Consider the following 144,179-nt stretch of genomic DNA (forward strand, 5'->3'; position numbering starts at 1 on the left):
GTTAATAGATTGTATTACTAGTTTGTACTGATTGTTCTTGAACTTAGATGATTTTTATTTCAACGTCTCTCAAACATTATCTAATTATGGACCCATTCTAGCAGTAATCAAGGTTTAAAGAACGTTCGTCAAGCCAGTTTCGAGAAACTAGTGGCTAGATAAAGGAAGTCGAACAGAACACATTCTCTAAGCTTATATCTTACGTTTACATTTGGGCCATATCGCAACCTTTTCACTGAGTCTTGATATTGAACCTTCTTTGATATTTTATTTCCAGGGGATGGCGACCCCAAACGACGGAAGTCCTTATGTATTTCGTTGTGAGGAAACAGCGCAATAAGGGGCACCCTATATGTCCCGTGTATAAAATACACGTAAATGTTATTAGATTGTATCACTAGCTTGTACTAAGAGTACTCCAACTTAGATGATTTTGATTTCAACGTCTCTTGGTATTTAAACGGGGACCCGTTCCAACGGTAGGAAAAGGTTGAAAAACATTCGTCGAGCCGATTTTGAGAAATGTTCTGCTAGATAGGGGAATTCGAGTACAACGCTTGCCGTCAGAAGCAGAGATCATACATATATTGTTGGGTCATTACGTCCCCTCTTAAGAGTTTTGACATATACCTTTCTTTGATATTTGATATCTAGAGGATCGAGTCCATCCACGAAGGGAGTCCTGACAAATTCGTGAAGAGATAGGAACGAAATAAGGGGCGAAAGGGAAGTGCCGGGTATGAAACGCACGTAAATATTAAAACATGGTATCTATAGTTTTTACTAATTGAACTTAGAGGGTTTTGATTTCAGCTGCTCCTGAACAGCGTCTAATTGATGATCCGTTTTAAAAGTAGTAAAAATTGGAAGAAATTTCGTCGAGCCAGTTTCGAGAAATTCGCAACTAGATGAAGGAGGTCGAGTACAATACATACCGTAAGAAAATTATATCTGACGTATCAGTTGGACTATTGCTTCCCTCATAAGAGCTTTGATATGTTATCTCTAAGTGATACAGTCCATTCACGAAGGACGTCTTGACAAAGTTCGTCGAGAAGAAACATGGAAATAAGGGCGTCATATGGGTACTGGGTATGAAAAAAACCTAAAATCTTAATATATTGTATCAATAATTTGTATTAATTGAGATTCTACTTAAAGGATTTTAATTTCAACGCCTCTTTGACGTTATCTAGTTAGAGACCTGTTCTTACAGTACGAAAAATTCGAAGAAAATTCGTCGAGCTCATTTGGAGAAGTTTGCTAGATAAAAGAAGTCAAGAAGAATACATGCCTTAAGATTATATCTTACGTTTACTATTGGGCCATTACGTCACCTCTTTGTACTGTTTTGACATGGACCCTTCTTTGATATTCTATCTGTAGGGGATAGAGCCCACCTACGAAAGATATCTTGACGAATTTCGTCGAGAGGAAACAGCGAAAGAAATGGCACTTTATTGTCCGGGTTATGAAAAACGCGCAAATATTAATATATGGAACCTATAGTCTTAATTAATTGTACTCCAGCTTAGAATATTTTGATTTCACCTGCTCCTGGACAGCGACTAATTAGTGATCCGTTCTAAAAGTAGTAAAAATTAGAAGAAATTTCGTGGAGCAAAGTTCGAGAAATTCGCTACTAGATTAAAAAAGGTCCAATAAATTATATGCCGTAAGAAGATGATATCTGACGTATTCAGTTTGGCTATTGCTTCATCTCATAAGAGCTTTGACACGGACCCTTTCTTCGATATGTTATATCTAAAGGATATAGTCCATCCACGATGGAAGTCCTGACAAATTTCGTCAAGATGAAACATGGAAATACGGGGCGTCCTATGGGTACTGGGTATGAAAAAAAAACTCAGCTCAATGTATTTGTATCAATAGTTTGTACTAAATGAATTTCTACTTTGAGGATTTTGACATTATTTAGTTAGGGACCTATTCTTACAGTACGAAAATTTTGAAGAAAATTCGTCAAGCCAACTTTTTTTTGAGAAATTCGCGGCTAGATGAAGGAAGTTGGAAACAACACATACCATAAGAAGATTATACTTTATGAATACAGTTCGGCCATTACGTCCCCCTTTAGAGTTTTGACATGGACTCTTCTATAATATCCTATCTCTAGCGGATATCGTAAATCTACGAAGGAAGTCCTGACGAATTTCGTTGAGAGGTGTCAGCGATATAAGGGGGAGTAGGCTATACGAATCGGGTATGAGAAAACGCAAAGGTTAATTGATTGTATCAATAGTCTAATAATTGTACTCCAATTTAGAAGATTTTGATTTCAACGTCTCTTGTACAGTATCTAAATCGGGACCCGGTCTAACAGTATGAAATGTTTGAAGAAAAGTCTTCGATCCGATTTCGAGATTTCGTGGCTAGACACAGGAATTCGAGTGATATGTTGTCTCTCGAGGATAAGGTCCACCAATGAAGGCAGTCGTGACGAATTTCGTCGACAAGAAGCAGCGATATAAAGGGCGCCCAGTGAGTGTCGAGTATGAACAACAGGAACATGTTGATATATCGTTTCAATAAATTGTACCAATTTGTACTCCTACTTAGAGACTTTTAATTTCAGCATCTCTTCGACAGTATCTAAATAGGTAGCCGTCCTAGCAATGTGAAAACTTTCATAAAGATTCCTAGAGCCGATTTTGAGATAACAGCGGCTAGGTGAAGGAGGTCCGGTTTCATACATGCCGTAAGTAACTTATACCTTATGTTTTTACATTTTGGCCAATGCGTCCATCCATTCTAGAGTTTTGACATAGAACGTTCTTTGATATTGTTTCTCCAGAGTATAGATTCCACACACGAAAGAAGACCAGTTGAACTTTGTCGACAGTAATCAGCCAAATAAGGGGCGCGCTATGGGTACAGGGTATGAAAAACAAGCAAATGTTAATAGATTGTATCAATAGGTTGTACTAATTGTACTCCTACTTAGCGGATTTTGATTTCAACCTCTCTTGGACATTACAAAAGTAGAGATCCGTTCTAACAGTAGGAAACATTGGAAGAAACGTTTTCAGCCTGTTTCTAGAAAATCGCGGCTAGATAAAGCAATTAGAGCTCTACACATACTGTAAGATTATATCTTACGTTTCCATTTGAGCCATTATGTCCCTCTTTATTCGGTTTTTACATGGATCCTTCTTTGAAATTTTAACTTTAGGGTAAAGTCCACTAACCAAGGACGTTCTGACATTTCGTCGAGAGAAAACAGCGAAATAAGGGCGCATGAGTGTCGGGTAAAACAAATACGAACATGTTAATAGATCAATCATTTGTACTAATTGTACTCCTGATCAAAAGACTGATTTCGACGAATCAAATGACAATATCAAATGAGTGATCCGTCCTAGCAATAGGAAAATTTTCAAAACATATTCGTCTAGCCGATTTCGAGAAATTCTCGGCTGGAAAAAGGGGTTCGGGCCGAACACATACCGTAAGATAATTAAATCTTACGTATCATGTGGGACATTACCTGCCTTACTTAAAGAGTTTCGACATGGACCCTTCAATGACATTTCATCTCTGTTGGATGTAGGAATGTCCTGACGAATGTCAAGGATATGAATCATCCAAATAAAGGGCATCCTTAGGGTAGCGGGTATGAAATACACGCATAATAGAGATCGATTTGAGCAATAATAAATTATAATATGTACTAATTCAACACAGACTCAGTTTGAAGAAAATTCGTCGAGTCGATTTGGAGAAACTCGTGGCTATATAGATTGGTTTGAGTACAACACAGGTTGTACGGAGATTACATCTTGCACACACCCATGGCTATTACGTCCCGTCTTGAAAGAGTTTTGACATGTAGCTTTCTTTGAGATTAATGTCAGGAGATAGAATCGACCCGCGAAGAGACACCCTATGGGTTCCGGGTATAAAAAACACGCACAATTAGGATCGATTTGATCAATATTTGTACTAATGTGACACATATTTAGAACATTTTGATTCCAGCGCCTTTTCCGTGGTATCTAGATTTGTATATGTTCCAACATTATGAAAAAATTGTAAAGAAATTTAGTCGAGCCGATTTCGAGAAATTTTTGGCTAGATCGGGGGGTTTGCGTACATTGCATGCCGTAAAGAATATTTTACCTATATAGTTGAGACATTACGCACCCTCTTGAAAGAACTTACAAGTGGAGCCTTCTTTGACATTTTATCTCTAGAATATAGTATCGCCCCACGAAGGCTGTTGTGACGAAATTCGTCTGAAAACCAAAATTGGAGAAATAAGGGATACCCTATGGGTACTGGATATGAAAAACACGCACAATGTGGATCGATTGGATCAATCATTTTTAATTTGAAAAACTACGTAGATGATTTTGTTTTCAATGCTTCATCAGCGGTATCTAGATTTGTGTGTTCAAACAGTAGGGAAATGTTAAAGAAAACAAGCCGAGCTGATTCCGAGAAACATTTGGCTGCATAACCGGTTTGGGTACACTGCGTGCCGTAAGAAGATTATATCTTACGTATACCGTACGGACATTACGTTGCTCTTTGACGAATCTTGAAATTGATTCTTCCTTAAGATTTTATACCTGTTGGATAGAGGCGCCCACGAAGAAAGTCTTGACGAATTTAGTCGACAAGAACCAGCGAAATTAGGTGGTTCTTATGGTTTCTGGGCATGAAAACACATGCACAATGTGGACCGACTGGTTCAATATTTTTACTATTTGAACCCCATCTAAAAGGATCTTGATTTCAACGCTTCTTCGGCGATATCTAACCCGGTATCGTTTCCACCATGCCGAAAGGATATTATACCTTACTTTTAAAAAATGGGATATTAGTACCCTCCTAAAGAGTTTTGACATTTACTCTTCTTTGACATTTTATATCGAGGTGATAGAGGCGATCCACGAAGTAATTTTCGTTCATATAAGCAAATTTCAGTTCCGTTAACGTGTATGTTTAATTTTAAATGATATCGGGCTTTGTAGTGCCGTTTAACGTCGAAGTTTGGGTCACGTGATTCAGCCTGGATATATATATATATATATATATATATATATATATATATATATATATATATATATATATATATACGTGCCAACTGTGGTGGTGTGTCATGAAAAGGTATTGTGTAAAGTGAAGCAGTATAACCACCCACAGGAGCAAGCACATTTGGTTGTAGTTCTCTAAACAGGAAAAGGTGAGGCTAGTGAATTTAAAAAATGTAGGGACAAAGACTTTCTTCCACCAGGATACAGGCGCTACAAGGTTCGTCCAAGAAACACGGAAACCTTGCGACAATACACATTTTAATTGATGATATCTCTTGTCTTATCATTTCGCACTCCTCTCTCTGTGTGTCGATCTTGATCGAGTAACGACGCTCGACTACGGCCTTGCCGGCGACACAGATACACAGTCTGAGACTGCGACCAAGTCAGAGACACAGCCGACAACTCTGCGACTCACTCGGGGACCCAGTCGGCGACTCTGTGACCACGTCAGTGACACAATCGTTGACTATAACCCCAGACGGCGACTCTGCAACCAAGTCTTTAGACCCAGTCGGCGACTCTGCGACCAAGCTGGCGAACTTGTCGGTGACTATGCGACATCGTCATCGATCCAGTCGGCGACTCTGCAACACAGTCAGCTACACAGTCGACGATTCTGCGACTCTCTCGGAGACCCAATCGGCGACTCGATGACCACAGGACACACAGTCGACGACTATGCGACACACAGAAGACCCAGTCGGAGGCTCTGCGACTCACTCAGCGACCCAGTCGGCGACTCTACGACACAGTTGACGAATCTGCAACCCAGTTGGTGGCCCTGCGACAACGTCAGCAACACAGTCGACGATTCAGCGACTCACTCGGAGACACAATCGGCGACCAAGTCGGCGACTCAGCGACCTTGTCATCCACCCAGCCAGTGACTCAGCAACCCAGTCGACGACTCCACAACCCAGTCATAGACCCAGTCGATGCTCTGCAGCCAATGCAGCGATCCAGTCGGCGACCTGGCGATCCACGCGACGATCCAGTCGACGATTCAGCGAATCCGTTGACAACGCAGCCGCCGACCAAAGGACACCTAGACTGGCAACTCAGCGACGTAGCGACTCAGTCGGCGACATGAAGAAAGAAATAACACGGTAGAAATCTGTCTCACTCTGGAGCACCAGTTCTCCGAAAGATTCAAGGGGGTATCACCCCAAATACAAAGACCAGTCCTAAAGAACCCGAGATAGCTAGATTAGACGTGGTGTAGCCTACACACTTTCCACTACAATAATTTGACCCAATTAAAAACCTCCTTAGAGGATTTTAATTTCAACGCCTCCTCGACGGTTTTTCGGTAGGTATGTGTTCCAACAGTAAGCAAGGTTTGGAGAAAATTTGATGAGCTGATTTTGAGACATTTGCGGCTATATAAAGGGGGTCGGGTCAAACACATGCCGTAAGAAGATTTTACATTACGCATAGAGTTGGGAATTTGCTTACCGCCCCTAAAGAGTTTTGAAATTAACCCTTCATTGATATTTTATCATTAGGAGAGTCCATCTACAAAGGAAGTCCTTACGAATTTGGTGGAGGTGGAGACGAAGCAGCAAAATAAGGGGCGCCTTAGGGGTACCGGGTATGAGAAACACGCAAATGTTAATCAACTGTATCAATAGTTTGTACGCATGGGATCCTTACTTACAGGATTTTGATTTCAACGCCTCTTATACTGTTTCGAAATAAGGCCCCTTTATAGCAGCAGAAACGTTTTTAAGAAAAATCGTCGAGCTGATTTCGAGAAACTCGCGACTAAATAAAGAAAGTCGAGCAGAACACAGGAGTTAGATAATATACACGTGGGCCATTGGAAGATTGTATCTGATGTATCAAGTTGGTTACTTATTCCATATTCCCGATTGAATAAGAAATAAGTAACCAGTTACTGATTGAATAAGAAATAAGTAACCAGTTACTGATTGAATAAGGAATAAGTAACCAGTCACTGATTGAATAAGGAATAAGTAACCAGTTACTGATTGAATAAGGAATAAGTAACCAGTTACCTATTCCCGATTCAACTATTTATACATACATTTGGTTATTGATTCCTTATTCACATCCAGTTGGGTATTCATTCTTTATTTACAGTTACATAAGTAATTCGTTATTACTTACTTGTTGAAGATTAAAAGCCCTTCAGGGCATGCATTGGTGTTATTCTAACCCAGTTAGAGAAATAAGAGTGTTCTTTGGTGCCAGCTATATAGAGCTGATTAGAGACAAATCACGGACTATGTGGAGGAAGGGGTTAGGATATTGGTGGGTATACATAATTAGTAATTTGAAATAGGATTAATTAGTTGTGTTAGATGTTGGGGTCGCGTACTGTTGTGCATGGCGCGAAATATTAGTATTTGCTTTCGAAAAGCTTACTAATGGCTCAAGTAAACGTGAAAACACAATAAAACCATACAAGTGTGAAACTGGAGATTTCTCTTATGTGGTCATAATGTGCTTAGAGAAGAATTATTTCAAGTATCTACGGGTTTAGGAAGCCCTCAGCTGACATCGAATGTTTTCTTGAAGTCCTTGGAACTGGGTAAACAAGCATACGGGTATGAAACACGCTCAGTGTGAATCAAGTCTAATAATACTTAGTGCGAATTAAACCCGTACCTAAACAATTTCGATTGCAACTTCTGATGGACAGTTTCTATTCAGGAATCTGTTCCAACATAAGCCAAAGTCATTGAAAGAATTTGTTTAACCGATTTCCAGAAATTGGAGCTACATGGGGGGGGGGGGGGTACAGCATATGCGGCAACAAGATAATATCTTACTTATACAGGTGGGACAATACGTCACCTCTTTAAAGAGTTTTGACATGGTCTTTCCACTGACATTTTATCTCTGGGTGGTAGTGTCGAGCTACGAAAGAAGTCCTGATGAATCTCATCGAGAGGAACCAGCGAAGAAAGGGGCAACCAGGTATGAAAAAGACGCACAAGTTGATTCATTGAACAGCGTGTATTTATTGACCCCCTAACTAGAATATAACGATTTAAACGCCTCTCGGAGAATACCTAGTTAGGGATCTCTTCCAACTGTATGAAAAGCTTAAAGAAAATTCGTCGACCCGATATCTTGGAATCCGGAGATTAATATATGATAGTTGTAACAAACTCCAGTAGCAAATTACCTCTTAAGTCCATATCTGGTTCCTACAGTTCACCACTAAAACGATCTTGGCATTTTTTAAATTTGTACGATATCTTCTAAACAAATATATATTTGACTCCGAAAAGCAATTTTGTCTAATGCAAGCGGAAAACGTAAGAGGGTCTTTACGGATATCAGCAGTATTTATAACCGTTATAATCTATGAACAGATTGCAGCCAAACTTTGCGATGCTTGAACCCTTACACGGAAAATTTTGATTTCAACCCCTGTTTGACAGTCGGTAAAGAGTAACCGACCCTAACAGTAGGAAACCTTAGAAGAAAATTAGTCGAGACGATTTCAACGAATTCGCGGTTAAATAAAAGAGGTTGAACACAACACATGCGATCAGAATATTATACCTTACGTATATAGTTGGACCTCCACGTCTCCTCTTTAGAGAGATCTGGCAATGGACCTTGATTGATATTTTATCTCTGTGCGACAGAGTCCACCCACGAAGGAAGTCCTGACGAATATCGTCGATAGGAAACAACGATGGGTACCGGGTATGAAAAACACTAAAATGTTCATAGATTGTATCAAACTTTTGCGCTAATTGAACCTCTACTAATATGATTTTGATTACAACGCCTCTTGAATATTATGTAAACAACAGAAAAAGTGGAAGAAAGCACGTCGAGCCAATTTCGAGAAATTCTCGGCTAGATAAAGTTAGGTGAGCACAACTCATAACTTAGGACTTTATATTACGTTTACATTTGAGCTAATACGTCCCTTCTTTATACATTTTTTTACATAGATCCATCTTTGATATTGTAACATATTTGGAGTAAGAACCATTTACAAATAGCTCTCCATTTTAAGGAATTCATAGATTTAAGTGATCACTTGGTTGATTTTGGGAAGTCGGTGTCCTCAGCCCGACTAATTAGCCAGTTGCTAGGGCAAAACATCACAGACTGCAGTGCTGATGAGATGCCAGGATGGATGGTTTAATTTTATAGTGAGTTCAGGTCAGAGTCCCATAAGTGTCCCTGGTAGATAAGTAGTCCCTATTAAAACCTAACTATATGTAACGATTATGTGAGTGTATGTACAGTATTCGTGATGGATGACTGGTAAATTGTGCAACAGAGTAATTCAGAAGGGACGGTTCCGTTGTCTGGTCACGTCTCGTGTTGTTGTTATAATGGTAGATATGGTGCAAGGTTATAAGTGAAAAGAGGCTTAAAATCATAATTTGACTGGCCTCAGGTAGCGCAGGTAAAATAGTTCCCTGTATAGGGTGATTGAGTTGTATATTTTCAAGGCGTGAAATATTACCGATACTTTGCGGAAATGGAATAAGGAGAAACAGAGCAGTTGTGAAGTTGTCGCGAAAACAGCAAAATAAGGGGCGCCTTAGGGGGTACTATCTGTGAAAAACACGCAAATGTTTATAAACTGTATAAATAGTTTGTACTCATGGAAACGTTACTTAGATGATTTTGATTTCCACGCCTCTTATACTGTTTCGAAATAAGGCCCCTTTCTAACAGCAGAAAAAGTTTAAAGAAAATTCGTCCAGCCGATTTCGAGAAACTCGCGTTTAAATAAATGAAGTCGAGCAGATTACATGCCGTAAGATTATATACATGACGGCCATTACGTCCCCTTCTTTATACAGTCTTGAGTAAACCACTACGCCAGACCTCATTTGGAGTGAAAACTTTTACGTCAGAGAATTCTTGTCTAATTGTAGTCTTAGTGAACACAGTAAGGTCATTCTTGTTTATGGCGTAGTAAATATTTTGCAATTCAGTAGCTCAACGTTTCTTACGTACTGGGCGAGATTCGCCAGAGCGCTGAGGAGGTCGTCGTATGTATCTCTCTTAGCGTCTAAAGCTGTCCACCGAAATGGCCTACATTCCGTAATCCGACCTGTTTCAATTATCAGCTGCGCAGAAACAACGCCGTCTACATCAGCGCACCTGGCTTCAGGTCTTTGTCGAGAGGAATTAGTATCGCAATCGACCCTCCAGACATTTTCTGAACAGAGAGTAGTAGCCGACGCCACAAGCAAGGCAGTGGCACGCGACTATCCCTAACGAGCCAAAATCATCCAATTTGTCACGCAGTTTTGCGAGTTGCTGAGTTTGACAGTGCCGCCCTTTGTACACCTCACTTTGGCAGACCCGTCAGCTCGTCTCTAAATCAGACGCCGGAGAAGTGTTTTCGGGATGTGCGAGGCGGAGCCGGTTAAAGTTGTAGATGGTGCTCGTAGTCGTCACAGTCCCTTGCCTCCAACGCTGCGGTTGATGGACTTTAGGGCCAGCCCAGCTGAAGAGCCTAGTGGCGGCCTTGAATATAGCTAATTGCACCGCGGTCACCTCCGCTCTGGCAGCAATAGCCAATGACGTTAGACGAGCAAATTTGGGAATGGAAAAAGATACTATTTCTTTGCAATCGAAGACGGGACGGAAAACTGCTTTATTGGCCACCCTCGTGCAAATGTCCAGGGCCAATTTTCCAGGCTGCTAGTTTCTCCAGTTGCTAGAGGGTGAGGACTTCAGAATGCCTTTTTTCAGGGCATCACATGCATGTATGTGCCATGAGTGGACATCAAATTATTTTTTCGGTGGTAGCTTGGAAAACGTTTTTAGTTCTCCACCGAAAGAGAAGGACTGAAGATGTCTTCTCCTTAAGTACTTTGTTATACATAACATATATTGAGCTCCATATCTCTAGAAAACGGTCCCACAAATTTTCAATACATCTATCAAGTGATGGAACGGATCTATAGACAGAAATTCTCCAAGAGGCGCTGAAATAAACCTTCTCGAGGTACAGTATCTGTTGATACAATCGACAGCCATTGAACGTGTTTTTTATATCCGATACCCAGATATTGCCCCCCTCCAGTTCACTGATTCCTCTCACTTCGTCAAGATTTATTTCGTGGTTTCAACATATTACCAGACATAAAAACTCAAGAAGGGCCAATGCAAAACTCGTTATAGGGGTATTCAAGGATCCATGTTTATCAATACGATTTAATCAGACAACAGCTTCGCAAAGTTTTACTAAAATCTGCTAAAGGTATGTAACGCTTCAATACTGCAAATATCCATAACGACTTTCCTATTAATCCATTTGTTCTCGATTAATGCTGTCAATATATCTTGTAGGATTCAAACATATCCATATGTACAATCTTTCAAAAGAAAGATCGATCACGAGGTCGTTTAGGCGAGAACCGTAGGAACATATAAGGACAGAAGAGGCAATCTCCTAGTGGTCATCATTATAACGATCGTATATTGAGCACAGGATTTATCGAAATCGGCTCGAAAATTCTCATTAAAAGTTTTCTCCTGTTAAACGGGCCCCTACCTAGATACTATCCAAGAGACGCCGAAATCAAAATCCTCCATGTAAGGGTACAATTAATACAACGTATTGAGATAATCTATGCTCAAGGTGGGTTTTTCATATCTGGTACCGAATAAGCGCTACTTATTTCACTGATTGCTCTCGAAGAAATTCCTTAGGACATCCTTCGTAGGTAGACTCTATTATATATATATATATATATATATATATATATATATATATATATATATATATATATATATATATATATATATAATGTCAAAGAAGCGCTCATGTCAAAGATGCTTAAAGTGAGGACGTAAAGGCCCAACTGTCTAAGTAAATTATAATACTCTCACGGCATGTGCTGTACCCGGCCACATTTATCTAGCCATGAATTTCTCGAAAGCGGCTCGACAAATTATTTTTTATGTTTTCCTACTGTTGCAACAGAACCCGAGCTAGATACTGTCCAAGAGGCGTTGAAATCGAAATCCCGTAGGTGGTGGTCAAATGACTTCAAATTATTGATATATTAGATTAGGGGTCTCAGACACGCGGCCCGCGAAGCCGTATCCTGTGTCCCGCAAAATGGTTTGTGTCACAAGGTGTCATGAGAGATAACAAAGGTGGTGCGTCCCTTGGGCCATCAAACATCTCCTCATGCGGCCCTTAAGGTGGTTAGAGTTTGAGACCCTTGTGTTAAATGTACATATATCGTGTTTTTCAAACCAGGTACTCACAGGGTGCCTCTTAATTCGCTGATTCCTCTCGAAGAAATTCGTCGTGGGTCGACGATGACCCCTAGAGATAAAGTGTCAAAGACGGGTCCATGTAAAAAAATCTCTAAAAATCTTCTTACGGCATGTATTGTATCTAACCCCTTTATCTAGCGGTTAATTTCGCAAAATCGGTTCACCAAATATTCATCAGATTTTTCCCACAGTTGGAACACATACCTAGCTAGAAATTTCCGAAAATGCGTTGAAATAAATAGTCTCTAAGTTGGAGTTCAGTTAGTAGACATATACTGATACCATTGATGCACATTCTGCGTGTTTCTCATACTTGCAGCCACATGGTGACCCTTATTTCGCCGATTCCTCTTCTTGAAATTCATTAGGACTTCTTTCGTATATAGACTTCAAGCCTTAGAGATAAATATCAAATAAAGATCCATGTCGAAACTCTGTAAATAGGGGACGTAATGTCCTAACTGAATACATCATATATAATTTCCAACGGCATGTGCTTTTCCAAAACCCCTTTATCTAGCCGACAAATTCTCTTCAAACTTTTCCTACTGTTGGAAGTGATTCCTAACTATATAGTTTCCAGGAGGCGATGAAATCAAAGTCCTCTAAGTCATTGTCCAATTAGATCAAGTTATAGCTCAATTCGATCCACATTCTGCGTGTTTTTCACAGATGATACCCCCTAAGGCGCCCCTTATTTCGCTGTTTCATCTCCACAACATATATCAGGACTTCCTTCTTAGGTGGACTCTATCTCCTAGAGATAAAACATCCATGTCAAGACTGTATAAAGGATGGACGTAATGGCCCACATATATATAATCTTACAACATGTGATCTGCTCGACTTCCTTTATTTAGTCGCGAGTTTCTCGAAATCAGTTCGACGTATTTTCTTTACAATTTTTTCTGCTGTTAGAAAGGGGCCTTATTTCGAAACAGTATCAGAGGCGTGGAAATCGAAATCCTCTAAGTAAGGGTCCCATGAGTACAAACTATTGATAGACTTTATTAACATTTGCGTGTTTTTCATAAATGTTACCCCTCTAAGGCGCCCTTTATTTTGCTGTTTCGTCTCCACGAAATTTGTCAGCACGTCTTTCGTAGGTGGACTCTATCTCGATGAGATAAAATATCCATGAAGGATCCATGTCAAAACTCTTTAATGGGGGTACGTAGTTTCCCAACTGTATACGTAATGTAAAATCTTCTTACAGCAAATGTTTTACCCGACCCCCTTTATCTAGTCGCAAATGTCTCAAAATCGACTCATCAAATTTTCTCCAAACCTTGCTTACTGCTGCAACACATACCTACCTAGAAACCATCGAGGATGCGTTGAAATTAAAATCCTCTAAGTAGGTTCTTAATTGGGTCAACACTACACCGAGTCTAGCTATCTCGAGTTCTTTATGATAGTTGTTTTGTATTTGTTTTGTATTTGGAGTGATACCCCGCTGAATTTCTCAATTTTCTGTCGCAGCGGGATACCGTCTTATTTCTGCCTTCTTCTCGCCGACTGAGTCGCTGGGTCGTAGAGTCACCGACTGGATGTCCTGTGGTCAGCGACTGCGTCGTTAGCTGAGTCTCTGAATCATCGACTGGATCGTCGTCTGGATTGTCAGGTCGCCGACTGGGTCGCTGAATTGGTTGCAGAGCGTCGACTGGGTCTACGACTGGGTCATGGAGTCGTCGACTGTGTCGCTGAATCACTGGCTGGGTGGCTGACATGGTCGCTGAGCCGCCTGCTTGGTCGCCGAGTCGCCGATCGGGTCTCCGAGTGAGTCGCAGAATCGTTGACTGTGTTGCTGACTGTGTCGCAGGGTCGCCGACTGTGTCACAGAGACGGCGACTGTGTCGCAGAGTCGCCGACTCTGTTGATGACTATGTCACAGAGTCACCGACAAGTTCTCCAGCTTTGGTCGCAGAGTCGCCGACTGGGTCTAAAGACTTGGTCGCAGAGTCGCCGACTGGGTCCACGAGTAAGTCGCAGAGTTGTCAACTGTGTCGCAAATTTGGTCGCAATGTCGCCCACTGTGTAACTGACTGTATTGCCGGCAAGGTCTTGGTGGAGCTTCGTTACTCGATCAAGATCAACACACAGAGAAACGAACAGTGCGAAATGATGAGACAAGAGATATCATCAGTTCAAATGTGTATTGTCACAAGATTTACGCGTTTCTTGGACGAGTCTTGTAGCGCCTGTATCCTGGTGGATGAATGTTTTTGTTCATACACTCTAAATTCACCAGCCTGGCTTTATTTCGGCGAACTACGACTAAATGCGCTTGCTCGGGCGGGTGGTTATACTGTTTCACTTGCAAGGGGACGTCTTTACACAATACCGCTTCACAACACACCACCATTGCAGCAACAGTTGCTACTTATATATATATATATATATATATATATATATATATATATATATATATATATATATATATATATATATATATATTTGCATGTTTTTCATAAATTGTCATAGAAGAGTAAATGTCAAATTTCTTTAGGAGGGTACGTAATATCCTATTTTTACCCGTAAGATATAATATCCTTACGGCATGTGTGATACCCAACTTCTTTTCCTAGCCGACAAAAACTCGAAATCGGCTCTACGAATTTTCTTTAAACTTCTCCTCATGTTGGAAACGATACCGGGTTAGATACCGCGGAAGAAGCGTCGAAATCAAGATCCTTTTAGATGGGGTTCAGATAGTAAAAATATTGAACTAATCGGTCCACATTGTGCATGTGTTTTCATACCCAATAACCATAGGAACCCGCTAATTTCGCTTATTCTTGTCGACGAAATTCGTCAGGACTTCCTTCATTGGTCGCCTCTATCCAACAGAGATAAAATCTTAAAGAGGGGTCCCTTACAAAACTCTTTAAAGAGTGAACGTAATATAATAGAAGAGGCCATGTCAAAATTCTAAAGAGGGGACGTAATGACCCAACTGTATTCATAAGATATAATCTTCTTACGGTATGTGTTGTTCCCGACCTCCTTCATCTAGCCACGAATTTCTCGAAATGGGCTTGACAAATTTTCTTCAAATTATTCGTACTGTAAGAACGGGCCACTAACTAGATAATGTCAAAGAGGCGTCGAAATCGAAATCCTCTAAGTAGAAATTCATTTAGTACAAACTATTGATACAATATATTAAGATTTGAAAATTTTTTCATACCCAGTACCCATAGGATGCCCCTTATTTCCATGTTTCCTCTCGACGAAATTCGTCAGGACTTCCATCGTGGATGGACTCTATCCCCTAGAGATAACATATTGAAGAAAAGTCTCATGTCAAAGCTCTTAGGAGGGGAAGTAATAGCCCAACTGAATACGTCCGATATCATCTTCTTACGGCATGTATTGTACTTGACCTCCTTCATCTAGTCGCGAATTTCTCGAAATTGTGTCGACGAAATTTCTTCTAATTTTTACTACTTTTAGTAGGGATCCCTAACTAGACGCTGTCCAGGATCAATTGAAATCAAAATCTTCTAAGTTGGAGTACAATTAGTAAAATCTATACCATCTATTAATATTTGCGTGTTTTTCATACCCGGGACACATAAGGCGCCATTTATTTCACAGTTTCTTCTCGACGAAATTCGTCAAGATATCCTTCTTAAGTGGACTCTATTCCCTACAGAGAGATTATCAAAGGGTCCATGTCAAAACAGTACAAGGAGGTGACGTAATGGCCCAATAGTAAACGTAAGATATAATCTTAAGGCATGTATTCTTCTTGACTTCCTTTATCAAACCGCTAATTTCTCGAAATCGGCTCGACGAATTTTCTTCAAAACTTTAGAACGGGTCATTAATTTAATACTGTCCAAGATACGTTGAAATCGAAATTCTCTAAGTTGGAGCACAATCGGTACAAACTAGTGATACAATCTGTTAGCATTTGAATGTTTCTCATACCCGGTACTTACCGTTCGCCCCTTATTTCTTTCCTATCTCTTGACGAATTCGTCAGGCTCCCTTCGTGAATGGACTCTATCCCCTAGAGATAAAATATCAAATAAAGGTAAATGTCAAAACTCTTAAGAGGGGAGTAATGACCCCAACAATATATGTATGATCTCTGCTTCTGACGGCAAGCGTTGTACTCGACTTCCCCTATCTAGCCGAAAAATTCTCAAACTCGGCTCGATGAATTTTCTTCAATCTTTTCCTACTGTTGGAACGGGTCCCCGTTTAAATATCAACCAAGATACCTTGAAATCAAAATCATCTAAGCTGGAGTACTCTTGGTACATACTAGTGACACATACACAGGACATATAGGGCCCTCCTTATTGCGCTGTTTCCTCTCACCGAAATGCATCAGGACTTCCGTCGTTGGTGGTCACTAACCCCTAGATGTAAAATATCAAAGAAGGTTCCATATCAAAACTCGGTGAAAAGGTTATGTAATGGCCCAAATGTAAACTAAGAGATAAGCTTACAGCATGTGTTCTACATGACTTCCTTTATCTAGCCGCTAGTTTCTCGAAATTGGCTATACAAATTTTCTTTAACCCTTGATTACTGTTAGAACGGGTCCATAAACAAATAAAGTCTGAGAGACGTTGAAATAAAAATAATCTAAGTTGGAGAACAATCAGTACAAACTAGTGATACAATCTATTAACATCGGTGTTTTTCATACCCGGTACCCATAAGGCGCCCCTTATTTCGTTTTTTCCTTTCGACGAAATTCATCAGGACTTCCTTTGTGGGTAGTCTCTATTTCCGAGATATAAAATATCAAAGACGTGTATATGTCAAGACGCAAAGAAAAGGTGACGTAGTGTTCCAAATGAAACGTAAGATATAACCTTACGGCATGTGTTGTACTCTATCTCCTGTAATCGCGAATTTCTAAAATTTATCTCGACCAAATTTTTATGTTCCTGCTGTTAGAACGGGTCCCTAACTAGATAATGTCCAAGAGGCGTTTAAAATCAAAACATCTAAGTGGAGGTTCCATTAGTACAAACTATTGATACAATCCATGAATATGTGAGTGGTTTTCACACCCGGTACCCATCCGATACCTTTTATTTTGTTCTTACCACACGACGCAGTTCGTCAGTACTTTATTTGTGGATGCATTCTATCCCCTAGAGATAAAATATTAAAGAAGGGTCAATGTAAAACTTCTAAAGAGGGGGACGTAATGCCCCAACTGTACAACGGTAGATGTTGTATTCGACCCCCTTTCTCTAGCAGCGAATTCCACGAAACCGGCTCGGCGAATTTTTTCCAAACTTTTCCTGCTATTAGAATGGGACCTTACTTAGATATTTTATGAGAGGCGTTGATATCAAAATCCTCTGAATAAGGGTTCAATTAGTACAAAGTATTGATACAATCTATTAACAACTGAGTGTTTTTCATACCCGGTACCCATCTGGCTTCCCTTATTTCCCTGTTTCCTCTCGACGAAATTCGTCATGACTACTTTCGTGGATGGACTCAATCCTCCTATAGATAACATGTCAAGAAGGGTCTATGTCAAACTCTATAAAGGGACTCAATGACCCAAATATATACGTAAAATACAATTTTCATACGGAATGTGTTGTACCCGACCGTCTTTATGTGGGCGCGACTTTCACGAAATCAACTCGACGTATTTATTTGAAGAAAACAAATTTTACAAATTAATTAAATGATTATTTTCAGGACTTGCAATTAGTTTTAGATTTTGAAAATGCTGATTATATTAGAGACAAGATAGTAGATTAAGTTTCTCTAATTAGCAAGATTATCTTATATAGAGATTTTAAAGAAATAGATATTTTATACTTGAACTCTGACAATCCTTGCCAACCTTTACACTTAAACTACATTTATTTAACATTTGTATTTTGAGGAAGAGGTTGAAAATGAGTGTGAGTCTGATCAGATATATTACAATTGTTTATGTGTTTTCAAATCAACTTCTAGACAACTCATTAGTGAGATATCACATGTTTAGTTTAATGTAGGAAACACAGATCTATGTACCAGAAACAATTCAAGCCAGTTACAGAAATACGATATCAGGATGTCTCCTGTGAAGTCCGCTCTAGGTTGATATATATACCAGAGGCAGAACTGGTTAGGAGAGCTTTTGAATTTAAATTAAAGAAATATGTAACATAGATGTTTGTTTTGTTGGCTTTACCAGCTAATTCCCCAATGTAGCTGCCACCTACCCCACACAGCTACAACATTATCCTACCCGAAACGTGAAGGGCATTCGCACGGCTCTGTAGCAATCGCGGAAATAACTAGTCCAATCCAGACGACAGTCGTGTTTTCCCTTTTTTATTTGTTTTTTGGTTTGTTTATTTAAGTTTGGCAGTTTAGAAATGAAATTATCAAACATTCAGTCATTTCTTACATACAAATATATTCTTTGTCGCGTCTGAGAACCTTTAATGTCAAATTTCCAAGTAGTTTTCGTTAAAAGTAGCGCAGTGTTGCATTCCGTTATTTCACAGGGATCCATAAATTGGGACGGGGGGGGGGGGTAAATTGATCTTTGAGATGAAACCCTTGACACAGGCATGGGTGGTGAAGCACCTGGAAACTCCTGTAATTTTAGCATTTCCATTACAAAGTTTTATCCGTCTAACTGGATAGAAAACTTTCTTTAGGCAACGTTCTGTTTCACGCTCGTTTTAAGGGGATTTATGTGCTGGGACAGCGGGCCAATAAATATGTAAAAGTGTCATTTCATGGTTGAACGCACACCCACCCCCTAATATGTATGTAAGTATAGTTGTAATTTTATAATTACAAGCATGCCAGATTGTTGAAGAAGAGTGTTGCATTAGTGTCCACAGTCAATAAATAGCCCCCCACCCCCAACAAGTTAATGTTTCTCATTATGTAATGCTATTCCGACCTTAAATAAAGTTTTTCTATGTCTTTCCTAACTGATACTCGTAATTTTATTTTTAAGGAGCCCGTGTGTTCGCTGGGAGATTTGATACAAGGTTATTCAAACCGATTCGGACTCGTCACTAATGTATTCACCGGTTGCCGTACGAATAGTCTGTTTTAGTCCGATTTCGAGTCTAACAGCCGTTATTGTAGCTGTTCTTGTGTTGTTGCAAATATTGAATTTTCTCGTTATCAATGTGGAAGGGTGCATCAACTCAAAATCCAAGTAGAATGGAGTACTTTATCATTATTTCTGTTTGCTTTTATTAGGCTTAGGCTGCAAACGCCAAAATTATACCAGCTGTCGCATCAAATTTTGACCAAAAATCTAAAAATTTAACAAGGTATGGAATTTGATAATTTCTTCTTGTATCACAAAAATATGTGCTACATATATTGCAATTCGATAACATTCAGTGATGTCCTAATGCAATGTCCTGGAAAATGAAATTAAACCTTTTTTTAATTTAAAAAAACAAAACAAAACAAACCTGACTTTCTTGCGTGTGATTTAATAAGGAAGAACAGGAACTGGATTCTGATATTAAGTCTGGGAAATTCAATCGGATGAAATATTCTAGTTAAGTTTTACTACTACTACTATTACTACTGCTACGGGGATGCAATATACAAAAGAAATAAGCCCTTTTGAACATTATTAAATATTGCCTTATCTTGGAGAGGAAATTGGGTCAAACACTCATGGATATTTCTGAACATACTATTTACGGGGAAAATTAGAAAGGAAAGAAATCTAGAACAGCAACAATAACAGATATATTTGAAAGTCGCTTTTCTCCAAAGTAATTTGGAATTAGTTTCACGTATGTCATAATGTCAGTAATTTATTGTACAAATGGAGCAAACCATTTCCAGAAAATGAATTGGCTCACTTTGGGAAACCTGTACCAACTTGACAACGGTGATGCAACCTGATACGCGTAATATTAGGATTTTCCTTCTGTAACATTGTCTAAAACGTATATATTCTGCATATACAAATTCACAGATTCACAAAACGAAACAAAAATATAGCATTTAAAAAATTGATATATGCTACTGCTGTCTACGTTCGCTGATTTGTTCAATACAGCTGCCAGTGTTCCAAAGGTTAAAAGCAGAATACATTATGCGGATTTACCTGTAAAATGTGCATAGAAAAGGATACTATTGGATTATAATGGCGAGACGATTTACGCTGGCAGTGATTGGTTATGCAGGTTTGTGTACATTTAGTTTAGTTTTAAGGTAAATATATGTTCGTACTTGTAGTCGCGCCAGATGTTAGATTCAGAGCAGGAAGAAATGTCAAGTAACCTTTTGGGGTTCGTCTTAACGCTGTGTTCTTTTCTAATGATGTATTTGTAGCTCACTTGGCCTTATGACAAAAGTGAGTTCATGTGACCCAGCAACGTCCGTTGATAATTGCTACCAATCTGGAGGCCATATTTCGGTTTCGATTTCGATGGAATGATGCGAAGTGGGGTCGAAGGTATTAGGACCCTCTGGTTGTACCGTACAGTTTCTGAATAGCCATATAATCATCAGTCCAATTGCGCGTCGGCTGATCCGACGTTACATATTTTTAAGGTATTTAAGGCTTTTTACCTATTGCTCGTTAGACAATTCATTTCCACAAATAAATATCGTTTTTTTTTTTTTATATTCAAGCTTAACTTGGAAATGTCATTATGTAACAAAAATGCCTGAATTAATACGCTTCTGCTTAATTACAGGGGTATTACAGGTGCAATGACAAGTTCAGCATTGCAACAGAAAAAAAAAAGACATTAGTGGGTCTCGTTTGGTTTTGAAAATCACTTTGTAACCTCTCAGACACAATATAGACTACTTTGATTTTTAGAAAATGCGATGTCAAAATCATATCACTTACACTTTGATTTGATAAAATAAAAACAGGATGGTTAGGCGAGTGTTTCATGTCATGCACTTCTGTTGCGTATAATCTAAGCAGTCAAAGATGACAGAAAATGAAAGTATGAGAGATGTGGTATTTAACTGCCTTGTATAAATGCTATGGCAACCGTCCTAAGCGAAAGGGACATAACTCTAAATTCCGCTTGAATTGTGTTCCCTGATGCATTGTTACAGACGCTAGAGAAATGAGAATAATTCAACACGAAAGACATAAATAAAATGTTACGAATGATTTATGCAGAGAGCATGTTTGTCACATTTTAATTAAGGAATTCGCGTTCATTCCTTGTAAAACATGGATTTTACAGTGAACAGCACATGGTCATTTTGGACAGTACATTTTTAGTCGGATCACAGTAATTAATGTTGGGTGAATTTTTTTTTTTTTTACATAGAGAAAGCTTTCATGGGAATTGAAAATTAATCTCATTGTAGCTGACCCAAGTACAATCCTACAACCAAATGATATCTAATAATATCTATAAATGGAATTAAGAATACATTTTTCTTATTGCACTGGTTTTAAAATTAGGGTAGGCAGGTCGGCTTTTCTTATTTTTTGAAACATTGTATATATTTAAAGTGATTTTTTGTGTGCATATTATTAACCGATGGGGGGTGGGGAGCGTTGTTAAAGCAAGGGTTGGCGGTGAGAACTAAGATAAAGGCACTAACAGCCACATCTACCTGATGGTCTTGTTTTCCTTTTAATCAATATATATATATATATATATTTAATGTGATTTTTGTGATTTTTTTAAGGGGGAAGTGCTAGGGTTGGCAATTAACAGCCACATCCACCTGGTGCTAAATCTTTTTCTTTTTTCAATTGATGGCATGACCTTTGGTTGAAAGTTGCATTAGCCGAATTCTGACATTCTATAATACTGAAAATTGCTTGAAAATTGGATGAGAAATATTTCTTAATTCTAAATTTGTGAAATTCTCTCGTACTGAAAATTACTTGAAAACTGATTGAGAAAAATGTGTTGTATGTATAGAATAATGCTGTATCATTTTTATGGTGAACATTAAGCAATAAATGCTATTGGTTAGGGCAACAATAAATGCTGTTGCTTAGGGCAACAATAAATGCTATTGCTTAGGGCAACAATACATGCTATTACTTAGGGCAATAATAAATGCTGTTGCTTAGGGCAACAATAAATGCTATTGTTTAGGGCAACAATAAATGATATTGCTTAGGGCAACAATAAATGCTATTGTTTACGGCAACAATAAATGATATTGCTTAGGGCAAAAATAAATGATATTGCTTAAGGCAAACATGTAATGAGAGCAGCATAAAAAATAAATGTAAAGGCTTAACTAAAAGTTAGATCTAGTGTGCATTGTATTTGCTGAATAAAACTGTTTGGACATTATTGTTGAAATCACATGAATTAACAAAAACTAAGAGAATGCCAAATTATTCATAATTAGGAACAGCAACTTATCCAAGCGCTCTGCCATAATAGCTGTCCTTTGGGCTGTTATGATACCTGCCCCCAGTGCTGAAAACTTTTTTAGCTGGCACAGAGCTAGGTATTCTTCAGAGAATGTCTTTGACCTGATTGGACAAAAAAATAAGGAATGTGTAGCTCATGCAGTAGACTGGAGTCTTAGTTTTGTACACATCAATTGCAATAGAAGCTCTAATCATTACAGCTGTGGATGCCTCAATACTGACAATGAATACCTCTCCAGGCACTGCAGATACTAAAGTCTGCTCCACGAGATGTTTGTCACACATATTATTTGCTACTTTGACTTGGGGTTCACCAGACTGACCTAAGATAAAAAAAAATATATGATTTTAAATTGTTATCTCCTATCTTTTAAAATTGTAAAGTAATGCATGCATTATAATTGTATTTTATAAACAATGTTGGGGATTATTTGCACCTCCAGAAATCAGAATTTCTTAGCCAGTTGCTTTGCATTTTCTGTGACGTTAGTAAACTCAACCAGAGAGTTAAGTTCTGCAGTAGCTAAAATTTGGAAGAGAAAGAAGAGACTGAGATGGCTGCCATCTATATTTGAATTACCTGGGAGGGCTGGTAGTGATGACCTAAATTGCACTATCATCCCGCACCAAAACTGCCTACCCCAGAGTTCTGCACATGAGATTCTTACGTGACATCTAACTCGGGTTAGTCTCATGTGCAATTTAACATGCAAATTAGGTAGAACTCACGTGAGTAAATAGATTCTAATAAGAAAATCACATGTGCATGACTTGTTAACAAGAGCAAAATCTTGCTCACTTGAGCAAGTCTGCTCATGTGAAAATGGCATGCTTATGAGCAAGATCTGCTCACATGAGCAAGATTTTGCTCACATGAGCAGAAACAACAACAAAAAAGACCCCAACAAATATAGTATTTAGTTTTTATTCAATACATACATCTTTTACAAGAATTACCAGACGAAGATCAATATTCAAATCTAGTAATCATAAGCATATTTGAGTTCAATTAGTGATCTTGTAATAAGGTAAGACAACTAGTGTATGTATGTACGTATGTATGTATGTACCTGTTATATTTAAAACCTCACATTTATTCTACAAACTTGAAGGTCATAATGAAAGATACTGCTGGAAATTTGCTTCACATGAAGACCATTCTTCACTGTTCCAGAAAATTCAAAGCAACAAAAATGTGTAATTGACATTCCTGCTTCTGAATTTCATCATATGCCAGTCTGCAACAATATTTTCACTTGGAGATTGTTCTCTCTGAATCAATGCACTTCCCGTTGACCACTGAATTTAAGTTAGCTGGCTCAGTTTTGAATTGTTGAAAAATGAAACCTGAAATGGAAATGAAAAAGTTGGTAGAAGTTTTTTTTTTCTGATCACAGCATTTGAGACATTCTGTAAAGTGGAAGTTTGAAGATTCGTTTGACAAGGTAAAGGCAAAATGCATTATTGTAGTTTGGATTAGATGGCACTTTTAACACAGTGTCTATCTCACACTGTGAAAATAGGAACCAACTGTTTTCCCAAGGACACACTTACGCAACCGACCCAGTCTGAAAATTCATCCTTTGAACTATGAGTCAAATAGCTCTACCAAGAGAGCTACCATATTTAGTAGCAAACATATAAACTGCACTATTGAGGACATACTTGCAAGTCACATCGCATAAGTAGTGAAGGGGGATACCCTACGGACAATGGGAATTAGCATTACAGAACCCCTTGGGACACTCTACGGACAATGGAAATTTAACATGGCGAAAAATCGTGGGACACTCTACGGACAAGGGGAATTAACATGGGAATAAATCGTGGGACACTCTACGGACAAGGGGAATTTAACATGGGAATAAATCGTGGGACAATCTACGGACAAGGGGAATTTAACATGGGATTTTTTTTTTTTAAATTTTTAAAAAAAGGGGTAGGCAATGGAAAGGCTATCTCTTTTCGAGAAATATGGCTGGCCCTGAAAAGGGCCTTTGGTTTATGTTAATATGCCCTTAACATAGAGGGCATTTGCGACATCTTCTTTTCCTCAAACTTCGTCTTACAGCAGGGCCATACATCAGAGTCCTCTTGAGGCAACCTTGTCTCTCTATATAGACTCTTCTTATCCACAGGCTGCAGTTGGTCCTGTGGACAACTGTCCACTTGGATCGGACATACATGAGCATGTCCGTCCTGAACATCATTGTTGACACAAGGGTTGAAGATTCAACGTCTGTCCACATGTTGAGGCTCCGAGAATAGGTGAATCAATGCAGTGAACGGCGCTTATTTATAGGGACAGGAAGGATTGAAACGGATTGAGTTCATTCACCAATCCGAACACGCGTTACAGAATTCAGTCAGCCCGCATCCAATCCGAAGAGTGCAGTCTGTGACGTCACGTAGTCTATATAGATTCGCTAGCGCTTGTGTGCAGTCAATCTATGCGACAGTGATTCAACATGACGGAAACTCAGAAAACGATCCATTGGGGTGCACCAGCAGGGGAGACTGCCCAAGGGAACTCGGACTTACTTTCAGAAGAGATGAATTGGGATTTTGTGGATTTTCTCTCCTCGCAAGAATTTGTTCCGGAACCTTCGTTACCTTCTTCATTACCGCAAGTGGAGAATTTTAGACAGAGACAGAAAGAAGAATTGGAGAAATTTATACAACGACAAAAGGAAGCGGAACAGGCTTTTCTCCTACAGCAACAGCAACAAGAAGAAGAGGTAAGAAAAAAACAACAGCAACAACAGCAAGAAGAAGTAGCAGCAAAGAAACAAGAGGGTGAAAATCAAACGGTCACGGTACTGTTGGACATTTTAGCGGAGTTAAGAAGTCTGAAACAAATGTATCAGACTTCTTTATCACGACCGAAGAGAATACGACCTTCCCGAGCTAAACACGTCAACCCTGTGACTAAGCCTACCGTACCACCCTTAGTGATTTCAACCCAATCATCATCAACATTACGCAGTCCAGAAGTAGGCCTTGGCCGTGGCAAAGGCATAAGGCAGTTAAAGTTGATTGCTTAAACTCACCCCTTCACCATGAAGAAAAAGGCCCTTTTCAGGGCCCACCCACATCTCTCAAAAAGAAATACAATTTCAATTTGCCAATAACTCAAAAAAAAAAAAAAAAAAAAAAAAACCCACCCATTTTACCCTTATAGTACGTGTCTGTGTATGAGTGCGTGAGTGTAGCTTCTTATTTTAAAATCACAACTCAAAGACACTTACCTTTTATCATTCATTTATTCTTTTCTCCATTTTTTTACAATCCAATTCACAACACAACACTTTAATAAAAAGTTCATTGACTTCTTCTTTCTCCTTGTTTACTCTCTCTGTTTTTTAAATTTCTTCACCGTCTTTTCCTCATTTTCTTCCCTTCTTCTTTTCTTCTTCTCCTGTTTCTTTGCCTCTTGTAAATAGAATTGTCTTTTTTCTTCCTCTTCTTCCTCAGAAGAATCCCTCTCTTCCTCTGAAGAATCCCTCTCTTCTTCTGAAGAATTCCTCTTTTCTTCTGACTCCTCTTGTTTCTTTTTTGGGCAATCTGGAGACCAATGTCCTTTTTCTTTACAATAATAACAGGTATCTTGACTTTTGTCTTTTTTAGTCCCTGTTTTTGTTCTTTTTTGACGGTCTGGACACTCTGAAGACCAATGCCCTTTCTTCTGACAGATATAGCAAGTATCTTGACTTTTATCTCTAAAGGAAGGAGAGTAGTCCGTAGGCTGGTCTGAAGAGAATTTTCTAATGACCCCTCGCAAAGATCTGACGAAACGTTCCATCTGGTTAGTCTCTTCCATCGTTGTGCTCGGCTTGAGAGTGAAATGAATAGTGAAAGGACAAGACACACACCCTTTTATATACGCTGGTCTGCTATGACTATAAAGTAGTTTATGGTGTTTGCACTTGAGTCATTTGACTTTTTGCTTTCAAGATGAAACGATCCCATTCATTCGAGAAGAAAGAAGAAGAAAGTAAGAGGCAGAAACGTGATCTATCGCCTCGTACCAGGGCTGAAATCTTGGCACAAATTCATGCCAGTGATTTTGAAGAGGACATGAGTGAACCAGAATCCGAACCCTCTAAACCAAGTCCACCACCCTTTGTCAACCCTGAAAAGTACTATTCCATTCGAGAGACGGAAAAGCGCTCCTCTAGAAAATTTAGAACCACGGCTTACAAATACACGGTGAAGTTTAAAGATTTCAAGGCTGAAGTGCCGTTAGAGAAAGCAGAAGTGTTCATCACCGAGGTGTGGGATTCTTTGCTCACTGCACTCAAGCGACAATGTCAACCCAAAGAAGACGATCGCTTGAGACTTTCCATACAACACGACGGTTTGAAATCCCCTGTTTGGATCGAGTTTAGCACCCCTGCAGAATTGACTGCTTCCAAAGTCATGGACAAGATTCAACACGTACAACAATCTAATGATCAGTTTGACATCACCGATGGTAAAGCCACACTGGACATGACCCACGTCTCTCCTCCTCAAGGGACAGGACGCAAAAAGATGTTATTGGTGGACGACCTTCGCAACACCAAAACGAGTCTCGTCCGAATTAACAACCCTCATGACCAGATGTGTTTAGCCCGTGCCATCGTGGTGGGACGAACCTATGCCAACAAGAACGACACGGTAGAATGGAAAAGAACCTGGGACACTATTCAACGTTCCGACCGAGCCAAACAACGAAACGAAGCAGAACTCCTGTTACAACAAGCCGGACTGCCCAAAGACACACCCTGCGGCATTCCTGAGATGCAAAAATTGCAAGATGTCCTAGCTCCACGATACACCTTGAAAGTACACCCTCAAGAAACGCGCGGGCCTCTATTGTTTCGAGGCCAAGATTTTAAGGACGGAAAATACATTCATGTCTATCATCACGATGACCATTTCGATACCATTACCAGTATCACCGGATTCCTAGTATACGGTTATTACTGTGAGAAATGTGACCATGGTTATAACAATCGAGAGCAACACAAGCATTGTGGATCGAAATGCACAGGATGTTTGGCCTCTTCACCCTGTCTGAGCGAAGAACCAGTGCCTTGTTCCACTTGTCTGCGCACGTTTGTCAGCCCTACCTGTTACCAACAACATTTGAAGACGCAAGGTTCACAGAAAAAATGCGCTTGTCAACTCCTGAGATTGTGCTCTACGTGTGAACAAGTCATACGTACCAATAATACCAAGGCACACGTATGTTCAGGAAAGAAAAAATGTCACATTTGTCACCACATCGTGGACTTGGAACACGAATGTTACGTGCAAAAATACCAACCCCCACCAGAGAAAGAGGACGGTCACAAGAAGAAAGGCAATTTCATCTTTTTCGATTTCGAATGCATGCAAGAGACTGGCATTCACATTCCTAATTTCTGCGTGGCTCATCGAGCGTGCGAGAAGTGCATTCAAGAACCTATGTTCAGTCATTGCCCTCACTGCAGCAAGATTCCCGGAGGGCGTGAAAAAATCTTTCGGGGACCAAACACGTTAGCCGATTTTGCCCAATGGGTCTTAGACCCCGTCGACAAGACGTGGAGCCAAGAGGACATCGAACGTTACGGAGATTGTCATCGCCATGCCACAGTGATGGCTCACAATTTCTCCGGATACGATGGACAGTTTCTTTTGAGGTACTATACGGAACAAGGCACCGAACGTCCTAAAGTCACTTTGAACGGAGCCAAAATCATTTTCATGCAAGTGGGACAAGTGCAGTTTAAAGATTCGATGAGTTACTTGGCCATGCCTTTGAGTCGAATGCCTAAAACGTTTGGAATGACAGAAATGGCTAAAGGGTACTTTCCACACTTTTTCAATACGGAAGCCAATCAACATGCCGTTCTACCCCATTTGCCTGAGGCTCACTATTACGACCCCGACAACATGCGTACCGAACAACGAGAAGCTTTCTACGCTTGGTACCAGATTCACGCCTCGGACCCTTTCGACTTTCAGGAAGAAATGCTAAAGTATTGTCGTTCCGACGTGGACATTTTACGGCGTTGCTGTGGAAAATTTCGAGAACTGTTCATGGAACACGGAGGGGTCGATCCTTTGAAAGAAGCTTGCACCATTGCCAAAGCATGTTCCTTAGTGTACCGCCAACGATTCATGCCTGAAAACACCGTGGCTGTCATCAGCCCTCAAACGACCCACTTTGTCAAACGTCAATACTCGGTCAAAACCTTACGCTGGTTACATTACTTGTGCGACAAGGAAGACAAGTGGATTCAGCATGCCCGCAACGGAGGGGGCGAAAAGACCATCGGAACGTATTCGGTCGATGGCTGGGACTTAGAAAACCCCAAGATCGTGTACGAGTTTAACGGTTGCTTATTTCACGGATGTCCTGTTTGTTACCCTGACCGTGGCACTAAAAATCAGTTTTTGCAACGAACCATGGAAGACTTGTACCAGGACACTTGTCAGCGACGCCTAAAGTTAGAACAGCAAGGATACCAAGTGGTGGAAATGTGGGAACACGAGTACGATCACCGTATGAAAACCGATCCCGAGTTTAAACATGCCGTGGAAAGTTACCAGTTCATGGACCCGCTGAACCCGAGGGATAGTTTGTACGGAGGAAGGACCAATGCCACCTGTTTGCTGTACCAAGCCGACGAAGAGAAAGGAGAAGAAATCAAATACTTGGACGTGTGTTCGCTGTATCCCTACGTGTGCAAATATTGTCGCTTTCCTGTAGGGCACCCGCAATTGTTCACGGAACACATCGACCTGAAAAACATTCGACAATACGAAGGCTTGATCAAGTGCAAAGTTTTGCCTCCCACGGACCTATACCATCCCGTCTTACCTCACCATTGTCAAGGCAAACTGATGTTTCCCTTGTGCCGTACTTGTGCCGAAACGTGCAACCAAGACCAACCTTGTCAGCACAGCCAGGAAGAACGGGCCTTGACGGGAACCTGGGTCAGCGTAGAATTGTTCAAAGCTCTGGACATGGGATACCAACTGTTAGAAGTGTACGAAATTTGCCACTTTCCCAAGACACAACAGTACCGCAAGGGTGATCCCAGTTAGAAAGGCATTTTCGCAGACTACGTGGATGCCTTTTTGAAACTGAAGCAAGAAGCCAGCGGCTATCCTTCCTGGTGTCACACTCCCGAAGACCAAATACAATTCAAAGAGAAATACTACGAACAAGAAGGCATCACTTTAGACCACATCGAGAAAAACGAAGGTAGGAGATCGTTTGCCAAAGTGATGTTAAATTGCTTGTGGGGTAAAATGGCACAACGACCGTGTTTACCCAAGACGGAATATTTGACAGAACCTTCCCGCTACTTCCAGATGATTCACGACAAAACCAAATACATGAAACACGTGGACGTCGTTCGAGAGAATTTGATCTTGGTCAATTACGAAGAAGATCTGGACTTTGTACAAGACGACCCTTTTGGAAATGTCATCATTGCGGCTTACGTGACAGCCCATGCTCGCTTAAAATTGTACGAAGCTTTAGAACTGTTAGAAGAACGCGTCCTGTACTTTGACACGGACAGTTGCATTTACATCCATCACCCGATTCAACATCACCCTAACATCGAAGGAGACCGTTTAGGAGCCTGGACAGACGAGCATCCCGACGACAAGATTCTAAGTTTTGTCAGTGGCGGTCCCAAAAATTACGGCTACGAATACCGGGACAAACAAGGAGAAGTGCACACCACGTGCAAAGTGAAAGGACTGACTCTGAATTATCGTACCAGTCGAGTGGTCAACTTTGGGGTATTGAAAGAAGCCTTGCAATCGGGAGAGGATGGAAACTTTAAAGTGACCACTCACCAACCGAACAAGATTGTACGTTTACCCACTCACCACATCGTCAGTCGACCTTTGGAAAAAGTTTATCAAATCGTGTACCAGAAGCGAGTTCGACTTCCCAATCATTTCACCTTACCGTATGGACACGTTGGTATAAAACATTGGTTGTAAGAGGATAGCCACCCACCAGAAAGATGACTTCGCCACAGCAAGAATCGAGTGAGAAACCCGATGAGAACTCCAAGTTCAAACCCTACCATTTTCCAGTCTTCTTACCTGACTATTGTGATTGTGCCCGTCGATTGGACACGTTTCAGAAATGGCCTACGGATAGGGAAGGATTACCTTCTTCGCATGTTTTAGCTAGAACAGGATTTGTCTACTTGGGACCTGAGTCAGGATTGGGATACGAGGTACAGTGTTTCGCTTGCGGACTGAAGTTGCGAATGGATCTATGTATCTATAAAGATTCAGCTATTCTGGAACATACTCGATGGTCTCCGCACTGCCCTTACCTTTCTATGGCCTTTCCACCCATTACACTACGGTACAATGTTGACGGTACCTTAGAGACGGTACCTTCTGAAACAAGACATAAAAAACGTAAAAAAGGAAAGATGTACAAGCTGGAGACTGCATTGCGACTAGTATAAAAAGGGGGCTATGGTCAAGATCGATAGTTCATTGTGACTACCAAGACCGAGCGAACAAGATGAATACTTTGAAAAAGACATCGTTTCAGTTTGGGAATTGTAAAAAAGTTGTATCTTCCTCTAGTGTGACTAATATTGGATGGATAAGACCCAGGCATTGCGACGGAAAATGTCCGGAAGGAAACTGCGATTGTCCATGTGGTTACCATTGTAATTGCGTAACGGAGTTTGCAGACGAGTGCGATTGTGAGCCTTGCGATGGGACCGATGCTGTACGTTGTGACCTGAGCGATGCCGTAAAGCATCATGGGAACTTTGTTCTCACTGCCCCTGTCATGAAAAGTGATGCTGTGCGTGTCAAACCTGAGGGATGCGAAAGCGATGCCGCTCATCCTCTTAGACATTTTACCGGGTTTAAAGGGGAATGTCGACCTTCACGTTTACCTCCCTACGGATGTCATCCAGCCCTGAGCAAACTCCTGTTCCTGTCACCCAACCCTCATCGAAACGAACCTGTGAAAGACGAATATTCGTTCCCTGTGCGTTTGTCGGAATACTGCGACTTTGAAAATCGTCTTCAATCGTTCAAAGGAAAATGGCCAAAGTATCTGGGAGGACCGACCCCTGAAGAATTAGCCAGAGCCGGATTTTTCTACTTGGGCGAAGGAGATAAAGTCAAGTGCTTCAGTTGCGGTGTGTCACTTCACCACTGGGAACCGCAAGATTCGGCCTACGTTGAACATGCTCGATGGTCACCGAATTGTCATTACTTACCTTTAGTGGGACCGAGACATTGAAGTAACTTCTTACCATAATAATCTGTTCATGGATACTTTACAAGAGAACATTCGTGCTTTGCCTGTGGAGTTGAGAGAACGCATTTACCGAGAGCTGGTCAAAATACAAGTCAAACGTAAAGAACAATTGCATCCGATACGTGACCAGATCTTTAACCACTGGTACCTTCAGGCTATACAAGGACTGATTGAGTTGAAAGTGTTCCATTGGACAGACATTGATCAACGACCTCCTGGTTATGAAAAGGAATGGTTTGGTATGGACGATTCTATCTACTACATTGTAAACGTACTGCATCGAATTCCAGAGGAAGAGTTAACGAATTACCAACATCTTGAACACAATGTCAACTTGGTGAAAGAGGAAACTTCTGAACGAATTGTAATGTGTAGATTAGTGACTCAACGATTTAAATTCGACACTGAAGTAAAACCATGTTTGTGCAAACAGTACATTTCTTGTGTCAGACCAAAGAGGATTTAGTATAACCTATTCATGGATACTTTACAAGAGAACATTCGTGCTTTGCCTGTGGAGTTGAGAGAAAGGATTTACCGAGAGCTGGTCAAAATACAAGTGAAACGTAAAGAACAATTTCATCCGTTACGTCACCAGATCTTTAACCACTGGTACCTGAATGGTATAAGAGAACTGATTGGTCAGAAATTCTTTCAATGGTCAGACATTGTTCAAAACTTTGAGGTCGCTAATGATCGACATGTTCATAATTATGGTTACTTCGAGATTCACCTACAGCAATACATTGAGGAAGACAAGGTAAAGGATTACCAACATTTGTTACGTGGAATCTACTTAGCGGAAGAGGAAACTTCTAAACGAACTCTGACGTTTCGGTTACAGTATGCAAGTTTTAGATTCCCTACTGGAGAACGAAGATCTCTGGCTAGAAAGTACGTCTATTGCATCCAAAAAAAAGAGAATATAAAAACAGGCTGCCATGCCACGGTTTATGTCACATGTCATCCAACAGATTCCGTGGAAGGAACTCAATGACCATATTCAAACTGTGGATCATTACCATCGATTATTACAAGAACTGTATCCATTCAATTTTGGACGACAAGTGGTGTGTGTCTTAGTGACTTGTTTTCTGGGATTTCGTTTACCAGCCGATTCCTTGTGGACTCTTTACGATCAGTACTTACCACCTCCATGGCCTTAAATGGTCACGAAAAACTTCTTTTGCTCAAAGCCTTGCGTTTTCATCTGGATACTTCTCGACCTCTACGGGGAAAAAAGATTCGTCAACTTTTAGCTACCCAAGACGTGTATGACGATGTGTGTGTAGCTTGTGACTTACATCCCCATTGGACAGATGTCCGTGCCTGGAAAGAATGGGATTTTGAGGCTTGGACCCAAGAAGTAGCCCAGTATGCACGAGAGTTGTTCAAGGAAAAAAGTTACTTTTCAACCCGTGTTAGTGACGGTGCCAGAAGAACCCGTCACCCAGGACAGGACTGTCGTGGACAGACCTGAAAGACCCTTTCGGGAGGACACTTGTGTGACCTTACCCCCTGTTGAACTGGTTAGAATATTACCCAAAACATTTGATTGTTGTACAGACACTTGTGTTTATTCCACGTTCATCGTTATCATGTGCCTTTTATCCTTGTACTTAAGCCTTTGGCTTTTATGTATTTTTGTCTTTCGTATTCATGTTTGAAAAAAAACATTCAATAAACGTGTTCTGAAAAAGTATATAAACTCTTGTCTTGTTTGTTTTTTCGTGTCACAAGTGACATTTCTCACACCATGGCTACCTCTGCTGTCTCTGCTCCCTCTTCCTCTACTGTCAAAGTCATCGACGAACACTTAGATCGTGCCAGTTGGGAGGCTTTGTATCTTCGCCATCCCTTTAACATGCTCATTGCTGGACCTAGCGGTTCTGGCAAAACTGAATTCGTCAAACGTTTGATCGAACATAAACATCATTTGATCGATCGGCCCCCTCAACCGATCGTGTGGTGTTACAAAGAGTGGCAATCGGTGTAGAACCTCTTGCGAGAAAGTCAAGGCGATTCCATCGTGTTTGTGGAAGGCATTCCTAAAGAAGACGACGGCATCGTCTCTGACTCCCGTCTAACCCATTTGGTCATTTTCGACGACATGTTAGGAGAAGACGAAGAAGAAATTAAATTGTGGTTCACGCGCAAAGGGCATCACCGTAATGCCAGTGTCGTTTACATCACCCAAAATTTGTTTCAACAAAGTAAAGCCCATCGCACCATCAGTCTCAATGCGCATTACGTGGTCTTGTTTAAAAGCCCTCGAGATAAATCGCAAGTGCAAGTCTTAGCCAAACAGTTAGGAACGCCTTGGCTGACTCAGGCGTACGACGATGCCACTCAAACGCCACACGCCTATTTACTCGTCGATTTGAAACCTACGACCCCCGAGGATTTGCGATTTCGTACCCACTTGTTTCACCACTGGTGCCAAGACGGAGGGCCTGTCCTGTACACGTCTCCGTCCTCGACTTCATTTCACTCCCCATGAAAAAAATCTATAAAAACCTCAGACCCTTTTTCGTCTGTCTCACACAGTGTGAACATGACGTCCCTTCAGTCGCATCTTCCCGTCAAATTGATTCGTGCCTTGTATGGCATCAGTCGAGAAAAAGATCCACAAACACGAGCCCGTGTCTTAGAAGCTAGTCTCAAAGAAGTCTTACGATGGTTCACGGTGACGGCACGTCAATTACTCCAAGGAATCATTCAGATTCCTCATCAAACCCAACGCTTTTTCGATCGAAACAAAGTCGCTTTGGTCCAACTGGCCGATCCCCGCATCGACACTCAAACCAAAAAACAAATCATTTTGAAACCTGGAGGGAGCGGTACTCTAGGAGGGGTCATCATTCGCTCACTCTTAAGATGGGATCCTAATGCCCCCAAAGTTATCCCCAAGACAAAAGTCCAACGAAGCCCCAAGAAGAAAAAGAAAAAGACCAAGTCCCCAAGAAGAATAACTTCTCCAGTGGCAGGACCCTCCTCTGACCAGACACCACCACCCCGGAAAAAGAAAAGAAGCCCCCACAAAAAGAAACAGAGAAAAAGTCCTCAGAAAAAGAAAAGTCCACAGAAGAAGAAAACTAGTCGCAAGAGAGGCACTTCGGCCAGGACGCAACCTTACACTCGCAAACCACGACCTGCCACAGCGTCTCCGGCAGCCTCACGTTTGTCCACTTCTCCGTTGATGTCACCAGGAACTGAAGAGTACTTGGAGACGTTGATCACACCAAGAACTTCTCCGTTGATGACCCCCAAAAGAACTTCCCCAGTGGCAGGACCTTCCCATTTAGCGGCAGTGGCTGCTGCTCACAAAGTACCTTCTCCCAAAATCAAAGTCCATGAAAGATCGGGCATGTTACAAAGTTTACTGGATTTGTCCAAGCAAGAACTGGCTCGATTTAGTCCGTTGCGTACCCCTGCACGACGTGTCATGCCTGTTCTCAAACTGATAAAACGTAAAGACAATCAGTGGCGACGCGTTCCAGTATAAAAAGACCTGTGACCAAGTCGGGGTATCAGTGAACTTGTAAAAAGATGTCACCTCCAAGAAGCCACAAAAGAAAGAGACAAAGGCAGACGCGTCATCCGACAAAGCGCTTAGCCAAGCATCGACGTTACCCTAAAAAAAGACACAGTCGTTCCAAGAAAAAGAGGCGTCAACAAAGGGGAGGATTCCTTGGCGATTTTCGGAAAAACATTGTCACCTTTATGACAAAGCGATAGTCCCAAAAAAAAAGATAAAAGGGTGTGCGTTAAGTCATCGACGTTAGTGTCTGTTTGGTGAATGTCCCAGAACCCACAAGCAAAAATGTCACCCTCCAGAAAACCCCAAGGAAAAAAAAGGAAAGGACTACCACCACGTTTAGCCAAACATGGGGACATGTTATCTGTCCTGTCCAAAGCTTCTCCACCCCTACGAAAAAAACTCATTCAAACGGCCTCCAAAGAGGTCATCGATACCGTGTGCGAATGTTGTTTGAACGTTTTGAAAGGCACGATCCCTTTGTCCAAACACCAGAAACAATGCTTAGGCAAACATCGTCACGTTCTTCGGAAAATGGTTCAAAAGAAAGTTCCCATTCGTCAGAAAAAGAAGATGTTGGTCCAACGTGGAGGCATTTTACCTCTCTTGTTAGGCCCCATACTGAAAGGAGTCTTGGGAACCATGTTGGAAGGACTGGTGGGAGCAAGATAAAAAGGCCTTCGGAAGTCCCAAGATCTCAGAATTCACCCCTGACAACCCCATGGAAGGACGAAAACTAGCTTTAGTGCCTTACAAACGATGGATGGAATACCATCGGTGGCAAGAACAACGCACCCCGCATTTACCTCCCAATCCCAATTTGAGCGAGATGTCCCAGTTACAACACGAATTGCAATCCTTGATGGATCGCCAAGATTTGTCCGAAACAGAAAAATCGCAAAAGTACGGTCAACTCTTGCAACGACTGCAACTCTTTCACCAGAAAGCTTTAGACGAAACAGCTTTACCCACTCTGAAAGATTTTAAGACCTTGATGAAAAGTTCAGCACCATCATCATCATTACCACCACCACCACCACCACTACTGTCATCCCCAACCGTCACCAGAGATGCTCCCCACAAAGACCTGAGGAAGAAGAGACGCGCGAAGTGTTTCAAACACCGTCAGCAGCTCCCATTTCGAGTAAGATTGCAGCATCCTTGTTGACCCCGTCCCCCACACCCCAACGAGAAGAAATGAAAGCTTGGGTTAAAAAGATGATGTCCACGCCTCCTTCGACAGAAGTGAAAAAGAAAGAAGGGAAACCAGAAGCGAAAAAAGAAAAGAAAACCAAAGCCATTCCATTGCCACCTCCACCTCCACCACCACCACTACCTTCGACTTCTACTCCCGTAGCCCATCGGACACGTAAATCCGTTTCCAAACCACCCTTTTGACCCACCCAAAGTAGCATCACCGAAGAGTGGGTGACTTATTAACACACCAACACAAAATAAAAAAAATGGAAAAAGTCTTAGTCAGCATTTACTACGATCCCTCGCATCCTGCAGGTTACGCAGGAGTTCAAAAATTGTATCGTGCTGCCAAAACGCGACTGAAAAGTCTCCGTTTACCTCAAGTGCAACGATGGTTACAAGAACAAGCTACCTACACTTTGCACAAACCCATTCGACGCAAGTTTGCCAGAAGTCGCACCCGAGTGGAAGGCATCGATCAGCAATGGCAAGCCGATTTAGCCGATGTCTCTCATTTGGCCAGCTACAATCGTGGTTACAAATATTTGTTTTGTGTCATCGACGTCTTTTCCAAATTTGCCTGGGTCGTGCCCTTGACTTCCAAATCGAGCAGCGAGTTAGTGCGAGCCCTGCAACGGGTGTTGAAACAAAGCGGTCGTCGCCCTCTTCGATGGCAAACGGACAAAGGCACCGAATTTCTGAACCAAGCTTTCCAAAAAGAATTAAAGAAACGTGACATTCATTTTTTTACCACCGAGAATCCCGAAACCAAAGCCAGCATCGTGGAACGTTTTCAACGCACTTTGAAAGAACGCATGTGGAAATATTTTACGCATCACCACACTCTCAAGTACATCGACATCTTACCGCACTTGGTGCAAGCGTACAACCAATCTTACCATCGAAGCATCGGACGTGCCCCGCAGGACGTGACTCCCGACAACGAAGTGCTGGTGTTCGAGCGCCTGTTCGGTACGTCCCCGACGAGGGCTGTCCCCAAGAAAAGTGGAGAGTTGGCCATAGGAGATTGGGTGCGCATTGGCAAAACCAAACGCACTTTCGACAAAGGTTACTTACCTAACTGGACGACCGAATTGTTTCGCGTCACTGGACGAGTGCATGGCCGTCATCCTGCCGTCTATAAATTGGAAGACATGAACGGAGAAGTACTCAAAGGAACGTTTTATTTGCCCGAGTTACAACGTGTCACCAAAAAAGAAGACGACGTGTACGACATAGAAAGCATTCTCGAACGCAGAACCCGTAAAGTGGGCAAACGACGTGTCAAAGAAGTCAAAGTACGTTGGAAAGGATATCCACCCAGTTTCGATTCTTGGATCGACGCTTCGCAAGTCATCGACTATAAAAAGAAGAAGTGACCATAATGCCCTTTCACACAGCAGCAGACGCAGCTACGTCAACCAGTCCTTCTTCCCCTAGTTCTTCTGTGCAAGATTTACAAAAACAACCCTTGTGGGTGTGGTGTGGAGAACGTGTGCCTAAAACGCAAATCGTCTTTTTCTGCCAAATCTTCGTGGTGTATTGTGTCATCGGGGCAGCCATTGCCAATTTGAGTTTGCAACAAGGAGACAAACAATTGTGGACCATTTTATTGAGCAGTTGCATCGGTTACCTGCTTCCCAATCCCTCCCTGAAATTCTCCTCGAACGGGAACGTTGTGTCCAGTGCCAGTGCCAGTCACCACTCCAACAACCACAACCAGAACCCCATTTTGGGCGGAGACACGCCTCTGACATCCAGTAATATCCCCTCGGACAGCCACAGAACTCTGGAATTATGAGTCACCAAAACCAATTTTACTTAACCTTACCCAGTGACAGTTCCATGGAGGTGTTTCCCAATAACACGTTGTGCTGTTACACAGCCAAATTACCTCAAGCCATCCCCTTAGATCACGAAGCCCATTGGGAAGTGGCTTTAGTAGAAATGATTCACCCAACCCAAGTCCACAATGTCATTCCCCAGCAAAATTGGTTTAAGGTGGAAGTTCATGACAAACAATTGCAAGATGAGTTGGATAAGATTGGCACATATACCAATAAAACCTCTGATGAGAAAACTAAAACGACCACCTACAACTTGTTGATTCCCCCAGGCTATTATTTCAGTGGTCATCATTTGGTCAGCGCCATAGCCTCCAAGTTTAATGGCGTGTTCCATAAAGCTTTGGGGAATGTCCAAAAAAGTGTCACCCTGGAATACCACAAAATAGCTCGTCGCTTTCTGATGAAATTTTCTGAGGGGTCCAAAAAATTCATGTCTTTCTTATTTTGTCCTGAATTGTTTGACATATTGGGCGGTGACACGGAGCTGAGGAAGATAGGAGAACAAAAAAAAAGCCCCGAATTACCAGTCATTCATGACAACGACTCTTTTGCGAGGTATTTTCGTTTCCCGGTAGAACTGAACCAAGGACTGAATTTGATCTTTGTGTACTCCGATGTGGTGGAGTACAACGTGGTGGGACACACCTCCGTGCCGTTACTGCGTGTCATTCCTTTCAAAGTGGATTCTGACACAAACGCTGACGAGGAACGTGGAAACACTTACCACGTCCACCGCGAATTTGTCCATCCTCACTATTTACCCGTCAGCAAGTCGTATTTGGACACGGTCAACATTACTATAAAAGGAGATTTGGGACAAAATATTCCATTCACCAAAGGAAAAGTCACGGTGAAACTCCATTTTCGAAAACGGTTCTCTCACGACTCGTAAGCAAGTCATGTATCCAGTGTACCGAGGGGTGGCTCGACAGCGAGGACACGGTTTAGGAGACATGTTAAAATCGGCCTTTCGTTTGGTGGCCCCGGTGTTGAAACCGATGGTGACACGAGGATTGCACGCCTTGAAAGATGCGGCACTGACACAAGGCAAAGAATTTCTCCAAAATGTCATCATCGACAAACAAAACCCTAAAGAAGCCTTCATGAGGGCAGGCAAAAATGTCTTGCTGCAAACGGGCAAAGACATTTTAGGCCGACGAGACACACCTATAAATGCCCTGCACGCTACCGAGTCAGGCATTCAGCAAGGACAAGGCGGAAAGAGACGACGAGGAAGAAAACACCCTTTCACCAGACTTCAAGCTAGAAAGGCCAAGAAAAGAAGAACCGTTCGAGACTTAGACGTTTTCGATTATTGAAACACAGAACAAAATGATGCACCGAGAGTCTTGCGCTTGTTCCAAGACGGAACTGGATCTGTTTGCCATGCCCCCCACCATGATGACCATGCAAGAATCCCAGTGGGTGGAATTTAATCCCATCTCCTCTTTGACCGATTCTGCTCCCATCGAGTTTGAAATCAAGGGACAGCCCGAAGATTAAATCGATCTGAATAGCAGTTACTTGTACTTGAAAGTCAAAGTTCTAGATAAGGATGGAGCTGCTATAGACACTGAGCCGGTAGCTCCCGTCAACAATTTCATGCATTCCTTGTTCAGCTCAGTGGACTTGTACTTGAATAACAAACTAGTCAGTAGCAGCATGGATTCTTACCCTTTTCGTGCCTACCTGGAAAATCTCTTGACGTACGGAATAGATGCCAAGAACACTCATCTCAATGCCTGTGTGGTATGGGAAGATGACGATGCTAACGAGTTTGAAAATTTCGAAATTGAAACAAAGGATAAAGATAAACCATACAATGAGGGATTTACAGAACGAAGAAACAAAATCAAAGATGGAGAGAGTTTAGAACTGATGGATCGTTTGCATTTGGACATGTGGTTGCAAGAGAAATATTTGCTGAACGGGGTCAATGTCCGCTTGAGACTGAATCGTAGCAGTGCCGCTTTCCATTTGATGGCTAAGACTAATGACATCAATCCCAAAAGCACAATCGAAGTGGCCAAACTCTACGTACGACGCGTAGAAGTGTTACCCAAAGTAGGTAACGACATCAGTCAAACGTTGAGCAGAACGACCGCCAAGTATCCCATACGACGTGTGGAAGTGAAAACCTTCACCATTCCCAAGGGACAGCGATCCATGATCGAAGATCATCTGTTCCAAGGACAGTTACCCAAACGTTTAATCCTTGGTATGGTCATGAATTCAACCTTCAACGGAGCCTTCCCTGAAAATCCTTTCAACTTTCACCACTTCGACGTGAAGAAAATCGAAGTCAGTCGCGATGGCAAGACCTTGTGTACCCGACCTTTCGAACCTGACTTTGCCAACAAAAATTACTTGAGATCGTACTTGTCCCTGTACGAAGCCACCGGCCAGTTAGGAACCAACACCAGTCACGGCATTACGTACGACGATTACGCAGGAGGCTATGCTTTGTGGGCTTTCGATTTCACTCCAGACCAAGGCAGCGACGAGGGACATTTCCACCCTATAAAATCTGGCCAGATTCGTGTGGAACTTCAGTTTGCAAATCCTCTGCCAACGACAGTGAACGTCATCCTGTATGCAGAATTCGATAATACCATAGAAATCAACAGTTTGAGAGAAGTCATTCTAGATTATTAGAAGCCATGGAAGACTGTTATCCCTCTTTACCTAATGGAGAGACTTTAAAGATGGAATGTGAGGAAACTGTGGAAAAAGAAGAAGTGATCATGATGAAGTCGAGATGGCCAGAACAAGAAGCCCATTTAGTCTCCTGTTTTGCCAAACACTTGGTCGACAAAATAACAGAATTGATCAAGAAAAATTGCTATGGATGTCAAAACGATCATCCCAGTCAAATTCAACACGATAAATGCCTGATGTTAAGTCAAGAAGAAAAATTGGACGAGTATCTGGACGAAGCTTGGAGTCTCATCTCGAACAAAGACGTGTTGCACCAGTGGTATAAAGACTTGCGTGAACATTCTTGTCCACCATTAACGACTCAAGAGATCCATCGTATCGAAGCTCTCCTGAATCAGAGTGAGGAAACAGAACGAATAACCGTTTATTCGTCAGACATTTTCAAGCAAAAAGTCAGGATCGAATTGACGACTTATTATTACCTGTGAAGAAGAAAACCACAAAACAATGGATACCTGGGAACTTTATTACCTTTTGAACCACAGTTCGTATACGTCTTCTTGGAATCCTGTCGTCTGTGCTAAAGATGAACTCCCTCATCGCAAACCTAAAGACCATCAAGCTTACGTGATCAACACGGACGACAGTCATCTCCCAGGAACCCATTGGGTAGCCGTCTACTTTCCTCAAGAAGGATGTGTGGAATATTTCGATTCGTATGGATTGCCCCCTTTGGAAGACGATATCATCGACTTTATGAGAAGAAATGCTCAAACCACCCGATTCAATAATGTGAAATTACAAGGCACAGATTCCTTGGTGTGTGGACAGTACTGTGTGTATTTTCTGCATCATCGCAGCCTGGGCTATTCCTTAGAACATTTAGTGACTCATTTCGATCCTCGTTCTTCTGCTAGAAACGATGTGAAAGTAGATCGATGGTTTTGTGACCATTATGCTTATCTTTTGTCTCAAGCTAGGAAACGTAGTGTCCATCAATGGCCTAATGATTTCCAACAGTGGAAATCACAATTTCATTCACAACGTTGTCAGCCCTGTTTAAAGTAGATTGTCCATTGAGAAAAAAATGTTGGTGATTTGAAAAAAAATTGTTTGATGTTATAGTGTTATATTATTGTTAAAAATGTTGTTGTTTAGTGTTAAGTGATTTTTGAATAAAAATGTTGTGTTTTGAAAAAAATGTCTTTGTCTTTTGTTTAGCTATAAGAATGTTGGATTGATGCTCTTTCATTTCTTACTATCCCTCTCATGAACGTTGCGGCTCGAAAACCGTGTGGGGGATGTTTTCCTTCACGTCCGCGCTTTGACTTTAAGAACCGGGTTGTTCCCAGTCTAGCCATCCATTGTCGACTCATCCTCCTAAGAAGATGTGCTCCAAACTAGCTAAGCTCAACGAAGCCTACGTGAATCTGCATAGGGTCAGACACAGTCTGATACCGAAGCCAGAAGAAATAGAGAATGTGAGAATGTTAAAAATCACTGAAGACCTGATAGAAGAGCTCTTCAGAGAAGAAATGAACAGGGAGAAAGAAGAATGGACAGAGAAGTACAGACTTCAGAGACAGCAGCAACAGCAGCAACAACAACAACAGCAACAGCAGCAGCAACCTGAACCTGACAGAGGCTTTGTCGATTGCCGTATCGACACCAAAGAGTTCTTCTTCTCTTTCCGAAGAAGCAGACCTATTGCCAGAAAGTCTATCCTCAGAGGACATCGCATTCTTAGAAACTAAAAAAAGAATGCCATAGCAAAACAAAAAAAACAGCCCTTTTCAGGGCTACCCAATACTCTAGAAAAGAAATAACGATCCATTTGCCAATGTGTGTAGGTAGAGTAGTGTGAAAATAAACACTAACTCTTTATTAATAGTGGAAGTGTTTGTGTTTGTGTGTTTGTGTTAGTAAGTGGTTAAGTAAGTTGGTATGGATAGTAGATTAAAATGATGTTTGTTTTTTTGGCTGTTAGAGGTGTATATATTTTGGGTTAGATTGGATTGCTTTGCGTATGTGGATAGTCTATTGAAGTGATTTATAAAAATTTTACAATAGTGATGGGTAGCATAAAAAAGTGAGCGAGTGTTTCTTTTAGGTCCGCGCGTTGTTTTGGGTCATGATCTATGTAAGATCAATTTTATGTTATTAGGGGGATGTTTTCCATCACGTCCGCGCTTTCAGTATAAATTGAAACTCGCTGGGCAGTCTAGCTACCCTTGTTGATTGATCAACACAGCCAGAAGAATGAATAGCAGAATAGTGAAACTGTTAGAACTCCAGATGCACCTGGAATATGCCAGGCGCATAGTAAACGAACTATCAGCGGAGGCTATAGTAGAAGAAGCAAGAGTAAAGAAGGAAGAGGAGGAGAGAAGAGAGAGGGAAGAAGAGGAAAAGAAAAGAGAAGAGAGGATGTCGTTCAATATTCCCGAGACAGAGGATTGGGGTGTTGAAGCGAATCATCCTCCCTCTGCGCTCCCCAAAAGAAAGGTGAAAGAAGACTGGGGAAGAAGATGCGTGTGCGGCGCCAGGCCAGGAAGGTGCAACCATTAGATAGGTGCATCAGGAGTTCAAAAAACAGCCCTTTTCAGGGCTACCCAATACTCTAGAAAAGAAATAACTATTAATTTGCCAATGTGTGTAGGTAGAGTAGTGTGAAAATAAACACTAACTCTTTATTAATAGTGGAAGTGTATGTCTTTGTGTGTTAGTGTTAGTAAGAGCTGAGGTATGTTTGTGTGAATAGTAGATTATGGGTTTCTTAGCGTATGTGAAGAGTATAGTTAGGGTTTTATTATATGAAAAAAGTAGGGGGATGTTTTCCTTCACGTCCGCGCGTTGTTGGGTCATGATCTAGGTAAGATCCATTTTATGTTTTTTAGGGGGATGTTTTCCTTCACGTTCGCGCTTTCACTATAAGAACCCACAGTGTTCGTCGTTCAAACCATTCTGCAAAGAATAAAAAGAAGATGGCGTCAAACCAAATGGACAAAATACAAACCTTGCAAGACGTTTTAGACAACTTAGGAATAATGGAACAGATGCTAATAAGACTGGTTGAAGACCATTATTCCTATAGTCCCCATCGTGTAAAGATGGAAATTAACAACTTAAGAAAAGCAAAGGACAAGATTAGTGGTGTGATGAAGGAAATAAAGGAGGAGAAGGAGGATGAAGAGGAAAAGATAAGAATAAGAACATGGAACGAAAAAATTGAAAAAGAAGAAGAAAATGAGAAGAGGAAGAAAGAAGAAGAGGAGGAAGAGAAGAAAGAAGAGAAGGAGGAGAAAAAAAAGAAGAGAAAGAGTGTTGGAGATAAAATAAGAAGTTGGTGGAGGAAAAGAAGAAATTAGAAGCAGAAGAAAACCCAAAGGCCCTTTTCAGGGCCCCCATATTTCTCGAAAAGAGATAGCCTTTCCATTGCCTACCCCTTTTTTTTAAAATTTAAAAAAAAAAAAAATCCCATGTTAAATTCCCCTTGTCCGTAGATTGTCCCACGATTTATTCCCATGTTAAATTCCCCTTGTCCGTAGAGTGTCCCACGATTTATTCCCATGTTAATTCCCCTTGTCCGTAGAGTGTCCCACGATTTTTCGCCATGTTAAATTTCCATTGTCCGTAGAGTGTTCCAAGGGGTTCTGTAATGCTAATTCCCATTGTCCGTAGGGTATCCCCCTTCACTACTCGCATATTCCAAATTTGACTACTTCTGGATAAAGATGCCAATGGGTACCCGGGTATTCTCCCATTGATAATAACCTGGGTAATAAAACGAACAATTGGGTACCGTTAAAAAAAAAAGTGTTCCAAGCTCAGATCGAGACAGACTAATGATTACAATTCGAGGCTTGTGTCGTGTGCGCATTTATTCATCACAGGGGCTTAAATGGTTGCTTACATTTTACTTGTCATACGTGTTCTGTATAATAATACAATCCTTTCTTAGTGACTTATTTAAGAATCAACGCTGATATTTCAAGCTTGACCGTCCTAACTTCATGCCTGTCCATGGTTCGTGTGCCAATTTTCTCGTGACTTAAAATACTATTGTTTTCAGATCCTGATGACATTAACTGGGTCAAATAAAACTAAGCACAATATGAATGTCTGGTTTAACTTGGCTACCGTAACATGCACTTCTTATACCATGTTAGGACAAAAAATGAACGAAATAGACAATTACACAGACTGAAATATTTAAATAAAAAAGATAAAAAGTTTGCCACTTAATAACAGTTTTTAAAAAATCGAATTAAAATTCACGTATAGGTGACTTCTGCATGAATTTTTTTTACATCAAACAGTTCCAAGAGAACAGACGGGTTCTTGAATGTGAAACCATTTCCCCTAGATTCATTCTATTATGATACTACACACATAACAGTCCAGCTTAAATTGAAAATAAATGGCGCCAGATATCATTAAAAAAAACTAAGAAAAAAACAACAAAAAAGACAGGGATGTATCAATGCGACTTATGGATGTTATGTGACTGAAAAATGTTAGAGAAAAGGGATTTTGTTAAACTTAAAAACATGTTGCACCGGACCGTCGTTATGGGATGAATCACAGCAGGTTGAGGCTAATACAACAATCATCATTTATGGACTTTACGACGATTCGCGAAAGTTACTGTAGACATGTACACTAGTCGAAGTGACTGCTATGCACAAATAATTTATCAGTTTCTTTTGTGTCTATTCTCTTCTATACTACTAATCCACACGAGTTCAGCTGATTTGAGAAAATTTTTAACTGCATATACATTTTTCATACAGTTTTCTGTAATAATGGCATGTAATTTATACTCTTGTTGTGCTCAGATTATGATTTTTGCCACTTATATTAGTAATAATTATGCTTACAGCTCTTTTTGGGGTTGGAACATGTGAACCTACAACAAAGCAGTTCAGCTTCACATTTAATACAATTTCCTTTTGATCATATAATCTGGTAACCGATCGTTAGGAATGATGGGTTCACATTAGAAATTTCCAAAAAATTGACATCTCTACTTCTGGAACAGTCCTCAGGGAGATTTCTCCAAAACTTTTAGGATACATTTTTCCAAAATATATACATTTGCACTATATAAAGAAATTCAAAATCTGGTTTCCAATTTTTACATTTAAAAAAAAAAATGTATTGGGGGTCAAATTTTAGAGTCTGAAATGCATATGTATCATGTGTATTACATCAAAAAGTTTGAAGCGTCTTATACATACCCTTTACTCGAGTCGGAATTTCCTCTAGCATGGCAATGGGGTTTTGTCTGACTTCCTGTTGCTGTCGATGTTTTGCACTTCTTTCAAATGATTGCTAACTTTGTTGTGTTGATTAAATTTCGTGACCTTCAAGAAGTTTAATCTGTAAAAAGACCAAAATTAGTATAATTGATCATTTTTTTTTAATCTATGCAGAACAGAAAGAATGCACTGAAATGGGAAAAAGATTTGGTTGGCAGAAGAGTCCTAGTGTATATAAGCATTAAGAAAAGCTGTAATCCTTATCCAATTAAATCTCTATTTTAAATTTACCAATCAAAATACTTGACAGACAGGGCAAATGTCTTTTAGGAATAAAATCAAGTTAAGCTACTGCATCTGGTTCTCAATCGTGTATGCTGATCTTGCCCCAGCCAATCAGCAATAAAATAATACGAAGAACATTTATGTTTGTCCAAACTGTTTTAATCGGTAGAATAATTGGGGGATGGGAGACAGACATAGTTGCACAGAGGAATTGTGGAAGGCATAAATAAATATTCGATGATCGTATGGTGTAGATATCATTTATAGAAACACGAGGTTTAATTATTATCTTTAAGTAAAATCAGAAACAAACACTTGGCTCAATTTTAAACGACCGAATTTATACTTATACTCATAATGTCGATGATTCAGGCATTCCACTTTGATCATTCCATATGGGGACGTCCATTAATTATGTCAACAATTTTTAGGCAATTTTTTACCCTCCCCCCCCCCTTGTCAACAACTGTCAAACTTTCAGTGACCCCCCTAATACAATTTTACCACCCCCCCTTACAAACTAACAATATTTTATACGGCTGGCTTTTATGCTACAAATAGAATTATGGAAATTAAAAGGTCTACAAATTTATTTTAATACATTTTTTTACTTGTTTAACAGATTTCAAATTAACTATAACACTTTGAATTCATGAAAAAATCGAGAGTTTATATTCTAGCTTCTATCATCTTCCCATGGGGAAGCCAAATGTTCCTCAATTGTTATAATGGGCATAGTGGCTGATTCATTAATTTCTTGTGGAACCGATACACCCAACAAGTCAACATCATCTTCATCTAACCATTCTGCGCTTAACATCTCTCCATGAGCAATAATTGCCATCAGCTCTCTCTGTCTTTTGGCAGCCACTCGTATTGGCCGAATTCTTTGCGGTTGAGGAGCATGTGGTAATTGCCTAGGCCCAAGATCGCTTTGTCGGTGCTGTTAAACATGCTTCTTCAACATGACTCGTGAAGCAACATAGAGGTGACAGATTTTGCAGATCCGTTCAAGCAACGACAACTGAATGGAAGGACAATATAGATCATATGGAAGAATTTTGAATGCCTTTGCCGATCGAGGTAGCATGTTATCAACTTTCAAAGACTGATTGAAGAAAAGAGATGGAAATCTGTGCAAGTCGCTCTCAGATGCATCTGGTGCTTTAAGGCCTTCACTAGTTTGGCAGACTGGAATTGGTGGTGGAATGAATCTATCGGCGATAATCTCAAAGTACGAGCTTCGAATCGGTTGGCAACAATTTACATCATGGCATTTTACAATTTGTAAAATGTATTGACTTGTTCTGACATGGTTTTTGCACCAATCTTGATCCTTAGTTAGCATATTTTCTGCCTCAAGCTCAGACACTTCAGGCACAATATACTCTGCCACTGTTGGAAAATACCAACGCACCGACTAATTTCCTTTTTTTTTGATTTATTAAATTTATTGTAAAAAGTAACATTGTTGACGTCAATTTATCTTGAACTCGCCCCTCCCCCATGTCAACAATTGTCAAACTTCTTCAACCCCCCCCCCCCCATTTTGTTGACATAATTAATGGACGACCCCTATGCGAAAATTGTAAAAAGAAATGAGTAAAAGCAACTTACCTCTTTCTCGGCAAAGAACCAGTCTTTCATAATCCTTGAATCGTCCCTAACCGCACGTCGATGTCTTCTGTTTCGTACTGGACATTAACATCAGTACCGACGTGGACATCACTATAAGCAACGATACGAGCCCTTCTGGTTTTACACTCATTTTTACATATTTACTCGGATATTTCTTAATGTTATATTTTATAGATCAACTAAATGATATTTTGTTATCAGATGTTTCATAAAAACTGAGCTATAAGTGAATTCATATAATTGATAAGTTAATTAATATAGACGTAGTTAATTTTGATGTTTTTAGAGTAGCTTGTGCTGAGCCATGCCCCATAGGACACTCTAATGGTTCTAACAAGCCGACTCTTCCACCGTGTACTCTGATAATCTGGGTCACAGAAAAGTTAACGGAAACGTCAGTGATTTGTTTTATGATTATTTCAGTAGGAAACTAATCTTATAAACTTTGAAATGACATGATCAGAACATTTAAAAGGCTGCAAATAAGCAAGATTTTCCATTGCCAAGAATATACACGTGCAAAAGAGTGCGAAACAGCTACACAACCAAACACGACAGAATTAGGCGGTTTCTTACGGATTTATTAAATTTTATGTACAGTACATATTGTTCAATGGCAATGATAATTTAGTTTTAGCATTAGTGAATCCACTGACAGCTAATAGAGGAGCTGGATTCACATTTCCATACAATAATGTCACTGAAAAAAAAAGACTAACGGAGCACATCGTTGCCAGTAATAAGGGGCCGTCCATTTTGTACGTACGCATGGAGGAGGAGAGGGTAACCCAAATGCATACGCTTGCGTATATATATATTTTTTTATACTGATAATGTACATACGCATAGGAAACGGGGTGGGGGTGAAACCTCGATAATAATTTGTCTAATACGTAACCTGTTTGACTGGTTCAGTCGACGTTTGAATTTTAGCGGACACTAGACAAACTGTTTAATGTTACGCAGCTTATTTACGTCGGTGGGCAATGTTTTATTAAACACGTTAATATTATTAATCCTTTATGGCTTCTGCGTAGATTAAATATAGGCCGTTCTATAGAATTGGGGGGGGGGGGAAGGCGTCATGCGTACGTAAGCGGGGGGGGGGAGCGGTAAAAAGGTATGCATGCATACAGGGAGGGGGGAGGGGTCAAGCTTTGCCAGATCTTTGCTCACGTAATAAATGGATGACCCCTAAGCCGAATTACACAATTCAGTAAGTATAAGATTGTATAGTCCGAGCTTCCTCTGACCCTTGCCACCCCATTTTTGATATTTGGACATTTATGTTGAGGTGTAGGGTCAGAGCGCATTCCCTATCGGATTAAAGACATGACGAATGCTATGCTGGCGATTTTTGAGAAAATAAATCATATTCCTATCGATTTCATGCAGGTGTATCTCGATGAAAGGTCGTTCAAGTGGGCTGGGTCGGCTAGAAAGCGGCTACCCCATGTCGACACCAAATGGTGTCGGCGAATTCCAGCTTTTCGATAGGGAATGCGCTCTGACCCTACACCCCAACATAAATGTCCAAATATCAAAAAATGGGGTGACAAGGGTCAGAGGAAACTCGGACTAAAGATTGTATTGACTTTTGTGCGAACGTTAGGCATGGAAGAAAACGACGTAGTTCTCCAATTTTTCTGGAAAATGACTTGAGAGCTTATTAGGCCAAAAGGACTGTGCATCAGTGTTTATTTTTTCCAGATATGTGGCTATGTAATTTGTTTTACAATTTTATAGTGGGGTTTGAGAAGTTTGTGAATAAAGGGGTTGCATCATATGTTTATGGTACATAGCATTCATTTTAAGGGCAAAAGTTTTATTTCCTTTTTATATTTGTAAACTGCATATTTTGGGGAAAGAAACATTTCACCTTTTTTACGGATTACTTTATTAAACATCAACCACGATCAGTATGCAAGTTATTAACTCTATTCTTTGACAGCTGTTAAAGTTTAATGGGTAGTCTGGTTATATGAGACCTTAATGATGAATTGTTTCGTTTTATGAACAGTGAAATGAACCTTAATATGTTCAAATACAAGGAGACTGTTGGGTCAAGGTAAGACTAAAACGCACTGTGAGAAAATAAGTTGACAGATGTTTTAAAATTTAATAAAAATAGAACCCAAAGCAACAGCAAGTGCAAAATAGAAATAATGTCTATTTGACAATAATCGGGATGCTCGGCATTCAGCATTTATACAAACTATTTAAGTCCAAATTGCTCATGTGATAACTCACATGAGAAAATCCAACTTTGAATAAATTTGAAATACGTGTTTAATCAGAATCAAAGTCCAAGTTTCTCACGTGATAACTCACGTGAGAAATTAGAACTCTGCCTTATTTTCAAACATGGTTGTATGTAATGGAAAAGAATGTTTTCTAAGTTCTAATTTCTCATGTGAAAATTTAGATTCTCGCGTGAGCAAATTCTGCACACGTGAGAATCAGGTTAGTTTTTCCTTGGTTCACGAGATCTAACAAACTGCACACATGAGCTTGCAAAATCTACCCAGTTTGCATACATTTCTAACAAGGTTCTCGTGCAGTTTATGAGCAGCTCATGTGACTTGGTGAGATTTTTCTGTACGGGATGTTGCTTTGACTCAAATGAAGAGGACATTTTTGTCACCAGCTGGTTATGCATTTGGAGCTTCCCCTTAAGAATAGGATTTGTTTTTTTTTTTTAAAAAAAAAAAAAAAACATGACAATTGCCAATTCCACAAATTCCTTAGTCTCAGTGTAACAAGAAAACAATATAAATGATATATTTAGTTAATTACAGTCCAAACTAGGTCACCATATTATAATAAATTAAAATAACAATCAGTGTGAAATATAACCTGAATTATTTTGTTGAGTACCTTTACATTGACAGATGATGAAGTGTTGATTCTTTTTGGACAGCTCCAAGATTTGTATAAAGATCTATCAGTGTTACATCTGAATCAAGTATCTCTGTTATGCTTTATCTGAAGTTAGATAATTTGTGGGGTTTTTTTACATGTTTATTGCTATAATTTTGTTATATTATACAAAAAAGTTACTCAGATTACCTTGAAAAGGAGAACTCAGTAACTACATTTTTCTATCTCTGACAAATGGTAAGTCCTTGTCAGAGATGGTACCATTGAAAATCTCAACAGCTTTTAATTAAGCAGCTGGGTGATTGAGATTGATTGAATCTGCCAAGTACAAAGAGTTGTCCATCATGGTACAAACTGGTTTGAATTTGTTCAGTACCAAGAGTGGTCATCATTGAGATTGATTGAATCTATTAAGTATAAAGTGTGGTCCATCATGGTACAAAATGGTTTGAATTTGTTCAGTACCAAGAGTGGTGGGTGGTCATCATTGAGATTGATTGAATCTGTCAAGTACAAAGTATTGTCTGTCATGGTACAAAATGGTTTGAATTTGCTAAGTACCAAGAGTGGTCATGATTGAGATTGCTTGAATCTGTCAAGTACAAAGTATTGTCTGTCATGGTACAAAATGGTTTGAATTTGCTAAGTACCAAGAGTGGTCATGATTGAGAATGCTTGAATCTGTCAAGTACATAGTGTGGTTCATCATGGTAAAAAATGGCTTGAATTTGTTAAATACCAAGAGTGGTCATCATTGAGATTGCTTAGATCTGTCAAGTACAAAGTGTGGTCTGTCATGGTACAAAGTGGTTTGAATTTGTTCAGTAACAAGAGTGGTCATCATGATATGAAGTGGTTTCTGGCATGTAAGCATATATTCAGCATATTTGATATCTTACATTTATAATTACTGGCAAAATCTTTGTTTATGCTGTGTATTTTCATTGCAGTCAGAGAGCATAGACTGCAGGCTGCATGTAAAGAAATGCCTCAACCATATTTGCAACTGAATTTTACCTTGTAGCTACATCAGGATAAGTTTGTCTTTGATTAGGTTGAGCATCTTGAATCATATGTATGAGCAGTTCTGCAGCAACTGTACTTTTGTAGAAGAAGGCAATTCTACCAATAACGTCAGTCAGTGTGTTCATCTTGAGAGCTTTCTTTGCAAATAGGTTCAGACTATGAAGAGAGCATATGATATATTGTGAAATTTAATGTTCTTCTTAAGTTACATATCTGATGATTTATTGATGACCAAAAGATGTGGGGTAGATTATGTGCCATTCAGTTCCTACATCAGTTACAAAATAACTTCTGCAATGTTAGATCCAGTGCGTCTTTCTGGTATTGTCCTGCTTTGTAAAATATAGCAGCACAGTTCCCACTCTGATGTAATAACAATCCATGTCATTGTACAGTATATAACTTTTGCTCCAACCATCTGTTATCAAGTGAACTTTTGATATATTGAATAAATTTTGCTTTATGTACGGTTTGATTATGCTGTAAATGTCAGGAATTTGTTTCTCAGAAAAAATGCCTACTTTTTATCAGTATCACATACCTCACATCACACATTGTAACCATCTTAATGACCCTATTGCTTGCGATGACAATGAAAGGCCAGCATTGTGTAAAATGATGTTATCACTTGTGATACTGCTCATGATGCTTGTGTAGTTGGTTTCTGATTGAAAAACTTAGTGTACCTTTAAATGTCAGTTAAAAGGCTGGGTTTGACCTCTAAACTGATTTTTCTAGACTAGTTTGGACACATCAGACAAACTTCACATAGACAATAAACTGGGGACAATATTGATGGTGGCATTGTAGTCCCTGCTAAATGTGTTGCTTTAAAAAAGCACCTATGGCATACTGCCAGTGATTGATCAACTTCACCATTCACCATTCTGGTTATGTTTAAAACTAAAGTGATTCAATAGATCACTCTTTGCCCACTTACTGGGTCCAATAGATCACTCTTTGTCAACTTATTGGATTTAATAGACCACTCTTTGCCCACTTACTAGATTCAATAGATCACTCTTTGCCCACTTACTGGGTTCAATAGATCACTCTTTGTCAACTTACTGGATTCAATAGATCACTCTTTGCTCACTTACTGGATTCAATAGATCACTCTTTGCCCACTTACTGGGTTCATTAGATCACTCTTTGCCCACTTACTGAATCCAATAGATCACTCTTTGCCCACTTACTGGGTTCAATAGATCACTCTTTGCCCACTTACTGGGTTCAATAGATCACTCTTTGCCCACTTACTGGGTTCATTAGATCACTCTTTGCCCACTTACTGAATCCAATAGATCACTCTTTGCCCACTTACTGGATTCAATAGATCACTCTTTGCCCACTTACTGGGTTCATTAGATCACTCTTTGCCCACTTACTGAATCCAATAGATCACTCTTTGCCCACTTACTAGATTCAATAGATCACTCTTTGCCCACTTACTGGGTTCAATAGATCACTCTTTGTCAACTTACTGGATTCAATAGATCAATCTTTGCCTGCTTACTAGATTCAATAGATCACTAAATGTCAATTTACCAGATTCAATAGATCACTCTTTGCCCTCTTACAGGATTCAATAGATCAATCTTTGCCAACTAACTGGATTCAATAGATCAATCTTTGCCTGCTTACTAGATTCAATAGATCACTAAATGTCAACTTACCAGATTCAATAGATCACTCTTTGCCCTCTTACAGGATTCAATAGATCAATCTTTGCCTGCTTACTGGTCACAATGTATAGATTTTTTGATGATTGACAATCAGCTATCCTAAGACAAGTGTTTGATTATGGCAAATGTTCTTATTTTCAGTTTATTTTTTGAATAAATAAAACTAATTCCACTACCAGTCTAATATAGATGTAAAATACCTATATGGAAGAATTTGTGCTGATATGAATTGTGATATGGTTGCATACCAGTACTGATATATTGATATGTTGTTACACCCCTATTGTTACTTGTCACTATATTTGTACGGATAAAGAATTGTACCAAAGAACTAATAGGAACAGGAGCGGGTTGGAATCCTAAGCATTTGTCCTCTAAACTATGAATCTACATCTCATGGTGCCATTAACTTTTGAGATTGTGTCATATATTGTTGAAATTTTTTAATGCATGGTCACAGAGGTTATTCTTGTACCTGTATGTCGTGCCTAGAGGAGGGAGAACACAAGTGAAAGTAACATTTCTTGGGGGAGAACAATGAAAGTAAACGAACTTACATTCTGAGATTAAATTTTAATTTTGTTTTCAGTTTTTAATGAGCTGCTGAGTAACCAGGACTGTAAAAGCAAGTAGTCAATTTAAAGATTTAGGAGACATGAATAATTGGACATGGGATAGTCAACTGGGCAAGTTTGTCCCAGTCAATTCAGGTAAATTATAGAGACGCAAGACTCCAGAAATAATTTATGTTATCTTGTATAATAATAATAATAATAATAATAATAATAATAATTTGTTTTATTATTATCATTATTTTGGTTTTAATTATTTTTATTGAAGGCAGGGTGAGTGAGATGCATCCTTGCATCCTGTAATTTTATTGCAAGTAATGTCTTGGGCTTTTTTTAAAATAAGGAGTTTTTATCCTCTATTTTAAATATTACTTTGTTTGTTGCCATTGTTGTTTTGTATCTCTTTTGTGAACTTTTTGCAACATGTTTACCTTTTCTGTTTTGTACTTTTTCTTGGAGGGTTTGTCTTCCTTGGGATTTCAACAAGGTTCATGCCTTAACTCATTTTAGCCACCTATCTTTTGCATACCATGATATAAGGCTGCAATATTGACCTAAAATTGAATTGTTCTGTTATTGTTTACAATGACTGAAACATTGCTGTTTAACCTTTCTCACTATCTACCTGTTCAGCTTACTAAAATGCCAATGGCTATTATAATTTGCATGCCATATGGTACCTTGCTCCACTGCAAAGTATTTTATTTTGCTGATTGTCTTTTACCTCTCATTACGACAGGATTCAGTTTGTAAGATATTTTTTTGCTGAATATATCCAACAGTTTCAGTAAGACAATATTACTATCGTTTTACTGTTTCCTACTGTTAAATATATTTGTTGCCAGACATTGAGTAATGGTCACTGTTCACAGCGTTCCATTCTAATTAATCTTCCCCTCACCCCCACCAAATTTCCTATATAAATATTCTCTTTGTAATGGTCACTTGCCTACTACAGACAGGGCCAGGTGTTTCATAACCAAACTGGCTTCACTCCACCTTAAGCCATCACTAGCATGTATCTACAGTGACAACTCATTGTATGCAATTTAAACATTGCTTCATGATGAAGCCATTGCTTTGATAAAGGAGTACATACTATGTGACTTGATCTTCAGACATTTCTTATCTCATTTATACTCTGTACTCCTGTCACAGTGACAGTGTAACTCAAAGATATCATGTGTTGAACTGAAAAGCAAAGTTACAGGTCTTTTTAGTTAGGTATAGGGTCAAAGCACTTCGCTTGCTGGGTGGTGTGAAAGTGGACATGTTATCACTGCATAAATGGAGGTCACCTTTTGTGACACTGTGACAAGGATAGTTTGATATCTTCATCTATTTGTTTGTGAATTAAAGCTATCGCTGTAGAAAAAAAGTTCTTTGAGAAGAGATATGAGCTCGTTACATCCCTTCTCATTATTGTCAGGGGTCATTCAGGATTTAAAACCAATCTCTCAAAACAGGCGATGTTTTAAGTCACCAAGAATAGCCATATATGGCTTCTCTTGATTTTCTTTTCATCATGGCTGGCTTTAGCAAATGTGTTAACTGACTTTTTCTTTTATCCAGGTGAGTTGAGCAACTGGCTAATCCGGAATGGTATTAAAATCAACTAAACAATAAGAAATGTTTTCCCTACTACGTTGAAGGTTTCAATTCATGACGCACACTTCTGTCCTTGAAAGAAGTCTCTGGATGAATAAATTAGTGACAAAATGAATATGCACTGTGCCGTGTATGTCACTGAGATATATGTGATGGAAAAAGAGGCAAACTTAGGCCATTCAAGAGATTTGCAAAAGTTGGTCAGGAATTTTGATTTATTATCAGATTTTTATTTACTTGACTTTTAGCTTGCAAAGAAACACAAATTCACTTTTTTAAAATAATTTAAACATCACTGAGTATACGAGTCCTTTCATAGTAATATTACTTTTCATGTCATTGAGTATACGAGTCCTTTCATAGTAATGTTACTCTTCATGTCATTGAGTATACGAGTCCTTTCATAGTAATGTTACTCTTCATGTCATTGAGTATACGAGTCCTTTCATAGTAATGTTACTCTTCATGTCATTGAGTATACGAGTCCTTTCATAGTAATGTTACTCTTCATGTCATTGAGTATACGAGTCCTTTCATAGTAATGTTACTCTTCATGTCATTGAGTATACGAGTCCTTTCATAGTAATGTTACTCTTCATGTCATTGAGTATACGAGTCCTTTCATAGTAATGTTACTCTTCATGTCATTGAGTATACGAGTCCTTTCATAGTAATGTTACTCTTCATGTCATTGAGTATACGAGTCCTTTCATAGTAATGTTACTCTTCATGTCATTGAGTATACGAGTCCTTTCATACTAATGTTACTTTTCATGTCATTGAGTGTACGAGTCCTTTCATAGTAATGTTACTCTTCATGTCATTGAGTGTACGAGTCCTTTCATAGTAATGTTACTCTTCATGTCATTGAGTGTACGAGTCCTTTCATAGTAATGTTACTCTTCATGTCATTGAGTATACGAGTCCTTTCATAGTAATGTTACTCTTCATGTCATTGAGTATACGAGTCCTTTCATAGTAATGTTACTTTTCATGTCATTGAGTATACGAGTCCTTTCATAGTAATGTTACTCTTCATGTCATTGAGTATACGAGTCCTTTCATAGTAATGTTACTCTTCATGTCATTGAGTATACGAGTCCTTTCATAGTAATGTTACTCTTCATGTCATTGAGTATACGAGTCCTTTCATAGTAATGTTACTCTTCATGTCATTGAGTATACGAGTCCTTTCATAGTAATGTTACTCTTCATGTCATTGAGTATATGAGTCCTTTCATAGTAATGTTACTTTTCATGTCATTGAGTATACGAGTCCTTTCACAGTAATGTTACTTTTCATGTCCCTTCATGTAGCACCAACATGTTTAGCCATTGTTAGTATAACATTGCTAGATTATATCTGTGGCAGTCCTCATTATTTTTGATATCAGCAATCAGTAGATGTGTTATTTGTAACTGAATTCAGGTGTCTTCAGGAGTCATTGTTGATATCAACAATCAGTAGATGTGCTATTTGTAACTCAGGTTTCTTCAGGAGTCATTGTTGATATCAACAATCAGTAGATGTGCTATTTGTAACTCAGGTTTCTTCAGGAGTCATTGTTGATATCAGCAATCAGTAAATGTGTTATTTGTAACTGAATTCAGGTGTCTTCAGAAGTCATTGTTGATATCAGCAATCAGTAGATGTGTTATTTGTAACTGAATTCAGGTGTCTTCAGGAGTCATTGTTGATATCAACAATCAGTAGATGTGTTATTTGTAACTGAATTCAGGTGTCTTCAGGAGTCATTGTTGATATCAGCAATCAGTAGATGTGCTATTTGTAACTGAATTCAGGTGTCTTCAGGAGTCATTGTTGATATCAACAATCAGTAGATGTGCTATTTGTAACTGAATTCAGGTGTCTTCAGGAGTCATTGTTGATATCAACAATCAGTAGATGTGCTATTTGTAACTCAGGTTTCTTCAGGAGTCATTGTTGAGATCAACAATCAGTAGATGTGTTATTTGTAACTGAATTCAGGTGTCTTCAGGTGTGCATTGTTGATATTGGTATGACCCTAATGTCTTAAACTAACTAATAGAAAGAAAACCAACACATTTTGTAAAACATAACAAATGTTTTAATTATCAAAGTTATAAAATGAAAATTTAAGAGAATCTTTCTGTATTATGAGTTAAATCCAAAATAATCCTAAAAAGTTCTACTCAAGTACAAAAGAATCAAATTTTCCAAATGAAATTTCAGATCCTCGAATGTGCTGATCTGCCAGCAGTCCTGGTGTATCAAAATGGCATTGTCCAGAACTCCTTAGAGTAAATTCACAATATTCCCAGAATAATAGTTTAGTCCAGTGAGCACTTTGTAATTCCAACAAATAATATAAATAAAAAATGTTTCCTCTTCAGTATTATCTAGACACAACATTAAATACTTCTGCAGACTGATGTTGCAACAAGAACATAGGAAATAAGATTGAATAAATTGATACAGGCATAGAGTACTAAAATGCAGTTTTTTCCTACTCACTTCATGACATTTTACAAATACCCCACATCGTAAATGAACCCAGCTGACTGACCCATCCAATGTGAAATAACTTTATTCTTCTAAAAACCCACCTGACTGCTTGACCTAACCAATGAGAAATAACCACAAATTTGCAAACAGGTTTTATTATTAAAAACTTGACAACAATTATTTATAGATCCTATGCAATCTACAGGCACTCTTAATATCTTAAAATAGAATTTATACTTGTGTACAAAAATTAACTATGTAATATCTTATTTATAGATAATCACTACAATTTACAGTCATGAACAAACAATACAAAAAATATAGATATCCATATCAACAATTAGGAGTTGATGTGTCATTACTGAATCCAGGTGTCTTCAGGAGTCATTGTTGATATCAACAGTTAGGAGATGATGTATCATTACTGAATCCTGGTGTGTTTATGAGTCATTGTTGATATCAACAATTAGGAGATGATGTATCATTACTGAATCCTGCTGTGTTTATGAGTCAGTCTGATCTGAATAACTGCATGATGTTGAGGTGTTATTTCAATCACAAACACTTGTTTCTGGCAGAAGTTCTGTATGAAACAAAACATATTGAGATTCATCAAGCCCTCATCAAATACCCCACCCATCCCATATGTTACGAATTACCCCATACATTGACGAGTCTTTTATCCAGTACAATAAGTGGTTCTGCAGAAAGACTGCAACGTTTGGTTTTTTAAAGCTAATACTTATTTTGGACAATTGAATCTAAATTTTTCCTCCCTCTATACTGTTTTAGAAACAAAAGCAGCAGTTTTTTATGATAAAACTATAAAAGCCAAAAAGGGCATATTGTTTTGCTGCTTTCTGTCTGTACATGTTTATAAAAAAATGATTTATTTTGATAGGACAAAAACTATTTGACTTGTGTCATGAAATTTTTGCATACTTTATAGTGGATTAGATTTTCAGGAGGTTGCAGCAAATTTTCAATTTTAAACACACTTTTAAATTTTTGAATTTATGAGCCATTTGAGGTAGGCAAGTGAAATTTTGTAGGCATATTTAAATTGATATGTAGACAGCCTGATGTGACTTTCAGCTCTTTACAGCAAATTTCTGGTTTTGTTTGCACATTTTTGAACTGTTTGGACTTGAGCAAACATTTTTATTTGCACAGTTTAGCAAAAACCAAAGTCAGATGAATTTTGGTATACATTTTTGTAAGCATAGATAGATGAACTGATTATTAAATTTTTGCATTTTTTTTCTTCAAATTTTGTTCAGTTTTGAATTGGTATGGACTTTGACTATTTAGGTCTGCAGTGGAGATATGCACATTGTTGCAAAAACTATTTGACGTAGACACATGAAATTTCTCTGCATTTTTTGTATAAAGAGATGGTCTGATTACATTGTCATGCCATAATATCAATTTTGTTTTAAAGTTTTCTACTTTATAGGATTTAGGAATTTTTAGCTTGAAGAAACACAAATCTAGTTTGCTTAAGATGTCATCTTTTCTTTAACATTTTTTTATCCATCATCCCCAACTGTGTTTTCTGGTTATTTTCTCAAGCTGATAAAATCAGGAAACATTTCTGTCCAAGAATGAAATGGATAGTTTGGTTTTTTTTTTTTTTTGACAAGAAGTGTACTTGATTCAGTAATCTTGTGTCAGTAATCTTGTGTGTGCTTGATTCAGTGTGTTTTGTTTTTATTTTCATTTCTTGAATCCTACATGTGTCAGACACAACTTTCTTGTGTCAAAGATGAAAAATAAGAGTCACTTACACAATGTTGTTTTTGATTCAGGGTAAATTTAAAACTGCTTACATGTATGATACAAATATCTACATGCTGTCATGTTTATCAAAATAAAAAGTCTACTTTCATTTAGGAGATACAAGTAACATACCATAAGAAGTTTGTATGACTGTTAGAAGATAAATGCAATGATTCTTAAAGAAATAGAAGCTCAGTGATGGATATGTGTGGAACAGGGAGATAATGATAACACTTTATTAGACTGTGTGGAACAGGGAGATAATGATAACACTTTATTAGACTGTGTGGAACAGGGAGATAATGATAACACTTTATTAGACTGTGTGGAACAGGGAGATAATGAACATTAGTAACACTTTATTAGACTGAAAATATTTCCAGAAGCCAGAATAGTGTGATAAGCTAATACTTCAGAGGACACGTTTACATATAGGCTGTTTTACAAAACAGATCGGAATTACTAAATGTACTGTTGTTTATAGTTGGTTGCACTATTTCGTGGCATCAGAAAGTTAGGATTAAATAACTTGAATTTGTAGTGGTCCTGAACCACATTTTAACCACAACAACTTTTTCAGTTATAACAGAAGATCATCTCAAGGCAGGTTCTTTAAAGGACCTCAAGATTGTTTATCTTCTTCACCTTTTATGAAAGGACTGCTTGCCAGTCAAAAATTGTAAGACTGGACCAGTAATAAGATTTTACTGACTGTCATTGATTGCACAGATTAATATGGACAATCTTTACATGCTAATTAGTGCTAATTAGTATGGCTTTAATTAATCAGATTAACTTTATAGACCCAGCAGCCAAATCTTTGAAACCTAAGAGCATTATATAGGTCTGATCCTGTTTGATACAGGAGTATCGTTCATATTTGTCAGGATGAGAGTTTTTATTATTTTGCAGATAGATATGATATCATTCTTCTTTGTTTTAGGTGGACAATCAGATCCACTTGGTCAGCCCCCAGTTGGAGCTCCCAAAAGTGGGGAACAGTGGCCTCCAGCTGGCCCTAATCAAGCACCTGCTTACGAACCATACAGTCAGCCAGGAGGACCATTTGGGCCATACGGTAATTATATGTGAATAGTTTCACAGCCTTCCATTTATTGTTCCTTAAATGTTTCACGGGACCAAAAACATGCCAACACTAATTAGTTTAATTGAAAATAAAGCAAACAGCAAACAATTTATGCAGAAAGAAGAATAAAACAAAATTACAAAAATTGCAAGGACCTAGATGACAAATATAACAGTCACAAAATATAATAGGAGATAATCTCATGTGGTTCCTCACTCCACCCTACACCACCTTAAGCTGCCAAATCCAATTCTGACTTGTGTGTCTGAGTACTATTGGTCAGTCTTAATTATGTGATATATGCACTACACAGCTGTATGGCTGATACCTTGTGTATGGTGTGCCAGAAGTTCTAGGAGAAGCTGCAGATAAAGAACTGTTATCATAAAATGCAAGACTAGAAATGAGTCTCTAAGACAAGGATACCTTTTCCAGCATGATTCAATTGAAGATGGCTTCATTTAGGATGCAAAGGCCAAGCTGCAAGTCAAACAGGGCCCAAAACTTAACTTTGTCAGAAGATGGCAAAAGGGTGAAATTCATGTAAGGGGGCACTCTACAGATATAATGAACTTCTGATAGAATGACATGTATAAGGTGAAGTTGTTTGCATTTGCAACATGCACATTGGAGAGAATGTTGGCATACCTCTATGTTACTTTCATGTACTGTATCTGAAATTGCATTAGATATTGTACCTAATGGAAATTGTCATAATCTAAGCACAAATGACATTGCTCCCAAATGCTCAAAAAATTAGCCTGAATTAGTCTAAATTACGCCATCTTCTGCAGTTAATAAAATACGAAAACTGAATTTTGCCAGCCTAGAAGGTACCAGTTTCTGAACGTGCAATGAATGAATTACCAAACATAAAATTTAAGAAAGGTTATTAGCTCTTTTTATTTTAGCAATTTACCTCTGAAATCCATGAAATAAAAATGACCAAGCAAAGGTAGCAGGTTTTTTTTTATTGGCGCACATTTGACACAAGGCCAAGCTCTATAACCCAAAATACACCCATCAATCTACCACCAAAATAGAGGGAATTTAAAGTTTTTTTAAACAGTATCTAAGATATGAAAGGTCATATTTAATTAGTACAACCATAGTGAGGAAAACATGGGAAATTCTATTTCTTTAAAAATTTAACTCAATGCAAAATATGGAACTCGTAGAGCACCACCTAAACCTGGAACTTAATGAATGCAAAGTCTTTGTACTATATTTGGTTTCAAGAGAAAGAATCATGTTTGCAATAATTGTACTTCAGGCACATGTAACCACATGATCCAGGCTGTGTCACAACTCTGGTGAGTACCACTGTGTCACTTAACTGGTGAGCAGCAATGCAAATAGTTTCAAAACAGCAACAGTAAAAATGCTCAAATATTTTATAATAAATTCCAGCTATATTGCCAAAAATTTTAGAGGGAATTTTAATTTAAATTTTCTCCAGGTAAGACCCCATGATTATTAATTATTGTAGACAAGTAACAGTAAGTATCTCCACTGTTGATATTGTTTCCTGTGTTCCTATCCATCACTTGCACATCTGAAGGAGCAGTCACATGACAGTTTTTGATCACTACTATATATGAAGTTCAATCAGAGTTATTAAGCTGGAATTATAAGTTACTGCATTCGTATGGGAAAATATGAAAGAGTTTTTTGGATGGATATACTGCATGACCCTGGGAGTGCAGTATATCCATCTGACAAAACAAGTTAATATTTTCCTATACAAATGCAGAAACCTTTTTATTATATGCTCATTTTCTTATTCTACCTAAGGCTTAATTATATAAAAAAATACACTACAAGAAGCAAAGTAACTGAATTTATGTCATATTCCAAACTAAATACACAAGTGCAGATTCATCATTACACAACAACAACATTATTAATGCACACATAAACTCCGCCCAGATAAATTTGAACTTAGTCACACGCTAGACATAACTTTTGAAAGAAAATGGTGTTTTGGTCTACTTAAAATTGAAATTTAGGTTCATATTCTGAACGAATGTGCATTCCAACAAGTTTTCCATTTAGTCTGGAATGAACAGATTTTGGTATTTTTGTTGATTCTGCTAAATTTCATGATAATGATTGGATTTATATGTGTCAGTTCTACATGAAGCACATTTGATTTCAGCATTGAGGGAGCAGTGTGTTGATATCTGTAAGTGTGCTTCTGTTCTGTCATTGAATGTTTGAAATCATAATGTAGAAAAAATATGAAGTCTTTCAATTGCAATTATCAAAAAGACACTCTGGAATATAATGTTTATTTCATTTTGAGTGCTGTAAGGAGGATGTAATTGTACTTGGAATATAGTCAAAATTACAGTACAATTTCGAAATGTGTAATCAAGCTTGAGAAACCATGACATGGCTCATGTAATTCAGATTTGCAGAACTAAGAAGAAATTCAGGATGTAAACCTGTAAGTATATTTTTTGCCATTTTTATTACCAGCTAAAGAAGACAGTTTATGCCTTGTCACTTGTATGTTATTTGTAGGGACCCAGACCTGTCTGGCATCTATCGCTAGCCTAAATCCAAAACATTGTATCAAAAAAGTTAACACAGAATGTGGCAAAGCAGCTGGTATGTGACAGTCCACGAAACATCTGCTTTAGTTCATTCAGAAACAAATTTAATCAACCAAAATGTAAAGTTTCTACTACCTGAGTGTACATGATTTGTTTCCAAAGTAGTTCTTAATACACTACTGGGCACACGTGAGTGTAATATGAAGTGCATGTGAGTGCAGGATCATAAAATACTGAATGATTCTGACAATGTAAAGTTAACTGAGAAAAAAATGAGCATATAATAATGAAATTGATCATAGATAATGGGAACAGACTGATGCTAACTAAGCAAGGGCATGACTGGATGGACATGTTTAACATAGATATAATTATGATAGACTGGTAGATGGAAGTTATGGACATGTTTAACATAGATATGATTATGACAGACTGGCAGATGGGAGCAGTGGGATCGAAGTTATGGACATGTATAACATATGATTGGAACAGGATGACAGATGGAATGTGGGGAATGGAAGGGATGGATATTTTTCACATACATATGATTCAGACAGGATGACAGATGGGAAGTAGGGAATGGAAGGGATGGATTTTTTTCACATAATTCATATGGTTGAGACAAGCTGGCAAATGGGATTCAAAGTAAGGAATGGAATGGACATGTATTATGACTCTATGGCCATAAACTAAGTAACAGAAAGAAACAAAAACAAGTTTACTCAAATCCAACAAATAACTTGATTCCTTAGAGTACAAAATAAAAACTTAAATGGAACTCACAGCATTGACAAATAAATCGAAAATAATTCTAAATGCTCTATCACAAGTCCAAAAGTACAGAGTGTTCCGAATGAATTACAATGTTGAATGTGCTGATGTGCCAGCAGTCTTGATGTATCACAGTGATATAATCCAGAATGTTCTTGAATGAATTCACAATAATCCCAAAATAGTGATTTAATCCAAATGTCAATCAGTACTTTTTCAATAATTGATTCCTCTCAGATTATATCGGAACACAAAAGTAAATAACTTTTAAAGGAGGAATGAATAATTTTTGCTTATCGAAGCCTCATACAAAAACCTAAGACACAATAAAATGACCAGGATAACAGTCAGAAGTTCATTTCCAGAGCATTCTAAGGCAAGACCTTGAACTCAAAGGAACTGGAAACTAAGGATGGATATTCTTAACATAGATATATTGTGGCAGATGGAGCGTTGGTATTGGAAGAATTGGGCACAGTTAACATATTTGTAATTAGTGACAGACAGGCAGATGGAAGCATGTTCAATTCAGTGATGAACATATTTAACATATCTGTGATTGGGACAGACAGGCAGATGGGAGTGGGTTGATGGAAGGGATGGGCATATTTAACATATATGATTGGGAAAGACAGGCAGATGGGGGTGGGTTGATGGAAGAGTGGGCATATTTAATATATCTGATTGGGACAGACAGGTAGATGGGAGTGGGTTGATAGGGGATGGGCATGGTTGGCATAGATAAAACAGACAGTCAGAGAGGAACTGGGGCCAGGAAGGGATAGACATGGTTGACATAGATATGATTGGATTGGACAGGCTGGTCAGAGCTATTGGATGGGTAGGGATGAGCATAGTTGATGAGAAGGTAATTTGATTACGGTAGATTTTCTGGTTATTACACAATTTTTCAGTTTTTATGCATGCATTTACAATGTTTGGACTGCAAAAACCACATAAACTTGGGAAAATAAAATATAGTAGGTATATTTGTATTTATAAGTAGATGACCTGATAAAACTTTCAGCTCTTTACAAGAATTTTTGAGTTTTGTTTCCCCATTTTTGAACTGTTTGGACTATAGTCAACTTCAGCAAAAATATTGTATGCACAGTTTAGCAAAAAACTATTTGAGGTATAGAAATGAAATTGGGTATGAATTTACAGATGAACTGATTATATTTCCAAGATAAATTTTTTTTTACAATGATCCACAAAGAAAATATGTGGACAACAAACAAGACATTATAAAGAATTCATGTCACACACCACTAACTTGCTGAACAGAAGATATTGCCAGAGGTCAAAATAAGACCAACTCGTTGAACAGAAGATATTTCCAGAGGTCAGAATAGCGGGGTAGTCTAATACATGAACTTCATAGGATACACTTGACAGGTGGCATGACAAAATGTAGCTGTAATAAGTGATGTTCTTTTGTGTGTAGTTAGAAAGTTAGGGGGGGTGGCCGAGTAGTCTAAAGCGCTCACCGTTCTGGATCACTGCCATCTCACCTCTGTCTGCGTGGGTTCGAGTCCAAGGCTCGGCTAGTGTGGGTACGTGAGAAAGCCTGGCAGTAGCTTCTCGTGGGTCAGTGGTTCTTCCCTGGGTTTTCCAGGGTTCTTCCTCCACCAGTTATACTGGCCGCCATGTATAGCCTATCTTGTGCTGAAAAATGGCGTTAAACCATAGAACAACAACAACTAGAACTAGAAAGTTAGGTTTCGGCTTACATTATAATTAAAAACTTGGATTTTGCACTAGTCTCAAAATGTATTTTAACAACAGTTTTTTCAGTTATAACAGAGCAGTTTCTTTAATGTAATCAATGATTGATTGTCTTCTTTGTCTGTTATGAAAGGTTGTGATCACTGGTCACAAAGATTGAGATTAGATGATTAAGATGACATTATGCATTTATTGCACAAAATAAATTTGAATATGCTTTTAGTTAATTAGTATGTCTATAATTAATTGCTTATATGGGACCAGGAATCAAATGTTCTAAAGCAATTACATGTAGCACTATATAGGATTTATCTGTATTGATAAGGGAATCTTATTCATATTCATTGGAATGAGGGTTTTTATTGTTTTGCAGATAGATATATTATTTTTCTTTGTTTTAGGTGGACAGTCGGGCCCATATGGTCAGCCACAAGAGGGAGCCCCTGGAAATTGGAGACAGTGGCCTCCAGCTGGCCCTAATCAGGTACCTGCTTATGGCCCATACAGTCAGCCAGGAGGACCTCTTGGCCCATATGGTGAATATTTGTGAACTGTTTTATTGCCTTCAGTTTGTTACTTTCTTTAATGTTTCTAATGCCAACAATAATATTTCATACTTAGATTGAAAATAAAACTGAAAAATTTGCAAGGATTTAGATTACAGATAGTATAATAGCCACAAAAATACTTTGCAAATAGTTTCTTGTGGTCCCTCCCCCACCCAGAAGCCAACCCTTCTTCTAACTTGTAGATGATATACTGAGTACAGCTGATTGATGATTGCCAATACTGAGCACAACTGATTGATGATTGCCAATACTGAGCACAACTGATTGATGATTGCCAATACTGAGCACAACTGATTGATGATTGCCAATCTTTAACAGTAATGTGCTATATGAAGTACACAGCCATGGGCCAGTGCCTTGTATATGGTGTACCCCTCATGGACTTTCAGGAGTCCGAGGCAAAACAGGTTGATGTGGTGCCTTCTTCTATTTTTGGTCCCTTACCTCATTCTACCTGTCAACTCAGGTGGCAGAAGAAGAAATCTGGTTATTGGATAAGGCAATAAATGCAAGCTCTTCCACCTTTCTAAGGGGGGAAGGTGGGGCTGGTCTAAGGACTCCCTCCCTCTCCTGTGTGCATCCTGTTTCCATAAATTCCCTTAGAGGCCCAACTAATCCTCTTCCCATTGAGCATTGTAGAAAAATTGGTGGGTCCTCTCTATCATGACAAGAGGACACCAGCTTCAGTTCTGGGAAGAATCTTCTCTTGCAACGGTCCCCTTGCAAGTCCACGAGTCTCATCCAGTGCTATTAAAGAAAGACATGCACTGTCTTCTGCAGAAGGGTGTTGTACAGAGCACAAGTCTTAGGTCTTTTACTCTTGAATTTTATTGATGTTCATAAACAGTTGGACGGTAATGTTTTGAATAATTATTGTTCTTTCCACCTTCAACAGTCTTCTGCAGGAGGAACAGTCCAAAATGGATACCACAGCATCAGTTTGGAATGCCATAAGGGCCTATCATCTGATCTACATGATATGTACCTTCACCTACCTTGTTTTCTCCTTACATGAAGTATTTTGAGATTTGCTTGGGTGGGAAGGTTTTCCAATTTTGTGCTCTGTGTCTAGTCTAACTTCTCCACCTTGAATGTTTCAACAACTGCTTGATCCACAATAGCCTCCTAGAGTCCCTTGGACATTGATCTGTCTCACGTTGATCAGTAATGATTTCACTGGGCCTGTTATCCATCCTTGAGGAACTGGAGTTTGTTCCATCTCAAGATTTCATACATGTGGGTATGAATTTCCTCACGAACAGGGGATTAGTCAGTGTACAGCTAGACTGATTTGACACAGTCCTCAGGTCCTGTGGCAGGTGTTTAGAGCCAGCACCCCATAGTTGGATCACCTTAACTATCTTAAGTTTTCTGATGAACTAAAATTCTGCTACAGATCTGGTCTGCTCCAAGTTCTCATTGCGGAAAATGAAATCTCTCAGATTTATCTAATGTTTTGATTGGAGGTGTTTAGAGATAATCAGACCCGCTTTCTTTGTACTACAGGTGGTTCTTTTTATGATGCATCCTCAGAATCATTAATATGAGGTCACATATGTGGACGGCCTACTGGCCTCTTTGGAGACAATTTTGGCAAGGGAGAGTCCCTCTACAAACTAAGCAGTGCCTCCTCGCTTGTTGTGTAATGTATGATAAACTTATCCATCAAAATTATTACAGTACTAACAATATTGTTTCACAATGACAGCTATCCAGTTATTTTATTTATGCTTTATGTTATAATAGCTTCATAACAAAAATATGATTGGCTGTCAGTGTAGACACTGTTACACACGAAACCACTTCAAACAGGTGTGACAGTTATGGCTTTGATTAGAAACCATGACCCCTGCTTTATATCATTAAACAAATATATCAGAGAGTCGGTATGGATTAGTGCAACAAAACAAACCCCTTATCCCTGAGGCATTATTTGTATCAAGGTTTAAACATAGTTATTGTTCTACAGGTAATAAACCTCTTTGTAGATGATAAATACTGATTGTGGGTGCAAAATGTTTGGTACATCGTGTGCTTTTTTAATGAAATCCAGATGGATGCCTTTTATTTCCAAACACACCTGTCAAATAAATCCTACAAGTTATATTATTAACAATCATCACCTAGACACCTTGAAATCTCCAACATGCATCACAACAATTTTTGAGCAGTCGATTGTTTCGGATTGGCAAGCTCTGCTCATTTTGAAGCTACCCTTGGCTAGGTGGGAAAAAAAGAAGAGAGAACTACGACAAATAGATACTTTTATTTTTAAAAATACCAACATATTAATCATGCTGACTCATATGTTGCAACTTGCTTGTTTTTTTACCCTTCTTAGGCGTGCATACAACACTCACCCCATATGGAGCCTCTCACCCTTGGTACTCTAAGATTAGCCATCATACCTGTACTTGTATTTCTATTCTCGATACTAATATGTTTCTGTCATAAATATTTTAAGAATTATAATTCCAAAATCTTTTTATTTAGTTTGTATTAATATCCTAATTACACAGAAATAAAGCTTCTGTGTGTTTGTAATGTAGATTTTAATGATCACTGTTTAGCAGAGGGTTAAAATGTGGATTGCAAGATTGCTAATATGATGGTTCTTTTGCAAAATACGCACATAATTGTGGCTCTAATACATGTATAGCTGTGTTTTTCCTGGTGGATGGACATGTATCAAATAGACAAAATAGGCAAGTAATGCCTGTTTATCATCCACTATCCTTTCTATGGTGTTAGACAAAATACTTGTTTTACTTTATGGCAGCATGCCGTTATTTGAGCTAACGTTAACTTCCTTATGGACCGGGGGGTGGGGGGAATAAATCTATCTTCACCTGTATTTTTTCGGACACCTAATTAAAGAATTTAGTATGTAACTATACAGATGACAAAAAATTGTAATTATTTGTTGCAGTCCGAAAACATACGGTAAATGCAGTAGATCATTTTGTCAGGGGAGGGCACTCTAACTGAGCTTTACCTTTTTATTAAAAGAAAACTTCTTTTCAAGAACGATGAAATGGAATGTGGCCAAATTTGACAGAAAGCTTCCAGACATGAAGTCTTTCCAGATTTGAATACATGATGCAGATTCATTGTCAAATATAGCTGCCATTACGAAAATCAATAAATAAAGAACTATTTAAATTACTTCATTTTAACAACTGCTCAGCAGAATTTGACCAAATTTATCAGAAATGATTTGGCATGAATGCCTTTAAATTTTGTACAAATGATGAAATCGTTCAGTAGATATGGTCACCATTAATAAACAGAGCAAAACTTTTTCTCAAAAACTGCACAAAAGAATTTAATTAAATTTGACAGAAGACCACCATTACAAAAATATAAAAATTCTTGAAACTTCTTGAAAACTGGTTCACAGAATTTGGCAATTATTCAGGCATAGAGGCCTTTTAAATTTATACGAATGATGGAGATATGCCATTGAATATGGTCTCCACTAATAAATATATATCCAAAATACTTAAAACAACTCAGAAACTGCTAACAGAATTTGATCAGATATTAGCAGAAAGCATCTGGACAGAAAGGTCTATTAAACTTTGTATAAATGATGCTGATCCACTATCAAATATGGCAGCTGTTACTAAAAATAGATAATATAAAATATTTCACTATCAGATATGGCAATTGTTGCTCAGAAGAAGAAAGCAAGCATGAAAACTATTCTCAGAAAATGCTGGAATTTAACTGCATTTGACAAGAATATCTTTCAAATTTGTACAAAGGATTCTTATTTTCTGTTGTATTTGCCCACATGAAACATGAAATCTCACTGCTCAAAAGAATTTGAAAAAATTTGACAGAAAGCATCATGGAATAAATGCCTTTCAAATTTGCAAACATTGCTGCTGGTTTATTAATCCATAAACCCATTGTTACAAAAATTATAGAAACTGACTGAATTTCACAGAAAGCATCCCGACATAAGGCCTTCCAGGTTTACACAAATAAAGCTGATGTGCCAATATGGTTGCTATTACAAACAAGAGCTGTAAATTTCAGAAAGCATCGTACCAGCCCATATTTCTGCACCAACAGCTCTTGCATTTGGATTTTATATAGATGATGTCCAGGTGTGCATTCTCAGGCTCTCAGGTTAGTAACTGATTTTTCATCACCAGCTGCCCTAGCATTTGGACTTAAAACAGATCTTCTTAGGGTAATACCAGCTTCTTGTATTTTATAGATGCTAACTCAAACATTTATGAAATATTTGTATGCCCCACCACAGCAGTGGCATATTTTATAGTGTTAATGTTGTCCAACTATTCTTTACAACTTTGTTATGTTTTGCATTGGGAATATTACATGCAGTGTGGTGGATGAATCATGTTCAACAAGTGTTTTTCTAGTTGTTGCTGTTTGGAACTTTTTAGATTCTCAAGAATATCTGAGATGGATTCAACACTCGACAGTTACAAGAAAAGATGAAATGATCTTGTTATTTCCTACAAATTCTTTTCAACCAGAAGAACATTAGTCTCTTCAAGGGACTCTTGTTAAATTTACCTAATTATCAGATGAAATTAATAATGAATTTTCTATATAAAATTCCAGCACCAGAGAATTTATTTGATAAACAGTGTATGAAATGTTTGAGACAATATGTTACAGTCTAGAAATAGAAGTACCAGTAGTACAATCAAACATAAACGGTATCAACTTTTATAGCATAAACATTGATGATGTATTACCAAATACCAAAATATTGAGAATAGCTCATTTATAATATTCAAAAACACAGTCTTTTATAATCTAAAATTTGTTAAATGTCACTGTTAGATAAGGTGACATTAAGTGTAGACTGGTCCCAGTTGTTATCATTAACATTATAAATGTACATGCAGTTATGTATCTGAAAGTCATGGGAATCAGACTATTTCATCCAGGCGATGGCAAGAATTGGTAATCTGCAGAACTGTTGTACATTATACCAACTCATCTGATTTATTCACCACCTCACTTTTTTTTTTTTTTACAGCTGGACAAACAGGATTTTTCCCCCAGCAGTATAATGGCCAGAATCCTCTACTGAGGATGCCACCAGGCAATCCATCAAATGTACCAAGTCATCTTATCGCTGATCAAAACCAGCAAAGAGAAATGGGGATGAGAAAAGGATCTGGACAAACAGGTGGCCAAGGAAAAAAAAAAAAGCAGGATGGTGATCACAGAGGGAGAGGTAGAGGCAAAAGGAGAGGGCAAGGCCAAGGTGGAAGAAGAGGAGGTAACACAGATGAAGATGATTTTGAGGTTGGCTCTGAGTGTGGAAATGAAGAAAATGATGAGAGTGAAAAAGGCTCTTCCGATTCAGAACATACAGATACAGAGATTGCAGATAAAACCAAACCAAAAAGCCACAAATTCAAAATGTCTACAGATTCATTGAGGAGTGACAAAACTCCTCAAAAGAAAATCATGCAAGACCCAGACAGAGAACCCACTGAACCTCCAGAAGATAATGAAGTCTTTGAGTATTTGATAAAAGAAGTGGGAGGTCCTATATCTCTGAAAAATAAAGCTGCAAAGAAGCTGTTCCCAGAAGAATTTGATATTCCAAGCTGGTTTCGTAGCCGTCAAAGACGATTTATAATGTTTGAAAATAAAGGGAAGAATTATCAGTTTATTATTCCCTTTTACAGAGAAGCAACATTTTGCTTGGATTATAATCGTCTAGGCAAGCAAGAAAGGTGCGACCAGTCTGATTGTCCCCATGCACATATTTGCAAGGAGTTTATTGCTGGCTCTTGTAAACAAGGACAGAAATGCCCATTTTCACACAACTTTTATGACAGGGCAAATGCTGGTCTGATATCAAAGCTGGGACTGGATATCTTCAGTAATGAAGAGATACGTCTGATCTACAGCCTGCGGTTTCCTCATGTTTGTGGCCAACACACTACAACTCACATCTGCCGTCTCCCAGTTTGTGCTTATCTTCACATTTGTATAAGTAGTCTGTCTGGCACATGTGAAAATGGATCCAATTGCAGATTGAGCCACACCTTTGAAACAGAACAGAATAAAAGTGTTCTTAAAGCCTACCAGATAGCACATTGGAATGAGCCTTTGTTGAAGAAAATGATTTTCTTGAATGCCTTCACCAGTAAAGGAAACAGAGATCATGACTCCAAAGAATCAATACCAGACAAGGGAAGCATGTCTCAGAATAGATTGAACAGAAGAGCAGACAGCACCAGCAACCTTCAGAATGAGCAGAAAAGCAAATCTCACGGCAGAAGTAAATCGATCGATGCTAGGAAATTACACACAGGATCATTAGCTGTTCCCTCCAATGAAAGCCATGCATACAACAGTGATGATGAAGAACATATGAAGAGCAGAAAGGAGGAGGTAAAACCTTCATCTAAAAGGAGAGACTTGCAGAAAGAGAGGATACAAAGGGAAGAGAAATCTACTGGAAAAACTGGCTCACTGGAACCAAAGTCTGTCAATCCAGACAAAGATGATGGAGGCATTAAAGCAAAGGGACCCAGGCCAAGAAGTGAAGAAGATAAAACTTCTGCAAGTATGTTTATTTTATAGTGATTATTATTAAGATATATTTCTAAAAGAATTATATAAAACAATGACCTTTAATTCTGATGTATGAATAACTGAATTTCATTTAGCTGAGGACCGCTTGGTGCTTTACATACTCATAGACTTCTTGATTTGGAAATTATCTCTATGGTGTTGTTATAAAAATGTTTCAGGATTTCCAGATCATTAAGATCTGAAAGTTTTCAATAGAAGAGAGTCATTGATATTATGTGTAATGTTGGCACCAGGTATTGGATTTTGCATAATTTAACATGTATCTGTGCAAGCCTGGAGCAAAATCTTTAGTAGTCCCATAGGCCATTGATGACATAAAGTATACGTGCAAAAACTCATTTCTAATGCTTTCATATTTATATTTGATTTCTAATATGATGGAGAAAGCTTAACCTTTTGGAAATTCTCTTGCTAAAAAATAGCATTTCCTAGAATTCAAAACTTCTATAGCTTGCTTCATTAATGACTGTATTCTTCGGAGCCCTGTTGTATATGAGATCTTGCCGTGTGCAACTATTTGTGATAAGCCAGAATTACTGATCATCCACAGTGGAAAGTGTTTGCATTGTAGCATCAATTGGAAGACTAAATCACAGTAAATTAAAACAAATTTATCACACCCGATTTTGACCAGGTACTTGCAAAAGGTATTTGGCAGTGTTTCTAAGGAATCTGATAATGAACAAGGATATTATAAACATTGTCTTGTTTCTTGGAGCTTTTCCACAATTGGCAAGATTTATATTTCTTTGTGAATTCTGTCAATCATATTTCTCTGTGAATTCTGTCAATCATGGTTTGTCTACATTTGTGGTTTAAAGGACATGAAAATTGTATTGCTTTGTCATGATGACATTCCCAATAAAGTCTTGTTATGATAACAGGCTTTAACTCGCATGGCCTATTTTACTCACATGGCCTGTTTAACTCACATGGCCTATTTTAGCTCCAAGAAACTCCACAGGCTTGTTTCTCACTCATTTCTTTGTACTAGATCTGCTGCATACAAAGGCACTGAGACCAAGTTTCATTTTGCCTTATGAGCTTTACACCCAGGTGGGGTATGTAAATTTTTCCATGGAAGTGAAGCTTGATATGACTGATTTATTTATTTGTACAAGTGAAAACAAGGAATCAACATTATTGTAATCCCTCCATCTTGGTTGTACATATTATTGTAATCCTTCTGTCTTGATTGTACATGTTACTGTAATCCTTCTGTCTTGGTTGTACATATTATTGTAATCCTTCTGTCTTGGCTGCACACATTATTGGAATCCATCTGTCTTGGTTGCACACATTATTGTAATCCTTCTGTCTTGGTTGCACACATTATTGTAATCCTTCCATCTTGGTTGTACATATTATTGTAATCCTTCTGTCTTGATTGTACATGTTACTGTAATCCTTCTGTCTTGGTTGTACACATTATTGTAATCCTTCTGTCTTGGTTGCACACATTATTGGAATCCATCTGTCTTGGTTGCACACATTATTGTAATCCTTCCATCTTGGTTGTACATATTATTGTAATCCTTTTGTCTTGATTGTACATGTTACTGTAATCCTTCTGTCTTGGTTGTACACATTATTGTAATCCTTCTGTCTTGGTTGCACACATTATTGGAATCCATCTGTCTTGGTTGCACACATTATTGTAATCCTTCTGTCTTGGTTGTACGCATTTTTGTAATCCTTCTGTCTTGGTTGTACACATTATTGTAATCCTTCTGTCTTGGTTGTACGCATTTTTGTAATCCTTCTGTCTTGGTTATGAACATTATTGTAATCCTTCTGTCTTGGTTGTACACATTACTGTAATCTTTCTGTCTTGGTTGCACACATTATTGTAATCCTTCTGTCTTGGTTGTACACATTATTGCAATCCTTTATTTCTTGAATGTACACGTTATTGTAATCCTTTATTTCTTGATTGTACACATTATTGTAATCCTTCTGTCTTGGTTGTACACATTATTGTAATCCTTCTGTCTTGGTTGTACATGTTATTGTAATTCTTCTGTTTTGATTGTACATGTTATTGTTACTGATTTTGCTTGCTTCTAAATCAGGGTCAGGAACCAGGTCAGCTTTACAACTGAAGAGTCAAGGTCAAACTATTTTATGAAAAAATATCAAGTTCCTAGTGAACAGAACTACATTATTTTGACATATAATGAAATTAAAAATAAAAGATTTTTAAACCTACAAACAGTTAAATTAAATCAAATATAAATTAAATCAAATATACATAACAATGTTACTGCAATGATTGTGTCACATTAGAAACCTGCACCTCTGACATTTCTGCCTGAATATGCAACATCATAATCCTTGGTACTAATGCCAAACATTCAAATGATCAAATGAAGAAGACAAGACTAGCATTAAGCACTACAGTGTCATCAGCTAAATTGTATTTTACAGTGCTGTCAGCTAAATTTCATTCTGCTTTATCTAACAATGTTATGAACATCAACATTACAAAAGTACTTTCACATTAATATGTGACACAAAGGTACTTTAACATTGATATGTGATAAAAAGGTACTTTAACATTGATATGTGATACAGAGGTACTTTAACAATGATATGGGATACAGAGGTGCTTTAACAATGATATGTGATACAAAGGTACTTTAACACTTTTGATACAAAGGTACTTTAACATTGATCTGTGATACAGAGGTACTTTAACATTGATATGTGATACAGAGGGACTTTAACACTGATCTGTGATACAGAGGTACTTTATCATTGATATGTGAGACAGAGATACTTTAACAGTGATATGGGATACAGAGGTGCTTTCACAATGATATGTGAATCAAAGGTACTTTAACACTGATCTGTGATACAAAGGTACTTTAACGTTGATATGTGATACAGAGGTACTTTAACAGTGATATGGGATACAGAGGTGCTTTAACAATGATATGTGATACAAAGGTACTTTAACACTGATCTGTGATACAGAGGTACTTTAACATTGATATATGATACAGATATACTTTAACACTGTTATGTGATACAGAGATATTTTAACAATGATATGCGGTACAGAAATACTTTAACTCCTATTTGTCATCACAAATAGCATTCAGATCTATATTTCTTATAGTATTGTACCACAAGAATGGCTGATTCTGTCTTTTATGCTTGATCAGTTGTATTTAGAACAAGGTGCTTCAAGCATTACATTTTTTGCAGGATTCTGACAATTAAAGTCCAAGGATACATTTCTTCAATAACTGATGGTCAGCAGATGCCGAAAACTTTTAAATCAATTTTTAATATTGAAAGTCTAAGACTAGCAACTGACAGATGGCACTATCACTACATAGAGCTATAAATTACCACTTAGGTAAACACTGATAATATTTTATGAAATACTAAGAGCTATAAATTACCACTTAGATATAGATAAACACTGATAATATTTTATGAAATAATAAAAATCATTAGTAATCTTTTGCATTGCTTAATTATCATTAAAAGTTGTTAGTACATATGGTTCATACTACAAATATGTGGTATTTTTGTAAGGTCTTTCCTCACTGCAAGTGGATTTATTTTTAAAATCACTTGCCTGTACTTATCATGGTTCTTCAGCCATCATTCATCATGCATCCATTATCAATTGTGGTTTCAGACTTTGAAAAGAAAACAATGTACCAATTTTGTCCAAATTTGGCAGAGAGATTTCTGGCATGTAGGCCTTTCATATTTTTACCTGTGATGCTGATCTTATCCATGGTCAGGTACAGCCACTGTGATCAAGAATAAAACAACATCTAAAAGACTTCTACAAACTGGTGAATGGAATCTGATCAGAGCTAATAGTAAGCATCTTTGAATGAAGACCTTTTAATTTTATCCTGATGATGCCAACCCACATTCAAATTTAGCTGTAATTACTGAAACTGAAATCTTGTCTGTTGTCCCTCAGCAATTGCTGTTTTCATCTTCTCATAAAAATCCATTAGACCAGATTCAGCCAAACTTGGCACAGAACATACTGGCTTAAAGATTTTTAAAATTATTGAAATGATTCCAATCTGCCTTTAAATATGACTGAAATAATTAAAAATAGAAAAAAAAATTAAAATTACTTCTTTTCCAAACCTGTTATATACACTTTTGTCACATTTGACAGAAAGCATCCAGGCATGATGGCGTTTAAGATTTTTATAAATGATGCTGATTCACCATGAAAATATTGTTACGATTACTAAAATAAAATAACCTCTAAACAATATCTCCAAATAGAATTTGACCAAACTAAACACTAAGCATTCTTTCATAAAGACCTTCCAACAAATGATGCTGATTTGTCATCACTTATAGCTGTAAATAGCTATTTAAAAAAAAAAAAAACCAACAAACTTTAAATGACCTTTTCTCCAAAACCACTTTACAAATTGTGATCAGATATGACAGAAAAATTCTTACTAAATGTCTTTAAGATTGATGCTGTTCTGCCATAAAATATGACTGCCATTTCTGTATTTACTAGCTTATGTGTTAAAACAGCAAACTGCACATACCAAGCTCTGCTGTCGCATAAGATGCCAGCAGATCTGGGTCTGTGCATTTAAGAATAATCAGTAGAACAAACAACATAGACCCTGATCTGCAGGCACATTATGCTATGGCAGATCTTGAACTTTGTTGTTTGCAGTTTGACTCGACTTTTATAAGTGAGTATATATGGTACCAGAATAAGCAGAAAAATATGTACGCAACTGAGAAAACACACTGAGCAGATTTCAACAACCTATGTAGGGGCCTTTGAATCAGATGCATATCTTGACGAGTTTTGCACCCCCATCACAAAACTAGGTCACTGTGAAACATTTTATGCTTCACTAACTTTGGTTCAATGTTATTTTTATTTAATTTCTCCATCTTTGTTTATGTTAGAATTATTAAACTTTATGATTGTATGTATCTCACCATTATAACAAAAGAAGGCTACTGTTACCTACATTTCACATTTTAGTAGCTAAACTTTTGCTTGTAACTTAGGACCAAATAGTTTTTGGTACCCTGTATAAATACTGTTACACCAGGAATCATGCAACTTCATCAAGGAATACAACTTGATGAGCACTACACCCTCATGACAATGTAGATCACTGTGAACCATTTTTCATCCTTCACTGAGACTGGTTTGGTCTCAAGCAATGCTCATCCCAGAATCATCAAACTAGATGATTGTATGCATCTCAGTTAGTACTACACCTTTACAGCACAAAAAGTCACAATGACTTTCACATTTTACTGAAATGCATTTTTGCATTTAGTTAATGACCTTACCACATACAGACAAAGAAGGTCACTGTGATCTACATTTCACATTTTACTGAAATGCATTTTTGCATTTAGTTAATGACCTTATGGATTTTCTGTCAGAGAGTGCAATATTGTTGTACCTGGAATCATGAAATTTGGTCAGAAGCTGTATCTAGATGAGTGTTACACCCTCACTTTGAAAAAAACACAAGTAGGTCACTGTGACCAAAATTTCATGCTATAATGACCAGGTTAGTTTGTAGTTTTACTGTTCATATTTAAATCATTAAAGTGAATGATTGTACACATATCTCTTGGGTACCACAAACAGACAAAGGAGGTAACTGTGATCTACATTTCACATTTTACTTCCTTAAGTTAAGTTTATGCATCTAGCTCCTGACTACATCACTTGCCTGCATGCTATATATGTACTATCCTGTCTAAATTCATTAAATGTGATGTAGCCTTCAATTCAGTAGTAGGTCATTATAACCCATATTTTACATTTAAGTGACTTGGGGTTGTCACTATATGTTTGATGGTCATTTCTCTGGCACATGAAAGTGATGATGAGATGCATTCCTTACAACAGAAGAATCTATTATCAGCACAATGCTGGCTGCATAGTGCTGGTTAGAAGTTTATAAATGTTAAAGTTATAAATGATTAAAAATTCAGATGTGAAAGGAACATTTTTTTCTTCAAATAAACCCCAAAAGCTAAAAACAGGGCTAACATTTTGTTGTTAAGAGCACTTTAGTCTGGTCTTGTTTCTGCATGATTAATAATGTTTGCAGTGCATGTGTGGCTACTAGACACTTCCAGAAGTAGACTTCAGTATGTAATCATTGATGAGGCCTCAGTGTTGATCATTTCTTCAGCTAATTGTGATACCCTCTTTAAATAAAGTCATTATTATTATTATTATTATTATTGATTACACTCTGGTTTGCTGACCCACTGGTATTCTCTCAGAACTGGTTTTATTGTATCCACAATCTAATTTTGCTTTCCCTTGCAAAAAACAAACTTTTTATTCACAATGAAATTGATTCCAAAGTGATTGATGGTTATTTTAATGTTGTGTAGATGCTGTCCTGGAGACAGATGCTGCCCAGTCCACTCCAATCTGTGACCTGTATCTAGTCGACAAGTGTAAGACGGCTACCTGCAAATTTCATCACCATGACAGCATCAAGCTGCCTTACATCTGGCAGATTAAGATGTTTAATTCATGGCTGACTCTGGACAAGCAGAAGATGATTGAGGCAGAAAAGGCATTTTGTAATAACATTTGCACCATTCAGACATCGGTGAGGATACCTGTGTTATTTTTTAAACATTAACTGGTGACATTGAGTAAAATAAATTGTCAGGCACGTTATGTTGTGACTTTTAAAGGATATGTTGTGTTCAGTGATATTTAAGTGATTGTGTAGGCATGTGCATAATGCATCACAAAGAGGTGCAAGATTGAGAGTCAAGAATCCTGTTGGTGTCAGAACTGGGGGTCAGACTGAGTATAGACTTTTAAACAAAGCTTGGTGTCAAAACTGGAGGTAACAATTAAAAATGTGGGGGTCTCTGGATGCACATATGAGGATAAAGGGAAACACTGCATGTGCGAAGTGTTGCAATTATTTGGTCTTGAAATTTATCATTCTCACTTGTGCTTATAAATCTTGTGCTTATAAATAAAATGACTTTTTTTAGTCAGAGCTTATTGTTATAGACCGAATACAAAAAAATAGAATATCTAGATTTTTTTCCAGTTCAGAAAAATTGTTTCTGTTTGAAAGAGAATTTTTGGATTATTGTGTATATTTACTTATATGTTGGCTCCAAGTGCTAATGGCATAGTCATACATCTTACATCTGCTCTCTGTGATGTTGGCTTCAAGTGCTAATGGCATAGTCTTACATCTGCTGATGGCATAGTCTTACATCTGCTAATGGCATAGTCTTACATCTGCTAACAGCATAGTCTCATATCTGCTATCTATGTTGTTTGCAGTTGGACCCAGCTTATAAGCAAGCAGTGTACAACACAAATATGCCAAGAAGTTGAATTTAAAAATAAACTAACATCACCAGGTTCACAAGACAGTTGAAAGTGTAATGCAAACATATTTTAATATCTGCACTTGTGTGATAATATTGTCATATACATTCCTCAGGCTATCAGTGTCTGTGCATCCATCCCTCCTTCCACCTGTGTCTGTGCATTCGTCCATACATCCGTCTCTCAGTTCATCAGTGTGTCTATGCAACTATCCATACATCCATCCCGCAGTCCATCTGTATCTGTGCATCCATCCATGCATCCATCCCTCAGTCCATCAGTGTGTCTATGCATTCATTCATCCATGAATCCCTCAGTCCATCCATGTCTGTGCTTCATCCATTCCTTAGTGTCTCCATCCATCAGTGTATGTGTATGTGTATGTGCTTCATCCATTCCTCAGTGTCTCATTCCATCAGTGTATGTGCATCATTCATTCCTCAGTGTCTCAGTCCATCAGTGTATGTGCATCATCCTTTCTTCATTGTCTCAGTCCATCAGTATATATGTATCATTCATTCTTCAATGTAAAAGTCAATCAGTGTCTGTGCATCTATCTATCCATCCAACTACTTATCAATATTTTTATAAACTCCAAAACTAAATGAGGAAAGGTGATCATATTTACTATGATGTTTTACTTAGATGCAAACAAAGTTTAGGATCTTTGACCCCCGACCCCCAACCACCCTGGGTAGAATGGGAGAGTCACTATATTTATAATTGCTTCCATCTCCAGCAAAAATGGTAATAAAATTCTGATTGCAAGATATTACCATCAGTAATGAAAGTATGAAATTATGTTATTACCCAGTTGCTCCCTTTATGCTAAAAACAGTTGCATTGCATGCAATGTTCATTATATAATTTAGATCTTTTACATATTTTTATATCTGTACTTGTGTGAATATATTGTCATATACATTCTTCAGGCCATCTGTCTCTGTGCATCTTTCCCTCCTTCCATCTGTGTCTGTGCGTCCATTCCTCCTTCCATCTGTGTCTGTGCATCCATCCCTCCTTCCGTGTCTGTGCATCCATCCCTCCTTCCATCTGTGTCTGTGCGTCCATTCCTCCTTCCATCTGTGTCTGTGCATCCATCCCTCCTTCCATCTGTCTCTGTGCATCCATCCCTCAGTCCATCATTGTGTCTATGCATCAATCCATCCATGCATCCCTCAGTCCATCCATGTATGTGCTTCACCCATTCCTCAGTGTCTCCATCCATCAGTGTATGTGCAACATTAATCATTCCTCAGTGTCTCATTCTATGTGTATTTGCATAATTTCAGTCCTCACTGTTTCAGTCCATCATTATCTCTGCTTCATCCATTCCTCAGTGTCTCAGTCAATCAGTGTCTGTGCATCTGTCCGTCCATCCAACTACCTATCAGTATTTTCATGAACTCAAAAACTAAATGAGAAAAGGTGATCATATTTACTAAAATGTTTTCCTTAGATAGATGCAAACAAAGTTTAGCATCTTTCACTCCCACCCGCCAATCCCCCTGGGTAGAATCGGAGAGTTGGTATATTTGTAATTGCTTCCATCTCAAGCAAAAATGGTAATAAAATTCTGATTCCAAGATGTTACTGCCAGTGATGAAATTATGTTATTACCCTGTTGCCCTCTATATGCTAAGAACAGCTGCAATGTTCATTATGTAATTTTCAGATCTTTTTTGAGGGCCACAATTACAATGCTAAACTTGAGCTAGACACCATGACCGCAGTTGTAACAGACAGTGGAAGCTCCAGTTTTACCATTAACACCAGTGCAAGATGATTGTCCACTAAGTCCTATGCCGAGGGAGCCAAGCCATCTGCTGAGGACAGCTTCAAGACTCAATGGAGATGGTTCTACACAGATAATTATGGTATTTTCTGCCTACTGGAACCTGTAAGTTTTCTTATCAATGTGTGAAATAAAAAAGTGCTGAAGTCAATATGTTTGTAAGGATATGATCAATTTTTCTTTATTGACACATAAATGTTTATAATCTGGTGCAAAATGTAAAACATATTTGCTTGTAACATGTGTGTATATATATATATATATATATATATATATATATATATATATATATATATATATATATATATATTTATATGTATTGCTCACTCAGTCCTGTGGAGATGGATATGAGTATTAGGATTACTTCTGGTCAATGTAAAGTCAGTCGAGTGGATTCACTCTAGATTTTATTGCAGCTATTGGGGATTTTATGGCACCAAACACTGAGTTTACTGAATTCATCCCATGAGTAAACAAAAACAAACCGATGGGAGATGCCATAAACTTGACCATGGCAGCTGTCAATTTCATACATTTACCTGTACAAGCTGTCAATTTCATACCTGTACCTGTAGTAAACTATCTGTGATACTAATGAGTAGCCTAGCTGGGCATATATATATTTAAATATGTACAGGTCTGCTTTTGTTTTGTTGGGTATAATGTTATTTCTCACACATGAAAGGCTATACAAGGCGGCCAGTAGATTTGGTGGAAGATTAACCCTTTGAATACCCAGAGAAGAACTACCGAACCTTGTGAAGCTACTGGTATTGAGTTTCCTCACATGCCCACACTGGTATTGAGTTTCCTCACATGCCCACACTGGTATTGAGTTTCCTCACCTACCCACATTGTTCAGACTAAGAATCAAACCCATGCAGACAGAGACATTATGTGAGTGATCTTTAAAGGTTAGCACCATTAGTCCACTGAGCAAGCTGTGGCCCCTGCACAGGCATGTGAAACAATAGAAGAATTACCATATTTTAATCGCTCTTCCACTTCTGATAGCATGTATATCAGGCAAATAACTTAATTACAACACTCATGTTTTTTATCATGTGTACAATGTACAAGCATACACACATGCATATATTTACTTAAATATTCTGCATCATGAAGTACATTCAGTGTTCTTCCCCATTGTGAGTTGGGCATTGTATAAATAGAAATAACTACAACACTCGCTGGCTGTGGGGTTTATTAACCAACAGGAAACATACTGGATTAAAACCAGACACAAAGACTCTTATGTGACCCAGGTACATGTTTGTCCTAAATGAGTGAGTGGGTGAGCGATCAGTCACAGTGCAAGAAGCACTAAACTCGATCCCATGGAAAATCAGAATGAGTAAGGTGTTGTTCATCCAGAGGAGGGATTTTATTAGGTAGCATGGAATCAACGTTAGTTCCCCCTTCATGCGCTTTACGCACTGTGACCAATCGCTCACCCACTCACTCCGTCACGACAAATGTGCACATGGGTCATGTATTTCATAAAAGTGTTTGGTATACCTTGGTTATGAACTTATCTTAGTTTCTCTTTAATTTCCATGCTATTTACATGACCCTCTTTTCAACAAATTATTGAAATACAAATGTTCCTTTAATTTCCATGCTATTTACATGACCCTCTTTTCAACAAATTATTGAAATACAAATGTTCCTTTAATTTCCATGCTATTTACATGACCCTCTTTTCAGCAAATTATTGAAATACAAATGTTCCTTTAATTTCCATGCTATTTACATGACCCTCTTTTCAACAAATTATTGAAATACAAATGTTTAAAATGAGTATATAATGGTTGATTCCTGTTCATTATCAGCAGAGACATATAGGTCTATACTTTTAGGCAACATGCTAAAATGACTCATGGTCAAAAATGAATGCCAGATCAAGCATTGTTTTACATTTTGGAACTATTCATGTGTACTTTGCTGAATTGATATACTTTGGGGAGCTTTACCAATGATTTGCAGTATATACAGTGTGACCCCGCTATAGCATTCTCTGTTATAACACAAATTTGGATATAGCATGATTATGGCATGGCTCCCGAAATTTACTATACATGTATTTTTCTCATACACAAATATTTTTTTCTTTCTTAAAAGTACAAAAAGTAATGTGTAAAAAGTTTATTATCATTTTAGGGGAATAGATCATGTATGAATTCTAATACAAGATAATCATGGTGTGGCTCATGCAATTTCATATACATGTATTCTTTTTGTACACAGAACAAGTTTTTTCCTCTTAAAAGTACAAAAAGTAACATGTTAAAAGTTTATTCAGGATCATGCTGGCTTCGCCAATCTCGCAAATTGCAAATTGCAATTTATTGTCCTTACTGGCGACAAAATATACCATCTGGTGTCAGGTTTTTGCTACATTGTTGGCCATTTAAACTTGTATATACAACCTTGGGTTTTGAGTAATGAAATTCAAAGGCACCATGAAAAAGGAAGCCACAAACTTAAAAATGCACTGGGAATTGTTTATTGGTAGATAAACAAATTCTTTATTCATACTGACAAGCCATCTTAACAGTACATTGTTATATCAGAATTCACTTATTCTGACATCTAGCCATACTGTATGCTGTGAAATCTCTGCAATTTATTTTGGTAACATTACTGGTAGCAGAGATCAACTGATGAGGCACTATCTCATAATGAATGAAACAGTGTCAGACTATCGCTCACTAATAATTAATATATTTATTTAGGCTGACCTTTTTATACAGGTGGTAAGTAAAATATATTCCTCTTCTTTTCACACATAGAATTAAATCCTTCAGAACACTCACATTTTCTGTAGTGTTAATCTCTGTCAGAACAGAACACCTGTTGGCCTTTTTTTTTTAAATTTCTGATGCATGTGTGGATTCAGGCAGCATCACTTGGCTACTTGCTGGTCTAATACCAGTAGTCATTCTAATGGGACTAGCTACAATTGACCAACTTTTGAAGGCAGGAACAGACTTAACTGCTTCAATCAACCAAGTGAATCGAATTAAATTCCTTTTGTTTTTAAAATGCACACAGAAAAAATAGTTTTGCAGAAACTTCAAAGAAAACTGATCACCTTTGAAGCACCGATTGTTCCAAACAAATACTAAGCAAATGAAAAAAAATGTTCAGGCTCAATCAGTGTTCTACAATTTTTTGATTTTACTGGCACAATAAGAAACAGACATCTGTTTGGCCCTCCAAAGCTGTCCTTTAGTGGTAACTTCAGTAGCATATGCACCCTTCATCAAAGAAAGCCAACTACAATCTGCAATATGTAACAACAAAGAACCTTTCATCAAAGGAAGTCAGCAACAAATTTAAATAAAAGCAATGGCATCTGATTGAATGTTGCATTTTCTAAAGTGACTGGAACATGTTTATTGTGCCGAGAAAGTTTTATTTTTGCAGGAAAACAATTGTGCTTTCAGTCACTACCAGCGGCGGTATAAAATGCAAAATAAATTTTCAGTCTTTTGAAACTATTGGTATCTGGCCATCTAGTTAATTGAAGATGGGATATCTTGCAAAGATGTTTGTTAAACTTTTTAATTTGTTCATGTTTTCATTTCCCTATGAATAGCCTCATCCCCTGGGTAGCCTCAGCAAGATGATTGCTGTCTCAGCTGACCAAAATCTAGGCCAATTTAAGTACATGTACATGTAGCATGTAAGCAACTATAGCCATGTGCTATTTGTGACCATTGTAGTAAATTATTTAGTGACAATCGGATATAGATAAAAACGAGGACTACCAAATTTTATATATTATATTATTTGTGTTTTCTAATGGAATGCGAGTCATGCATGAATTTGATAACATGTGATACATACTCAAATTCGTGGATTTATTATATACATGTACAATACGTAAACTTAGTGGATTATAGATTGTCATGCACAAGTGTAAGTTGTCAGTATACAAGTGTTTTCTGACTAGTTTCTAATCATTTAATCAAAAGCACGTATCTTTTCACCTGCTTTTATTACCCCACCCCTAACCCTACATTATTTTAGTTTAATGCATCATTTTCTTCAGCTAATGGAGTTGCTTGGTTATAAATGGTTGGGTTCTGTGGACCCCAACCACTGTGCTATCATAAGTGGGGTCACACTGTAACTGATAACTTTAGCACCTGCTTCAAAAAGAATGGATGAGTTTAAAAATCTCAGCCCACATTTTCCACAGTTCACTAACTCATATACATGCCTGCTTTAATTGCATTGCTGTTAGTTTTCCTGGTGCTTACATGACAATCCATAGTGAATTCCCACCAGAGAAATTAATCAATTAGTAACTGGATTTCTTTGAACAAAAAAAGAATACAATCCCAGTCTTTAATGCCTTTGTTACTTTTGTTATTTGTAACATCATCCCTCATTCCATTGGACTCAGTGTTGTCATTATGTCTTTGAGTGATTTGCATCATGTAGTGTCTTTTGGCATAATTGCCTTCAATCATGTAATTTTTGGCATTGCGTTTAATAATTTCTCCCCTGGCCTTTGACCTGTTTCCTGTTTATATGTCCATTTTGTTAATTTTAAGGGTATAAGTATACCTGCTTGTGGTAGGTGCTTCTTTATCATTATCCTTTTATTAGTAACCTGGAGTTTTTGGGTAAGTATTACCATGACCCCACCCAAGTGGCCAAGTGGTCTAAAGCGCTCATCATTACGGATCACTGTCATCTCACCTCTGTTTGTGTGGGTTTGAGTCTCTGGTTTGGCCAAAACTGGGTATGTGAGAAAGCTTGCCAGTAGCTTCTCGTGGGTCAGTGGTTCTTTCCAGGGTTTTCCTGGGATCTTGCTCCACTGTTTATACTGGCCACCATGTATAGCCTATCTTGTGCAGAAAAATGGCATTGAACCCTATAACAACAACAACAACAACCAACCCCAAATTTGTCCCGGTTTGTTAGGTTTGGAATTTTCATTCAGCTTCAGTGATTGCCACAAGCACATGGCAAATGTGGCCATTAGAAAGCTGTTTGGGTTACTCACCCCACTTGCTTGGCTTAGATTATGTGCTTGCAATGATGGATGTATTTTTAGGCATTGGTTTGTATGTTGGACTCGTGAATGTATCGTATTAGCTAAGATAAGCTAACAAGCCAAACAAAACCTTAGAAGGAAGATATTCAGAATAACTGCAGCAACTAAGACATGAGACTGGGATCAAGTTGCCTATCATTCTAGGACATACACTAAGGCTGGGATCAAGTTGCTTATCATTGTAGGACATACAAGTAAGGCTGGGATCAAGCTGCTTATCATTGTAGAACATACAGCTAAGGCTGGGATCAAGATGCTTATCATTCTAGGACATACAACTAAGGCTGGGATCAAGCTACTTATCATTCTAAGACATACAAGTAAGGCTGGGATCAAGTTGCTTATCATTCTAGGACATACAACTAAGGCTGGGATCAAGTTGCTTATCATTGTAGGACATACAGTTAAGGCTGGGATCAAGTTGCTTATCATTGTAGGACATACAACTAAAGCTGGGATCAAGATGCTTATCATTCTAGGACATGCAATTAAGGCTGGAATAAGGTTGCTTATCATTGTATGACATACAACTAAGGCTGGGATCAAGTTGCTTATCATTGTAGAACATACAACTAAGGCTGGGATCAAGTTGCTTATCACTGTAGAACCTACAAGTAAGGCTGGGATCAAGTTGCTTATCATTGTAGGACATACAAGTAAGGCTGGGATCAAGTTGCTTATCATTGTAGAACATACAAGTAAGGCTAGGATCAAGATGCTTATCATTCTAGGACATAAAACTAGTTGGAGCTCCAATTGCTAATTGGATAAGGGAAATGACCTTGAACTGGAGGCTTGTATCATGAAAGTGCTAGCAATGTAATACTTATATTATAATAAGGTAATTGTCATATAATTAAAATCTGTTTTACCTCTCCAAATCTACATTTTTCTCCAAACAGCACAAAATTCAAATTCATGAATATAAATGCACAGTATGTGGTGTCTTTTTCCAGGAATTACTGCAGTTTACCATAGAGCAGAAGTTTACAAGGAAATGCCAGGACACATACTTGTTTTGCCGTGAAAGCTATAAGTTCAAATACCGCATTTACTTCAAAAACATGGAGCAGATAAATGTAGAAACAGGAATGATACGGAAACTCTTACGATGTCCCTTGTTTGTGTCAGCAGAGGATGTGGTGAATAAACAGTAGTAAGTTTGTTTTAAAAAATTGTATCCTGTATCAAAGAGAGAAGGACTGATAATATTCAGTTATGGTTAAGATTTTTAATTTCATCTAGTGTGAGTAAAGGAAAATTACTATTCTTGCATTTGGGGGCAATTTCATATAAATCACTTTTATTTTGTTGTAGGAGGTTGGGGTCTGTACCTATTTCCTTTTTGTACATTTTATTTCTCTATATGACATAGAACATTATGTTACGTTTTCCATGGTACCGTCCACATGTACATTTGTGGATAGCTTGTATTTGGGGTACAGAAGAAACCTATTGTTTTTGGGGTCAATAGATCATAGGTCATAGTTTAGGTCTTGGGGTCAAAAGATCATAAGTCATATAGGTACGGTTTTGGGGTCAAAAGATCACAATAACATTATTTTACATGACAGACCTGGACCAAACTCTGTTGTTGTAGTAGGGTTTGACACCATTTTTCAGTACACGATAGGCTATACATGGCAGCCAGTATTAATGGTGGAGGAAGAACCCGGGAAAACTCCAGAAAGAACCACCGACCCACGAGAAGCTACTGGCAAGCTTTCTCACATACCCATGTTGGCTGAATCCGAGACTTGAACCCAGAGGTGAGATGGCAGTGATCCATAACGGAGAGCATGTTAGACCACTCGGCCCCCCCCCCCCACCAAACTCTGTTGATGGCTTTCACTTAAGATAAAGAACAAGGTTAAATATTTTGGTGTCAGGTATCAAGGGTCAAGGACACTGAAAGTAGATTGGTTTTGCAAAATGAGCTTTATTTCCTTACCAAAGATTATGGGGGGCTTGCACTTAAGGTATGGAAGAGGCCACTTAAGTTATGGAAGAGGCCACTTAATTTTGAGGTTAAAGGTGAAGGTCATTCAGATTTTTAACATGAATTTTGCAGAATATAACTTTTATTGTTGAGCATGTTCCTAGATCAGACTTTGTGGATGGCTTCCACTTATGGCTTCCATAATAAAAAAGTAATTGCTCTTGTCCTTTTGAAGGTAACTGTACTAGTAACAATACTTGTAACATTCAATTTGTTAGTTCCCAAAGATATGTAGTAACATTACTCTGTTTCCAGGCACTGATTTTGTGATCCCCAATACCTGATGTAGTAACAGTACTACATAGCTATCCCCCAAACCCATTTAGTAACATTACCTTATTTTCAGGTACTGGTATTGTGATCTCCAAAACCTGATATAGTAACAAATACTAAATTAGCTATCCCACTATCCCCCAAGCCCATGAAGTAACATTACTTTATTTCCAGGTAATATTTTTTTTTCTTCTCCAAAACCTGATGTAGTAACAATGCTACATATTTATCCCCCAAAATCATAAATAATATACATACAGTAATATTACCTTATTTCCAGGTACTGATATTGTGATCACCAAAACCTTGAGTTGTAACAGTACCACATACCTATCCTCAAACCCATGTACATGTGTAGTAACATTACCCTATTTCCAGGTACTAATATTGTGATCTCCAAAACCTCATGTAGCAACGATACTACAAAGCTATCCTCCAAACCCATGTACAGTATGTAGTAATGTTACCTACAGGCACTGATTTGTGATCTTCTAAACCTCAGGAAGTAACAGTACTTGTAACATAGCTATCCTCCAAACCCATGTACATGTAGTAACATTACCCATGTACATGTAGTAACATTACCCATGTACATGTAGTAACATTACCCATGTACATATAGTAACATTACCCATGTACATGTAGTAACATTACCCATGTACATATAGTAACATTACCCATGTACATGTAGTAACATTACCCATATACATATAGTAACATTACCCATGTACATGTAGTAACATTACCCATGTACATGTAGTAACATTACCCATCTACATGTAGTAACATTACCCATGTACATGTAGTAACATTACCCATGTACATATAGTAACATTACCCATGTACATGTAGTAACATTACCCATATACATATAGTAACATTACCCATGTACATGAAGTAACATTACCCATGTACATGTAGTAACATTACCCTATTTCCATGTACTGACTTACATGATCTCCAAGAGCTGATGTATAGCTCGGTGGTCAGCAACCTATTTTACATAGTGTGCCACTTCTTTCCAGATTAATTACAAAATGAACAAATGTGTGCCACCAGTAAGAGAGTAACACTGTTAAAATCAAGAATTTTGGCTGCCCTTTGGTTGCCACACAAAACCTCTTGATGCACCACCTTGTGGTATGTGTGCCTTTGGTTGCTGACCCTGATATACTAGCTCGATTCCCTCAGACACATAAGTAACATTACCTATTTCTAGGCACTCGCATTGTGAACTTCAAAATTAGTTGTAGTAATAATACTGCATAGCTATCCCCAAACTCCATGTAGTAACATTTTTATATTTCTAGGTAATTTTGTAAAATTGATTTTGTGATTTCCAAAACCTAATGTAGTAATAATACTATATTGTTTATCATAAAATCCATTGTAGTAACATTACCCTATTTCCAGGTGACAGTGGATCAACACTGATTTTTGTGTGTGCAAAGATTGACATAGTAATAATACTACATTGTTAATCCCGAAACACATGTTGCATCATTTCCCTATTTCCATGGCAACAGTCTTACATTTTGTCATTTATAAAATCTGATGTAGTAACTGTTCCTCACTGCCTCCAGAAAATTCATTGTCCTTCGTATCACTTTAACTTTGTATTTAATATTAAATATCACTAATATTTGCAAATGCCTTCTTCACAGTAATATTACCATTCCTATGGCTGAAGTGGTTAGAGCATCAACGATCTGCCTCAGATGCAGGAGGTCATGTGTTCAAACCCTAGCTGAGTCATACCAGAGACTTATAATTATCATACTAACAGGTGCCTTGCTATGTACTCAGCATTAAGAAGTTAGTGTTAGGACTGGTTGGCCTGGTGTCCGGATAATGTGACTGGATGGGACATGATGCTATTGTCTGTGACATGATGCCCCAGTGTTAGACATCACTGTGAACTGCCACACTACAGACATCGTAGTTATCATGATGAATGAAAATTTGTTAAAGCTACGTTAAAAATCCAAATCACACACACTTAGTAATATTACTCTACTGATCATCGACTGTGACTACCTTCCCAAGTCAACATTGCTGATCTCCACATTCAGTGTATTATAATAGAACCCATTGTATATTGTCTTTGTGTGGAATAGGAAAGTTACATCTCAAAATTAGAATTCCAAGTCATACACAAAGATGTGTTAAGTGTTTGATGCAAATCTGTAATCCCAAGGTTGGAATTTCAAATCTATCCTACACTAAAGCATAATGATGGATTCTTTTTCTCAGATTTCTGTACTACAAAGGAGAGTCCAGGTCATAAAGGCGTACCCTAAATAATGCTCTAACTTTCAAGCTGCAAAATGACCACTGAAAATTTCCTTACTTTAAGACAGAGCATAATAAGTTAGATTTACACTAAAATATTAAGTGCAAAGTTTCAGTGAGATTATTGAACACATTTCAGCTTTCAAAGAACAGTACCTGTAGTTAAAATGGCTATAGCAATGGCAACACAGTGTCCGAATTATGTACTATACAGTGTAGTGCTTAATGTGCAATGATAAAGATTTGACCATGTCACAAGATGAGGTCCACTTTTTATTGATAAAATTAATCAAGAACAACAAACAATAATACCACACTGTTCTTGATTCAGCTGTGAGCTAGAATTGATTGACCCTTCAGAAAAAATAACGAGAATATAATTTAAAAAAAAAAACAAAAAAAAACACAATTATAACAACAGCTTTTTCGACTAAAACTTGGACTATAGAAGCTTTTCATGTAGGTAGGATCAGTGCAAAACACTTACCATATATACAGGTACAAGCCCATTCGCATATAAGCGAACCACCCAAACTGAATCTATGTATAAACACTAAAAGGTGTATGACCCACGTATAAGCTGACCTACAAGTCTGAGATGATATCACAAGATGCACGAGGTAAGTTCTAACTGCAAAATTGCTATTCAAAATTCCCTCTTAGCCCATACCAGTTTCAGGATTGTAACGATTAAATATTGGCCTGGATTGCTGTCAGAAAAAAGACAAATCCTCCAGTTATAAACAAACAATATGCCAAAACTACCAGCTTTCCATTGTGTGGAAAATTATGATTTTTTTCAGACAAAACACAAAAGTAAAATAGATTGACAGTTATGAAGTAGAGAGTAATAATGCTTTAGGAACATCATTAATGGACCATATTCTGTGTGGCAGGATGATGATATGGGTTCATCATTTATTGACAAATTTGGCAGTTCTTTGTAAGATATGTCAAAAAATTGTGATGCTTTAGATACATCTGTGGCAGATATAAGATATTACCATAAAAATTGATGTTGATGCATTTGGATCATCAATTATTCCTACAATGGCAGCAGGTTCAAGCAGTTGCTTTCTGGATATAGAATCAATACAGCTGATGGAAAACCAGCCATTTACAGAAAGGATCAAGGTACTATATATACTTGCTTCTAAGTCGAGTCAGTCTGAAAAACAACAAAGACCCTGTTCTGCCGTACATGTTGCACCTGCTGATCAGGGTATATGTTGTTTGTTCTACTGATTAATCCTAACAAACTGCACAGACCCAGATCTGCCAGCATATTATGTGACGGTAGATCTGGGTCTGTGCAGTTTGCAGTTGGACTCGTCTTATAAGTAAGTATATATGGTACATGCTATCTTAAATGTTATGTAACAAAAAATTTCTAAACCATAAATGCCATGGATTTTGAAGCTTCTGTCTTTTCTCCTTGTAATTAAGTGTAATATGTCTCATACTCATCCAGCTGTAGCAATTACATTATTTTACATAACTATTCAGTATGCTACCTCTGATTAAAATGTGTTATCATTTATTATTTGACCAGGATGATGAAATCAGAGATCATGTGGAATAGTGTTTTATTGATCTAGGTATAGACAGATTTATTAGGGTTCTTTTTGTGTCAATATTTTGTTCACCTATTCACATACCCACAGTTGATGTAGTTTTCAATTCTAGCATGCATTTCAAGCTTCAAAACATGGAGTGTGGACAAAACTTAATGCATACCATATTTCACGTATTTTTTCATATCCTTTAATTTTTTGTACACAATCTAGCTATCAAAATAATAATTATTTAAATGTATCATGATTTTTTGTACATATCACTTTGTATTTTTCAAAAAAATCCATTAAATTATCGGACATAAAATTTCTACTAAGAAGATTTACGTTTGCAAAAAAAACGAATATACCATATTGCCATTTTGTTTTTATAATAATTAATAATTAATTATTGGTGAGAAAATACAAAGGTTGGTGCATAAGCATGGGCGACCACAGCATAGGTCAAGGGTGGGTCACATGACATCCCCTAAATCATACTGCATATTTATATATATATATATATATATATATATATATATATATATATATATATATACCACTCAACATGATGTTCATCGACCTCACCAAGGCCTTTGACCTAGTCAGCAGGAAGGGCCTTTTTGAACTTCTGAGTAAGATCAGTTGCCCCCCAAAACTCCTCAGCATTATAGTCGAACAAACATAAAATATAAAAAACCTTGTAATTTTTCCATCGTAAATTTGAAAGTCACAGACTCCATTAAATCAATTCATATATATACATATACTATCTTTTAACACATTAACCCTGGGTGACGAGTTTACATGGCATGAGGTAGTAGCCTACTGCTGAGCTTTGTAGCGTCAAGGTCATGTATGATACACTAAAGTGGATGGCATTATAGAAAGGTAGACAGATGTATCTCTATAATGATACCAAGTAATCTGGAATTTCTAGTTGTACTACAAAATACAGAGGGAAAAACCTCATTTTTTGGACCCGATTTTTTTTCCACTCAAAATTCGCCTGTGGTCCGAGTCCGATTTTGTGTCAGAATTTTAGACTTTTTGGTCTCAGACCTAAGGCAGACTGGTATGAACTGCAGACAGATGAACCTTTGCAACAAGTAGGATAAGATGGGCATTTGGAATAAAGAGTGGGCTCGATATGAAATAATGGGTCTGTTAAGCACAAAAAAAAAAGAACTCCAACTTTTACCCTTCTGCTCATGCATGAGCCAAATAGCCAATGAAAAACAATGTTAATAGCCAATGAAAAATGATGTTTCTAACACAACTAGGCATTATGTTATTGCGAGATCACCTGGAAGTTGATGCATTAGGATGTATTCAGAAATAGCTTTCAAAATGTGTTTCCTACTCGAATTTCAGGTGAAAACGACAAAAACCTCCAGGGGTTAATGTGTTAAGTGACTGTTCTGTTTTGACTTGCATATTATAAACATTTTACTGCAAATCTATTCTACGATATACCCCACTATTATCTTTATTGGCGAGTTCGAATAACAAGTAATGCGTATGATTGCTTGTCTTATAACATCTGCTGTACGGACAATGGCTTCACTATCAACTTGACAAATTTTCATTTCCCTACTGGCAGCCTTGCTGATTTAACCTCTTCTGTCCATTCTTGCCCTCAATCTGGTTTCAACTGGATAACCAAAGCGCTAAGCATGTTTAATTACCGAGTAAATAATACTGCATAGCCATGTGGTTGTTGTGAGAATGTACATTGTAATTAATAAAAATTGTATGAACTGTTGAGTTAGTGGTGTTTATTGATAATGGAATACAAAAATAGTCTTTTTTTCTCTTTGCAAAAGCTACAAAACAAAAACCACCCTAATAAATACGGTCTTGTACACTGACAAAATTTTGTTTCATCTCTCTCTCTCACATGCATGCGCACGCGCTCATGCACATTAACTAAAACATGATTGCAAGTCCTTTATTTTTTTCTTTGCAATTTGATGAGATTATTGTTGCTGTAAAACTACAAGTTTCGTTTAATTTCTTGACAATGTGGTCTCATATCGTTGCATACAATTTACCAATAATACCCTTAACTAATACATGTTGAAACTATTGTAATCATTTTGCCAACATTACACAGTGTAACAGCTACATATGCTATAAATGCAGATGAGCATGCACACTGAGACATAATCCTTTCTCTGTCTTGTTCACTAACAACAAAAATCTTTATGTCTGAGTACTTTTATTTTTATTGTAATCAGATTCTTGAGTTGAGCAGAATGAGACAGAAAATATATGTTTACTTTATACCTTTGTACTGTTAGGTTGTCGAGTAGCGTGTGTTCCGTAGAACTTGTTCAGGTACGATCCCTTTATGTTTCATACATGGTCAGTACCACCAAATGATAATTATTTATTTTACATATAATTTTTCGTACAATGAAATTAATAATTATTTCTTCATGGTTGAAAAATTACATGAAATACGGTATGATACATTTATGCACTTAACTGTTCATGTCATCATCATATTAAAAAGTTCATGATGACTGTAAATATAACAGCTGCCAATTTCTTCAAGTAATTGCTGCAGTATTGCCATATTTAGAAGGCATAGCCAATTTAACATGCTAGAAGAAAATAATAATAATAATAATAATATGGACTTGGAAGCGTGCCTAATCTTTAGAAGCTCCAAGTGCTCTACAATATTAGATAACACATAAAAACATATACAACAAGAATAATACAAAAATACCATAAAATTACAAAGGAAAAACATGCCAACCATAATTAAGGAAGTAAACATTATTAAGTCTTAAACTCTGTTCTAACTAATATAGTAGGTAAATAGGTGAGTTTTAAGAGCACTCTTGGATAAGATCACATACATGTGGGTGAGGTCAGATATATATATTGGAACGGAGTCAGTCATTGAAATGTAGGATAGTGAACCGATTTTATGTTTGATTCTGGATTGACTGGGTAGCCAGTTACGATTACAGGGCAGATCCCAAACCAAAATCATAAGCTTATTTTTAAGGCTGCAGCAAGCTTGTTTATGTAAGCTTGCAGCAAGCTTAGATTTGAAACCGTGGCAAGTTTGCCCAATTCTAAGCTATCTCAAGCTTACCTATTACTAGCTTGCACAAGCTAGTAATAGGGAAGCTTGCACGAGCTTGTTATGTAAGCTTGCGGCAAGCTCAGATTTCAAACCATGCAAGCTTACCAATTACAAGCTTGTGCAAGCTTACTAATTACAAGCTTGCAAACAAAGCTGACCTAGCTAGCTGCATCAGAAGAACTGATGTGGCATCGATTAAATTATTTGTACATGGTTATGTACCTCCATTTTTCTAGCTCTTGATCTGCGAAAAGTATGTAATATCAAATATTAAAATGAAAATGTTAATATATGGTGAACATTAATTAGCACGAGATCTTACTGTCACAATGAAAGAAAAGAATGAAGTTATCAAATCATTTAATAATATTTAATCAAATAAAAATAAGAGTATATGAATGGGATCTCTGTGAGGAAACTGTATACTTTTGTTCTGTATGGTTTTGGAAATGTTCTACTAATTTACTTCCATGTAGAAATCCATTTGGGGGAGGATGGCATCAAATGGTTAGGTTCCCTCTCTCATCTGTCAAAATGATAAACTATTAGGTGAAAACAAGAATGTTTGCCATTTGAATTACACTGAACAACCTCTTGTAAACAAAATCCTCAGAATAAAAGTCTGCATCCTCCTCTGCTTCTGGTGTGATTCAGGCATCATCCCCTGAAATGGATTACAGCAACATGTACTATGTAGCTAGGAGAAGAAAAACAAACAAGTATTTACCTCATTGGCAAAAGCATTTCATTTTTAGTTCAACATTCCAAAATCACTTATCAAGTCCAGAAAATATCAGTCAGTGTTATTCAAGATCACCCTTCTATAGCTCCTAAATTTTAGTTTTACCATCCATTTTGAAAGGGCTATGACACATGTCAAACGAATGACACTTCAGAGCTAAGCAACAACAAAAAAATCCAATGACACTGATTATGTACCTTAAGACATTTTGAAATAAAATAACTGCCATCTTCTTTGAGAATGAAAATAAATAATTGTAACAACCTCTGAACAATTGTTGAATTTGATATGTGAGAGGAAAAAATGGCCCTAAGAAAAACAGATATGAGATTCACAAGTGTGAGTTTCATTTTATAATCTCATAACCCTATTGTTGATAACTGACAGCACTGCATCGATTACCGCAGTTTGGCTAGTGCAACAATAAATAATAATGATCTGCAGAGTTGTCATCTCAATCATAGGGTAAAGCAACATTACAAAGTCATTTTTTGACGTATTTAAATCGTAAAAGTGAGACAGAAGCCAATCTAGTCCCGAAAACTGACGAAATACAAACACACTCTTGAGTTTACTCACCAACATGACAACTCCGTGACTTCAAATTATCTCTCGGGTTACAGAATCAGTTACTGCACATATATTGGTTCTGTGGGCAATGAAATTTACAGAGTTTACGAGCTAAATTGAGACAGTTCAAGCTTGAAAATTGCGCCTAATTTTTTAACACGAGGCTACAATGGTTGTTTTGTGTTCTTCCTACTTAAATAAGGTGTGTCTATATTTAGAGTTCGTAAACCTGTCTGCTGACTGTAAACAGGGGGAAGTAACCGCCTTTAATGTCTCAATACCAAATTAAGTTTCTGTCACGGAAAATCACATCTCATCTTGCATACTTTTATTTGATTTCTTTTTAAACAAGCAAAATTCACAGAGCTCAATTCTTTAGATAATGTTGGCAGAATGGGATGCATCTCTCTCTCTCAAAGAAAAACAAAAATTGTATATATTTTTAAATTTTTATTTAGGAAGTAAATAACTGAATTATTTTTTTTCTTCTCCTGGCATCAGATTTTCATTGAAACAAATATATGACAATTCTTTCAAAAACTAGATGCCAGAAGTTAATTACAAGAGTTATTAAGACTATATTTGATGGTCGATAAATAGCATTTACAAGCACTTGATATAAAATATCTTGCTATATTAAGTTAGTCTGCAAATAACTCTGCTATCAGCAATTACTATCTATTTTACAGGATTTTACTAAATGGAATTCTTTATCCATTCTTCCATTCCCTGACAAAATGATTGCATAGCTAATTGAGTGTACGATCACTTTAAGAATTCCCATTATGCAAAAATACTCAATTGTTTCTTTAACATGTATAATATTTGTACAAATTTGAAAATGAGAAAAAAGACATTTTTAGAAAAAGTAACATTTCATAATATGCCTTGGTCAAGAAATAATTCAGTTTATTTTGAAATATATTAATAATGTTCATAGTTAATTTAAGCACAGAGAAATGTTGGAATAATATCTTTTATTTATGTATCAGTTAAGTAAAAGTAATTCAAGTTCTTAGCATTTTGCAACACTGAAAATGTACATTATTTAACTCAAGTTTATAAATCGGATGCCATAAATAAAACTAGATTACTGGTAACATCTTTTAGTATAGTTTCTTATACTGAGCATGATCTAGTTACAACATATTCTTCAACATTTCAGGAAGTACTGATCTTATGCAGAACTGCCAACTTTCAACTTTCACGACTAATTATTGCAAGCTTTCGCAAGTTTACCTCAAGTATTTTAGATTTTGCAAGCTTGCAGACTTGGAAAAATTTATTTTGCAAGCTTGAACTTTAAATTTTGCAAGCTTGCAGACTAAAAAAAATTCCTTTTGCAAACTTGTGTGAGCACCCTTACTAGTTTGCACAAGCTCAGCTAGCTTGTCGTAAGCATGCATTTTGTGGTGGTGTTTAGGGTTTTAGTGTCATTTAAAAACCAAATTCTAATTTTCTTGTATTTTACTTTGGAATTTACAGAGCATTATTACAAAATAATTTTGGGATCAACAATGTGGAAATGCTACATTAGCTAGTAATACTATGGCACAGAAGTAAACTTTAGGCTCATTTAGTAACAGTGCAAACTAATGGTTTTGAAGATCAAAACAATGGTACTGAACTATTACCTTGGAAATAGGGTAATATTACTGCAAGGGTTTTGATATTAACCAAGACGTAAAGCATTGGCAGTAAGTACTAATCACTACAAGATAGTTTTCAGGTGTAACAATGTAGTAATGTTACTAGATTAACAAAAATCATTATTGTATATCATGAAACACCTGTACAAAATTTATAGGCAGATTCCACCTGGATTTTAGGTGGATTCAGGGCATATGCTGCTTAAAAAACCCAAATTTCAAAGTTTTTATTGTTCAGTTCATTTTCCTACTGTAAGACGGATTTTGGACTTTATCAAAAGAACTACAAGCATAGATGAATATTTGGACTTAGAAAATTTGGTGCAAGGCAGATTTTTGACTTGATGTGATGTTTACTCTGGGAAATAAGATTTTTTGCTTACTAAAATCTACAAAAATCATACCCTAATGAAAATGTTACTGAAATTTTAGTGGAAATTCAGTGACATTAACTTTTTCACCAAAATTATGGTATTTCACCAAATTTCAGTGACATTTGACTAAGATTTTGCCAAAATTTCTGAAAATATAGTGATATTTTGTGATTGTAATATCACTGGCATTTCAATAAAAAATATTGATAAGAAATTATACTTTACTAACAAAAAACCAACCATTTATTCTATTTTAATATAATTTATTCTTTTGTTTCTTGTATAATTTCATTGATTTTCAGCAAATTTATATTTCCTGTTTCTGATAGCTGTAGTTTTATTGTTCATTTTGGGAACAATATTTTCTTTCCACATCTTTCCTTGTTATTTTTCTTTTCAATTTTGTTGTTGTTTTTGTATTTATTTAACTTGAATTGGATTTAACTGCCCTCAAACAAGATTGTTTTCTTGTTTTCTGTTTTAAAGCAGAATTTCGCTTTTCTCCTGACTTGAATCTGATTTTCTTGTATATGGACCTTTTTTTAAAAAATTGTCGCTGAAACTTTATTTTTATTTTTAATGTAAATGCTCTGTCCGATGCCATTCCACAATGATCCTTTGATTAAGTATTTGTTCCGTATATTATCTAACAGATGATCGCTGTAAAGAATGTTCTGACTGTACAAAATTTGGTATTTGCCCAATGAATCTTATTAATGGAAACTGATGGGATGAGCATGCTTTCCAAACACGGCATTTTAAATTTTCGAGCGGGATATGAATTTGAATAACAATTTGAAAAATTTGCGGCAATGAGAATAACTTAAATGCAAGTCGATGTTAACATAAGTCATCAATCTGTATGAAAACTGAATGCCAGGACTTGCATTTTGCGATTTGTGCCAGAAAGATTTTAACTATAATTTACAGATTTCCAGTAGCGGCTAATGTGCTAAATATGACAAGGAATAGTCCGAGTTTCCTCTGACCCTTGCCACCCCATTTTTGATATTTGGACATTTATGTTGGGGTGTAGGGTCAGAGTCCACTGCCTTTCAAAAAGTTGGAATTTGCCAACACCATTTGGTGTCGGCATAGGGTAGCCATTTTCTAGCCAGCCTAGCAAACTTGATTAACTTTCATCGAGATATACCTGCATGAAATCAATATGAATATGATTTATTTTCTCAAAAATCGTGAACCTAGCATTTGTCATGTCTTTAATCCGCTGACAGACGAGACAAAAGAACATCATTGCTGAAATTTGACCTGGATGTAGCCATTTTCATTCCGGCAGCACGATTTACCCAAATACACCTAAATACTGCCCACATCCCAAACCAAAATGCATCCTTGCTGAAAGCTTGTGGCAAGCTTGCGGTAAGCTTACGATCAGCTAGTTTGATGTTTATAAGCTAACATGGATGCTTGCGCAAGCTTGTACAAGCAAGTGCAGGCTTAGGCAAGATAGCTGGATATAACCACAAGCTTGCACAAGCTTTCGCAAGCTTGTACAAGCTTTCTTGTTTGCTTCAGAAATTAAAACTAGCTTGCACAAGCTTTCTTGTTTGCTTCATAAAGTAAAACTAGCTTGCGCAAGCTTGCTTGTTTTCTTCAGAAAGTAAAATTAGCTTGCGCAAGCTTATTTTCTTCAGAAAGTAAAACTAGCTTGCGCAAGCTTTCTTGTATGTTTCAGAAAGTTAATTTAAACTAGCTTGCAACAAGTTTCTTCATATATATATATATATATATATATATATATATATATATATATCCATTGCTTGTGAAAGTTTGAGACCATGTATCCAAGTAGCATGTACCATCACCGTCACACCCCTACAAAAACAAATTCATGACTTCATGTACAATCATGAAATGTTTATGAAAGTTCCTCAACTAAGTTCATGAACACTTCAAGAATTTTGATGAATCATGTACTTGAAGTTCATGAACACACTGATGAACTTTTATGAACTATTATAATATCTTTGAAGTTCCTGAAATGTCATGAACTAATGGTTCATGAACAATTCAAGTACTTTGATGCAATACAAAGATATTTCTTTTAAAAAAATGTATATTAAATATCTATATCATTATATTCATAAAATGTTCATGAAAATTCATCATACAAACTTCTCACAATATTAGTGAAATTTAAATAAAGGTGAATATTTTTTTTAATTTTTTTTAAATGATATGATACTGTATAAATGTTCATACAGATCTTTAATTCAATACTTGTGTACTTAACCTGAGTATTTCTGGATTAATATGGGAAAATATTTCTGGCCAGCATGAACAAAATGTATTTGCTTTAAAAAGCTTTCAATGACTTTGTCCTAGCGTTTGTTTTTTTCTCCATTGCTGCATATTCTATTGACTTAGTCACTGGTTGCTAATTTGCAGTAAAAACCGAAATATATTAACAACGATTATCCTGATTGGATGATATGGAAGAAGACATGATATGATTGGTTAATATACGCGCGCGATTTCAACAGTTAAGCTTCCTCAGAAACCAAAGATCATGCAGATGGCTAGGCAAAAACCTCAAACAAAAACCGTGGACTCTGTGGAATGGACAGATGAGAATATTTTCAATATCATTTTTTTTTAAGTAAGTAGAAGTGCAGAGAAGCGATTTTGAAGAATATGAAGGAAATGATTTGGTGAGAGCAAAATTAGGCAGAAAAGCGTACCAAGCCTGGATGACCAAAATTATGGTGAGTATCTTTTTCTTGGTCATTCGTGATTATTTCAGTAGAAATTATATGGATATTTTATTGGTTTATATATATCATCATATTATTTATAACCAAGCTAATGACACGATTTTGTTCAGACCTAATTTAAACTTGCTCATCGAAGTTTTGAAAATCACTAAACATCATCACCCCCACCCCCCAGTTCTCAATACTAGACGTGGTACAATATCTATAGGAATTGAGATGTACGAGATCATTTTCTTTTACATGACATCACTATTTCTATAATCTGATGTAATTTGGTAATTTAAAAAAAAAACCTCAACAAAATAGTTAATGCGTGAAACTGTAAACAATACAGGTGCAAATAACAACGTGATGAAACTGGAAGCAGCCATACGCAACATGCGAAGTCGGAGTGGATGCATTAGTGACATACTAAGGGCCTATACCACACAAGTCTGACGTTTTATCAATAACAAATGGCGAAAATATTTGAAAGCATGAAATAACCGTTATCTTTAAAAAATATATATATATATATATATATATATATATATATATATATATACACACACACACGCACACAGATACGGTTATTTAGTGTAACGATGTTGTCAAAAAAAATTGTCATATTTTACTGATTAAAACGTCCGACTCTTGTGACTATACCTATGGCCAGACAGCTTCAATTAATATAAAACTAGTGACAAAATTCTGCAATAATATAAATGCTCAGTATTATGTGTAAGGGATTAAATCATTTTTGAGTTGGATCATATTATTCCAGTAAGTAAAGTGGGGTACAATGATAATGTGATAAAAGCTAAAAACAATTTTGATCAGAGATTATCTGTAATTAACTAACTTTACCTTTTTTTTCAGAACAGACAACAGAAAAGTAAAATTATTAGAGGATGAAGTTTGTAGGTTAAGGAGGAAAACTTGAAAACTGGAGGATCCTATGGCCAAGATGGAAGAGACATTAAATTGTGACTGCTGCAACAATGTTAAAGATCCAAACAGTAATCGGATGGAACAGCTTAAGTTGCAGATGGAGACATTCAGTAGTGACAATGGACAGGATTTGATTAAATCATGGGCCCTGAACATCTTCACAAAAGAGTTATCAGACAGGTCAGTCTCTGGAAGAAGATTGGTCAGGAGAGACCCCAGATGAAAGGCAGCCCCATTACGATGAAATATGCTTCAACAGTTGATTGCAGGCAACTGCCCCAGTATCTCTTGAAAATTTTTCAAAGACAAATTACAGAACATTCAAAAAGTGTTGCTAACGGTAAAAAAAAAGAATATCGCTTGTCAGTTTAAATTTATTTGAAATTAAATACAGTTTTTAAGATAATATGTTGCATTTTATACTGTATTAAACCAACCCACCCACCCCCCATCTAAGGTTATTGTATGATTCAGGATGAAATAGGTATTTGTGACTTGTCAGGTAATCATATATTTTTTTATAGGCACTGTTAATGAAGTCATAAATCATTGAGGAACTTTGTTCATCATAGTTCATGAATATGTTCATGCACTTGTTCATGAACGATGATCCAGTTTGTGGACTTTTATGAACTGTTCATGAATTCATTATTTCGTGAACTGACTGTTTTCAGTTCATGCACATTCATGATCATTTCGTAGGGGCATGACACTTGCAGCTAGGGGAACACATAAAACTTCTGCAGCCTTGGGTAAGCTTGCAGTGAATGAATAAACTTGAACAATGGAGTTAAACTTAATGTTTTGGCAGAACAGATTTGTTTTCCACTGCATTGCAACTATAAGATTACATTCTTTAATCATTAAATATGCAGATTATTTCATTGGAATGAAGTAAAACTTTGCAATATATTATGATAATATGGTCCACCAGGAGCAGTTGAGTCAAAAATGCATTTTTGGACGGGGGCCTTCGGACTCCCAGACCCCCTTCACATTTTCAGATTTTTTTTGGAAGGGGGGAAAACAATATCATGTATGATTTTTGAAACCCCAGATGCTTGTAGCAAGAAATCTGTGCAATCTTGCAACAAGCTAGTAACAAGCTAGTAACAGGCTTGCGTAAGCTAGTAACAAGCTTGCGCAATCTAGTAACAAGCCTGTGCAAGCTAGTAACAAGCTTGTGCAAGCTTAAACTTGCGCAAGCTTGTGCATACTTATGACACTGTCTTGTTAAATAAGCTTGCTGCAAGCTTTAAAACAAATACTGTCCAGAACCGAGCACAAGATACATTTACAAGAGATTTTTAAATTCGTTGCAAAGTTTGTGTTCCCACCCCCTGATATTTATCCATAAAAAATCAAAATGAAGTTTGAAAAGAAAATGTATTCATATGATTGTTTTGTTGCAATGGTTTCTCTTAATTTGTTTGTAACTTTCTTGGATAAGTCATTCTCTGAGATTCCTGTATACGCAGGCCCCTTATTTCCTCCTGTCCCAGTTCTTGATAGCTTTATTCTGTAAAATTAATAACTTGTTATATGTTACTATCACCCATTGACATAAATGTCTGGGGATAATTATATCTGATGATTCCTATTCCAGTGATCATGGCCAATGATCTTTCATGTTTGCTGTGTATATGCTATAATGTTTTATCTGCTATATAGTTTCTGTGTCTGGACTGGCCTTTGTGTGAGCAAATTTTTTCTTTTAGTTATTTGATGTTTATTTCTCCTAGAAAAGATATAGATTCTGACGATCCACACACACAGATATATATATATATATATATATATATATATATATATATATATATATATATATATATATATATATATAATGTTAAATGATAAATTTTATTTTAAAAAAACACGTAGAATGTGTGACGGGTTTTGCTTTATTGCTTCAGCAGACTATATATATATATATATATATATATATATATATATATATATATATATATATATATATATAATGCAGAAAATTGATTCTAAATCTGAAAGAAAGATATGATCAATTAGAGCATTATCGGACATAAAAGTAAACACATACAAAGACATGCAATGAAAATTCAAAAAGATTATTGGATGGTATTGTACTGGACTATTCTCTTTAGCTTAGCTTGTTAAGAATTTGCTACACATTTGTCTACCCAGGACTAGGTATGTGGACCCTGCTTTTTAAGTCCCACAATTTTGAATTTAATACCTATCGGTTTTACATGCATGAATGTACTTTTCATTTCCCAATGCATATTATTTAGCTATTGATACAAGAATCCACAATTTAAGATGTGTAAGTATAAAGAGATGACAAATGAATAAATTGATAAAGAATATCAAAACTCTTTGTTTACATATAACAAAGTGAAGAAAAAAAAGAGATTAAAATATCTTAAATTCTTTCTTTTAACATTTACACATAGAACTAACATGAAAAAGGATAAAGAGATAAAAAATATATAATAGATTTAGTTTAATTTTCTTTTGTTTTCATCTAATTCAGATCAAAACAACAGTAATTGTATCATGATAAACATTTGTCATGGCTGCTTATGGAACAAGGACTCATTCAAGCTACCACAGCATCATTGTTTGTACATTCAAAAGTCAAGTCTGCAGTACAACTCCCATATCTCTTCGATGTTATGTAATTATAACGGCTGTATAATTTTGTTTCATGAACACTGAAATATTGCCCTGGTTAATAAAATCCTGTTTAATTCATATCCATTGTTTATTTGAAGCCTTTTGAAATATTTTGATAAATTACTGAAATTTCAGTAAAATGCTATATAATGATCGATTTAACTTTAGTGAAATCTCAACAATATTTTACTAAACTCTCACCAAACTTTCAATGAAATGTTAGAGATCTCACCAAAATTTAAGGGAAAGTTTGGCCAAATTTTTGGTGAAATCTCACCAGAATTTCAGTGAAATGAAAAAGACATGAATAATCCCATCATGGAACAGGTTTAGTATGCAAGAAAGAAGATGAGGACAAGAAAAACCAAAATCTTAATTGATAATTATATATGTCTGTCAAAATAAAATTTATGATCCATTTTAAAATTGATTGTGAGTATTTTATCACTGATTCCCAATAATTTCTAAGCATCATTATGCTGTTTAATAGAAATCTGAAGCAGATTTTTTATTGGATGATTTTTATGTGGACATTTTAGGCAGCCTTTTCTTTTAGACGGAAACCTTAGGCAGATTTCTAGTTCAGGTGGAAATTTCAGGCAGTATTTTCTTCAGGTAGATTTTTATTTCAGGCGGAAATCTTTGATGGATATTTTTATTGAAGCAGAATCTTGGGACAACTAATTTGCATATTTCACCTAAAATTCCACCAGAAATCCACCTAAAGTCCACTTGAAATTTGCCTAAGCTTCTTTAAGTTTGTGGTTTAGGTAGAAAACGCTTTAAAAACCCATCTGAAATCCACCTTAAGTCGGCCTGGAAAATTTCATATGGGCAAAGTTCATCCTTGTAGCATTATTACATCAGGCTTTTGAGAAGACAAAAATCAGTGTTCCACACTCACCTGGAAAATTATAGGATACTACTACATGGATTTGATGCAATGTAGTATTGTTACTATATCAGGTTTGGAGATCACAAAATCAGTGTTACACTGTTACCTTGGAAGCAGGGTAATATTACATCATGCGTTCTGTGATTACCAATGTAGTGTTCTAAACTACATCAGGTTTTGGAGGTCACAAAATGAGTGGTACACTTTAACAGTGAAATAAGGAAATATTACTGAATGATTTTGGTGTTTACAAATGTATAAATGTTACTACACTCAGGTTTGGTGATCACAAAAGCAGTTTTACACTGTCATCTGGAAACAGGATAACGTTACTACATGGGTTTGGGAGATAGCAATTTAGTATTGTTACTACAACAGGTTTTGATGATCACAAATGAAGTTATGCACTGTGACCTGGAATTAGGGTAAATACATGGGTTTGTGGTATAGTTATATAGTATTATTAGAGTATCAGGTTTTGGTGATCAGAAAAGCTGTTTCACACTGTCATCTGGAAATAGGGTAATGTTACTTACATGGGTTTGCCACTTACTCAGTGCAGCATTATTACTACAACAGGTTTTGCAGATCATAAAATCACCTGAGTTACCTTGAAACATAAAAGCAGTGTTACCACTGGTTACAATGGGTTTGGTGATAAACAATATAGTACATGTATAATGTTACTACATGAGGTTTTGGAGATCACAAAATCATTGCCTGGGAATAGAGTAATGTTGCTTAACTTGGGTTTGGGGGATAGTTATGTACAGTATTGTTACGCCAGGTTTTGGAGATCACAAATCATGAATATGTGGAAATTGGGTAATGTTATTACATGTACATGGGGATTATAGCAATACAGTATTGTTACTACATCAGGTTTTGGAGATCACAAAATCATTGCCTGGAAATAGAGTAATTTGTTACTTTCGGGTTTGGGGGATAATGGAACAGCCAATGTTCCCTCTATTAGCTGTGCACGTGTGCGCACACACACAGGTTGCAAAACCAATGCACACAAGAAAACAAAGAGCACACACAAAATGTTCCTGAAATTTTTGTGTGTGTACTGTGTAGCTACTTGCGTAAATTGGCGTGCTAAACCATGCAATTATATCAAAGGGCAGCACACAATGACGTAATTATTCTACATAATTTTGGTCACCTGTGATGTGATTTAAATCAGCTTTAAGAACTGCCCAATTTCCTGTTGACTGTGGAGTGTGCACTGTGCATAGATTTTTATTCTGCTTCTGATATGTTGCACGTAAGAACTTTTGTGCCCACATAACTTCCAAAAAATTTGAGGGAATTTGGGGATAGCAGTGTAGTATTGTTACTACATCAGGTTTTGGGAATCACAACATCAGTGCCTGGAAAGAGAGTAATATTACTAAAATATGTTTGAAATTAACCATGTAGTATTGTTACTAGTAAATTTCCCTTAAAAAGGACAAGCAAGCAATTGCTTTTTTAATCTGGAAGCCATAATACAAAAATATATAGATTCAGGTATGAAAAGGTCAGATGTCACATTGATTTTAAATTGAATAAGAAAGTACCGGTAATGGTTTATATGCATTAAATTTAGTGTATTAAGAGTTGGCATATGTGACTTTTAAACAGATTGTAGGCGTATAATATGCTGTTTATGCTAATCTTCATAATTCTTTCTATAGAGGCACCCCGAGACTTAGCAGCACTGTGGAAATAGCCCTTAATTAAACATAATAAGATAACTGACTTGAGACTTGATTATTGGTTTTGACCATCAAAGAAAATATATACAAATAACTGAATGAAGTCAATTTTAGATGTATAGCTTACAGGTTAAAACATGCTTGGGTCCAAAAAGTGTAAGGTGATGGTAGCTTCATTGCATGCGCAGGTGCTTGGATCAGTCACAAAAACATCAAGCCTTACATGTATGCCATGTACATATAGTTTTATATCTATATAGTCAAAGTAGAGAGTATTTCTTGTTATTTTCTTTATAATCGTCCATGCCCTCGGGATTGCTATTTGGCAAAATAATATTCTCTGGCTACAGTGTCAGATGCTAGGTTATTGGTATAAATTCTGGGCATGGATCCAAAGAAAATATTTTTTTAGAGCTTTCCCTTGTTATGATGCAGTAAATGGGGTCCATAACTGCCAAACATATTATACACAGAATAGCGTTATACCGAGGACTGAGATAAATATAGAGCTGCGATTGAGATTAGTGTAATATTTAAAGAACATATTTTTGTTATAGATTAAGTTGTAAACTAGATATTGCACATTAAGCAGATTACATCATAGGTGGAGATCTTTGCAGTGACACCTGTTGCTACTGGTAAAAGCTCTGTGTACTGGTCAAATGTATAGTATATGCAAAGTACTGTCATGTGCATAGTATATGCAAACACTGGTCATATGCATAGTATATGCAGTGTACTGGTCATATGCATAGTATATGCAGTGTACTGCTCATATGCATAGTATATGCAATGTACTGTCATATGTATAGTATATGCAATGTACTGTCATATGTATAGTATATGCAGTGTACTGGTCATATGCATAGTATATGCAGTGTACTGCTTATATGCATAGTATATGCAATGTACTGTCATATGCATAGTATATGCAATGTACTGGTCATATGTATAGTATATGCGGTGTACTGGTCATATGTATAGTATTTGCAATGTACTGGTCATATGCATAGTATATGCAATGGTCATATGCATAGTATTTGCAAAGTACTGGTTTTTTGCATAGTATATGCAATATACTGGTCATATGCATAGTATATGCAGTGTACTGGTTATATGCATAGTATATGCAGTGTACTGGTCATAAGTATAGTATATGTAAAGTACTTCACTTACTTGTACATAGATCTGCTCATGTTTGAACTTTGTGCAGTTTAACAGATTTATTGTCCAAACAGAATTCAAAGAAAATGTTCACTTTTTGATCATTATTTTTGTGTGTATGCATGTACAAGTTCCTAAAGGATCATGTAGCAGCATCTATTTAAAATAGGATTTCACAGGTGTATTCATACAGGTTCATTTGTCTTGGACTCTCCATCCCTGGGACAGGGGCTGGAGTAAGTCTAAGCATGATAAGACAGGAATTAGAATTGGAAATGGAATAGTCAAGTAAAGCTTTGGAACATTTGTCCATGGGGAGCCTGGAATGTGTTTGGACATAATGGTTTGGAAATTTGATGGAAAAATGGTTTAGAAAATGGTTAGAAAAATAATTTAAAATAGGAAATACTGTGTTTGTAAGGATTACTAGTTTTACACATATTTTCATAAAATTCAGAATCTTTACACATTTTGTCATAATCATTTTTACAGTCCTGAGAAGATTGCTGTCCCTACTGGGGTTAAAGTACCTTTACCAGCCGGCTGGGTCCCATGGGATCTTGCACATGCCTTTGAACTGGTGGAGCTGAAACAAACCTCTGCTGAATTTAAAAAAGTGGAAGGCTCCTTCTTCACCACTCTTAATCCCAGTGAGATTCATATCAACTATATTTACAGAGTACAGAACAGAGAGTTGTGGATGGCCTATGATGGGTTAGTATTATGGCCTATGATGGTTTAGTATGATGGCCTGTGATGGGTTAGTATTATGGCCTATGATGGGTTAGTATGATGGCCTATGATGGGTTAGTATGATGATCTATGATGGGTTAGTATTATGGTCTATGATGAGGTAGTATTATGGCATTTGATGGGTTAGTATTATGGCCTGTGATGGGTTAGTATTATGGCCTATGATGGGTTAGTATTATGGCCTATGGTGGGTTAGTATTATGGCCTATGATGGCCTATGATGGGTTAGTATTAGTATGATGGTCTTATGATGGGTTAGTATTTCAGCCAATGATAAGTTAGTATGATGGCCTGTGATGGGTTAGTATTATTTGTATTAAATACTGATAGGAACTTTACCTGTTTTTTTTACCTCTTAAAGCTATAAAGGCAAGTGAGCTTATGGTACGGTCCTGTATCCATTGTGTATCACCCGACATCTGTAATACATCATCCGTCAGTCAGCTATTGTCTCTTATCATTCTGGAGTCCAGTGAGGTCAGGCCACTGACTCTTACTGTTGCTGTGGAGCTCTTCAGACCATGTCTAACATTGTGAACAACTGTCCACTGACAAAGTTCCCCAGTGGACTGCAGGCTCTACACTTTGCTGATGATGACTCTGTTCAATGGCTGAATATGCACTGCACACAATAAATAAGTAAACAAATAATTCTAAGTACAATTCTAATCCACTTCCATTCTTACCTGTCTTTTAAGTTCGATAATGACTGATCCATGATTATTAATGATGTGTAGACTAGCTTATGTTTGATTGATTAACTTTACTACCACTCTGGAGGCCATATTATCAGATTTTGATCAAATTTGGAATATATCATTTAAACATCTCATATGAGTTTGATACAAATATACTAATGAAGTAATTTTGCATCTGATTGGCTGACCTCATTGCCATCCTAGGAGCCAAATTTTGGATCAAAATTTTATCCAACTTGGAATATATGCTTATGTCTTATAAATCTTGGACAGGTTCAGTCATGCTTAGGATGCATGCATAATAATCAGATAATCTAGCATGTGATTGGTTGAAATTTTTGTACACTCTGGAAGCTATATTTCTGAACCAATTTTGATCAAACTTTAAATAACACATATCTGCCAGATCATAATGTGTCACATGAAAAATGATTTGTTTTTTTTACACTCAAAACCTTCGACACAGTTGTCTTTCAGAGAACACGATTTTCAATAATCTTGGTTAGAAAGAGAAAAAAGGGAGAGAGACCTTTTTTGATTGAAGGATATACGCCCACAACCTGTTTCAACAGTATATGGTCAAAGCTTAATTCTCATGGACTGTTTATACAGTTAATTGTCACAGAGGTGATTAAAAGGCGTGTCATTCAGAGATAAACAACCACCTTTGTACAGACCACTTAATTAGCTGACAGTAGTTAGGGTGATGATTATTTCCATAGGCAAAGTGCACACATTGGACTAACCTAAAGTTACTAGGTCAGTCAAAGATGATGTTGATGAAAGAAAAGTTATTACTCATCACCATCTTGAAAACTTATCACTACTTCTCTTGAAGGGATATTGGTATAAACACTGAGGTTTTCACAAAAGACTTTTCACCATATGTAATTGGTCTCAAATGGAAATTATGCCAATATCATCTACCAAAACTTAAAAAAATCTCTTGACAGGCAGGTTCCTACAGTCTTGGAAGGTCTTTGACAGTTTGGGATAAATGTCTCAGGTAGCATTTTCAAGGCCTTGAAAGTTTGGGAAAATCGAGCAGATTACCCTGAGGTCTTTAAATGTCTTTGAAAATTGAAATAAACCCAAACATTTTAATTTCTTTTCATAATCACAAATAAAATTGTCCAAGTTTGTTAGATTCAGATGTAGTCTAGTTTTCCTGGTTTTGTTCTTTTGATGGCCTGTTCAGTTTCATTGCCACCGCAATAACAAACACCATTTGCTTGGCTATCCAAAGTTGGTCTTGGCGACGACTTCAATAACACATGCACTCTTCCTCAAAGCAAGCCGGCTACAATCTTCAATAAAATAGGTCTTGGAAATCTATGTTTGTGGTCTTTGAAAGTTTGGGAAAAGTCTTTGAATTTATCATTCAGAATTCTGTATGAACCCTGACAGATACTTCTCAACAGATGACTATGCTGAAATTTTCCTTTTCCACAATAAATATTACTTTGTTGAAATATTTAGTTGTTCCTAGATAAAAACGAAAGTTTATCCAACCTCAAAAATGACTACCCTGACAACCATCCCGAAAATCTTCTTGTGGCTTTTTCTCTTGAATGGATGATATACCAGCATTATGGTCTTACCTAAATGGATGATATACCAGCATTATGGTCTTACTTATATGGGTGATATACCAGCAATATGGTCTTACTTAAATGGATGATATACCAGTATTATGGTCTTACTTGAATGGATGATATATCAGCATTATGGTCTTAACTTAAATAGTGCAGCATTATGTCCAGGTTCTGAATGAAAATGGTGCTCATCTGACCTCAAAATGGCACCTCATCTGACTTCCAAAATGGCACCTCATCTGACCCCCAAAATGGCACCATGAAGGTCCTCATGTAAATCTTATTACCACTTCATTTGTATAAAATATGGCATTGACAAAAATATTTGAAAATTGAATTATTTTAAAATGCAGTGATGCGGATCTGACCAACAGCATATCTATACTTTGTAAAAGAAGTTTGAAACCAGACATAATTGACCAATTTATCAATGCTTAGGCCTCAAGGTAGATTAGTTTTTAGCTAATTGTGTTACCCTCTTTAAATAAGGTCATTATTATTATTATTATTATTATTATTATGTGTTTATAACTCATTAATCTAATGAACACAGTAACTTGAGCAAGTTAATTTTGACCAGACATTGTGTTTGGTTGCATTCCAATGAATAACTTGACAGTCATCACTCTAAAATTGAAGGGGAATGGTACTGACTTGGACTTTAAGCTTTACAGGCTTGTTAGTAAATGTGAGCATGCAAAGACAAATATGAAGATATTAATGGACTTTCACTGAACCAATTGAAGAATGTTTTTAATGATTCTGCTTAAAAAACCAATATGAATTACAGATTTAACTAAACTAAGCTTGTTTGCAAATCTTTACATTATCTGAGACAAGTTCATTGATCTTTGATCAATTTTTAACAGGATGAAGGTCAAATATTTTGTACAGCACTTTGAGGTATCTTCTGAACAGGTCAACTTGAACATGTAAGGATATAATTTGATATGTTGGAGTTTATCAAGAGATGGCTTAAATATCTGTTAGTTAAAAATAATAATGAGATAAAACAAGTAAACTTGTCATAGATTCCTGGAAACCCTTTCTGATTGGTAGAGCATCAGTCCCTTGGAGTGACCTATGTTAAAAACAAGATCATGGTTAACATTTTATGACTGTGTGGTAAACGGACTTGCTGAATAGGTCTCTGATTGGTCATTGCTTGATTGTTTTGATATCCATGTTCCCTACATCACACCAGCACAACTTAAGTCTTCTGGTTTCAAAACCCTTTTCTTAACCCATCATACCAGAAAGAGGTTCAAGGGAGATAACTTCAGAAAATTCTGGATCTTTTTATGTTTCTATAACTAGACTGTTGTAATTTTTGCACTTTTTATTGGAATTGTTTATAGCTTCTATAATGTTTAATGTTAACTGATATATATATGTTAAATATAAGAATTGATAAGAAATTAATTTCAGGATAACTCTACTATTCTGTTTTAGAACTTTTTAATTGTTGGCTATTTAGTCACCACTGACATAAAGGCAATAAATGTTGATATTTTGTCATTGTGTTTCAGGCAGACAAGGCAATAAATGTTTGGTATTTTGTCTTTCTGTTTCAGGCAGAAAAAGATCATGAAGATCAGCTTGGGGAGAGCAGGTCAAACCAAGGAAGTAGATGAAAGGAATCTCTTCCATGGCACTAACTCAATGGACACTGTGCAAGGAATCTGCACCAACTGTTTTGACTTCCGTGTTTGCGTCAAACATGGTAATAGATATGGGAAGGGGGTTTATTTTGCTCGAGATGCCAAGTACAGTCACTGCTACACAAATAATTCCAGTACTACAGCTGATAGGTACATGTTCTTGGCTAAGGTCTTGGTAGGGGAGTATACTATTGGTTCTTCAACCTATACACGGCCCCCCGAAAAACCAGGAGCTACAGCACACCAGCTGTTTGACTCATGCATTGACAGTGTAGACAACCCTTCCATATTTGTTGTCTTTGATTTGAAGCAATGCTATCCAGAATATCTTATCTGCTACAAAAAGCTGGAAGAACTATCCATGAAGTAGACAACCATGCTCAGACCAAACAAAAATACCACACCTTATATGGTAGAATAAATTTAGCCTTTATCATTACTGGATCAGTCTATTGAACTGAAATCAAAGATCCACATGCGTTCATCATCATTAGAGAAGGACAATGTGTTAACTGTGTTTGATTCACTTTACAGCCTTAAAAAGCATAATGAGTTTCCCACAGAGGAGGCAACCATAGGCAAGCCAAGCAAAAATTCCAGACCATTGCGCCGGGTAACCAGAATTCAGCCTTCACCTTCACAGGATCAGTCTACTCCATCAGCATCATGTATCACCCATAGAGACACACACAGTCAGTGGTCTCTCAGATCCACATTTCAGCCCTAAAACCCGTAAGAATATGTCTGCCTTGATAAACAGTTTTGATGACATCACTATCAGCTCCAGTCCTTTGCATCTACCTTTGACTGACTCTCCTCCACAATCCTCTCAATGTCCATTTGGTGCATTTGATGCATTTAGCAGCCAGACGGTATATCAGAGACATGGCAATGTTGATGAATTTGAGAAAAGACTTAATCAGGCAAGGTAGTCTATCAGGGTTGTTGTATATTCAGCAGTAAAGGTGATCTGGCACTGTTGTTTTCTTAAATATGTAGACTTTGGTTTGAAAATGTGTAATACATTGCTCAGTTTTTTGTGAAATTCTGTCAGTTACAATAGGAGCTACTCTATATACGTGCTTTGAAGTCAAACTGAAAACAACAAAGATCCTGATCTGCCATAGTATAATGCTCCTCCAGATCAGAGTGTGTGTTGTTTATTCTGAAGATTACTCCTTAAAGAAACTGCACAGACCCAGATCCACTGGCACTTTATATGATAGCAGGTCTGGATCTATGCAGTTTGCAGTTGGACCTGTCTTATAAGTGAGTATATATGGCATTAATTGCTACAGTTTTAAATTAATGCTAGATTAATCATCTTAGATTGAAGCTTTAAAATAGCAACATGGATTGGATATGGAATCCATACATACTTTTACAGAAATATGCATGTGGACATTTTTATTCTATAGCTGAAGCACTCTTATGGATTTCAGTGTATCCATATGGAAATGTTATGGATTCCTTATGTACTCCGTATGGAAAATCTCATGGAATATGCAAATTAGTCCATGAGATCTGTAGGTTGTCCATATGGAGTAAAATTAAAATTCCATATGGAATTTGGCAATAATCCATATGGAATTTGGCAATACTCCATATGGAATTGTGAATAGTTCATATGGAATTTGGTAATAGTTCATCCCGTACAAAATTTTCCAGGCATACTTAAGGTGGATTTCTATGAGCGTTATACCAAGGCCCCTTCCCCACCCCTGCTCCCTGGCTGGTAGATTATTCCATTGTTTAACGTTACATTTTAAATTGTTTGTTTATTCATGTTGGGAAGCATCAAAGTAAATTGTTTGTTTATTCATTTTGGGAATCATCAAAGGATTTAATACTGACTTTAAATGTCTTTAATTTTGGAATTTCAAATAAATTGTTTATCTCTATGGTTTATGATGGCCTGTGTTACATATTTCTTGTTAGAACTTGTCCACAGGCCATCATTGTTTTTATCACATAATCTGTTATCTTATTTATTGTATTTTTATCAAAGTTTCCGTCCAAATATAAGATGTTTTTCCTTTCATATTTCTCTTTTTTACAGATTTCCATAATCAGTTTAATTCTATCATTTTTTCTTATTTCACACTGCGTGGTTGCATGGTATTTTGTGAAGTTTGCTGTTTTGCTCAGTGGGCATTTTACTATTGTTCTTGTCATTTTTCATACAGACTGACCAATTACGTTCCCATCGACTTTGCATTCAAGCTATTCTCATTGCCACACATTTTTCAAATGGTTATTCAAACTCATATCCCTCTCGAATCGCCATGTTTAACATTCCCATCAGTTTCCATTATGCAATGATTCATTGGGCAAAATTTTGACCAATCAGAAAGCTCTTTACAGCGATCATCCTTTAAATAATAAACAGAACAAATACTTAATAGAAAGCTGGTTGCAAAATGAGACCAGATAGAGCATTATTAAAAAAAAGTTTCAGAGACGATATTAAAATAAAGGGTCGTATCGAGAAAAATCAGATTCAGGTCAGGAGAAAAGCGAAATTCTGATTTAAAACAGAAAACAAGAAAACTTGTTTGAGGACAGTTAAATCCAGTTTAAGTTAAACAAAAATACAACAACAACAATAACAAAATTTGATAAAAAAATATAACACGGAAAGATGTGGAAAAAAGTTATTGTGCCCAAAATAAGCAATACAGTTACAGCTATCAGAAACAGGGAATATAAATGCTGCTGAAAATCATTCAAATTGTACAAGAAACAAAAAATAAATTTTATTATAGCTTATTGATATTTTTTACTGAAATGTCAGTGATATTACAATCACAAAATATCACTATATTTTTAGAATTTTTGACAAACTCTCAGTGAAATTTCAATCACAAATTCCCACTGATATTTTCAGAAATGTTGGCAGAGTCAGTGAAATTTCAATCACAAAATTTCACTGATATTTTTTAGAAATTTTGATAAAATCTCCTGAAATACCATAATTTTATTGAAAAAGGACATTTGAGTGAATGTCAAGAAATGTTCAGTGATTTTGCTGAAATTTAAGTCACATTTTTACTCGGGTATGATTTTTGTAGAGCATATTTTAATATGAAGCCAACAAAATTACTTTTCAGAATAAACATCAGATTCAAAGATTCATCTATGCTTGTGCTACAGATATTAATTTTCTAACCATGTTTACATTTTCTCTGCTTTTTGGGTCATGTCTTTGTCTGTTTTTAAACATCTGTGGAAATAAATAAAGAAAACTGACATACATATGTTTCTTAAAATTTATATGAGTATATATTCATCCTTCCACATCAGCTACACTGACATATACATGTACTCTAACTCCCACTAATATTTCTATTTGAATCAGATAGCTTAGGTTATTAATTCTTCAGAGAGTATTTTCCATGATGTTATAATACATGAGCCTGCTTTCCATATGGAAAAAAGTGCTTATGGATTAAAGTTGCAATTTTATTCCATATGGAATTTTCACTTGCTGTGAAGTACTTATGGAACTGATATGGAATAAATTGTCTGATTTCATAAGTTTCTCAGTCCATATCTCTTCCATACAGATTCCTGAAGTATTCCATATGGAATCCATGAGAAATTTCTGTACGGGTTGGATCAGATCTGGCTTGTCCTGAAGCGATTTGAACATCTTTTATTTACACAGCAGTGATATCTGACATAATACAAGTACTGCTGAACAAACGTGAATGCCACTAATATATTTTAAGAAACCTGTTACCCAGTTCCTACTGGCTTGAAACTCAATTTCTGGACATTCACTTGGCACAAATTCCTTGGCATAAGCGCATACAGTTTCCACACTAACAGAGGTCTGCATATCGCGTTGGACGAGAACCCATTTTGCAATTTTTACATCTAACTCATTGCCATGTGATACTGGTCTCCCACTCCTTGCTAAATGTCCCCATTCATTCAGCTGCTGACAAAAATCTTTTTTTAACCAATTTGCAATGGTTGATTTGGTGAGTTTGAAATGTCTTGCTGTTACTCGAATTCCATGCAATTTTGAGACATTTACAAATGTGCCACAACCACATCTATCATTTCAATCATAATGGCAAACTCAAGTCTGGTTTTGAACCTTGATTTCACTTAGAAAATCCAGTGCCACTTCGGTACATGATGAACTAATTTCGGTAACAACACATTATTCTGTGCAAGGTTGGTTTTGGAATTAGGATTATTTAAACCTGTCATTATGTGAATCATTTCTGTTTGAAGACTTAGGTTGATTTCACCTGCAATATAACACTGATGTCAATTTTGTCTTTTTAACGATTTTACTATAATGCCTCTGTAAATAACATCATTTGACATTTTGAATACTAAACTTTGTGTTAGTAAACATTTATAAGCCTTGAAGGAAATAAATAAACGATGTTGACTATTCACTCTTTTCATTTTGTGCTAGTGTACTTGAAAGAACTTCTGAAGTGATTTTATTCTTGTTGTTTTTGGTTTTATGCCATTTCTAAGTGCAGGATTAGGCAATATATAGCCACCAGTATAACTAGTGGAAGAAGAACTTGGGCAAAAATGTTGGTAAGAAACTAAACCTATGTTACGCTATTGGCAAGTTTTCTCATATACCCACACTGACCGAGCCAGAGACTCGAACCTACATGACATGGCAGTATTAGGTTATGGTGAGTGCATTCAACCACTCGGTTTTCTGCAGTGAAAGAATGATCTTGTTGGCACTAAAGTACAGTGGAGAGATCTACAGTCATAAAAGTTTGAGGTCTATCTCATTTTATTTGACCTTTAACCCTAGCTCATCCCAATACCAAAAAGAAAGACATTTCAGTCACAGTACATGAAAGTAGCATTGAGTTAAACAAATATTCCATCTGTTCTGTTTGTTGAAATTGCATATAAATTCACCTTATACTCGTTCCATTATCTAAAGTCCAAGCAACAATAATGGACATAAATCATGTACACAATAGAGATAAACTTAACAAAGAACAATGGGTAAAATGGTTGCTAACTCTTCGAACACCAATATCTATGAGTATGAAATTCAGTTTACCTAGTTGTTTTCTCAATTTAAGATTTGTTTCCCCATAATCAAGGACACTATACACAATACTAGCACAAGGAATATTCTATAAGATAGAGTAATATAGATATTATTAGCCTATTTTTATATATGACATCAACATTAATGTTCCTCTAAGGACACTATACACAATACTAGCACAAGGCATATTCTATAAGATAGAGTAATATAGATATTATTAGCCTATTTTTATATATGACATCAACATTAATGTTCCTCTAAGGACACTATACACAATACTAGCACAAGGCATATTCTATAAGATAGAGTAATATAGATATTATTAGCCTATTTTTATATATGACATCAACATTAATGTTCCTCTAAGGACACTATACACAATACTAGCACAAGGAATATTCTATAAGATAGAGCAATATAGATATTATTAGCCTATTTTTATATATGACATCAACATTAATGTTCCTCTAAGGACACTATACACAATACTAGCACAAGGCATATTCTATAAGATAAAGCAATATAGATATTATTAGCCTATTTTTATATATGACATCAACATTAATGTTCCTCTGCATTGAGGTAATCCCACATGATGTTATAAAAAGAAAAACCCAAATGTTCGTATTTGTCTTAAATGTTTGCTCTACAATTTTGTACTTTGCACATTGCTAAGTTTTTCAACATAAAAGAATTTCAGAGGAATACCTCACTGAGTATCCTGGTAATATAAGATAGACATAATATATCTTAGGTATCTTTAAAATAACTTGATTCCCTTCATTTTGGTGAATAATTGATGACATTAATTTGGGTTAAATAGTATACTGTTTGACCTTGCACGAGACCTGCATCTCTCAAAACAAAATAAAATGGAAAGTTATATTACAATCGAGCTTTCAAGAGACATCAGTTATGCTGTCAATGCACACAATATTCAACTTGTTCATGGCAATTAATTAACGACTGTCTACCTAATAATGAAATTCATATGAACAATTCAATTGAGGACATAATGTTAAACCAGTTTGTTAAATTTAAGTTTCAATATTCTCATCCATAATCGAGATTATACTAATCAAGTCTGTTATGAGTGGTTCAGCTCTCATATTCCTGACTGACTCTAAACTTAGTAAATATTAGTGAAAATGGGGATTGAAATTTTACAACACTGTGGAAGAGGTTGGTCTACATGAACATACAGATTATAAGACTACCAATATAATTACAAGTAACAAACGATATAAAACGTACAAGTAGTAAAATTACAATAATTTAACTGAGCAATTATAAGATTTTTTCAGATAGAGAGAAAACAAAGTATTATTTAATGGAAGTAAGGTTTAATTCTAAGGTCAAGGCACCATAATCTTATATTAACATAAATGACAAGTCTGGTTCAGTTAGCTTTTCCTTTCAGGAGACAAATGGCTGCCATTAGATATAGGATGTATATGATAGGCCTATGATTTTAAAAACTGCAATACAACTGAACTGAGTAAACAGGAATTTTAATTTTAATAAATCCAAGTTACTTTTAACGGTGGTCAGCCAAAATTCCAAGGACAATGCATGAAATATTTATTATTATTGTTACCATTATCATTGATATTACAATTATCAGTCAACAATACTAGAATGGTGTATGTAATAGTTGATTGACAGCCATCATTCTAGACAAAGGGGCCAATGCTGCTTTCTGAGCACGAAAAATAAAAATATATAGTCCAAAATCCAACTTTTTATGATGAAACAATATTAATATAGTCAAAACACACATCTTAAAACATTTAAAAAGGTGAGGTGGATCTGGGTAATTGTGAGTTGAAATGAGGTTCAACCTCGATCATATATTTTTGGTGACTTTAGTTCAGATTAAATTCTAAAGATAAATGTTTCCTTTAGCCATTATTAAGGTTATCAATAGACATAACAAATTATAGATGAACCAACTTGCTGGACACGGAGCCAAAACACTGTACTAAACAGCTTGACGCAATTTAAAATAGATGCCATCCAAGCCATTTTTGAGATATTTTGCATCCATTGAACCCACATGTCCAATGCTATGGATGACTAGCTCTTTTTCCTAGCCAACTAGTGGTATTTCGCTATCTACATACTGCAGAGTTACTATGGGGAGGTGTACATGACCCACATTAGTTTAAACTACCCAAGACCGAAAAACCTAGTAAACAGATGTATCCATATTTTTTAATAAACACTAATAGTCTAAAAAGTCACACCATAGCCTAAAGTTAAGAGATCTGACAGGAGACAATTTATAAAACTGTCCCCTGCCACCATCAGCATTTGGGTCAAAATTGTTTATTTCGAATGTTGTGTACATGTCACATATTTAGACATTATCTAGTAATATGGTTGTTGTAGGGTTTAACGCCATTTTTCAGCACATGATAGACTGGATATACTTGGCGGCCAATAATAATGGTGGAGGAAGAACTGAGAAAACCCCAGAAAGAACCAACGACCCACGAGAAGCTACTGGCAAGCTTTCTGACATACCCACATTAGCCGAATTCGAGACTCAAACCCACGCAGACAGGTCAGATGGCAGTGATCTGTAACGGAGAGTGCTTTAGACCACTCGGCCACTCGGGGCCCCTAGTAATATGGTATAAAGGAACATATTTTGCATGCAAAACTAAACTGTTACTACTCTTTAGAGAAGTAGTGAATACTTTGTGCCAAAAAGTATTGCATTATTTACATTGTGAGTTATGACTGACTGCATTTCTTGAAAGACTTAAAATTGTGCACAAGCTCACATGCTTTTTATCTTTGTTAAGGGCCACATCATCAGTACAGAATCAAAGTTCCTATACAATGCTGCTCTATACGCTGAGAAGGGATTTGGAAGTTACAAGTTGTAGGAGTGAATGACAGAAATGTTGTATTAGCTACCAGTAACAGAACTGAAAACGTTGTCTGAACTCTTTCTGGCTAACCTCTCAGAAAGAAACCATAAAAAAGGCGCTTTAGAAGTAATTTTAGCCTGATATAAAAGAAATACTTCTGAACCATTCATTTGATTCTGGTGACGATAATAGCATCAATGTTGTGAGAGTGTGTGTTGCGGATGGGGGGGGGGGGCAGGTAATCACAACAGTCTAGCTAATTGGAAGAGATCAATGTTTAATAAAACTAATAGGAAATGTCGGAACATTGATACATGTTGAAACATTGATACACTGATGTGTGGGACCTTGGTAAGTTTACAAAGTGACATATCACATAAATCCAATGACACATAGATTCTGAAATTGACTATACATATACGATTACACCATACAATTTGACAAATTTCTCATCAGACACCAATTTACTTACAATTGACTTTAATGATTCCTACGCTTTAAAAAATTATAGTAAATAGTAAGATAAAGTACAGAACAAATATTAATAGTGGAAAATTCAGTTAAAGATAGAAAACATTTCAACGGGTTGTTTTTTTAATAAGTACGTACCATAAAACAACTCTTGCTGAAGCTAGATATGCCCATTTAAGTCACTCTCTTTGATCAGGATTACTATGTGGATGAGGTTCAAGCTAGTGTTTCTTTCAGCATGACTGACCAATTAATCCTTATATTTTACCATGCAAATTGAGACCTAAAAAAAGAAAAGATACAATTGATGATGAACTTTTAACATTCAATCAAAACTTGAGAATTTCAGGAGAAACTATTGTCAACTGTTTAAAAATTGTTTCAATTCCTCAAATGTCAAAATGTTCATCTGGATGTGAACATCCATGAAAGGCAAGGCATATACTGTAACTGAATAGAAATCGAGGTTTTAACTAAATGAATAACGCAAACAATGTTATGGACGATGAAAATTTATAAAATAAATTAATAAATATATATATATATATATATATATATATTATAATTGCAATGATTATCTCACGCTCTCAACATACGATTGATCCAATCGCTTATCACAAACATTCACAAACTGAAAAAAGAAAATATGATTAATGTAATCTTATACATGGAAAGTGAGATTCAAATAATCTCAAAGAAATTCAAATACGTTTCAAATAATATTGTGCACTGTGAGATTCACATAATCTCATTATACAATGTAAGCGAGATTTCATATAATCTCCTATAATACAAACAAGAGTCAAAATAATCTCATGTAATTGAAATTGTACTCAAATGAATCATCAGTTCGAACAAACATATGCCTCTTGACACTTGTACAGTCGTAGGATTCATAAACTGATGAACCACACAGATTCACCGAGTCCTTGGGTTGACCCACACTTTTATAGGCCACTCACACCCTTCACGGATCCACCACATGTACAGACATGTATACACGTACGTATAGACAGCATACATCGCCCTTGTATTGGCTACGTCTACATTCGTGGCTCCACCACATGTTCAGACACACGTAAATACAGCAAGCAATAAACAGATACAGTCAGCCCTCAACAGCTACCGTCAGCCCTAAACAGCCCTGAACAACTTCAGACAGCTCTACACAGCCCTGAACAATAAAACCAAACTGGTCATAATAATGGATCCTGAAACATCTTAAGATATATGCTAATAAACTAAACTCTTAACAGCAACTTGTAAGTTCACAACGTTTCAAATCTGTGTAGTAGTAAATCCATCATTACATGAATTGACATTAAAACCTTTATAAACTTATATATCAAATAAAATATAAATTTAACACTTACCCCTATGGCTGGAGAACACAATGGAGAATGTTCACACGTTTACAAGATCCAAATCGACTAGTCTTGGTTAGAAATGGAATCTACCATAAATCCATAGGAGAGTGAGTAATAGTCAGAGTAAAATACCCGTGCATGTCGTGGTTTTAATGTCTCTCGTCGCAAGTAATTTTCGATTAGATGCATGCTAGTACAGTCGCTTACCTGGAAAAGCAGTTATTCACCCTAGGTAACGTTGTACGCATGTACAACGAAAGATGGTCAAATCGTTCTAAGGCAAAACCAAGTTATTCCTTGCCTTATTCTGTGACATATACCATCCCCCTCAGCTAATAAAAGCAGAGTAACTCTGACTTTAGCTAGAAGAATTCATGATATACCAAGAGGAAATAATGATATGCTCTTTCAACAACTTATACTTTTAATAGTAAAAAAAATCTTATTACACTGCTTTGAGGAAGTAAAAGTTTTGTACAAAAGAAAAACAAGGTTTACCAGTCAAAAGAAGCAAATTAACAGGAAATTATATGCAAGTCCATTTTGCAGAACTGCTGAACCATGAACAAGCAATGAACAGATATATGGCATAAACCCAACAGAATATTGCTTTTGTAGAATGCATTTAGCCCAACCAATATGTTCAACAGATTCTACCACATAATTGTAAGCTTGTTCCCCTTTGATAACTGAACCTAGAAGTTTCAAGATATCTGTATGATATTTCTTATTATCACCCAAGTGTGAGATACGAATCACTGATTTAAAATTCACAGTGAGGTCATGAAAGTAAAAACTAAGTTGGTGTGCTAAAAATTTGATTTTTCTCCGCCAGTATATAGCCTGCAATATGCATATGCATCAATGTGTGCTGGTGCATTCACCATTCATAACAGCATGTTTATTTATGATGTCTCTCTTGTGTGTCTGCTTCTGTAGAATTAAATTACATTTAATAATGCAAGTTGAGATATTATTCAATTGTCTTTATATGTCTGTACTGAATATGAATAGCATGCATTAAAATAAGGCTACAAGACCTTGACATCTACAGAAATACGAGAAAATACATTATAATCCCATTCAGATTCCCACATTAAGTTGTGACCAAAATATGCTACTGTCATCATGTAACTAGCTCTAAAATGAGGTACAAAAGACAGTTACCTCCCTTCAACTGAGTCTTGCATACAGCAGAGAGTGGTATATGGGAAAATGAAGGTAGTATAATGTGGCTAATACTTACAAATTACTTGCATACATGCATACAAAAAAACAGAAAATTAAAACATATATTTGGATGATTGCACCAATTAATTTTTTTAGCAGCTTTGCTTAAATGTGCACAAACTGAATGCATCATCTACCTGCCTAATAAAAATAAAATCATACAAAATAAAATGCAAAAGTGAAGTCAAAAAGGTCTATATTTTTGAACAGCTATATTAAAACAAAGCAAAATAATATTATTCACTTGACCTGAAAAGTCAACAGCAGTTCATAGCAAAGGAAGTGTATGCATCCCTACCCAAAATTAATTTCTGCATTTTTCATGCTGTAGGACATTTTTTACACAATGTCATGCTCATGGTTCAAACACAAGCCCTGTTACTAAGTTATAATTTTGCAAAACATTGTGCCACAATAACAAAAACAGTTACGAGCATTGTTTTACCTTGGTAATGCATTGTAATATTAGAGGCTAAGCAATGTGTCTAATGTACGTAATATGGAGAATGAACAGCTGATTGGAGAAATAGTACTTAGAATGAAGCAAAATTTGAAAATAAAGTAATTTCCATTCCCAGAGTGAAGCATTGCCATTTCTGGACCCAGCAATGTATTATCATTGTGTTTGAACAACAGAAGGCCAGACTTCAGGACAGATGTTTTGTTATTGATGATGCAGTGGTAATAGAGCTTGAGAATCATGGAGCTTAAGTGGATGAGTTATATGCAAATGTGTGTGGACTGAGAAACATCAGCAGTGGGTTTGAATAACCACAACGTTTAACCTACATCAGACTCATATGCTACAGTTTCATGTCATCAATTTATTCACCACCCTGGAAAATATATATGTACAAAAAAAAAGACCAAGACTACATATTCACATATGCAGTAAAGTCATTCAATACAAAATTTTCATAAAAATCTATCTTTTCTTCTGCAGAATACAAAAAACCCTCTTCAGTATAGGGTTCTTGTAAACATCTTGTTTGTTTTTTATTCTTTCCCAGAGTAAAAATCATTGGTTTTAGTCAAGGCCATACTGGGAGTAAGTGACAACTAACATGTAGCAAATGTTTCAAACTGTTTTTACTGGAAGATTGACCCACATCTAGGCATCTGTTTTGCGCAGTAGCCAGATTTAATATTGATGTATCGAGAAATAACTCTTATTCTTGCCTTAACACTTGAGAAGTCAAAGTGTTTTCTCTTGTGACCAGTTTGAGTTGCATTTTGAATTTTTTCAAATTATTTGGATTCTAAATGAGATTATGTGCCTCTGGAAATACCTGTGTTATATATAAATTCTTGGACAAGGAGAGTTATCAAAATTTACAGAATTCCAACACTGGAATATTATTTTCTGTGATTCAACAAAGAACCGTTGACACATCAGTAATACACTGACCACATTATACGTCATCGCCTTCCATTTTGGATTTCTTCGGGATTCAAACTTACTATCATTAGAACATTTTATTACTATAACTTCTATTTTTTAATTCTTGGATTATTTTTGGATTTGATTTGTAAAACCGTAAGTTCTTTTTCTCATTTTTAACTTGTTCTTCAGGAAAATAAATTATTTGCTAAATCTTAAAAAGCCCGTTGTCTTGACTTTTTTCTTTTTACTTTTTAAAAGAGCCTAAACACGTAACATAATCCTATAATTATAAGGCACTGACACTTGTGAAAAGTAAAGAATAAAATGTAATCTTTACCGTATAATCTAGATCTTATCTAACGGCTAAAGACATGCACAGTCAAATCAGTATCTTGTATCTAAATATAATGTTTGCATACAAAACATACCTGGTCATTGATGAGGCCTTCTGTGTTCTTTCATGGGGTCAATTTGCTTTTCGACCAACATATATAAAGTTAGCAAATATAATACATCAATATGCAAATCAACACAACAAAAATCAGTCATGATTAAATATCTGTGCATCAACTTTACCTCCTTGGAACATAAAATGTACCAGCTGATATGAAGTTAGCAAATATAATACATTAAAATGCAAATCAGTACAACAAAAGTTACTCAAATTGTTAATAAAAATCTGTATTTAAAATTTACCTCCTTAAACATCAAATTCCTACTTAAAGCACTAAAACAAAATTTTATTTTCTGATGAATAATCTATACAATGGTGGGATTATTTATCTTTGCCTTAAAAGATTTCACTATAGAATTTACACATGTAGGTAAAACATTTTATGAGTGCTTTGTTTATATGTAAATGTAAGAAGTAAACCAGACCCATGTATATTTCTCACTTGACGTGTATAGCTCCAAAAACTTACCTCGGCCCAATGGTAATCAGTGTTTGAACATCTACATCACACACTTCAGATATGTTTGGACGATGTTTTGGAGATCTAAATGCTGTCATCTGCATGAAAAAGTTCTGGCAAGCTTTTCCTAAAAATGGTAATTTTTATCTATAGTTAATTTACAACTGAATACAAGAATATATAATGAAATAATGATGAGGCAAAAAAGTTACTAAGAAGTTCAAACAATATGACATGTAATACCTTAGATCAATGAGTAATGAAGTAGTCACCTGAGCAAATGGATCAAAAAAATGTTATAAGATACAAGCTGTAATAATTTCCTTTTATCTTCAAAAACTAGTTTATTCAATAAAATTCAAATAATTATTATAAACACATGCTCATTACATTTTATTTGTCCACCGTAAGTGACTGTTTCTTAGCCAATACCAGTAAGTGTTTTTATATATTTTAAATACATGTGCAAAATTAAAACACGACAAAGTCACCAGCATCAAAATATCTCATTTGGGGTGGTTATAGTTCTTTCCTTTGTTGGGGAGTTGATACCTTGCTTATAATAAAAATAAAATTCAAGGTTTTGGACAATATGCTCAAGTTTTAAAAAATAGAACAAATTACTATAATGGCTTGAACTTTTAATCAGCTCAGCTACCAATTAAGAATATGCACAGAAAATTCCATTTGTAATTGGCTTAACCTTCCTTATAAGGTTTATGTCAAACAGTTCCAAGTCCCATACATTTTAACCTTAAGTGATTTTTCTTGATGGATGTTGCTTACAAGGCTTTCGCACGAATGTCTGAGACAACAAAAAAGTCAAAACATATCCACAGATCATTTTCAAAAAGTTCAATTACTAAAACCAAATCAGGTCTTTGAACCCACTCAAGATTTATAAATATTCAGTCTTGTTTTGTGTGACATAATAGTTGTATAGATACCTTGCTTACAAATTATCACATGACAGCCAGAGTGATGAATGGACAGCCATTTCTCTCTTTCCTTGTATAGAGACCTAGACAAGTGCTGTTACAATTCTATGGTCTTAAACTAAGTAACAGGAAAGATAACACACCAACATTAAGTTTTTGTAAAATTCAAAAAATAATTTATTTTCATAGAAAACAAAGTGAAAATTTATATATAAAAAATTGTGAATTACAAACTATATCCCTAGTCCAAATGTGTAAAGTTCCAATTAAGTTGTAGTGGCATTTATAAATCACTCCAACTTGTCAATAAACTGATGTATTACACTCAGATTGAAATGAACATTTAACTCCAATGATAATAATCTGAATATTTAATCCACACTCACATCAAAATATTAGCTATGTATTGTTTGTTTACAAAATAAATGTTAGTGGTTAAGTACAGCACTTTGAATTTGGACAAAGTACAAAATACAGATGTACATAATATAGTCACTAAGAAAAGCCAACAAATAATGCAAATTAAATATACATAATGGTGCAATATATCCACTGGTTAATTACATTTTAGATTGAAATAAAAATATTTCAATCCTACAATTAACTATGGTTGAGGTTCCTATGTATTGTTTCTGCTCGTAGCAAGAGATAGACAATGGATTTATCCTCCGTGAATTAAGTACATGTATACGGAATGAAATGTTTTTCAAAAATCTCCCTCCTCCAAAGAGAAAATTGGTTTTGGAACGATTTTGGAGTAAATAACATCCTTGAAAATAGCCATATTAAAGAATGTTCATTTTTTTTTTACTTCATAGAAAGGGTTTAATGGGGACTAACAACTGTTTGGTTCCCGTTATTAGGAGTCATAGTATATAGTATGGCCGTGTGCCTTTAAAGACGGAAGCAGCAGTAGGAAATCGAGGGTCATGGGTGGAACGAAGTATTTCGAAGTTCTGTACCTTCTCTCTTATATATTATGATAGAGAGGGTCCTATGTCAGAACAGGTTATGGGGGTAATATAAGGTATTTTTGTCACTCTGTATGATTTGTTGCCTTCAGATTACACTGGACAACAAATTTTTACAAAAGTCATGTTACTGAAATAAAAGTAGTCAATTCTTATCAATTTTTATGTGCTGAACACGAATATGACAGTCAAATTGCAAAATTGGCTCTAGTTTTTTTGTAATCTGCAAGAAATTAATGTTTACATAACGAAATGCATTCCAATAGTAAAAGGTCAACTGTAATAGCCTACCTATAAAAAATCAAGTCATTGACTACATCTTAGATTTCTTCGCCTGTCTCTTGTACAGCTGTTCGGGAGCATCTCTGAGGAGTGTCCAGCAGTAGTCAGCCAGCATTGTAGTGGACCATTTTCCCTGGTATCTTTGTTCCATTGTTGCGATATCTTGATGAAAACGTTCGCCGTGTTCATCACTAACAATACCACAGTTGCTAGGAAAGAAATCCAAATGGGAATGAAGGAAGTGAATCTTTAGAGACATATTGCAGCCAAGTTTCTTATACTTCATCAACATGTCTTCTACTAGTTCCTTATAGTTTTCTGCCCTAACATTTCCGAGGAAGTTTGTAGAAACTAGGCGAAAAGCATTCCATGCTTGTTTCGCGTCACCTTCCAGCAAGTTGTTGAACCGGTCATCTTTGAAAAGCTCTCGAATCTGAGGACCCACAAAAACTCCCTCTTTAATCTTTGCTTCGCTGAGTCGAGGGAATTTTTCATGCAGGTATCGGAATGCTGGCAAAGTCCGGTCAATGGCTTTCACGAAGTTCTTCATCAAACCTAGTTTGATGTGAAGGGGTGGTAGCAAGATTTTCTGAGCCTCAACCAGAGCTGGGTGTTGGATATTCTTCTCTCCAATGGCTACATTCTGCCTGTGAGTCCATTCCTTCCTCATGTAGTGCATTTCCCTTGCTCGGCTATCCCACTCGCATAAGAAACACATGTATTTTGTATATCCTTGCTGCAGTCCCATTAAAAGGGCAACTACCTTCAAATCACCACAGAGGTGCCAGCTGTACTTGTTATACTCAACGGAATTCAGTAGCTGCCTTAAGTTATCGTATGTCTCTTTCATGTGGACAGCATACGCTACTGGAATAGATGGAAGAATGTTTCCATTGTGCAAAAGCACAGCCTTGAGACTCAGTTTCGAAGAGTCCACAAATAGTCTCCATTCTTGTGGATCATGAGTGATTTTTAAAGCATTCATGAGGCCCTCAATATTGGAACAGAATATCAGATTACTTTCCTTTCTGAAGAAAGGCTCCAATTGCTGGTGGCGCTTTCGATATGCAGTAATTGTGACATCTTCTTCTAGAAGATTCCATTGTTGGAGTCTTGATCCTAGCAATTCTGCCTTGTTCTTTGATAAGTCCAAATCACGAATCAGGTCATTTAGTTCTTCCTGTGTTATTCTGTGTGGGGTTGATGATGCACCACAGTGAAAATCTGGATCACTGCATGCTGATGGACCAGGAGAAGAACAGGTCGACTCACCTTTGTCTTCGTCAGATGAATCAAGAGAATATTCTGCTGGAGGTTCTGGAATAGGAAGTCCCTCACCATGTGGAACTGGTCTCAATGCAGACGGAATGTTTGGGTAGACTATTCTCGACTTCTTTCGCTTCGTTATTCCGCCGGAAAGAGGAGGAACCAAGCAGAAGTAACAGTCATTTAGGTGGTTGCTTGGCTCTCTCCACACCATTGGGACTGCAAACGGCATTGATGACCTTTTGCAATTCAACCACTGTGAAAGCTGTGTTGTACATGTAGCACAGCATATATGCGGAGCCCAAGGCTTGTCTTGGTCACCAACCTTGCATCCGAAGTAAAGATGATATGCCTTCTTCACTTGAGAATTGATACTTTTCTTCTGGTTGGCAAATGTCACTTCCCCACAAATATAGCAAAAATTGTCCGCGGTATTAACACACTTTCGAGGCATTACTGTTCTTTATTGTACGTAAATGGATAAAATAATAAGTTTTATGTAACAGTAGCTTGAACTGTCTCGCACAACGTCTAAAATATTTTAAATGCTGAACCTATCTGATTGGGCTTTATATAGTACACTGCTTACGTCAGCTTCAGCAGCCGCCTGGCATTAGTATAATAGGCCTACACATATATAGTACACTGCTGACGTCAACTTACTTCAGCATCCGCATGGCATTAGTATTGCATTGCATCAGGAAATGATGCAATCAACTGTGGATGATGTGAGCATGATGGTATTATGCAATGTTACATCATTATTCCGGATGTTGCTGCAGTCCTACTGGAGAAATTTACACAGTGAAACATAGAAAATGAGGTATATGAATATCTTCAAAACGAGAGCCAATACAAATTTTTCACGGTTATATTCGTGTTCGGCACACCAAAATACTACAGATTAGGGCCTTTTCAAGTCAGTAATGATTTCACTGTTGACCAGTGTTATTGTTGGGTATTTTTTTTCTCAACATCAAGTTCGCGTCTAGCACTTGTGCTCATTGGGTGTAATTTTTTTATAATTTGATTTGAACTTGCATATCTTTAAATGGCATGTATTTCCTTTAGTTCGATCCCCATACATCCATGTTCCTTTTGGAAGGTGATTAGTTACACTCCCCGAGAAATACATACGGCAAAATCAACGCTAAATTACGTGGACATTTCTGGACGAGATCAGCTTTAAGGTGATTTCGCGCGCTGTGATGTCATATGAACGCTACGTATTTTTATATCCAAACAACCCTGTATTGTGACGTTTAGATTCGACGTGCTCTTTTCTTGATCCAGTTTAGTACTTGAACACCATTGTAAAAGCGAATGATAATTTCTCCTATAAGTATGTTGATGATAGTTATGGTACAAAGCATTTAATAATCAGTATAAATTTTAAGACAACAATTTATAATTAGTTTTAAATTAGTAAATACACATACATGATTTGTTTTATTTTAACTATACCTGATGGTCGTAAGTTAGCATAGCAGCCACATACATTCAAGATGAACTTATGGAAGACAGTAGTCAGCCGATGTTGTTAGGTAAAACATATACCAAACCATGTGTTTTGACGCAGCCATTTTCTACTACTTTCACATGAGTTGTAGCGGGCGTTCTGATTGGTTGCTATACTCGTCAAGCTTTGATGGCAAGTATAGAACTCATGAACAATAGTTTCCTGTGCGGCAGATTCAATTTGATTAACTGGGTTCAGCCAGAAATTTCCGTTCCCATCTTCATTTACACTTCGTATAACTAACCATAGAAAGTCCTTGTATTAAGGATGCAAAAATCTGAGATTTTATGATAATGTGGAAATAATACTTTCAACACAGAGATTAATAAAATCTATGTTGGGGTTTGGACTCAGAAAATGAAATACCTGTAAAGGGGTTATATTATTTGGCTCCCCAAGACGCAAATAATGTAAGCCAGGGACTGTTATTTCCTTGTCTTGGTACAAACACCGACATAGATTAGATTTCTCACCCAATTTTTTCCAACTAAATTAAAATAAACCTGTATCCTAGCACTTTTGTTAGAAATTCAAAACACGGTATTCATCAGGTACTATTATTGCTTCTCACTCTATTTTAATGCCACCAGGTTTTGTACTCTTTTATGAAAATCGGAATAATTATCTACGTAGAATCAAGCTATATATGCCACTCTATAGAAAAGGAAAATAAAAATATATAAAAACGTTTTAATTGTTATGTGTTGGAATTATTGTGCAATGCGCGTAGCGAACCACGTGCTTTTATTTATCCACAGAATGCGCATTAAGACGAATATGTATAAAGGCGTAATACTGTATTTTGAACAATATCACATAGCTAGAGAAGCTCATTGCACAATATATCCAACACCTAACAATTATAACTTTATTCCCTTATTTTTTTTCTCCCGTTTCAAAGAGCGGCACGTATAGCTAGATTCTACACACCAAGACACTAAAAATCACATACACTAGGCGTAAGAATACACGTATTTATATTTCACCCCCACCCTTTACATAATAACATATAATTTTAATTTGAAAGCTGAAGTTATCTATTCATAATATGATTAAAATTATAATCCCATGAAATTATACTTGTTTTTGTTTCTAAATCTTTTTACTCTGTTATTTGTTGGCACATTGACAGGCAAATTAGTGTAATTTAGATACATCAAAATTTAATAAGCAAAACCTTCAGGGGACATTGTAGTAGTCAATGCAAGCAAATGTTCTGTCACTGGATAAAATATATTTTGCACTTCTTTTGAGACGCAGCTTTGGTATGTTCATTACCTGATTAAATGCAGGCAGAAATTAAAGGATTATGTATTACTGTTAACAGGAGAAATTATTACATATTATCAAACCGCTGGCAAACTTGGATTGTAGAACAGACCAAGAGTAATCATTACATGCTATAAAACTGTTTGCTGGCTTGGTTCTAGGACAGGCCAAGAGCAATTATTATATACATGAAAAAATCTTTGCAGGCTTTGGTTACAGAAAATGACAAGAGCAATTATTACATACTATAAAACTGCTTGATGACCGTGTTTGTAGAACAAGCCTAATGCAGTTTTCTGTACGTTGTAAGGCGTCACTTCTGTGGATAGCTTCTGTCGTGGTTTAGTGGTTAGTCGAACACGTTTGAGGCAATACATACTAATTTACAACTCACTTGGCCTCATAGACACATTGGGCGATGTTGCACGAGTTTTCTGGAATATAATAATAATAATAATAATAACATGAACAACAACAACTGTATGTTTCATTACTGCTCTGTAGTTTAACCCTCGAAAGGAGGATATTACAACTGCAGACATCTTAGAGGCGCATAAGAATACCAAAAAGAAAATACTCATTCATCATGAATCTGGAAAAATAATTTTCAAAAGCCCCACTTTAAATAATGGTAGCAAACCAATGCTAACGCTCATTATTCTGAGATCTTTGCATGTGTTATACAAGGTAATATTAATTATGTTTTAAGCATCAAAGACCTAAGACAATGTAGTCTTGGGAAGAACATTAGCGTATATTTGCCGTGGCTTTTGGATGAAAGTGTTTTAGATGGAAGAAATATAACAAACTCGTTTTTAGTCACAGAGCCGTAACTACTGTAACTGAAATTCGGTAAACTAAAACAGAATTACTAATTATATGGCAATAACGTATTGGGTCAACGAAGAACAAAACTGAAATTACAATTGCAGAAACAATCTGTTAAAATGCTCAATACGTTTTGCAATTGTTTAGGACTTTGAGCAGCTTTGAAAATGCAAAATTTTAGGTGGATTCAAAAGAAGTACAAAAATTCCATGTTTTATGCAAGTAATCAGCTCTAAATAGACATTTTCAAATAGGAAAGTTCATGATCAATATTTCATTACAAGCAAATAGTCCTTTGTGATAAGTAAGAATAGATGGTCAGAAATTACATAGAATGCAAAATTGTGTAAGGATTGTCTGGTTTGATTCCAGAAAAAAGAGTCCTATATGTGCTTTACAAGGTGTACTTTAAGACAAATTTCATCAAGCATAACTAAACTATCTAACAAAAGAAGATACTGAATAATCACTTTTATTAAATAGTTCACTTTCATATATTTAACCTCTGTAAAACAGACAACTGTCTGCAAGAAATATTGTAATGTACCTCAAAAGTTCTTTAAATACAGTTTATGTCTCAATTGTGTTTACTGCAAAATTCTCGAGTTTAGCAAGGTTCTCTATGTGATCGATCTCTGACCTAATTAAAATAGGGACCTATTAGTAATAAGCAAATCTGACGGGTATCATTATAATGCCACAATCCGTTGATATTTTAATTCACAAATCAAGTTACAGCTTTCATAATTCTTAAAGTGGAAAATGTCATTTGAAACTTTCCTTTCTTGGCTCTTAGTTAAAGTTACAAATTAAGTTCACAAATGAACACAATTAGGTTTGAAAAAATAATTTAAGCATTGATAAATTCTCTAAGAACATAGTCTTTCTTTCTTAACTGAATGACCATTTTTTGCGAATCAAGAATCATATTGCAATAAATTTAGAGTATGCGCATTTGTTATAGCGCTCCGTTTTAAGCATTTCTTAGATATTTGTGATTACTTATTTGATTATGGAAAGTCGGTGCTGGGGAAGTTATCATCAGACCCAAATAATTAGCCAGTTACTAGGAGCAAACGTCACGGATACAGTGTTAGTGAGTTTCCATTATGGCATTGTTTACTGTTTGTGAACTCAGGTCAGAGCCGCATGAGTGTCCCTGTCGTTAATGTCTAATTGTGCATTTTGATGGTGTGACTACAGGTTCAGTATTTAGGAATGTAGACTGGTAAATTACACAATTGAATAAACGAAAAGGAATTGTTCCGTCGTCGGCAAGAGCTGTTTATTTTTGCCATGGTGGTAAATGTAATGCAATTTTACACGCGAAATATAGCTTAAAACCATCATTTGACAGGCCTAAGGTGGCGTAGTAAAAATAGGTCCATGTATATAGAGGGAGTTGAATAGTTGTATGGCCTGAAACGCTGACGGTACGTTACGGAAAGTTAATGAAGAGAAACCATGCAGTTGTACGATTGACAGACAATTGGGAAGTTGTGAGATCTGTGGTATTGTATTAATTAGAGTAAATTATTTTTAGAATGGACAGATTGGAGTTTCTAGTTTATAACAGTTGTTGTATATAGGTCTTTGGAATTAGGGAAAACTTATGACTTCTAGCGGAATCGTGCCAGTGTTTGACATCGCTCGGTCAATAGCAAGTAACACCCCCACCCCCACCCCCGAATGTTACAATATTTTCATGATCCACTGGAAAAGACCGAGAATGCCAAACCTTTATTTCTTTTTGAAACCATGCATGTGTGCATATTATGTGGATGAAGTATAGCTTACCATGTAACAGTGATGGTTAAATAATAGTACACACATCCAGTGGCTGATATGATTGATTACGAGCCTACAAACTTATAACATCTTTTGTTGACCGGAAATATTGGTGTTCGTCCTCTTATTGCAATAGTTTTACATAATTTCGTGGCAATACCAATGCACGCGCGCGCATACACACTAACACGAAACATAGGTCTTTGAACAATTCAAAATTGGATTGAGTCATCCTTATTTTGTCTTCATGTCTAAATGTAACGTATCCCTCTCTAGTTTTAAATTCGGTATCGTGAAAATACCTATTTATCGATTTCAAAAGTTGCGCTTCCATGTTCACGAAGCAGTAGTATCTCGTACTGAAGATTTATTTTTGTGCTCCGCACATCATTCTACCCTTATAAAGGTGCTCGCCCAAGACGATAAATAAAGAAAGAATTGCTTTTCCCTTAAATATTGTTTGTTTATGTAGCTTTGAATACTTAGGATCACAATAATTTATAATGTTATAAGTTGTGTCTCAGAAAGCTATATTTAGTGGAACTGTTATGAACAAAATATTTTGTGTTTCATTACCTTCTTCTCATTTCTCATTTCTTGTTATGAGAAGGAATTTGCCCATGGAGAGAGAGAGAGAGAGAGAGAGTTCAGGCTCTATTAACAAAGGGCTGTCACTCATAACGGTGTAGATACGGCTACATCTTGGGGAATGAGGTACGAAATCGCTGTAAAGAAAGACAGAGCTGTTCTGACTCTCAGTGAACACATTTTATTTAAATAATTGATATATGTGATACTACATTCTAGAGATACATCTATAAAGCCTTTGTATTTAAAATACACGAAATACATATAAGATTACATTTTTCCTTATAGCTTACCAACTTCATACATTTGCATAATTTCTGCCTTTTAGAATATAATACAGATAATTAAGTCTCGACTAAATTCATGATAGCCAAAGATTATAAAATTCAATAGCTGTGTTACAATGCAACACTCGTTTTAAAGAAATGTATTTTACTAAAATTAAAAATAGAATACTAATTTGGAATAGGTTACTAAATATTACTCAATATTGCTTAACGAATCTTTTATTTCCAAATTAAATCCAAACGTGAAGTTGGTAACGAAGTCGTCTTTTCCAGTAATACATACCATAAATACAAATGAATATAAGTAGTAAATGGGGATACCCTAGCGACAATGGGAATTAGCATTACAAACACCCCTGGGACAATCTGGCGACAAGGGAAAATTAACATGGAGAAAAATCGTGGGACAATCTGGCGACAAGGGAAATTAACATGGGAATAAATCGTGGGTCACTCTAGCGACAAGGGGAATTTAACATGGAACTATAGTGTGGGTCTGTCTAGCGACAAGGGGAAATTAACATGGGAATAGAGTTTGGGTTTGTCTGGGGACAAGGGGAATTGAATATGGGATTTTTTTTTTTAATTTAAATTTAAATTTAAAAAAAGGGTAGGCAATGGAAAGGCTATCTCTTTTCGAGAAATATGGCTGGCCCTGAAAAGGGCCTTTGGGTTTTCTTCTTCTTCTGCTTCTAATTTCTTCTTTTTCTCCACCAAGTTCTTATTTTATCTCCAACACTCTTTCTCTTCTTCTCTTTCTTTTTCTCCTGCTCTTCTTTCTTCTTCTTCTCTTCCTCCTCTTCTTTCTTCCGCTTCTCATTTTCTTCTTCTTTTTCAATCTTTTCGTTCCATTTGCTTATTCTTATTCTTTCCTCTTCATCCTCCTTCTCCTCCTTTATCTCTTTCATGACACCACTAATCTTGTCCTTTACCTTTTTTAAGTTATTAATTTCCATCTTTACACGATGGGGACTATAGGAATAATGGTCTTCAACCAGTCTTATTAACATCTGCTCCATCATTCCTAAGTTGTCTAAAACGTCTTGTAATGTTTGTATTTTGTCCATTTGGTTAGAAGCCATCTTCTTTTTTTATTCTTTGCAGAATGGTTTGAACGACGAATACTGTGGGTTCTTATACTTAAAGCGCGTACGTGAAGGAAAACATCCCCCTAAAACGTAAAATTGATCTTACCTAGATCATGACCAAACAACGCGCGAACGTGAAGGAAAACATCCCCCTACTTTTTCATTTCGTATAATAAAACCCAAACTATACTTTCTCATTTCATATAATAAAAACCCAAACTATACTCTCCACATACGCTAAGAAACAATAAACAAAATCCATAATCTACTATCCACACAATCTTACGTGAGCGCTTACAAAACCCAAACTATACTCTTCACATACGCTAAGAACAATAAACAAATCCATAATCTACTATTCACACAATCGTACGTGAGCGGGTACAAACACAAACACACAAACACAAACACACAAACACAAACACACAAACACATACGCTAAGAAACAATAAACAAATCCATAATCTACTATCCACAGAATCGTACGTGAGCGGTTACAAAACCCAAACTATACTCTCCACATACGCTAAGAACAATAAACTAATCCATAATCTACTATTCACACAATCGTACGTGAGCGGGTACAAACACAAACACACAAACACAAACACACAAACACATACGCTAAGAAACAATAAACAAATCCATAATCTACTATCCACACAATCGTACGTGAGTAGTTAAGTGGGATACTAGAGCGACAATGGGAATTAGCATTACAGGACCCCTTGGGAACATATAGCGACAATGGAAATTTAACATGGAGAAAAATCGTGGGAACATATAGCGACAAGGGAAATTTAACATGGAGAAAAATCGTGGGAACATATAGCGACAAGGGAAATTAACATGGAGAAAAATCGTGGGACTGTTGAGCGACAAGGGGATTTGAACATGGAGAAAAATCGTGGGAACATATAGCGACAAAGGAAATTAACATGGGATTTATTTTTTTTTAAAAAAAAAAAAAAAATAAAAAAAGGGGTAGGCAATGGAAAGACTATCTCTTTTCGAGAAATATGGCTGGCCCTGAAAAGGGCCTTTGGTTTATGTTAATATGCCCTTAACATAAAGGGCATTTGCGACATCTTCTTGTCCTCAAACTTCGTCTTACAGCAGGGCCATACATCAGAGTCCTCTTGAGGCAACCTTGTCTCTCTATATAGACTCTTCTTATCCACAGGCTGCTGCTGGTCCTGTGGACAACGGTCCACTTGGATCGGACATACATGAGCATGTCCGTCCTGAACATCATTGTTGACACAAGGGTTGAAGATTCAACGTCTGTCCACATGTTGAGGCTCTGACAATAGGTGAATCAATGCAGTGAACTGCGCTTATTTATAGGGACAGAAAGGATTGAAACGGATTGAGTTCATTCACCAATCCGAACACGCGTTACAGAATTCAGTCAGCCCGCATCCAATCCGAAGAGAGCAGTCTGTGACGTCACGTAGTCTATATAGATTCGCTAGCGCTTGTGTGCAGTCAATCTATGCGACAGTGATTCAACATGACGGAAACTCAGAAAACGATTCAATGGGGTGCACCAGCAGGGGAGACCGCCCAAGGGAACCCGGACTTACTTTCAGAAGAGGTGAATTGGGATTTTGTCGATTTTCTCTCCTCGCAAGAATTTGTTCCGGAACCTTCGTTACCTTCTTCATTACCGCAAGTGGAGAATTTTAGACAGAGACAGAAAGAAGAATTGGAGAAATTTATACAACGACAAAAGGAAGCGGAACAGGCTTTTCTCTTACAGCAACAGCAACAAGAAGAAGAGGTAAGAAAAAAACAACAGCAAGAAGAAGTAGCAGCAAAGAAACAAGAGGGTGAAAATCAAACGGTCACGGTACTGTTGGACATTTTAGCGGAGTTAAGAAGTCTGAAACAAATGTATCAGACTTCTTTATCACGACCGAAGAGAATACGACCTTCCCGAGCTAAACACGTCAACCCTGTGACTAAGCCTACCGTACCACCCTTAGTGATTTCAACCCAATCATTATCATCATTACGCAGTCCAGAAGTAGGCCTTGGCCGTGGCAAAGGCTTAAGGCAGTTAAAATTGATTGCTTAAACTCACCCCTGCACCATAAAGAAAAAAGGCCCTTTTCAGGGCCACCCACATATCTCGAAAAGAAATACAATTTCAATTTGCCAATAACTCTAAAATAAACCCCACCCATTTTACCCTTATAGTACGTGTCTGTGTATGAGTGCGTGAGTGTAGCTTCTTATTTTAAAATCATAACTCAAAGACTCTTACCTTATATCATTCATTTATTCTTTTCCATTTTTTACAATCCAATTCACAATTCACAGCACAACACTTTAATAAAAAGTTCATTGACTTCTTCTTTCTCCTTGTTTAGTCTCTCTGTTTTTTGAATTTCTTCACCGTCACACTCTTTTCCTCTTCTTCCTCCTCACTTTCTTCCCTTCTTCTTTTCTTCTCCTGTTTCTTTTTCTTCACCTGTCTGCTTTCTTCCTCTGAAGAATCCCTCTCTTCTTCTGAAGAATCCTTCTTTTCTTCTGACTCCTCTTGTTTCTTTTTTGGGCAATCTGGAGACCAATGTCCTTTTTCTTTACAATAATAACAGGTATCTTGACTTTTGTCTTTTTTAGCTCCTGTTTTTTGACGGTCTGGACACTCTGAAGACCAATGCCCTTTCTTCTGACAGATATAGCAAGTATCTTGACTTTTATCTCGAAAGGAAGGAGAGTAGTCCGTAGGCTGGTCTGAAGAGAATTTTCTAATGACCCCTCGCAAAGCTCTGACGAAACGTTCCATCTGGTTAGTCTCTTCCATCGTTGTGCTCGGCTTGAGAGTGAAATGAATAGTGAAAGGATAAGACACACACCCTTTTATATACGCTGGTCTGCTATGACTATAAAGTAGCTCATGGTGTTTGAACTTGAGTCATTTGACTTTTTGCTTTCAAGATGAAACGATCCCATTCATTCGAGAAGAAAGAAGAAAAAGAAAGTAAGAGGCAGAAACGTGATCTATCGCCTCGTACCAGGGCTGAAATCTTGGCACAAATTCATGCCAGTGATTTTGAAGAGGACATGAGTGAACCAGAATCAGAACCCTCTAAACCAAGTTCACCACCCTTAGTCAACCCTGAAAAATACTATTCCATTCGAGAGACGGAAAAGCGCTCCTCTAGAAAATTTAGAACCACGGCTTACAAATACACGGTGAAGTTTAAAGATTTCAAGTCCGAAGTACCGTTAGAGAAAGCAGAAGGGTTCATCACCGGAGTGTGGGATTCTCTGCTCACTGCACTCAAGCGACAATGTCAACCCAAAGAAGACGATCGCTTGAGACTTTCCATACAACACGACGGTTTGAAATCCCCTGTTTGGATCGAGTTTAGCACCCCTGCAGAATTGACCGCTTCCAAAGTCATGGACAAGATTCAACACGTGCAACAATCTAATGACCAGTTTGACATCACCGATGGAAAAGCCACATTGGACATGACCCACGTCTCTCCTCCTCAAGGAACCGGACGCAAAAAGATGTTATTGGTGAATGACCTTCGCAGCATTAAGCGTAGCCTTGTCCAAATTCACAATCCTCATGACCAGATGTGTTTAGCCCGTGCCATCGTGGTGGGACGAACCTATGCCAACAAGAACGACACGGTAGAATGGAAAAGAACCTGGAAAACTATTCAACGATCCGATCGAGCCAAACAACGAAGTGAAGCAGAACTCCTGTTACGACAAGCTGGCATGTCCAAAGACACACCCTGTGGCATACCTGAGATGCAAAAATTGCAAGATGCCCTAGCTCCACGATACACCTTGAAAGTGTACCCTCAAGAAGTGCGCGGGTCTTTGTTGTTTCGAGGGCAAGATTTTAAGGACGGAAAATACATTCACGTTTATCATCACGATGACCATTTCGATACCATTACCAGTATCACTGGATTCCTAGGATACGGTTATTATTGTGAGAAATGTGATTATGGTTATAACAATCGAGAGCAACACAAGCATTGTGGATCGAAATGCCCAGGATGTTTGGCCTCTCCACCCTGTCTGAGCGAAGAACCAGTGCCTTGTTCAACTTGTCTGCGCACGTTTGTCAGCCCTACCTGTTACCAACAACATTTGAAAACACAAGGTTCACAGAAGAAATGTGCTTGTCAACTCCTGAGATTGTGCTCTACGTGTGGACAAGGCATACTTACCAACAATGCCAAGGCACACGTATGTCGAGGAAAGAAAAAATGTCACATTTGTCACCACATCGTGGACTTGGAACACCAATGTTACGTGCAAAAATACCAACCCCCACCAGAGAAAGAAGACGGTCACAAGAAGAAAGGCAATTTCATCTTTTTCGATTTCGAATGCATGCAAGAGACTGGCATTCACATCCCTAATTTCTGCGTGGCTCATCGAGCGTGCGAGAAGTGCATTCAAGAACCTATCTTCAGTCATTGCCCTCACTGCAGCAAGATTCCTGGAGGACGTGAAAAAATCTTTCGAGGACCGAACACGTTAGCCGATTTTGCCCAATGGGTCTTAGACCCCGTCGACAAGACGTGGAGCCAAGAGGACATCGAACGTTACGGAGATTGTCATCGTCATGCCACGGTGATGGCTCACAATGTTTCCGGATACGATGGACAGTTTCTTCTCAGATACTATACGGAACAAGGCACCGAGCGTCCTAAAGTGACTTTGAACGGAGCCAAAATCATTTTCATGCAAGTGGGACAAGTACAGTTTAAAGATTCGATGAGCTATTTGGCCATGCCTTTGAGT

At 36.9% G+C, this 144,179-nt stretch overlaps 1 protein-coding gene and 2 long non-coding RNA genes across 3 annotated transcripts; 1 reads left to right on the top strand and 2 right to left on the bottom strand.

Annotated features, from left to right (window-relative positions):
* The first annotated feature begins 20,269 nt into the window (after positions 1–20,269).
* LOC149781233 (uncharacterized) lies at positions 20,270–115,856 on the top strand. The gene is made up of 11 exons (XM_089934682.1): positions 20,270–20,461; positions 54,541–54,661; positions 61,342–61,476; positions 66,944–67,078; positions 72,135–73,682; positions 80,099–80,322; positions 86,924–87,000; positions 88,082–88,454; positions 88,894–89,093; positions 111,064–111,285; positions 115,192–115,856. Exons 2-11 carry the CDS (start codon positions 54,607–54,609, stop codon positions 115,646–115,648), a joined length of 3,426 nt encoding a protein of 1,141 aa, XP_089790808.1. The 5' UTR covers positions 20,270–20,461; positions 54,541–54,606; the 3' UTR covers positions 115,649–115,856.
* LOC149781234 (uncharacterized) lies at positions 97,514–98,643 on the bottom strand. The gene is made up of 2 exons (XR_016414660.1): positions 98,479–98,643; positions 97,514–97,821 (listed from the first exon to the last, which is right to left on the bottom strand). It is a non-coding gene; the product is annotated as an uncharacterized LOC149781234 (long non-coding RNA).
* A 12,583-nt stretch (positions 115,857–128,439) lies between the features above and the next one.
* LOC149781235 (uncharacterized) lies at positions 128,440–138,173 on the bottom strand. The gene is made up of 3 exons (XR_016414497.1): positions 138,008–138,173; positions 135,062–135,249; positions 128,440–128,697 (listed from the first exon to the last, which is right to left on the bottom strand). It is a non-coding gene; the product is annotated as an uncharacterized LOC149781235 (long non-coding RNA).
* Positions 138,174–144,179: the final 6,006 nt, after the last annotated feature.

Source organism: Sinohyriopsis cumingii, chromosome 15, assembly GCF_028554795.1.
Source record: "Sinohyriopsis cumingii isolate HCF-2022 chromosome 15, ASM2855479v2, whole genome shotgun sequence".
NCBI classification, from domain to species: domain Eukaryota; kingdom Metazoa; phylum Mollusca; class Bivalvia; order Unionida; family Unionidae; genus Sinohyriopsis; species Sinohyriopsis cumingii.

Bases quoted from the DNA above. Each gene is read 5' to 3' on its own strand.
- LOC149781233 (XM_089934682.1), top strand. From the start codon at position 54,607: ATGAATAATTGGACATGGGATAGTCAACTGGGCAAGTTTGTCCCAGTC. The intron at 80,323-86,923 runs GTGAGGATACCT...CATTTTCTTCAG, and splicing joins TTTGCACCATTCAGACATCG to CTAATGGAGTTGCTTGGTTA. The intron at 111,286-115,191 runs GTTAGTATTATG...TTTCTGTTTCAG, and splicing joins TTGTGGATGGCCTATGATGG to GCAGAAAAAGATCATGAAGA.